The sequence below is a fragment of the Chelonoidis abingdonii genome, chromosome 1 (genome assembly GCF_003597395.2).
Source record: "Chelonoidis abingdonii isolate Lonesome George chromosome 1, CheloAbing_2.0, whole genome shotgun sequence".
NCBI classification, from domain to species: domain Eukaryota; kingdom Metazoa; phylum Chordata; order Testudines; family Testudinidae; genus Chelonoidis; species Chelonoidis abingdonii.
Genome location: NC_133769.1, coordinates 211,632,438 through 211,776,616, shown reverse-complemented (window position 1 = coordinate 211,776,616; position 144,179 = coordinate 211,632,438). Strand labels below are relative to the sequence as shown.

Here is a 144,179-nt window from a genome sequence, read left to right as displayed (position 1 = left end):
CAGCTCCTTTAGTCACAGAAGGCTGTAGTGTATTTCAGATCTTTATATAAATAAATAAATAAAGGCATGTGTTTATAGCAATATGCATGCTATAAAATGCAAACATTTGGTTTTTATTGTTTTGGTTTTGTGAAGATAAAGTTTCGTATGATCATTTAAGGTCACATACATGGTCTCTATAAACACGACTGAGCATTTTTCACTCACTGAATACGGTAGCTTTTCATTAAAACTTTCACTTGATGTTTGTCATTTAAATAAAGAGAACACAGGGAACAAAGAGCTAATTACTTTGTGTATTTAACCAATCTGACAGCTCATTCCAAGTTGGAGTATTTTGCACCATTGGTTGGATGCAGCAAAAGGCTTGGTCTGTGAAAAACTGGTGCATCTTGCACAGGATCATTTGGGCTTTTTATTTCTTGAATTCTTTGATTTCAGTTCTTTAAGCACATCTTCATTTCAGACATTTGAGCTTCGAGGCAGTGACTGAGATAGGTTGGTACAAACACTGCTTCCAGTTGACTCGTTGGTCCCTCCCCTGCATTTTTTTTCTCTCGCTCCCTTATTAGAATAATAATCTTTTAGGAAGTAACCCTTTGGCACTATGATCTGTTTAGCATACAGCCATCATGGAAACAGCTTTACTCAGTAATCCCCGAACATGTTTTACAGCTCTTCCTCTTGCTCCATTTGCTCACATAACAATACGGTAGCATATTTACTAAACTATGCCAATTGGCCAGGAGGATAGTATAGATTCCAGTTATGGACTGCAGTGTCTCCTGAGTATCCTGAGAAGCGACCTCTTCTGGGTCACTCCTTGTTCCATCCCCTTGGGGTAGACTATTGCAGAGACACTAAAACCATATTTACTGAATACTTCCAAGCTGCTTTACAAGTTACTGTCCCTGGTGCATGAACTATTTTCTTTAGGCGATATCATTGGAAGAAAACAAGGGCTTGAAGCCAGTGGGGGTAACTACTGATTCATACCAGTGTAAGTGAGATCCGAATCAGGTCCTTAATCTTTATTAGTTGTGGATTAAAAAGCAAGAGATTACCTTGAGGGAGTGAGAAAGTAGGCTGAAGATTTACTTATTAAAGTCCTAGGTAGAAAATATATTTGCAGGGCCAATGATACCTCATATGAAATATCATTTATAAATAGCTAAATATACACTACTTAAGTGGTCTACGATGTTCTTGAAAGCTGTAGTACATTGCATCAGTGTTAAAAGGCTTTTCTGTAAAAAGTGGCTGTGGCTTACACAGTCTTCTACTTATTCCCCGAACTTGGGACTATTCCCTGAGTCCATCAGCAAGGACAGCTCCCATTGACCTGTCTATGGAGTGCAGCATTTACTCCTAAATGTGGGTTGTTATTTTATATATATATGTGTGTGTGTGTGTGAGAGAGAGAGAGAGAGAGAGGTATTGCTATAGACACAAGCCAGCAAAAGTGCACTTCCTTTTCCCATCTTCCCTACATGTTTCCTCACTGCACAAAGTTTAACATTGTAGCACCTTAGCTATCTTTGTATGGCTCATTATTATATGTTTGCAGTGTTGTTGAAATCATATTGGTTCCAGGATATGAGAGAGACGAAGTGGGTGAGCTAATATCTTTGATTGGACCAACTTCTGTTGGTGGACGGAACAAGCTTTCAAGGACCTGAGGAAGAGCTCTGTGAAGCTTGAAAGCTTGTCCCTTCCAATAAAAGACATTACTTCACCTACCTTGTTTCTCACTTTATTTTATGAAAATCAGTTCCCAGTACTGCTTTCAAATAATCTTCATTCATTTCCAATAACATCCTATTTAAAGAGCTTTCAGAACATCATAGCAGTTAGTTTTCACACGGATCGTTAATAAGCCTGCAGAGCAGCAACTTTGGAAAGGTCAGTATTTCTGAACTACAGAGGACAAATGTGTTGATTAACGTAAGGTTTAGATTCTTATGACTGTACTGTAGCTGTCTGCATCTGACTTCAAGGCACTTTGGGTTTCATTGTATGTCCGTTGAAGTCAATGGGAGCTTTGCAACTGAGGCCTGGTCTACACTACAGAGTTAGCTTGACAAAAGGCAGCTTACATTGACCTAACGATGTAAGTGACTATACTAAAATTTCACTCCTGTCAATGTAATATCCCTGCTATGCCAAATTAATAACTGCACCTCCACAAGAGGCGGAGAGTCAGTGTTGGTGTAGTTAGGTCGACGCAGTGTCAGTGTAGACACTGCATTGCTTATATTGACTATTACTGGCTTTCAGAAGCCATCCCACGATGCCCCACACTGACAGTACAATTGGTACAAGCGCTGTGGGTGGTGAGGATGCATGCCGCCGACACAAAGAGCGCAGTATGGATACTCAAAGCAATTTAATTACTGTAGCGGCTCTATGCTGATGTAATTTAAGTCAACATCATTTTGTAATGTAGACGTGACTGAGTTCAGGAGGACCTGAAATGGGCCCTATATCTTTAACTGCTTCACCAATTCCTCTCCTTTGTAAAGACTGACAACGTTTTGCTGTCAAGAAAATCCATTTAGGAAAGAAGTAAACATAAAATATGTAGCAGCAATGTTTAAAATAGTCAATAAAGAAATTATTTAAATTATGCTTTAAAAGGCAAATGTAAGATCATGTGTGATTGGTCTAAGTTGAAGTTATCGGTACTCAGAGCTCACAGATTTGTTAATCTGATATCGCTGTAGTAGGATAGAGAAGCTGAAACCTTTGTTTTAACCTCTCCACTGGGAAGGGCAAACTGCCAAGTTTTAATTGTCAGAGAGCCTTATATAGTCCCAAATGTTCCTTATCTCCTCCAAACAAGAGGATGTGTTCTCCCCTGTCAGAGACATATTAACTTCCCTTTAAAGAACAGTTCAAAAAAAATCCTACCCCAAACTGCACAGCAATAGACTGCACTGGATTATATGGAAATGAAATGGTAATAAAATAACAAATGTGTATTAGAAATTGGACTTGCTGTTGTTATTAATATCACAAAGGAAAGGCTTATTGAGGGGTTCTTCAGAGGCAGTCTTCCAAAATCCCAAATGCCCTCCCCTTCTTCTGCCCTTGCGTAAACAATAAATGCAGCCTCCTCAAAAAGGTTTTCACTTGCACATGCTCATGAAACTGTACGTGCCTGCTGCTTGTTCAGGCAAGCTATGGGTGTAGCCTGACTCATCATTTCCCTACTTTGTTTTGCCTGTTAGCCTGCATTACCATTTACATCACAACTGATCTTAAAAGAGCTAATAATCTGCAGTGGTGCCAGCCTCAGCCCTTGTGTGTTACTACAGGCACCTTGTGTTACTACAGGCACCTTGCAGTTTTACAACTATCTAAGGGCCAGTCTACACTGGCAGCAGCATGGCTTGTGTAGTCACGGCAGAGCGGCTGGCTCCCGGCACTGGTGCACTGTCTACACTGGCGCTTTACAGTACTGAAACTTGCTGCACTCGGGGGGGGGGTGTGTGTGTGTGTGTGTTACATGCCTGAGAAAGAAAGTTGCAGCGCTGTAAAGTGCCAGTGTAGACAATGCACTCTTCCACCTTGTTGCTTCTATGTTTGCTACAGCTCTGCATATGTAACAGAGAAAATCATTGGCAGGATCATATTTTTACACACAGTGTCTTAACTCTGGTGCAATTAATTCCTCCTCCTACCCTAAGATTTTTCTGCAGCTCATGCCTTCCACACCTTGCACCTCACTCTAGTGAAAATGGATATCTATTTTATTGTAACTCAGATACCTCATGGTAAGAGATAATAGGGACTCAGGGCAACAGCTAGCCACTCGGAGAAGGCAGAAGCCATGCTGCAACCAGACATTCAGACAGTAATGTGCCTCCCATCACCTAAGCACCTATGCAGAGAAATGGATGGTGTAGGAAGATTGAGGTTGAAAGAAAAGTAAGGGAAAAGCCCAAGGGCCTGCTTCAAAGCCCATTTAAGTAAGTGGGAAAACTCCTGTGAACCCAATGGGCTCTGGATCAGGCACTACATAATTCCCTCCCATTTTTAAGCCTCTTCATTTCCCTCCCACAGTAGTTTTCTGCACTATTTTTAAAGACTTACAAAACCTGTGACAGTTTTGGCCCAGTACTTCCTCTGACAGCTTTTGTGGGAACACTGAACATGGTACTAAGACCCCTACGACGGGCAGATTAGCAGCAGCAGCATGAGCAGTAGGAAAGGCCTTTATCTAATAACTACAAAAGCATCTGGGCATCCACAAGGGACAGTAGCATTGGTATGGAACCAGCCACTGCTCTGGGACAAAGTTCCTATAGCTGGTGCTGCCAAAAGTAGCCTTTAAGCTGCAGCGGGGTTTCCCCAGGTCAGCTGGGTAACCATGAATGCATTTCACTTTGTTTGGACTTAGCATAGGCGAGCAATCTGGTTCCATGCAGGTGAAGTTGCAGATACAGAACAACACAAACACATTAGCTATTAAGGCTGAAATCAGGGCAGGCCTTTCACAATTCTGGCTTGCATAACAAAGGTGAAAGCTGAAAGTTTTGGCTCTGCTAGTGAGTACAGACTCTCTGAACAAGAATTGGTTGGAGGTGGTATTGCCAGTCTATGAGTCAGGTTTTCCCCAGTCGCCCCCTGCCCCCAAATTATGAGATTATCTTTAAAAAATCATGTGATTTTTTTTAATATACATTTTGGGGTCTTTTGATTTACCTTCTGTATTTTGAAACTTTGAGGTGAATTGGGGGTCATGTTTTCATTCTTTCCTTCACAACCATGATGGCTAGAAACTTACTTTTTAAAAAATAAAAGCTGAAATGTTCACCTAGTCACATGACTCTCGAAGTTGGGGCTTTAATACAGCGGGTCTCATGAGATTTGTGATAGAAACAGGAGAGCTGGCACTATTGGGAAGGTATTCCTTAGTGTCAGCTTGTATCATTTAGAATACATGCAATAAAATAGAGAGATATTTGAACTTGATTCTTCTTCTAAAAAACCCAGGAAGCTCTAATTTTTTAAGATGGTTGTGGGGAGGCAGCAATGTCCTTCCATGAACATCAGTGGGAAAGGGGAGGGGAAGAGAGACTATAATTGCTAATGAAACGTCCCAGCAGCATCTTAGCTATCCCACCTATGTCAAGCTGTCCCTCATGCTTGTCTACACTGCAACAACCGTAAGCCCATGCTTGCCTGGACTCGAGCCTAACCCTCCTTGTATCTGCAGGTGTGTTAACCAGGGCTTAGACACAGTGTCCCAGGACCCTACAGGGAAAGGCTTCAGGACCAGACTGTATTTACATGAACACACCTACTCTGCCTAGGTATCCAGCAGACAGAGCTTTGCTGCCCGACTGATCAGTTGTGGCTGGTGGTGGGTTACAAATCACTGAAGTATTAAATGTGGGAGTCGTGAAATGTTGTTATCCTTATTGTATGAGTAAAGGGCAGCAGAACTGTACTTAGCCTGACTGAGGGGGGTCTCCCTAAGTGCTTAATTTGTGCTAGGGCTTGCAGAGCTGAGCCTTGGCACCTCTAGGCTTGGCAGTTCATAGTCCTGGACATCTGGGCTTACCAACTCAGTTATGAAAGTAACAAACTTGCACCTCTTTCATTACAACTTAAGCAGTGGTCACCCTCAACTGAACTGCACTCCCTAAACAAGAGGTTTGGATGCCATATCCTAGTGAAGAGAGAGAGGGTGGGGCACACGTTTTGCTTGGTGGTGTGGGCTCTGCCTAAGAGTCAGAGGCACTATTTGACCTGCGACACTCTCCCATTTACAGAGAGAGCTGATTAGGCTTCATAGAGAGTCTTTTGGTTTGTTAAGTGACCACTAAAGCTGAAATCATTGATAATTGAATCTAAGTGCTTAGACAGCATTTCTGTGGAAGAGATAACTCAGCCTGCACTAGCCGTGAAGTTTCCCCACTGACAGCTGAAATCACTGAGAGCTGGTGGAACCGACTCACAGAGGTCACAGCGGCAGGTGGCAGCAGAAGGTGACAGTGCAGGGCCATTGGGGTGGAGCAATAGAGTGAACAGTGACATGACATATCATCAAAAAGGCTGATAAAGGAGGTGCCATTATCATCATGAATAGGTCTGACTACCAAAAGGAGGCCGCCAGACAACTCTCCAACATCAAATTCTACAGGCCACTTCCCTCAGATCCCACTGAGGAATATACTAAGAAACTGCACCATCTACTCAGGACACTCCTTACACTAACACCGGAACAAATCAACATACCCTGAGAGTCTCGACCAGGATTATTCTATCTACTACCCAAGATCCACAAACCCTGAAATCCTGGACGCCCCATCATCTCAGGCATTGGTACTCTCACTGAAGGACTGTCTGGATATGTGGACTCCTTGCTCAGACCCTATGCCACCAGCACTCCCAGCTATCTCCGTGACACCACTGATTTCCTGAGGAAACTACAGTGCATTGGTGACCTTTCAGAAAACACCATCCTAGCCACCATGGATGTAGAGGCTCTCTACACAAACATCCCACACACAGATGGAATACAAGCTGTCAGGAACAGTATCCCTGATGATGCCAACGCATGTCCACTCTGGCCCTACATTCTACACCGTGACCACCATCACAGACCTAACCAGATCAGCCACAATCATCACCGGTGCCATCCCTGCACGTCCACCAGTGAAATACGCATCATTATGGCAGCAATGCCCCTCTGAGTGTAACGGCACAAACTGGACGCTCTAACGGAAAAGGATAAATGGACACAATCGATATTAGGAAATGGCAATATACAAAACACCTGTAGGAGAACACTTCACCTCCTGGCCACACTATAGTAGACCTTAGGTGGCCATCTGCAGCAAAAAAAACTTCGGACCAGACTTTACAAGAGAAACTGCTGATCTTCAGTTCATCTGCCAAATTTGACACCTGAGTCAGGATAAATGACTGTGAATGGCTTGCGAACTACAAAAGCATTTCTCCTTCTTGGCTTTCCCCCACCCACCTCGAACTTTTCTGAACGACCTATCTCCCTGATTTGACTACTCCTGATCCTAGCTTGCTTGCATAAAAAAACTGCCCCCACCTGAAATTCACTACATGCATCTGACGAAGTGGGTAACTCACCTATGACAGGTCATGCTCCAAAAGTCTATTAGTCATAAGGTGTACAGATGTCTTTGCTGCTTTTAAGATCCAGACTACACGCGCTAGCCCTCTGATAGATGACATGACAACAACAGTGCCAATAGGCATTGGCTATGTTTTAGTGACTTTTGCTCCGAATGTATAGATTTGTTGTATGGAACCCTTTACATAACATATTTACATTTCCCCTAAGTAGCCAAGATTTTTAACAGTTATTATGCAAGTCCATTATCTCACATAAATGCACTTCTCAAGATGTTATCTTTGGGGAGTTTGTGTACTACTTTTGAATTATTATATTATTTTAATGTAAGAATGCATATTGGGTCAGTATCGAAGTCCAGTCTATTCCCAGTATCCCCCACTTCATATCAATGACATTCCAGGTGCTCAGAGTACATGACAGGAACAGGGAACATTGAATGATCCATCCTCTCATTTGATAGGACCTGCCTCCATGAACTTATCTAGTTCTTTTGAACCCTCCATAATTTGGCCTTCACAACATCCCGCAAAAAGTTCCATGGTGACTGTGCTGTGAAGAATACTTCTTGCTTGTTTATAAACTGCTTGCCCTTAATTTTCATTGGTCGTGATCTCTGGATTCTTGTATTAGAGTCGAAGGGGTAAATAACACTTCTATTCATTTCTCCACTATCTCATCATATGATGTTGCATAATCGGCTGCTATCCGGCGGATCCGCCGCTGAGTCGATGGCTCTTTTGCAAGAGGGCTGAGAAGGTGCGGCCGAGGGGGCGTGTGAATCGGCACTCCATATGGGATCTGTTCCATTCCATACCCCTAATATTTTTGTGCCCTTCTCTTGGAAGCGCTGTTCCGAATTGCCGAGAGATATTCTATTTTTAGAGGCGGGCGGATGACCAGAACTGATGCATGATTCAAGATGTGGCATATCATGGATTATATAGCACAAAATGGAGGAGCTGATTGCCAGACTGATCAGCTAAGCCCGAGTGGCCAAAGCATTGGACTATGTTTTTAGTGACTTTGCTCCGAATGCTAGATTTGTGACTGGGAAACTTTATAATATATTTTCCTAGTAGGCCAAGATTTTTTAAAAAGTGATTATTTGCCAAGGTCATTATCTCACATAATCACTATCTCAAGAGGTTGTTATCTTGGGGAGTTTGTGTACTAAACTTTTTTGATTATTATAATTATTTTTTATGTAAGAATGGCATATTGGGTCAGACCAATGGTTCCATCTATCCCAGTATCCTGTCTTCCAACAATGACTATTCCAGGTGCCAGGTGCTTTCAGAGGAAATGAAGTTCTGGCGAACAGGGAATCAAGCGATGAATGATCCATCCTCTGCATTGAGGACCTGGCAGACATGAACTAGGGGTATCTAGTTTCTTTTCCCTGAACCCATCCTATAATTTGGCCTTCACAACATCCCTGGCAAAAAGTTCCATGGGTGACTGTGCATTGTGAAGAAATACTTCCTTTTGTTTGTTTTAAACTTGCTGCCTATTAATTTCATTGGGTGACCCCTGGTTCTTGTGTTAAGTGAAGGGGTAAATAACACTTCCTTATTCATTTTCTCCACACCAGTCAAGATTTTATAAGCCTCTATCATATCCCTCTTAGTCGTCTCTTTTCCAAGCTGAAAAGTCCCAGTCTTTTTAATCTCTCCTCATATGGAATCTGTTCCATATACCCCTAATCATTTTTGTTGCCCTTCTCTGTACCTTTTCCAATTCCAATATATCTTTTTTGAGATGAGGTGACCAGAACTGCATGCAGTATTCAAGATGTGGCATATCATGGATTTATATAGTAAAAGTGGAGGAGCTTGGTTTGCCAGACTGATCAGCTAAGCCAATACTGACAAGTTATATGAAAAGGCTGCAAAACACCATGCCTCTGGACTGCATCAACATGCAGAAAGCCTTATAAGCCAGTCACCGTCAATGCCAATTTTAGAAGAACGTAATGAGGCTGTTAAGAATGCTGGAGACAAAACTCAGTTTACTGAAGCAACATGGCTGTTGCATCATACTTTCTATTTAAGCAAGAGATACCACACACTACAAACTGGACTCCAATGTTAAGTGCATTGTCACTTGTTAATCCTGAAATTGGACACTCATTTCAAACAAGACTGGCAAATGCTCACTATCTTTCTGAAAAAACTCAGCTGACTCTCTAGAAGCATGAGCTGTAACAGTGAAAGACTCAGAAGTTGAAAAAGTGAAGAACTCTCTCACCATATTCAAAATATGTGCATACATGGCTGATGAATGCACAAATGCAAGTAGGCATCAAGTATTAAGTCATTGTATATGTTATCTTGATGTCCATGGCAGGCCAGTAGATGCATTCTAGATGTTCAGGTTATAGAAGACACATCAGCTGCATCTGTGACATCTTAAAAGAGTTAAATGATTGTAAACTGAACCCCAAACGGATGACTGCTTGTGCGTTTGATGGAGTTACAAACTTCTCTGGAAGTCGTAGTGGAGTACAAGCTTTTCTCAGGGAAAAGTGTAATGTAATATAGACTACAGAGGCCGTGTACTCCAGCTAGCGCTAATACAACTTGAAGAATTTTCAAAAGACATTAAAACATCATAAATTTAATGGCTTTTTAATACTCTTTTTTTCAGCAAGAATCAAAAAGAACTGAACATCTTGGAAACAAATAGAAGATACACTGGGATTGAAGTTCAGATTAGTCCAACCTGGGAAAACCTTCTGGCTTTCTCATGAGGGATTCTTGACTGTTGTCTTAAAATTACTGCAGCCATTATTACTGGCTTTTATAAAGTATCCACCAAGATAGGACAGATCTAAGTAGTGAGGCTGGTGGACTACTTTTGTTACTAAGAGAAGATTATTGCCATTCTCTCTATTGTAAGTATACTATTGAAACCACTTGGGTCATTAAGCAATGTCATCCAGGCATCTGCTACAATAGTAGTAAATTTTTGTCCAGCAATAGAAGCTACCCTTGGATCTATCAGAGATATCCATTGAAAATGTACTGGAAGAAGCAAAGACTTCAGTCCAGAAGTTGACTAATGAAGGAACTTATATTGACTCCTTAAGTGAAGAGGACAAGAAGTGTTTGTTAAGCCAGCTGAAAAAATACACAGACTTGATTCTTAGAAATCTACAATAGCGATTTCTGGATTTTACTCAACCTCCACGTAGCTTTTACAGATGCCTGTCTTATAAACACCTATAGTTGAGTGGAGTGAGGCAGTACCAGCAATAGGGCTGCTATGTGATCAGGATATAATAGAGAATTTTGAACACAAAGTGGAATAGGATATGATGAATGAATGAAGATTTAACTTCAACTTCATCATCACTAGTGGTTTGACTCAATCTTTGTGCTATGTTTCCTGGGATGAAAGAAGGAGGAATTAATCTCTTGCTACTCTCCCTAGTCCCAACAGCTACAGCTGAGTGTTCTTTTTCCTCATTGAATAGAATTTTGTGTTCTGAAAGAAGTCGCCTTCTGCCTGATCATGAGTATATCAAGAAGGACTGGAAGTATCGAGCATACAAGGAGACACCAAAGAGTGCAAAATTACAACAAGAAACCAAGAAGGATGTAGATATTGTGCTTCATAGTAGGCTTAAGTAGCCAACTTTAATTTATGTGATGATTTTAAAACGAGTTAAATCTGATAAAATGGTTGATAAATAAAATGAAACATTTTTCAGTTTTTACTCTGTTGCCATACAACCCACCTTTGCCCTAACAGTCTCAACCCTTGTCGGCCCTCACCCCTCCCGAATATTCCAATACCTCCCCTAATTTCAATTCCTGGGGAAAACACTGCAGAGTCCTAGGATTGAGCATGAGTTAAAGAAGTCTTAACATAGGGTTAAAACACAATATGAGATGCTCAAGCCCAGGAGTCCCTAACTCAGGTCAGCTGACTCGAGTCCCACTAACTCCGGGCTTACACTGCAGTGTAGACATACCCTAAAAGCATTTCTCCATAGTAAAGGAGGTTGGAAATGGTACAGATCAATATATTTGCAGCCTGGAGAAATAGATGTATTTAAACAGCCTCAAATGATAATGTAATGGAAGGGAAGAACAAAATTAAATACCAACATCCTGCATTGACTTCAGTGGGAATTTTGGAGTGTGCCAGCACTGTACTAGCAAGCAACAAAAGTATAGGTTAAGTACAGTTAATATTTGTAGCTTGACGAATCCTTGTCCCAATGGATGAAAATAATGAGGAGTCATTCATGTAAGTGGAAATAATGTAACTCCAGGCACTGAAACCATTCTAACATTATTGGTGGGCATAAATTTCTATTCATATGCTGTAGTAAGTTGGGTTTTTTAATTAAACAAGTAATTTATTTTTATATATAGTCAAAGGAAGAAACATACTAATTCCAAATTATAGACTAATTAGCAAACTCTTCTTTTATTCAAACATATCCTTTGAATGAAGGCAGAGAAAAGGAATTTTAATGTGTAACTTGTGTTTGGTTTTTGCATTTTTTTTAACTGCAGAGATTTGTCATTTTTAAAAAACCTTTCTCACCGTTGTGTTTATTCTCTTTTATGGCCAATTTTTTCTTAGAGAGAATATTCACTGCAATTATAAACACCCACCTCTCAGAGGATTTATAATAGAAACATCAACAACCTATAGTGAACTAGAGTTTGAGCAACATGAGGCAAAAACACTAAATCTAAAGCTGTTGTACCAGCTTCTGGTTTAAATTCCTATGAGCTAGTAGTGATACCACCATTCTTTTGTTTTCTGCTCCACAAACTCCTTTCTTTGAAAAATCTCTTCTTTCCTGTAACTTCCTTGAAAGCAGAACTCACATAAATATTTTACAGCCCAATTGTGCGTTCCTTGCCTGTCCAAAACTCCGTGCGAAGATAACTGGAATTGTGAGTGTGCAGATTATGCAGGAAACAGCCCTTCTTAATCTGTATTTTTGAGTTTTGATGTGCACAGTGAGACTATGGTGAAATTCTGGCTTTGCTATTGTCAAAATCAAAACTTCCATTTCTGTGGGGCCAGAATTTCACGCCTTGTACTAGCTTCCTTCTAACAGTTCTTTAATTTGATACTTTGGAAACAGATCTGGCATTATGGATTAAGCCAATTAAATTTTAGAATCATGCAGCAGATTTTTTTTTTAAAAATAAAGACTTAATCTGTCTGGAGATTTCAGTTTATCATTATCTTACAAGAGCTCTGGTACTACCACGCCATGAGCACTGTGCTAGCAAAAGAAAGAATATTAGTGACAGATCTTTATCAGACTAGCTAGTGATTTCAAATGCTTGAGCCTTTCCAATTACAAAATTTGGAATTGCCATGCTGCACCTGAATAGTTGCCATCTCTCACTACTGTTGGACCTTGGTCTACTCTTCCCCTTGAATGACATGCCTAACTCTCCCACGTTAAAAGAACAATAGATCCTACGGGCCTGATTCTGGTCCATCTTATATGGATGCAAGTGAAGAGTAACGCCACTGAAGTTAATGGTGTACAAACATGTGAAACTTCTCAGTATCGAAGTATTATATCTAAGCAGCTGGTGGGGAGAATGAAAACAAAATAAGAAATAATGCATGGCTACATGTAGTGTCGGGGGGGAAGGTGTAGCAAAAAAATCCTCTTTGTAAAGAAGACAGTCCTCAGCCGAAGGAGTTGTCATGGCTTGCATTCTCACAAATTTGAACAGAATTGTCTTTATTGTGAAATCCTGTTTGTAAGCTTTCTTGCTCCTGGGAAAAGTCATATGTCAGAATGGAACAGTATTTCCAAATATGACTAGTCTGAACAGATAAACACAACAGTAAGTGTCAACATGGCTGCTCAAGGAAATCTATATCCGTGATGGATCCAAGTTAGCATTTTCTAAAACGTGATTTTATTTTAGTTGTTCATTTGTCTTAGCCTTTCTCCTCCTTATATCAGTGTGGATCTCCCATACATGTATCCAGGTCAGAGTAAAGCCTGAGAGCACATGACTGGGGCAATGGCTCAAATGGCACTTTTGAATGCCTCATAGCGTAAGTAACTTGATCAGTTTGGAACTGTCTCCATATTATGGACACGTACCTATAACTACTTAATCCATGCAGCCTATTGTAACTGGCAACTGTGCCCATGGGGACTAGTGACACCTTTAACATTTCTTTTTCATTCATATCTATTGCCTTCAGCCTCCCCCACTCCTTCCACTATTTTTTGTTACTCCCACTTGCTGAATCCTCATCTTGCATTAGAGTGTAAGTACTCTGGGGCAGTGGTTGTCTCTTCCTATGTGTTTCATAGAATCACAGAATATCAGGGTTGGAAGAGACCTCAGAAGGTCACCTAGTCCAACCTGCTGCTCAAAGCAGGACCAACACCAACTAAATCATCCCAGCCAAGGCTTTGTCAAGCCAGGCCTTAAAAACCTCCAAGGATGGAAATTCCACCACCTCCCTAGGTAACCCATTCCAGTGCTTCACCACCCTCCTAGTGAAATAGTTTTCCCTAATATCCAACCTAGGGCAGCTTGAGACCGTTGCTCCTTTGCGCCTTGTTTGTAGAGTTCCTAACATAAAGGAGGGCCTGATCCTGACTGGGGACTCCGGATGCTACCCTGTTGTTACTACTACTGAAATCAAGACTCTTCCCAGACTTCTACAGGCCCATGCTATCATCACTGCATACAATCTACACGTTGAACTTTGCAGGGGAAACAATATTGTAACATGAAGTGCTCAGTGGATGGCATTTTCTTTGAGAATATCATCATCGTTCTGCACTCATCTGTGTAGTAGTGCAAGTCTTATTGGGAGACTCTGCTTTGGGTGCCTAGAGAATACCAAAAGGGCAATGTTCTTGTTTCTGAGGGCAGAAGTGCCCTCTAGAACCTTTAGATGAAAACTTGTTTTCATGTGTAATTTGACTAGGCGATAGTACACTCACAGAGGGAACATCCAGGTTTCCTCTTAAGCTGGCTCGTTAATTAGATTAAAAATGAAAATCACCATGGTACTAATATGAACAGTGTATTCCACTCTGTAGGTGACCAGATGTCCCAATTTTATAGGGACAGTCCCGGTTTTTGGGTCTTTTTCTTATATATGCGCCTATTACCCCCCCCACCTCCTGTCTCGATTTTTCACATTTGCTGTCTGATCACCCTAGCACTCTGCTGCTACAAATCACTGGAGTTCAGTCTTGTTTCTTCAACAGTGGGATCCCTTGTATGGAAAGTTACGCCTCCCCCACACTCCAGCGTAGAAAACAAATGTTTTTGGTTTTTTTCTATTAAGCTGAAAGTTTTGTGGTTAGGGCACCGAACAGGGCCACAGGAGTTCACATCCCAGCTCTGCCAAAGATTGCCAGTGTGATATTAGGGAAGGCACTTAATCGCTCTGTGCCTCAGTTCCCCATCTGTAAAATGGAGATTAATATACTCTCTTTGTCTGTCTACTTAGAATGCAAGTTCTTCAGGTCAGAGCCTGTCTCTCAACACAATGGGGGTGGTGGGGGGAGGAGACTTGGGTGGTACTGTAATACAAATAAATAGTGTAGTTATTCTTAGAAGCGATAGGCTACATACCACAATTAGTAGTTCTGCAATTTCATATTTGAGTTCCTTCAGAATTCTTGGGCGAATACCATCTGGTCCTGGTGACTTACTACTGTTTAATCAATTTGTTCCAAAACCACCTATATTGATACCTAAATCTGGGACAGTTCCTCAGATTTGTGGTGAAGACTGATGCTAAGAATTCATTTAGTTGCTCTGCAACTGCCTTGTCTTCCTGGTTCCTTTAGAACCTTGATCATCCAGTAGCCCCACTGATTGTTGGGCAGGCTTCCTGCTTCTGATGGATTTTAAAAAAATTGCTGTTAGTTTTTGTGTCTTTTGCTAGTTGTTCTTCAAATTAATTCTTGGCCTGTCTTCTTATAGTTTTACACTTGATCTGCCAGAATTTATGCTCCTTTCTGTTTTCCTCAGTAGGATTTGACTTCCAGTTTTTAAAGGATATCTTTTTTGCTTCTACTCATCTCTTTTACTCTACTGCTTAGCCATGGTAACACTTTTTGGTCCTCTGTTTTTTTGTTTTTAATTTGGGGGTATACATTGAGTTTGAAAATCTATTATGGTCTTTTTAAATAGTCTCCCATGCAGTATGCAGAGATTTCACCCTTGTGACTATACCTTTTAACTTCTACTTAACTAGTCACTTCATTTTCATATCATTCCCCTTCTTGAAGATAATGCTACTGTAGTGAGTTTCTTTGGCATTTTCTTCCCTGAAAATATGTTAAATGTAATTACATTATGGTTGCTATTACAGAGAGGTTCAGCTATATTCACCTCTTAGACCAGATCCTGTGCTCCTCTTAGGACTAAATCAAGAATTGCCTCTTGTCTTGTGGGTTCCAAGACAAGCTGCTCCAAGAAGTAGTCATTTATGGTGTCTAGATATTTTCTCTCGGCATCCCTTCCTGAGATGGCATATTTCTGATCAGTGTGAGGATCCTTGGAACCCCCCATTATTATTGCATTTTTTGCTTTTGTAGCCTCTCTAATCTCCCTGAGCATTTCACAATCTCTGTCTCCAACTAGGTGAGGTCATTGGTACTATACTCCTGCTGCTATACTCACATTGTTCAAGCGGGGCCCGGTTTGAAAGAGCTGCCGCTGAAAACAGCAGTGAGACTTCAGCAGCAGCTCAATTGGCTGCCGGTGCCTTCGGTGGCACATCGGTGGAGGATTCTTAGGGTCGTTGTGGGGTCCTTTTAGGGGCACGGGGCCTAATTCGGGGGAATCAGGTGAATCGCCCTAAAGTTGGCCCTGATGGCATTTCTATCCATAGAGTTTCAATGGCACAGTTTGTTTCATTTAATATTTTTACTTTATATTACTCTATGCTTTCTTTCACCTATAGTTCCACTCCCCCACCTGTGGGACCTACTTGGTCATTCCTATGTATTTTGTACCCTGGTATTACCATGTTCCTTGTGATTATCCTCATTCCACCAAGCTTCCATGATGCTTTATTATATCAATATCCTCATTTATTGCCAGGCACTCTAGTTCAGCCATCTAAGTATGTAGACATCTAGCATTTGTATATAAGCACTTGTACATTTTGTCAATATTTACTTGTTTGCCTTCTTGTGCTCTATTTTAAATGGGAATCTCTTATATTTGACTGTTCCTCACTAGCTCCTACTTGTACTTTACCAACTTATTTCCTATCCTCTTTATTAGGATATAGTTTCCCCTACAATAAATTCATCCTTAAGGGATGTCTCCACCCAAAGAACATGCTCCTCCATCTCCCTTAGCTCCTCCATTTCAGCTACTCCACCTTCAAGAGCCTGTACTGTCTCTCTGATGGCCAGGAGTTGCTTGCACCACATGCCCCATGAGGCAGGTAATTGTACATGCTGCGTTCACTGCAACAGAGGTGTGAGAGAAAGTCAGAACTTTTGACATTTTAAAACACAGGACTGTAGCTGTTCAGCAGACAAGAATATAAACATGATGCAGTATGCCTGACACCTGCAGTTCAGTATGTACTTCTTCCTTTCATGATATTTCTTATGACAACTCTTCAGAAATGATCTCTCTTTGTCTCCTAGTCCAGTGCTTAATGACTCAATTCTCTAGTGTAACCCATGCCTACCAAATGCCACTCTATTGCAGCTGGCATCCTAGGATTACAGAGGCGGAAATGTTCAAAAAACAACCTGTTCTTGTTTACAAGAAAGGCTACAAAGTAAAGGCACTGTTTGGCAAAACCTTCATGGTTTTGATGGCTTTTTTGTGGCTCTTTTGGCAAAAGCTCAACCAATCTGAGCTGCCTCAGTACTTCATATAAGCTAAAGAAAAAGTGAACGAGTTATGAACTCCTCTGTGCATGAGTATATTGTCTAAGTGAATTTCATGGAATAGACACAAAACGCTTAAGGGAGCAGCAGCTCATATTTCCTGGTCTCAGCAGAGATATCCTTTTTAGCTGCTGCTGCTTTTATAACGGTTGCAGATGATCTTCCTGGCCTGTATGAACCACTGGAAGAAACAAATACACAGGTGGAGGACTTTCTTTTTCTTGAAGAAAAACTGCCATAGCCACGTGTTTTTAGTGAGATACTTATTAAATTCTTACAGGAGCCGGTGGGGCTGGGGGGTGGGGGGTGGGTGGGAAAGAATCAATGCTTGTTTTGAGACAAAGTAGATTTAAGGACAGAGATTTTGGTCATACACTTAACTGAACATGCTATAGTGCATATTTGATCTGTTTCTAAGAAGTGGAAGCCTGTAAAACAAAAAATCTCAGCTCCAAACTCATTCATTTCTATAGTTTACAGTGTGGTTGGTCTTGGTACATGGGAAAAACTGCTGTCTCAGGACTCAATCCAGTTTACTCTTTGGAATTCTCCACTGTCACATAAATAACTGCTAACAAAGTCAATGAGAATATTACCACTTTATGATGTGCAAATTAGTGAGATAGAGGGATAGCACCTGCAATTTGCTTCCTTTTCCACACTTTGTGCTTTCAAAATTTTTCTTAAAGGAAATTGTGTTCTTGTAGCTAAAAGCAATTAAGAAATTCATCATAATAAAGCACCTGAAAATGTTTTCTATGGGGGGAAACAGCAGCAACTGTAGGCAACATGACTGAATTGAATTACAACAACACTACCTTTCACTAGTTTGACAGACACTAATTTTGGAAAGGTTTTTGCATTGACGACTGGCATTCAAAGTCAAATTGCTTTTTGCTGTGATTGGGAAGGCTTAGCATCTGTGTGTTACTAGGCAACTTAAAGAACAAACTTTGAGTAGCTAAAAAAAATTACTAACTTATATAAAAAAGTTATTTGTTAATGTGCAGAAGCAGCAATTATTCAAAGCCACCTGAAATGATACTCGCTATTGTGTTGCAGAGAGCAGAACGACGGGTTTTGTTGAATTGTATTAGTCATGCAAGTGTGCTGCTTTTGTTATATTAAGAACAATCATTCTGTATCTTGCCTCTCTTTTTAAGTGACAGACATTAAATCAACTTCTTCATGTTATCACTAGAAAGCTCAGGCCAGTGAGGAGGAGCAGTATCCAAATGGATCTTGCTTGTACTGTGGTTTAATAAGGATTTTTAAGCAATAATTAAAATATCTTTTATAATAAAGCCTACCAATTAAGCCAAGTGTAACTCACCTCATTGTAAAGGACATGCACAAGGTCCTGTCTACCACTTGAGTCCCATGTCAAAGTCTTTAAGTCGTGCATAGGTCATTCACTCATATCAAATAGCTTGTCCAAAAGAATGAAGTCCCTTTCCCCTAATTTATTATTAGTAGTAAGATGGGGCAAACTGTACAACCCTGAATCACACTGGTGAGCACTCAGGCCCTTTGTGTTCAATGGCGCTGCGTGTATAAATGCAATCAGTGTAATGGCCCTATCTGAGCAGCATCTGTAGAGGCACACTGTACGGACTCTCAAACGACTTTCCACGTAGTCTGAAAATAATTTCAAAAAGGAATTTTCACTTGTAGTTCTGCCGTATATTTGCAGACTACAGTGGAGCTCTATAAATACATCAGAAGGACAAATACCAGAGAGGGAGAGGAGTTATTTAAATTCAGGGCCAATGTTTGCACAAGAACAAATGGATACAAATTGGCCATCAACAAGTTTAGGCTTGAAATTAGATGAAGGTTTTTAATCACACAGAAGTTAAGTTCTGGAGTAGTGGGCGTAAAAACCCTAACTTGTTTCAAGACTGAGCTTGATAAGTTTATGGCTAGGATGGTACAATGATGAGGTACCTACAATGGCATGTAGCTCATCGGTGACTGGTAGTAGCAAATACTTCCAATGGCTGGAGATGGGACAGTAGCTGGGGAGGACTCTGAGTTACTCTGGTAAATTCTGTCCTCAGTGTCTGGCTCTTGGGTCTTGCTGACATGCTCCAGGTCTAACTGATTGCCATATTTGAGACTGGGAAGGGATTTTCATTTAGGTCAGATTGGCAGAGACCGTAGAGGTTTTTCACATTCATCTGCAGCATGGGTCACAGGTCACTTGCTGGTTTGAACCAGAGAAAATCGTGGAGTTTCTGTAACTTGTGGTTTTTCAGTCAAGATCAGTAACTCAGCCAGAGGTTAGGGATCTATTACAGGAGTGGGTGGGTGAGATTCTGTGGCCTGCAATGTGCCAGAGGTCAGATTAGATCAGGGGTCTCAAACACACGGCCCGGAGAGTTATTTGCTGCAGCCCACCAAGCTTCCCAGAGTTATTTCCTGAGGCCACCAAGCTCCCCTCACCCGCCACACCTCCTCACACCCAGTGTGCCGCGTCCTAGCTCCTCTGCCTACCTCTAGGTGCTTCCCGCAGCCAAACAGCTGTTTGGTGGTGCTTAGTGCTTTCCAGGGGGAAAGAGGTGGGGATTTAGGGAAGGGGTTGGAATAGGGGCAGGGAGGGAGTGGAGTTGAAGTGTGGACTTTAGGGAAGGAGTGGAGAAGCAGTGGGAAGAGGTATGGCAGGGCCAAGGTCTCATGGAAGGGGTGGAGTGGGGGGGCGGGGGATTTTGGTACCTTTACATGAAAAGGTGTCAGTGATGGGGCCTTGAGGCAATGTACTAGTCCTCATGTGGCCCTGGTGGTGATTTGAGTTTGAGATCCCTGGACTAGATGATCACGATGGTCCTTTCTGACCTTAAAGTCTCTGAGTCTGATTGACATCAACATAGGGAATACATGAAACAGGTCAAAACATACAATTGTCATGGTACCTTGTAACAAAATGGTAGAGTTATTTTGCTGACCCATCCTGTGAACAGGTTTGGAGAGACGCTGTTCATTGTAGCAGGAGCGATTCACTGGCTCCACTCTGGAGCTAAGGGGGTTGGACTGGCTCTTTGTGAAGGTGGGACTGGGGTCTGCAATAGAGAGACGCTGCTGCAGGGAAACCCTAGGCACAGCCAGGCTTGTGTTTATGTTGAGTTAACAATAATTCCAACAGCCAGGAAGAGGGCAAGGTTGTACTAAATACAGAACATCATGTCCACACTGGGTGAGACCAAAGGTCCATCTAGCCCAGTATCCTGTCTTCCGACTGTGGCCAGTGCCAGATGCTTCAGAGGGAATGAACAGAACAGGCAATTGTCTAGTGACCCAGATCTATAAGGTCTGTACAGATTCTGTTCAAACAGGATGGCTGCGAGAGCCCTTTACAGTACCAATATCTTTTAAAATTACACAAGATTTTTCTTAAAATTAATCCGTTTGCTTACATACTGAATGTAGGCCTCCAGTTAAATGCAGGTAAGATCATGTTATATATATTTGAGAGTGAAGTCAACTGGTTCAGTCACTGATTCAGTTGTTGCCATATGGATTTTTTGTGTGTGTAAAAAGTGTTCATCCCTATAATGAATTGGCCTCTACACCATGGAATTTTTCTTGAGTAGTGAAGCTGTTAACACTGGAATAAAGACTCTAGGAAAATTATATAATACTGTTTTATTACTAATGCCAAAATTATAAATTATGCCCAATATGTCCTGCAAATGCTTCAAGGTAGATATGGCAAGGGAAAATAGTGCCCAGAACTCAGAATACAGCCAGTAAACTACTGAATATTTGGGAAAATATAGCTCATTGAATACAGAAACACATTGTTCATAGTGCATAGAAGTAGCAAAGTGTAAGCATCAAGAAATTCCAGTTGGCTGGCTGGAACCAGAAAACAAAAGCAGGATAACTAAACTATGAAGGAAGATACCCTGTGCATTAAATAGGCAAACAAGTTAATACTGCAGGGGGCAGATGGAGTGAGTGTGTGAAGGGTACAGAAAGGTGCTACTTGGGCATTAGGATGCTAGAAAAACTGAGCATGGGGGAAAGAGGGCGGGATTTACACAGTGCATGGAGTAGCAGGATGTGCAGTCATAACTGACTTAATTCTGGTCTGAGGTATTGTTTATTGGTGTGGACTGAGAACAAAATGGGGAGCTAGTAACTTTTGTTCAATTCTCGTTCAGCTCAACTCACTTAGGGTATGTCTACACTACAGGATTATTCTGATTTTACATAAACCGGTTTTGTAAAACAGATTGTATAAAGTCGAGTGCACGCGGTCACACAAAGCACAATAATTTGGTGATGTGTGTCCATTTACCGAGGCTAGCATCCATTTCTGGAGTGTTGCACTGTGGGTAGCTATCCCATAGTTCCCGCAGTCGCCCCAGCCCATTGGAATTCTGGGTTGAGATCCCAATGCCCGATGGTGCAAAAACAGTGTCACGGGTGATTCTGGGTAAATGTAGTCACTCATTCTTTCCTCCGTGAAAGCAACGGCAGACAATCATTTCGCGCCCTTTTTCGCTGGCAGACAGACACTATAGCATGGCAACCATGGAGCCCGTTTTGCCTTTTGTCACTGTCACAATATGTGTACTGGATGCCGCTGACAGAGGCAGTACTGCAGCATTACACAGCAGCATTCATTTGCCTTTGCAAGGTAGCAGAGATGGTTACCAGTAATTCTGTACCATCTGCTGTGCCACTGTAAATTAGCAATGAGATTCATAGATTCATAGACTCTAGGACTGGAAGGGACCTCGAGAGGTCATCGAGTCCAGTCCCCTGCCCTCGTGGCAGGACCAAATACTGTCTAGACCATCTCTGATAGACAATTATCTAACCTACTCTTAAATATCTCCAGAGATGGAGATTCCACAACCTCCCTACACAATTTATTCCAGTGTTTAACCACCCTGACAGTTAGGAACTTTTTCCTAATGTTCAACCTAAACCTCTCTTGCTGCAGTTTAAGCCCATTGCTTGTTGTTCTATCTGTAGAGGCTAAGGTGAACAAGTTTTCTCCCTCCTCCTTATGACATCTTTTTAGATACCTGAAAACTGCTATGATGTCCCCTCTCAGTCTTCTCTTTTCCAAACTAAACAAACCCAATTCTTTCAGCCTTCCTTCATAGGTCATGTTCTCAAGACCTTTAATCATTCTTGTTGTTCTTCTCTGGACCCTCTCCAATTTCTCCACATCTTGCTTGAAATGCAGTGCCCAGAACTGGACGCAATACTCCAGTTGAGGCCTAACCAGCACAGAGTAGAGTGCAAGAATGACTTTCTCGGTCTTGTTGTACAAACACAACATGTTAATGCATCCAGAATCACTGCTTTCTTTTTTTGCAACAGTATCACACTGTTACTCATATTAGCTTGTGGTCACTGATGACCCCTAGATCTCTTTCCCATACTCCTTCCTAGACAGTCTCTTCCCAGTCTGTATGTATGTGTGAGGACTGATTTGTTCCTTCCAAGTGGCACACTTTTGCATTTGTCTTTATTGAATTCATTCGGTTTACTTCAGACCATTTCTCCATTTGTCCAGTCATTTTGCTTTGACCCTGTCCTCAAAGCAGTTGCCAATCCCTCCCAGTTTGTACGTCGTCCACAAACTTAATAAGTGTACTTTCTATGCCAACATCTATGTCGTTGATGAAGATATGAACAGAGCCGGTCCGTAAACAGACCTCTGTGGAACCCCACTTGTACTACCTTTCCAAGCCGGATTGGAGGAGCCATTAATAACACTTTCTGAGTATGGTATCCAGCCAGTTATGCACCCCACCTCATAGTAGCCGCATCTAAATGATGTCTAGTTTATCGATAAGATGGATCATGCCGCGACCATATCAAATGCCTTACTAAAGTCTAGGTATACCAATCCACTGTTGCTCCCTTATCCACAAGACTCGTCTAATCCTATCAAGGATTGGTTTGACACGATTGTTCTTCAAAATCCATGCTGGTGATTCCCTATTTCCTTACCACCTTCGCAAGTGTTTCAGATGATGTTCTTTCAATTACTTGCTCCATTTATCTTCCTGCACAGAGTTAAACTAACTGTCCTGTAGTTTCCTGCTGTTGTTTTTATTTCCCTTTTTATAGAGGGCACCTATATTTTGCCCTTTTCCAGTCTTCTGAATTCTTCTCCCGCTCCCATGACTTTCCAAAGAAATAGCTAGAGGCTCAGATACCTCCTCTATTAACTCTTGAGGTTTTAGAATGGCATTTCAATCCAGGGCCTGCTGACTGCAGGCATCTAACTTTTCTAGTGATTTTTAACTTGCCTTTTTTATTTTATCTTCTAATTCTACCCCCTTCCCATAATCATTCATTATGTTAGACATTCCTGCAGACTTCTCAGTGAAGACCAAACCAAAGAAGTCATTAAGCATCTCGGCCATTCCAAGTTTCCTGTTACTGTTTCTCCCTCCTTCACTGACAGTGGACCTACCCTTTTCCTTGGTCTTCCTTCTTGCTTCTAATGTATTGATAAAAGAGTCTTCTTATGTTCCCTTTATTCCATAGCTAGTATGAGCTCATTTGTGCCTCTTGCCTTTTCTAACTCTTCCCTAGGCATTCCCATGTTATGGCTATATTCATCCCTTGTACATCTGACCTAGTCCATTTTTTATATGACTTCTTTTCTATTGTTAGGGTCATTGCGAAGATCTCGGGATGATTAAGCCAAGGTGTCTTTTTGCGCACTTGTCTATCTTCCGCTATCCGAGCGGAAGTAGCTTGCTTTGGCTGCGTAATAGGTGTCCTTTAAAAACGCCAATCTTCCTCAGTTGTTTTTCCCCCAGTCGTTCTGTTACCGCGCGGGTGCTGTCGATGGGGTGCTCCTGGCTGACCTTCACGTGAGTCAGCTGGGGGGCGCAAAGACAAGAAAAATAGAGTCAGTCCTGCCAGAATGATGGGGGAAGTGTGGCTAGAGAACCAGTGTTACCAGGAGATCAGCAGCCGCTGCGGGCAGTCGGATGCCCAGTTGAAGATGATTGAGCTGGCGGCCAGCCGTGTGTGCGTCGCCGTCCTCCGCCCAACCGCTTTCGTAGGCGGTATGTTCCAGGGTCCCCCTCATTTGCGGCTGTATGAATAGATAAATAATGCAGGAATAAGAGATACTGACTTGTTTAGTGAGATAGAAATGAAGGGGAGGCAGCCTTCCAGCTGCGGTGATGAGCGAGGTCCAGGCAGGACCTTTAAACAGTGGGGGAGGGGGAAGAGGAGCCCGAGCGATTCCCATGCTTATGAATATCCAGGGCAGTGGCAGATCTTTTCTTTAGACATGAAAAGGGGTGGGGGGCTATGGATTTCAGACCCCAGTTGCTATGATGGGGGGGGGGTGAGGACGGTTACCAGCGCGTCTGTGACTGTTGCGGATAACCGGAGTTCATTCCTATTTTTACCCAGGCACCCCGGCCGACGCTCACCTGAGGCCAGCCAGGAGCACTCATGGATACTGGGAGACGGCTACCAATCCTACGCACTGTTTACCGTCTGCCACCCAGGGTAGGGAGGGGGAAGGATGGCATGCATGTTCGGTGGCCCCAGCACCCATGTCTACCAGCAGCATGCCAGTAGGACAGTAGGTGACATGAAAAAAGTCAAGAAACTATTTTTTTCCCTTTTCTTTCACGGGGGGAGGGAGGGGGAGTAAACTGACGAGATATACCCTGAACCACTCCGGACAATGTGTTTGACCCTACAGGCATTGGGAGCTCAGCCAAGAATGCAAATACTTTTCGGAGACTGTGGGACAGCAGGAGTCCTCATTCCCCCTCCCTTCCTCCATGAGTGTCCATTTGATTCTTTGGCTTTCCGTTATGCTTGTCACACAGCACTGTGCTGTGGACTCTGTATCACAGCCTGGAGATTTTTTTCAAATACTTTGGCATTTCGTCTTCTGCAACGGAGCTCTGATAGAACAGATTTGTCTCCCCACATGGTGATCAGATCCAGTATCTCCTGTACGGTCCATGCCGGAGCTCTTTTTGGATTTGGGACTGCATCGCCACCTGTGCTGATCAGAGCTCCACGCTGGACAAACATGAAATGCAATTCAAAAGTTCACGGGGCTTTTCCTGTCTACATGGCCAGTGCATCCGAATTCAGATTGCTTTCCAGAGCGGTCACAGTGGCGCAGTGTGGGATACCGCCCGGAGGCCAATACAGTCGTTTTGGGGCCACATTAACCCTAATTCGATATGGTAATACCGATTTCAGTGCTACTCCACTCGTCGAGGAGGAGTACAGAAACTGGTTTAAAGAGCCCTTTATATCGATATAAAGGGCCTCGTTGTGTGGACGGGTGCAGCGTTAAATCGGTTTAATGCTGCTAAAAAAATCTGTATAAACGCGTAGTGTAGACCAGGCCTTAGTGGTCCTTAGCAACTCACTCAGTGGATACTTTTGGAAAACATGGGCTTAATTGTGGGTTTAAGCAATATTCTTTAACATCACTGGTGGAATCCCATTTCCACTGAAGTGAATACAAAACTCCTATTAGCTTCAATGGAGTCAGGATTGCACCCTATGGTTCTGATAGTTTAAGTAGAAATAATAATAGTTCACCGTGGGGGGATAAGGCACAGACACTCCTGACAGTCCATACGGATGTTGTCAATGAATGAACAGCGGAAGGAACATGGAACTAAAATAAGTAGATAGGTGGGTAAATGTTATGAAGGGCTAACATACATGCCTAAGGCATCTGATGAAGCCTGAGACAAACACTGAAAATAAAGCAAGCAACTTACAAGGTAACTAAGGGGGAATTTTTAAGATATCTGTACACAAATGTAAGTAGCATGACAAAGAAAAATAGGGGAACCAGAAGTACCTGCCCACAAAGGGGATTTCAACACCATGAGTTTAACTGAAACATGGTGGGGAAGTGAAACTGAATAGAGGAGAGGGCTCAGTATTGAATCCTGCATTGATGTGAATTTATCTGGTGCTTACTGTACAACATGTTTAGACTTACTTTACCCTGATCATTTTCTTATTCCAATTGTATGAACAGTGAAGAAACTCAGAATTAAAGGGATATGTTTCTATGTTGGTAAGACTTGGCAACAGTGTGTTTTTAAAAAAGCTGATAGTCTGGGTTCAACAGCAGTGTCAGAGTAAACTGACAAAACATTGTTTAAAGAAACAATATTGCCATTACTAGAGTATGATGCATAAGTTAAAGATGATTTCAAGAAGGGGAAAAACTAGGGTAACCAGAATTATACAAGGATGTTCAATTAGTTAAAGTAAAGAGAAACAACTGCTGGGTGTTTCTTAACAACATCCAAAAGTCAGATGAATAAACACTATTTCTAAAGATATGAATTGGGGACAATAATTTTCCAAGGGACATAAACAAGTCCATAGGAGGAAAAATAGTGCTGTATAGGTGCTAACTCAAGAAAGGGGGGAATGACTTTCATTATGACTATTGGGTACATGCATTTTCTAGAGTCTTTTCATCTAGTGCTTAGAATGTAAAGAATTGTAAGTCATCTATGTCGTATGTGGTGTTACACATTTTCTGTAGAAAGTCCATATTTACTTAGCTAAATTAAAGCACCTGCTCATTAAGCTATGAAATCTAGAATTACTCAGTTTCAAAACAGCAAATATGAAGTCTCACACAGCATTTTCAATTAGCAGCTTTATTTGAACTTTAAGAAAGCGCAGATTTTCATGGTAAGATCATACTTGTCTCTTAGAGTACTGCATTCAAACAGAAGAAGCTCTGTATTCCTGCATTATTAATTTAGACCTGTCTCATCACACAAATAAGATTCTTGACCAAAGGGTGTACCTCACAAATAAAATGTCATCTTCCTATAATTTTTTAGAGTGATCTTTATTCATCATTCACCAAGATGCAAGTGAACTTGAAGTCTGACAGTGAGCAGTAAACAGCAGAGACGGGAAACAGGCATAGACTACTAAGCATATGCTGCACAAGCTTCCCCACACAGCTTTGCCTTTGCCCTTTCAAGCCTGATCTACAATAGCCCTCTGCTATTCCAATCTTGGGTCTCATTCTGAAACTGCCAGTTCTGTTGCACTGTGTGGCTCTATGATATGCACAAATGCAGCAGGCCAAGTTCATTTTCACTTATGACACAATTTGCAAGAGACTCAACTGCTATTCTAGTGAAAGGCTGGTGCACCAACCCATTATGATAACTAACCCTCTCCCTCCCCACCAGTATAAACATCTTCAGTGGGTTGCTTACACAGTATGTAATAATGGTTTAATGTGAATCCAGAGGTAGATTTTTCATACGTTTATTGATCTTTTCTTACTCATCTTAATAAAAGGGACAGCATTAATATCAGGAACCATCATGTTTTAAACTGGAAAGCATAAGTCATCTCCAATCTTCTTGAAAATAAACTCATAAAACAAACAAAAAAAAGATATCAACATTTAAACACATACAATGCATCAGTGCCTTGAAACTTAGATTTTCAGTTTGAGCCAAGTGCTGATAGCCTCATTCCAAGCTAGCAGAGTGCCGCTGACTCCAGGATGATCACTTGTTTGATGATCAGCTTATTTTCCTCGTTAAGCACCTAGGACAGGCTCACACAGAAAACATAGGTGCTAAGACTGGAATTCGTTTTGTATTTCCAGGCAGCTTGAAACCCAGCAGACAATGTAGCTGTTGCTTAACAAACACAGAATTCTACATTGTATGCCAGGTTCATGCCCCAACCCTGGGTAGTCTTCCAGTATTTTGATCATTACACCTCTCCCAATGGCTGGATACACTACCATCTATGGTGCTTATTCTCCCCATCACATGCTATAGTGAAATGAATGGTAGGATCACAAAGACTGGGTTTGGCTTAAGATCTGAATGTTGGGTTTTAGCAAGCATAAGCAATAATCAAAAACAAACTCTAGATTACGTTTTTCATCATAGGGAACTATATTTACATTACTAAAAAAATTTAGGTATAAGCTACTTGTGTAGATGAGAAAATATATTGAAGCATTCTAACAGAAAAACAAAGAGATGCACTTAATCCACTCCATTCTATAAAGTAAATCCAACAAATACTTCACTCCTTATTAGACATTTATGATTTCCAAACCCCGAATGATAGCAAATAACTTAGCAGCACTGTGAAATGTTTTGCATCTAGGAGCCATGATGAAGTCTGCATTATCATAAAGAATGCCAAATAATCTGTTACAAAATGCATGGAAAGAAGCTACAAGATGTCATCAGAGACCCAGTAGCCAGATGTAGCTGCTGATTGTAAAGACAGAATCTACACTGACTACTGAGCGACTGATAGGCAACAACAAGTTCCAGACTGATTGATGCACAGCATTATTCTGACATGACCTGTAGAAATAAAATAAAAGAAAAATCAGTATAAATAATTCTGTAGCTAAAGTTTCAACCATAAGTAATATTACAAATAGGTGTCCCACTTTGCACAGTAAACAGATTGAGTGTGTCTTGCCAAGATATTTATGTTAAAGAACATTAGTCCCAAGAGAATCATTTAAAAAACACAATTGTTTAAGTTTTTATAACTGATAGCTAACACTTTTTTGTCTTAATTGGCTTTCTGAAACAGCCTGCAGCATTTTAAGTAAAATCCTCTAGAAAAAATCTTAATACCAAAACAAAAAGGTCTTGCAGAACAAAGTACAAGCATACTGTAACTGAAGGCAAATTAAGTTTAGCCAACTGGATGCCTTAAAACTCCATATACAATAATACATTTCCTCACTTTGTCTGAAAAGTGCATATGGCAAATAAACACAACTGCTGTGTAATACTGAAAAAAAGGAGTTAGAGAAGCACATGTGGCCTGCAGTGTTTGGCTCACAATAAAAGATTGCAAATAAAGATCCTGCGGTTCACTCTGTAGAGCAGGGATGGGTAAACTTTTTGGCCTGAGAGCCACATCTGGGTATGGAAATTGTATGGTGGGCCATGAATGCTCATGAAATTGGGGTTGGGGTGTGGGAGGGGGTGCAGATTCTGGGGTAGGACCAGAAATGAAGGGTTTAGGGTGTGGAAGGCCACAGCATGCACAGAACAGGGCAAGTCCCCAACCCCACTCCCCGGCGGGAGCTTGAAGGCTGGATTTAGAACATCTGAAGGACCAGATGCGTCCCCTGGGCCGTAGTTTGCCCACCACTACTGTAGAGGTTTATAGGACCCAGCCCAGAGTGGCATTCATATAGTTGCTAGTACCAGTGCAGCCGCACCAGTGCTGGGAAATGGATATACAGCTTTTCTAGTGTTAGACTGCCTCCGAATTCAATGAACGTGGACTGCCAAGAGGAATACCCCACTCCCTCTACTTCGTCAGCCAAGCTAGCCCACCCTTTGCTACATCAGCTACCCCTTCCTCTTCACGCAGAGTCTGTGGGGATTCCTTCATGCTCCATCCTCAGGCAGGTTGCTTCATTCCCCAGAGAGGGGAAGTGGTGCTGTTGGCTCTCCATTCAATTAACTGGCATGGAGGCTGGGTGGAGGAAGCAAGATAAAACCCATCCCATAGTGTAGAGCAGGGTTGGCAACCTTTCAGAAGTGGTGTGCCGAGTCTTCATTTATTCACTTTAGGGTTTCGCATGCCAGTCATACATTTTAACGTTTTTAGAAGGTCTCTTTCCATAAGTCTAAAATATATAACTAAACTATTGTTGTATGTCAAGTAAATAAGGTTTTTAAAATGTTAAAATTAAATTAAAATGCAGAGTCCCCTGGACCGGTGGCCAGGACGCAGGCAGTGTGACACTGAAAATCAGCTTGCGTGCCACCTTTGGCATGCGTGCCATAGGTTTTCTACCCCTGCTGTAGAGGAAGAGGGGTTATTTAACTACAGACACCTCTCTGGGTCACTGCTTGTTGCCAGTAAGAGTGTTTCTCTCCTTCTGCTCTGTGAAGTAGGAGCTGGCATGGCTGGATGGTGGAATTCAATCTTGTTCTACATTTGCCTTGCAGGAGACTTTTGTAAATATAGCTGGGCATGAAGCTTAGAGAAAAATGGAGCGTTTTTTAATTTTTATGCTGCCAGTTTAATTATTATTATGTGTTATGGGGTTCCTGCTTCTTTCTTTGATTTACTTTATTTTTTAAGTAATTCTTAGTGTTTCCAAGAATGTTCAGATAGGTACTTTATGATTATTTTTATATAAAGACTACAGAGTGTGAAACAAGCTGATAACTGGGCATCTCCCCTGCCCAAAAATGAGCTTGTAGAGGGGTAGTCACACAGCAGCAGCTTCTGAACACAAAGAAGGTGATCACCTGTTCCCACGATACAACAGGAGAGGCGTGGAGAAAAGATGGATCATCAGGGTTACCATGAAGACATCAAAAGGTAAGAAGTGAAATCGCAAGGCTTGTGGGAAAAGAGAAGCGTTACCTATAGGACAGGGAGGTTTGTGAACATGGGAGAACTTGATAATGTTAATTTTATAAGGCTTGCCTTCTATCCTACATGCAAAGCGAGTCTCAAACTTTGCGACCACAGGCCAAGGTTCAGGAGCACAAACATCAAACCTAGGGTCAACTAAGGTTTAAGCCAAATGTTTCGCTTAGCTCTAGAGTCAGGCTTCCTACTACTGCTCAAAAATAAAAAAATAGTCCAATGAAAGAAACTACCAGAGAGTCAATCTGTTATTAAAAGGGTGAAACAATCTTTGTACTGATTAACTACACTAATGGGAAGATAAATTGTTAACCAGCACAAAAGGAGACTGTTTGTAAGACAAGGTCAAATAAAAAATTAAGGAAAATATTGCATCTTTATTGTGCAACAAATATGAAAGAAGCTGAGGAGAGGGCTTGTGAGTCACAGCCTAACATATTCATGCCTGTGCCTGCCTGAATCAAGACACATGCTTAGTTAATATCATTTAATGTTCTTAGAGTAGATCAATCAGGTAAAAGATACTGATGCATACGCAAGTACATTTTTCAGTTTGAAGGAGGCCAACAATTCAGTTTTTTTAAATCAAAAGTCTGACACCTGCTGTTGAATTGACTGTTTGGAAACAGAATAAACAGACAGGTTTGTCCTTTTTTTTTAGTTTTGGAATGGAAGTGATTCATACGGTAAGCTAGCACTCTGTGAAAATGATCTTATTTGAATGGCTCTGATCAGTCCTGGGTCAAAGCACTGCGTACATTGGGGAGAAACCAATCCACTGCAAAGTCTTAGGAAAAAAGAAAATGATCTTTGTTTGTTGCATAAAAAGGATGCTATTCTATACTTATTTAACTGGGACAACTTTGCCTTTCCAGGTGTCAGTTAATTTGGGAATGCTGGTGAAAGAGAGATGTCAGTATGGTTATTTTATTTGCTCCTTTGATGCTCAAATTTTGTGGTTGGGGTGGTAATTTCTAAAAAAATTAGAAAGCTTTAAATACTGAGACATTCCACAATGTTAACTATGCTTCTTGCATGACAAAGTCTGATCTTTGTAAGTTCAAAGTTGGTGACTGAATGTCACATCTGAATGGGTTTTTCAAAAAAAAAAAAACCAAACCACCAAATGTAATTGAAAATTTGCAGTAGTGCACTGGCACTGTAAATTAAGGGATATTCCTCTGTGCTTAGAGCCATAATGCCATCTGCACTGTAGTTCAGTGCACAAGTTAACATCTTTTCATTACTTATTCATCTAACAGTCATATTAATGATTGTGTCTTAAGTTGTAACTTCACCTAACCAGTTTAGTAGATTGTTTGAATTAGCTATGTATTTACTCTATGTAGAATTATAGCGGTTTAGCTACATATTGCAATATGCTGGCTTGATATGGGGGGGAAGGGGACTCCAAAAAGGCTAATTGTATAGACAGTTTAACACACACACACACCCCTCTCCAATACACACATTGTGCAACAGGGTGTAATTTTACAGAGGTAAAACCAACATTTGAAATAGGGACGTCTAATTAAAGTGCGTTCTTGTGAACTTGAATTCCTGCTGAGTTACATAATTACATTAGAGCCAGGCTATCTCCACAGCAGGCCATATGTCTGTAGTGATTCCAGCTCTTGCATACCAGAGACCCTGTGACTGTGTTGATCAAACACATTCACAACAGCTGATGGTCACTTGACTCATCTCACTATTTAATAAATTGCTCTGTTAAGTGAAGTTTCAGATTGGGCTGAACATATTCAGGGAAATTCCTGTCTAAGGCATTTTTAATTGCTCTGCCAGACCATACTAGTATGAGCAGGCCTAGGGAGGCGTATGGTTGGCACAACCTTCTAAAACAAGTTCCCTAAAGGCAAAACCACTGGCATTCCCATACAGACTCAAACTAGTTTTAATTGCTGATTAATGTAATGTTTTTGGTAGTTACCTTTGAACCTTGCTCATTTTTAAAATAATTCTTGAAGGTTTGGAAATTATATTTTTGAGTCACAATTCCTCAGAGACAGTATCTATGAAGCATTTAATACAAATAGCATGGATACTACTATATAGTCCATTCTTCAGAAGGGATTATCATAAGTGGATATTTTATTTAATTTCTTTCCAGCATTTAAATTCCAGTAAAACATCGTGCCAAACTTTAAGGACCTAAATAAAAGTGGCCTCATCCTCAGAGGTACTGAGCACCAAACCCCCTCACTTAAGAAAATGGGAGCTATGTGTGAAAAAGTTTACATCACTTCCATGCAGTTGTTTAAACATGGATTAGTTTAGGGTGCTTGAAGTTAGTTTGAAAAATCTTGATGTATATGATTTTTTCTTATTGACACAACAAACATTTAACACTGATAAATCCAAAGGAATCCACTTAGTATTTGTAATAACATTCTCAGAATGGAATATATGAGATGAGTAATAAAACAAGAACTACTGGGCTGATTTTCCAGAGGTGCTGAAGACAATCAGAGCTGCAAGTACTCAACACCCCTGAAAAACAGGTTTTCTGTTTTCAGAATAATTTTATTGGAGTTAACGACCTCAACTGGCAGATCTGTTTTGTAAACATTTTTGGTACCAATTGTAACCCACTACTGACTGGTTAAGTTGTAAAGGGGACCTAACTGAACCCAGTGTTTACAGCACCCTGGATCTACGTGAATGAGGACTATCTGCAAGTTAGCGAAATGGTTATTAATTCATGTGTATTTAATTGCACTGTGTGACATAACTGACCTGTCAGATGACTGTACTTTCTTTCATTTTCTTTTTGATCTTAGGAATAGAAGGTTATCTACACATCTTTTAAGGTACTAACAGATATATTATTGCGAATAGGGGACTAGCAACAGTTTTTTTTATCTGCTCATGGGACCTAGAACTGACATTTGAGAATGCAGTCACAATTACAATGAAGGGAAAGAGAAAAATATTTTTGCATACTTAGACAGTTTCTGGTCTAAATTACAGTACCATCACTTGTAAAATATACATTATCCTTTCCCCAAACATGCACAATAAAAACTTGATAAGAAACTGGATGAAACTATTTTTTAGCAGGCCTTAAGAGAGTTAGTATTTTCACATATTTTAGAATACAGCCTGGTGCAAACACACTAGATCACCATGTTATTCAAAAAACAAGATTCAGTTATTAAGTGGGTTACATGAATGACTAGTATATTTGTAGTGTTCACTGAGAATTGTGTTTTTCAGCCAAAATTTTCACAAGTGACTAGTGATTTTGGATGCTTCAATTTTTTGTTGTGCAATTTGGAAGCATCTCAACTCCCTCTATAACCTTGAACAAATCAACTACCAAGCCAAGTAGAATTAATACCTCACAAGAGTGAGGAATATTGGTACAGAACTAAATCCTTTGAGTCAAAGTTCAACTATGGAGAGATGTTAGGGGGCTCCTTTGTTTTTATCTCACCCCTCATTTTAGTTGCTTTCTTGATATATCACCTCTTTATCAGCTCAGTGTGAAATTTATGCCAATTTACAAATATGTAATCTAAACCACTACTTAAGAGAGAGATAATTTAGTCCCTTGTCAGCTTCCCCAGTGGCAAAGTGGGGTAATGATACTTACTTTTGCATTGCTATAGACATCTTAAATCCGATATGATTTTTGAGTTTGCCTGAAGTATCATTTCCTTCATTTCGTAGCTGGGAAAAAGCAGGTTAAATTACTTGTGGGGCTCCTGTGATCTAGAAAATTATACAGGAAGCTAGTAGTTTGGAGATCTGCATTCTAACCATGATTTTGGCAATGACTTGCCATGACTCTGAGCAAGTGACTTCTGGTCTGTAATGCATATACTGTAATAGTATAACAACAGTATCTCCATAGATAAGGTTGAAACAGTCCTATTGTAAGACCAGTTTTGATCACAATCCTAACTTCACCAGACGGAAACTAATCCACCTGAAATTTTATTTGTGATCTTGAGTAAAATTGTGTGTGAAATTTGCCACACATCTTCCAAAAATGTATTGAGGTTAAAACCAGGTGTTTTTTTAAAGTAAATCTAAGAAAATTCACATGCACCAAGACTTGTTAACATGGAGTTAAGGATGAATACACACATTTAAAATATAACTTTAAGGAAGACAAATTTTATAAAAAGATACCCTTAAACTTTGTAAACCTTGAAAGTTAAAATGTTCCAAAACCTCCAAAATATTTAGGGATACGGATATGCCCAGGTATGGTCACTTGAAAACTTGAACTTTAACCCACTCAATGTCCCAATATACTGATCTTCAGCTGCCACACAGGTACACTTTAATCCTTCTAGGGAGATATACCTATCTCATAGAACTGGAAGGGACCCTGAAAGGTCATTGAGTCCAGCCCCCTGCCTTCACTAGCAGGACCAAGTACTGATTTTGCCCCCAACTGGTCCCCTCAAGGATTGAACTCAGAACTCTGGGTTTAGCAGGCCAATGCTCAAATCACTGAGCTATCCCTCTCCCCCAAAAGAGATTCCTTTGGAACACTTAGAATCATAGAATATTAGGGTTGGAAGGGACCTCAGGAGGTCATCTAGTCCAACCCCCTGCTCAGGGCAGGACCAATTCCCAGACAGACTTTTGCCCCAGATCCCTAAATGGCCCCCCTCCAGGATTGAACTCTCAACCCTGAGGTTAGCAGGCCAATGCCCAAACCACTGAGCTATCCCTCCCCCCACCTACTGCCTCTCTTTCTGTTTCCTGATGGCTTAGAGGTCTTTTTTGTATATGGAAATGCGGGTACTAGTGGGGGAAAACCTGTGTGAAGAGGTGGAATCTACCTGTGTCTCAGTGTGGTATGGTTCGTGGTCATTCTTATCTCTTCTGGCAGTAGGTCTCATATTCTTGGTCCGTCTCCTGTCATCATGACCCTAACTCTACTGATCAACATGATCACTCTCCCAATGGCATGCAGCTGTTGTGGGAGGTCACAGTTGCTCAGACACAATCTCATATAAATAGGATCAATTTCTGCACAGGGTTGTGAAAGTCTTTATGGATGACTTTGAAAATCAGCAACATCTTAACTTGCCAGAAGATTACTTTACTTATGGTGACAACACACTGCTACACCATTCAAATCAAACTGCATCTGTATTTACATCACAAACTTACATGACTAAATTTTTTTTGGACCATGTGCAGTCTAGAGCAGTGGTAGGTCTCAAGCTTCAGCTTCAGTTCTGGGAGGCAGGCTCAGGTTATAGGCCCCCTTTGGGCTTTGGCCCTGCCCCACCCCCAAGGGAGGGCGGAGCTTGGGAGGAGCTCAGGCTTCAGTCCCCCCTCCTGGGGTCATGCAGTAATTTTTGTTGTCAGAAGGGGTCATGGTACAGTGAAGACTGAGAACCCCTGGTCTAGAGGAATATACTTTGTGAATCAAAAAGGATGCCAGGGATATGTGTCACAAGCCATTTCCAAAAGGTAAAATGTGTCTCCAAATGGAAGAGTATTGTTAGAAGAACGAAGTCTGTATAATATTGGAGAATATAAAGCCAGATTGTAGTACATGCTTACTACATTACCTGCCACATTATTGTAGCTGTGTTGGTCCCAGGATATTAGTGAGAAAGGGTGGGTGAGGTAATATCTTTTATTAGACCAACTTTTGTTGGTGAAAGAGACAAGCTTTCACAGAGCTTTGTGTAAGCTCGAAAGCTTGTGTCTTTCAGCAACAGAAGCTGATCCAATAAACGATATTACCTCATCCACCGTCTCTCTCTAACACACTATGTTGCAGAGCTTGTAAATTCAGACTATATTTTGCAAGCTAGCTATGAAAAATACTGTTGGGTGGAAAAAGGGAGGCTTTAAGTGCTATGGGAGTCATCGTTATGGTGGGTCTGAGTGATCTTAGTTTATTTTAAATTTGAGATTCCCCGACTTTCCAGAATATTTTGCTTTCTGTTAAACAGCAATGTTAATTAAAAGGAATCCTGTCCCCTGAAAACTTGATGTCAATCAATTCCAGCTTAACAAAGTTTGCCATGTGTGGTATGTTTTAAGATGAGAATTGAGGATGCGAAAGAATACAGACAGAGTATTCTAGAGAAAATAAGCTACAGAGAAAAAAGCTCACTTGTATGAGACTGTAAAATTTCAGCAGAGACCAATGCTGGAGCACAGTGTACTAGACCAAGTCCCTGGAGGTTTCAAAAATCCAAGCACCGTTTGGACTGGATTCCAGGTAATTCAGTGAGTCAGTGGAGTTGTTTGATTGATAGAGTATTACTGACATTTTTTATAGATGCACCACCTGAAAGCCAAAATCAGGTTGGATCCCTGCTGTGTTAGGCATTGTACAAACAAAAGAAAGGAATGCGGTCAAACTCATTTGGATACATCCCGACAGCTGCATTCTGCTCATGCTAAAACGTGACATGTTCTGATCTGGGAAGATGTCAGAGGGAACTGCAATATAAGTGACAAGAGATGAAGTCATGGCATAGGATTTCAGCTGAGGTAGAATCAAGGAAGTGACATAAATAGACATTGCTATGAGGGGCAGTAGTGAGATTAGAAGCCACCTGGAACATGTGAGGAGAAGAACTCAAGGGCAAAGATGATGCCAAGATTTGACAATGAAGGTAAATGGTTTGAGATTGACATGGAGGTTTTAGCTAAAGGAACTTGAAATGAAGCCACAAATTGGCTATGTCAGAACTTAGCTGTGTGAATACTCTGTAATTAAAGGTGTCAAAAACATGTAAACATTGAATAGTATTGTAAGATTGATGACTACAGCTACAGAAAGAGGGTATTTTTTTAAAGGGGGAGGGCACATGAGGAAATGGGACAAAAGAATGAACCTTGCAATACTACTTGTAGAAGTGGAGCAACTATTATAAAAGGAACTGGACAGAGATAATGGGCAAACTATAAGATGGTCTCAGATAGACAGCTCGTAGTTGCAAAGGCTGCAGGGAGGAAAAGTAAGATTGAGACAGAAAACAGTTCTCTAGCGACAGTGAGAACCGCTTTCAGCTCCAGAAAAAGAAAGGAAAAAAAAAAAACATAAAAATTGGTCTAGGATACTGTTATTTGAGAAGTAGCTGGAAATGTGTGAAAAGAGCCTTCTTTCAATTGCGTTGCAGAGAAAGGGAAGACTAGAACTTTGCCGATAGCATCAATGTCAGTGGCAAATTTATGAAAGGAATGGAGAGGACAGCTTTTTAAAAGATTAGAAATAGAAGAGACAAATGAGGGGGAAAGAAGCCCAAATAATGGTAATGGAAAGAAGTACCTTACTCAAGGGGCTTGATAATTTCAAAGATCAGAAGGCAGTTTGGAGGGAAGATAATCAAATGGGAGGAAATGTTGTCCTGGATTATAGCACTCTCAGTTTGAAAGTAAAAAGCAAATTATTCATACCTGGCAGTGGAAAGGTTGGTAGTGAAGAGACAATGGAATTGATGAAGGAGTGAGGATCATCATACCAGCATGTCTAGAAATGAAGGAAATTAGAATTTGAGATTTCAGTAGTACATGTGAGGGTTTTTTTAAAAAAATATAATTTGCTTATTGATTTGTCTCTTAGAGGGGAAAAGCCTTTGCTATTACAGAGCTGAAATCTTAGATTGATGAGGGCGTCAACAAGATTTAGAGTCTACATTTATATGGTGACCTATGGATACCTTTATATTATAGGATATCTTAGCCCAGATTACAACTATTCATACGTGCCTACACAGGGAAGGGAACGGAACATAAAGGCCATACTGGGTCAGACTAATGGTCCATCTAGCTTAGTATCCCATCTTCTGACAGTGGCTAATGCCAGAAGCTTCAGAGGGAATGAGCAGAACAGGCAATTATTGAATGATCCATCATCCACGCCTCACTTTTGGCAGTCAGAGGCTAGGGGCAACCAAAATTTGGGGTTACATCCCTAACCATCTTGGCTAATAGCCATTGATGGACTATCTGCCATGAACTTCTCTAATTTTTTGAACTCTGGTACAGTTTTGGCTTTCATAACGTCCCCTGGCAATGAGTTCCACAGGTTAACTGTGCATTGTGTGAAGAAATATTTCCTTTTGTTTGCTTTAAACCTGCTCCCTATTAATTTCATTAAGTGACCCCTGGGTCTTGTGTTATGTGAAGGAGTAAATAGCACTTTCTTATTCACTTAGCCTCTAGTTAGTGTTTTACCTCACAGTAGATCCCAAGTAATATGTGCTCACTGCAAGATAATAAAACAAGTGACATACATCAACATATTAAATGTTCTCCAATGTAATTTTAAAAATGGAACATTGCAACAACACTTCAACACTCCTGTGGAAATACAGGATGAATGAGTTCTACAGCATGATGCACCCTCAACACTGAAAAGCTAAAAATGTTCAAAGTAGCAACTGGATTGGCTAAACAGCCATCGGAGCACCCAAAGTTTGCCCAGTTGAGGAGGATCACTTTAGAAACTAGCTAGGTGCCCAAGGGACACAACTTCTTGGTGCAGAGAAGACTGAACCATCTTCATTTTTAACAGAAGTGTTGCCTGCAGAGAGATTACAAGCTACTCAAATGGAGAAATCATAACATGTTGGGGCTTATAATTTCCAAAGACTGCCTCTTCCGATTTAAAGATCAGTATGGCTGTAGGCGACTCTTTGGCCAACGCCACTTTATAGTGTAGTGGCATATTCACTATCCACTGACTAGTTAAGCAGTTTATCGTCTCTCCTTATATTAAACCTGAAAACCTCTGAATCATCATCTCTGGTAACACGTGTCCATTTGAGTGAATTTTATCTATTCCTATTTATTGCAAACCCTCATTACAAAACACTAGGTGACTTCAATGAAGGTGCACAGAGTTCTAACTCAGGGTCAAAATCTCTGCCTTAAAACCTCAGTCAAACAGTTGTAAGCTTTATTCATAGTACATGGTGAGTCAGACTACCGCAAGAACAACTCCCAAAACGTCACCATTTTGTGTCACCCCAGGCGGGGAAGGATGGCAATTTTATCAGTGAGAAAAACATGAGAAGCTAAACTTTTGGGAAAAAGTGCTTGAGCTATATATGCAGGATGGCCACATGAGGAAAGAATGTGCTGTTGAACTTTGTCAAAATGGTTTTTAAAAGCACAAAAACCAGTGAAAGCCTATGGAAGAGAACAAAATTAAGTGGATGGCCTGGGGGTGTGGCTTTCCACTGGGAACCCCTCCCCCCCCCACATTCATTTGCAATTAGGGGCAAGGAAGAAAATTGCACTCCTGAAGATGAAAATTGCCTCCATCGTCAGAATTGAAAAACGCCTTCTGTTACTCTCTTTTTTAGAAATGCAACTACAGTATTGAGGGATATATTTAATTGTGTACATAGTTAAACATTATTATCACTAACCTTTGTGTTAAAAATAGATCAAAAATATAACAAAATATTTAACAGACAAAACAACAAATGAAGTAATAAAAAATGAAACCATATAATGCCCCCCTAAAGAATGTAAGTCACATTGGACACAAATATAATGGAAATGCCCGTCAGATCTACTAGCATGTTTAATTAAGACAGAACCCCAAATAAGATTTATATATCACAGTCCAGGAAAATGTGAAGAGATTCTTGAATCTGACTGTATACAATTCAACCCTCATATAGTATGCTTTCATTGTTGCTACTAGATATACGAGAAGAGAAAGGATTTTAACCTTGCTAATAAGTACTTGGAGGGCACCTTATTAAATATACCGTTGGACATTACAAATTCAACATAATCAGTGCTTCAATTGCCTTTCTGGAAGCAAGTTCTTTGGTTCATTATCCATAGATGTGTACTTAAAACATAGCCAAGTCTAACTTCTTGCTGTATCGTCGACAGTTGCTGTAACAACTGAATTGACAACCTCAGAGTTTCAGTCCCAGTCAGTCTTTCTTTCCTAAAGATATACCTAGGTGTGCAAACCAGATACATAGTGAGCACAAAGTCTGGGAGCCTGGAAGTCTTGAATCATAATCCTGGCTCTTCCAGTGACTCACTCTGTGGGCTTGGGCAAGTCACTTAACTTTCTGTCCCCACCAATAAAATGAGAACTCACAGGAGTGTTGTTGAGGATTAATTAATGTTTGTACAATGCTTTGAACGCATAAAGCTCTACTGAAAAAACAAGCCTGTCGTCGGTCTTCAAACTACTGTAGCTTTAATAATGCAAACAAAGAAACTGGACATTCAATCAAAGAAAAAATTGTTCTTTACTAGTGCACTGTTGCACAGTTTTTATATTAAGCCATAAGAAGTCTTTTCTTTAGTTCTCATAAGAAAAAGTTTGTTGTTCAAAGTAGCAGAATATTACAATTGGATATTACCCCCTCTGAATTTGTCTGGCAAGTTTAATGTATTGCCATTGTTTAATACTGTAAATTGTTACATAGTAAACATAATACCGGCATGCTGTATTATTCAGCAGCATTGATGGAAAAATGTAAATTAAAAAAACCATGTTAATATTTCAGACCATATGCAGAAACTATCTCAGCAGGGACTAGGGTGACCAGATGTCCCAATTTTATAGGGACAGTCCCGATATTTGGGACTTAGTCTTATGTAGGTGCCTATTAGCCCCCAATCCCTGTCCTGATTTTTCACACTTGCTTTCCAGTCACCGTAGTAGGGACAGAGTTCCAGAAAGAGTCTAGATGATATCAGGAGTCAGTGAGGTTACCTGAAGTCTAGCACTCTGTACAGGTTTTACTAGTTTTTCCGGGGGAAATCTCAATTAATAGCCTTATTTTTGATTTGGAGACATTTATTATTTAGACTGCCGTAGAGCCTAGGAGCCCATCACAGACCAGAACCCCACTGTGCTAAAATCCAGACCGCCCTGCCTGGACAGTTTACAAACTTCTGTATAGCTACTCCTGCAATTTCCTTCTGTACAAAAAAGGAGAAAGAAAAAGCCCAACAAAGATGGCAACATTTTTCTAAACAGCAACCGCTTTTTAAAAATGAGAGTGAGACCAATCTCTGATTTTCAGGTACAGCAGATTTCATATTTTGTATTTTCTGCAGGAGGCTTTTTCTTCCCTTTATGCTGCCTTCTGAAAGAGCTGACAAAGTAATGCAGTGCCTCTCAGAATTACATTAATGTTTCAGGCCGAATCCTGGGTGAGATAGCTAGAACTGGACTTTCACTCCAACAGGACAGGACAATTAAAAATTGTTGGTATCAGTACCAATGACAGATGTTTCACCATTATTTGCTATTAATTACAGAGCTAAACTAGTCCAATAAATCATTGCAACAATTTTCTACCTGGAGATTCAAGCGTTAGCTTTCCAATACAAGTACATGGCTGCCAAAGCAGCTTCCTGCCATCTGATGTAAGAATTTTCTTCTGCACAAAATATCTGTCTCCACTTACAAGGTTGAAAAGTTATATATTTGTACAGTTACAGTTTGCTTTACCATTTAATTAAAGAATGTTAATTAGGATCTATACTGGGACCTGTGCTGTTTATCATCTTCATAAACGATCTGGAAAAAGGGGTGAACAGTGAGGTGGTAAAGTTTGCAGATGATACAAAATTACTCAAGACAGTTAAGTTCAAAGCTGACTGAGAAGTGTTACAAAGGGATCTCACTAAACTGGCTGATGGGGCAACACGATGGCAGATGAAATTCAGTGTTGACAAATGCAAAGTAATGTACTTTGGAAAACAAAATACCACCTATATATACAAAATGATGGGATCTAAATTACCTGTTATCACTCAAGAAAGATCTTTATGGATAGTTCTCTGGTAACATCTTAATGTGCAAAGGCAGTCAAAAAAGCGAACGTTAGGAAAAGGAGAGACAGTAAGACAAAAATATCATAATGCCACTATAAAAATCTATTGTGTTCCCACACCTAGAATACTGCATGCAGTTGTGGTTGCCCAGCTCAAAAAAAGTGTCAAGGGATATGGAATAGCTTCCATTTGAAGAGAGATTACAATGACTGGGACTGTTCTTCTTAAAAAAAGAGACGACCAAGGAGAGATATGAGAGAGGTCTATAAAATCATGAGTGGTGTGGACAAAGTGAATAAGGAAGTGTTATTTACCCCTTCACATAACAAAAGAGCCAAGGGCCACCAAATAAAATTAATAGGCAGTAGGTTTAAAACAAACATCAGAAAGTATTTCTTAACACAACACACAGCCTGCGGAATTTGTTGTCAGGGGCTGTTGTGAAAGCCAAAAGTATAACTGGGCTCAAAAAAAGAATTAGATAAGTTCATGGAGGATAGATCCACCAATGACTATTAGCCAAGATGGTTAGGTGGACAACTCCGTGCTTTGGGTGTTCCTAAACCTCTGTTAAACATATAATGTAGTACTTTTCTGGAGGCGTTTATATCATGCTCATTTCTGTGGCGTTCCTAAACCTTTGGACTAGATGACACAAGATGGATCACTCAATAATAAATTGCCCTGTTCTGTTCAATAATAAATAATGGATCACTCATAATAAATTGCCACTGTTGGAAGACTGGATACTGGTGGCTCAGTATGGCCATTCTTGTATTCTTCTATAAGCTCTTTAGATCACGGAACATATTTTTTTGTTATGCTTGTACAGTTCCTAGTACTACTGGGCCCTGGTCCATGAGTATAACTTCTAAATGATACTGCAATACGAACAAGAAGAAGACAAGATAGTGATGAAATGTTGAACATACAATGCAGTACTTCTCTGTAGGTATTTATATCATGCTCGTTTCTGTGGTCCCTGAGTGCATAAGGCAGAATACTTAGCAACCCACATCTAATACATGTATTTTGCAAGAAAATCAGGGAAAGAATGTTAAAATATATTTTAGGTTTTTAAAAATAATCTTTGCTTACTACATGTCTACTCTGATATAACACGACCTGATAGAACGTGGGTTTGCATACAACATGGTAAAGCTCTGACACGCTGCTCTGAGCAGCGTGTCAAGGGGGCCGGGCCAGGCCAGGCTGGGGCTGAGAGGTTCGATAAGAGGCAGAGGGTCTTGAGGGCGGTCAGGGGCTCCCCCCGCAGGGTCTGGGGGACAGGAGCTGTGGGAGGGCACTTTTGGGGGCCCCGCAGTCCCAGAGTGGCCCAGGGGATTGGGAGGGGCGGGGGGCAGCCCGCTCTGTTTCCCTCATCCTGGCCCCAGCCGGATCACTCTGGGGAGGGGGCTTGGGAAAAGGGATTCTACCCACACTCACCAGCAGCGGCGGAAGCAGAGCAGCCCGGCCCCAGCCCACTCCACTCCGCCAGCTCCCAGCCGCAGTGCTCCGCTCCCAGCCGCAGGTGAGCACGGGGAGCATCCTTTCCCCAACCTCCCCGCATTCACCTGTGGTAGGAAGCAGAGTGCCACGGCTGGGAGCTGGCAGGGTGGAGCGGACTGGGGCCAGGCTGCTCTGCTTCCCGCCGCTGCTGGTGAGTGCCTGTCAGGGGGCGGGGAGGGGTGGATAAGGGTCAGAGCAGTCAGAGGGCAGGGGGATTAGGTAGGAGGTGGGATCCTGAGGGTGAATAGGGATGGAGGTCTCTGGAGGGGGTGGTCAGGGAACAAGTAACAGGGTGCGGGGGGCAAAGCAAATTTGATATAACATGGTCTCACCTATAACGCGGTGAGATTTTTTGTCTCCTGAGGACCACATTATATCGGGGTAGAGGTATATTTAGAATGACTTCTTTGGAATATGACTATTGCATCTCCTACCAGAAATTCAATCTGTTGCAATTCACAATTAAAAGCTGCTTTGTTGTAAAGATCCTGAGTTTTAGAGCGATTTTTTTGGACAGTGACATTTTAATCTAAAATATTTAGTCAAAACTATACAAATACTAAGTGTGGAACTGATGAGCAGGTTTCAGATTTCTACGCAGTTCAGCAAGTACTTACAATGAAAACTAAAAATCTGTCAAAAGTAACATCATAGCATTAACTGCTTTTAATATGATTTAAACATATGTTGAACACATAAATATTCCACAAATGCTTTTAAAACAAAGTTTTTGCTTGGATATGCAGCTGATGAAAAGCATTGTTCTTCTTCTGCATTCCTACCCCAAATTAGTGTTTTTGAAAGAGATAATGCTATGTAGTTGATACCTATCTTGAAAGTTACAATCTAGATCAGGTATTAAGAATTATTTCTATATAAAATCTGCAGTGTGTGACATTGGGTGAGGGCCACAAGTGAATATTCCCATCAAATGCATCCCCACTTCTGTTACTGGAGGGATATAAGTTCAAAGTTCACATTCACAGTTGATGTGGGTTTCCTTTGAGATGCCTGGAAAATGACTATGTTGACCACATCCACATTCTAAATTTTTTCTTGAGAACTCCTAATGAAGCTTCAGCCAAAAGAACAGGAACTGACTCATTTTGCTGTGCCCCATTCACTGCATAATCAGTCTGGAGAGTACAGCCCAGGATATGGGGCAGGAATATAAGGCAGCCAAAATGCATTTATACTGATCAACTGTGCAATCAAGTACTCAAAGACACTCTATGCACAGACAGGGTACAATGTTGCTATATAGATGCAGAATGTATGTGCCCATGTGAACATACAACTCCCTCCCCACAGTGAGCATCTCTTATACAACACATGGAGGGTGGAGGAGAGTATAATCCCCTCTTTCTTTTATTATTGTATTTGCACATCAGAGCAACAACTGAATACATGGACTGAGGATACCACAAACCCAGCGATAAGGAGAAATTAGCTTTTTTGCCTATGTAGCTATGCCTAACATGAAAAAAAAAGTATATACAGTGAAGTTCACTTAACTGGCATGCTGTGAATGAAATCTACCGTTTCAACAGTTGCTCAGATTATCAGAGAGACTCCTAGGAATATATTATGCTGCAAGGTACACTTTCATTTCCTGAATTATTTTAAAACTAAGTATTTAACAAATCACATCCCTGTTAAGGTGACTCATTTAGCAGTTATAATAGAGCAAGGAAATACCATGCAGTGAACAAATCTCCATACAATGGAGAACCCACTACCACATATCAATTCACATCTTTTATGGACTTGCAGAAAACAGGCATCCCATTTAAAATTTACTTTCCACAAAATAGGTGTGCCATTAATCCATTGTTTAAGCCACTAAAGAGCACTGAATCATTTCCCTGGAAAGCATCACAATAGAGAGGGTGTGTTGTTCTTAATCATGGTGTCTGTTGCCTACTTTCTAGAAGAAGCCATGTAAATTATAGGAATTTGTACTTGAAAACTCTAAAAACATAAAATGCATATTCTGGTTTTAAACACCAACAAAACTCCAGAGGATTGAACATATGCCATAGGAAGAATCCAAAAGCAATTGTATGATGCAAATAATACCAGGTTCAAGGAGAGAAACTAATTTTTTAAGAGAACTCATGCCACCCAAATATTCACCAATCCCCCTTTGCTCGAGTCTAATCTGAATTAAGAATATGTACATCTTTAAAAATATCTCTGGCATAACAGAAATATAAAATCTTGATGATTTTGGTCCTACAGCCTTTTTCAAAAGGAACTGTTAAGGTTTTTGACCAGATTTGTTTAAAATATTTATTCACTTTATGAACATTTATCTGGTTTTCCCTCCTGACCTTCTCGCCTGATAGTCTGGTCCGCAATGGGTACTTTTTAGTTGATGTGTATGCTCATGTTGTAGAATCAGATGCTGATCTTGTACCAAAGGATTGCATATCCTTAATTTGGATGGATCTGTTACACTTCAGACTGAAATGTTTAAGAAGTGACGAAAGACCAAAAAGTAGTTGAAAGTACACAACGCAAAGTGGTTGCAATTAATGCAATAAACCATATTACAACTGTTAAGGTAACTTTAACATAGTTCAACTTATTAAAAAACCTTCATTTGTATTTACATTAAAAAGGAGCAAAATTGTTTGTTCATCCATTTATGGGTTTCTCATCAAAAATGTCTTCTTCCTTTGCACTTAAGTTTTTCAGTATAGTGCTCTGTAAAACACCCAGGCCATTCATTATATGCAAGCTCTTTTTCAAAGGAATCTCTGACATAAGTAGCTCCCCAAATGACTTATTATTAACAAGGAAGTGTCTGGAGAGAACAATGGTCATAAAGAGTTTTCTTTTGTGGCTCTCTTACCATCAAGGTAACGTCCAGAGTAGTTTTACTGGTATTAGTAATGTAACCAGGGTAAGGAGAAACCTCACCTTTCACATTTAAAAGCTGAACTGCTTTCTTCTCTCTTCACTCCCCTCCAAAAAAAACCAGAAAGAAGTTTGAAAGGTCCAGTAAAAGCCCCCATGCCTTTGGGCTTGATGTTGACATCAGTACACACAATTTCCATTGACTAAAGTTATGTAGAGATTAAAGGCGGAACTGGGCACAAAGGCTCACTTCTGCCCTGTTATGCACAACAGTCATTTGTGACAAAACAGTTCAGTTTCAGCATATGAAGGCCAGACTTCCTCTTGCCCAGGTTACAGTAGTAACAGCAACAAAACCACTGCCTTGTACAAGACCTGCAGCATTCTGTTAGCTGCAGTTTCTAAACTGTAAAAAAGACTGGTAACAGTGTAGTTTAACTGGTATGACAATAACTAACTACAGTAACTCCTCACTTAACCTCATCCCAGTTAATGTTGTTTCATTGTTACGTTGTTGATCTATTAGAGAACATGCTCGTTTAAAGTTGTGCAATGCTCCCTTATAACATTGTTTGGCAGCCGCCTGCTGTCCACTGCTTGCAGGAGCAGCAGCCCATTGGAGCTAACTGGTCGAGGCTTGGAACCAGGGTGGACCGACAGCCCCCTTGAGTTTCCTGTGCGGCAATCACCCAGCAGGCTATCAATTGCCAGGCAGTTCAGGTGTCCCTCCCCACACTGCCATGTGGTGCTCCTGCCCTCTGCCTTGGAGCTGCTTCCGGAAGCCTCCTGTTTGTTGTGCAGGAAGTGTAGGGGAAGAAAGGTACTGATGTCAGGGTGTCCCACTCCCCCCTGCTCCTGTACCCCATCTCCACAGAGCAGGGGCAGGACATAACAGAGCTCAGGATGGAGGGAGCTTGCTGGCAGCAGCAGCTGTCTCAGCTTGCTGATCTACTTAAAAGGACAGTGTACTTAGAGTAGAGTCAGTGTACCTAAAGGGGCAATGCGCGTCTCTCTCTCTCTCACACACACACACAAGATGTGTGTCACTGTCTCTCTCTCACCTCCCTCCCCCACTTTGGAAAGTGGAGGGAGTGGTGCGCTCCAGTGGGATAGCATGGGGTCATCATCTCGTTCAGTTTCCACAGGGAATGTTTGCAGCCACTGCCATGCTGTGTCTCCTCCCTCCATTTGTGCTGCCTATTCAGCAAAAAACTTTGTTTTAAAAGCATTTGTGTTAAACCTTCAGGGCTCAGCGGAGTACTAGTTCATCATTTAGCAGTAAGGCATTCACTAGGAAATATTCCACCCTCTCACTCCACCACCTCAACCAAGCTTCACAATCATCATTGCTGTGCACAGTATTTTTTGTTTAAAACTCACAGTGTGTGTGTGTGTGTGTGTGCGCGCGCGCACGCACCTGTCTGTCCGTCTGTCTGTAGAAAATATTTCCCTGGAATCTAACCTCCCCCTTTTTACATTTATACTTATGGGGAAATTGGATTTGCTTAACATCGTTTTGCTTAAAGTAGCATTTTTCAGGAACATAACAACAAAGTTACATGAGAAGTTACTGTACATTTGCTGAGCAACTTTCAAAATGCTATCTAGCAGAATTCTCCTCATTTTGAAAATGGGAAAAATGAATCACAGAGATTCTATTTTAAATATTTCTAAGTCAGAATCTAAGTGCTGATAACTAAATACAGTATCTAAATAATACAATTATCCAGCATAATCTACCTAAAATAAATTGGTGATCTTGATTTAATCAGTAGAGGGTTCGATATGAGAGGCCATTTTGTTCCCTTTTGAAAATCCTAACCTTTAATAGTGAAGTGAGGTAGACACCCAACAGCCCTTGAAGGTCAATGGAAATTCAGTGCCCCATTCCCTTAAAAATCCCACTCTAGTGTCCAACAAGAGATTTACCCCAATACTACAACAGGTCAGTGGCGGAGTGGGAAAAGAATCCAGATCACCTGACTTCCAGTTCCCTGTTCAAGCCACAAGACACACTCACCTGTTGAGACTTACCAACAATTAGCTTGATGTGCTAATGAGACTGCACCTCAGCTAGGCATTGGAAGTTCTACCAGACACCTACTAACTAAAAGACTAAACCTACTGTTACCTATTCTTAAGCACCCAAAAAGTGTCTTAGGCACTTAATAGAAAACCTTTCTAGACAGAGATAGATTTATAATCAACGGTAGAAGCCCCACAAGTGAGATTCAGTAACAATGTCTTGATAAGACAGTTCAACATCTCCACACTCCATAGCACTCCTTTCTTCTAAGAAGTGGAAGGTTGCTAGGATTTTTACCAGGGGACTCCAGCTCTCATATAAACTTCCTGTTAGTAGATGTGATTAATTTAAAGCTACATTTCCTATAGCTGTTTGAAGATCTAAGGAGAGTTGCCTTTTTAACTCCCAACAGTCTCTTATGAGGAAGGTGGATCTCTGCTACACTATCCCCTTGTCTAGACAAATTATTCTGGTGGACTTTCCCCTCATCAACAATTTCAGCTCAGCTTCAGCAGCATGTTATTATTGGTAGTTGAAGTGCCTATTAGTTAATATTGGTAAGCACTCGAAGTGCCAATAGTCATCAGCAGAATATACTGTTTGGTTTTTCTCAGGTCCACAACATTTTACTGACCAGAACAGAAAATGGGAATGTTTCACTCAAGTAACTCTAGCATGGTTACCTTCAAACATAATTTTAAAATAAATATTGAAAATATAAGTACACCTCTACCTCGATATAACGCAACCCGATATAATAGGAATTCAGATATAACACGGTAAAGCAGTGCTCCGGGGGGGGTTTAAGGGGGGCCGGGCTGCGGACTCCGGTGGATCAAAGCAAGTTCGATATAATGCGGTTTCACCTATAACACGGTAAAAATGTTTGGCTCCTGAGGACAGCATTATATTGAGGAAGAGGTGTATGTGTACATCCATTTTCTAAAACAATGAGTAATGGTCCTGGAAATCTTGCCTTTATTATCAATATTTATGTGGATTAAATCTACAGCCAATTATTTTATCATATGACTTGTAGCATTCAGATAAAACAAACAAGAGCAACAAGTTTTAAGAGCTGAACGACATTATTTGATGATGTATGTACAGTTCAACCTATGAAAAGTCTACTGGTTTTATCGATTCTTCAGCTAACTAAACTTAGTGAGTTTGGGTTTGCAAGAGCTCGGTTCACCGTTCCCTTTAGCTTGTACATTTTGGACTCACTTGAAACTCTAAAGGAAGCGAAACATATTCCTACAAAGCCAAACTGTCTGCCTTCTATCCTTGTCCCTCAGTTCTTTATGTAGTTACTGAGGGGACTGAGTTGGCCAGGTATTCCACTTCTCCTAAGGTTACTCCTGAGGAAATTCTGCACCCAAATAAATAAATTTCTACACACAATATTTTAAAATTCTGTAAAGTTCTGCATATTTTATTTATCAATAAATAAATGCGGAGGCTGCAGCATGGCAGTGGGGAGCACAGGCCACTGGCTACAAGAAGGGAAGAGATCACCCTGCAGCCCCCACACTGGACATGGTGGTGAAGCTGTGCCAGGCCTGCCCCACCCCAGAAACACCCCAAGGCGCTGCACCTCTGCCCCAGACACAGCAATATAGGAAGCGAGAAGGATGGATTCTTGCACTCATGCCCAGCCATGGCCCCCCTGATCCAGGTGTGGGTCAGGCAGGCTAAGCCTGGCAGAATCCAAGTGTGGAGGGATCCAGGTGTGGAGTGAGAGGGTTCTGTGTGGGGCAGTCTGGGTGTGAGTGGCTCAGTGTGGGTCCAGGTGTGGGGGGCGAGGAAGAGGACTCTAGGTGCACAGGAGCTTGTTGGGAGGTTCTGGGTGCAGGGGGAATTGGAATCTGAAGAGGAGTACAGGTGATGATGGTTGGGACTCATCAAGTGGGGTGAGATCTGGGTGTGGAGAGATGGGGCTCGGCAGGAGGAGTTTGGGTGTGGGGGGGCTCAGTGGAGGGGTTCGGGTGGTGGGAAAATGGGTGTTGAAGGGGTGGAGCTGGTTGGGGCTCAGTGGGGTGGGAATCCAGGTGCAGGGGGTTGGGGCTCGTCAGGGTGGAGGTTCAAGTGCAGTGGGTGGTTTGGGTGCAGGGGATGGGGTCTGGATGCAGGGGAGGGGGCCCAGGGCTGGGAGAGGGGCTTGGTGCAGCGGGGCTCCAGGTGCAAGGGACTCAGTGGTGGGGGTACAGCTTGACAGAGTGGGATCTGGATATGAGGAGGTCCAGAAGAACAGGGCTTGGGTGGATGGGAGAGCAGCTCCCCATACAGTGACCCTCGTCCCCCATGGCTGATGAGTGATGGGAACAGAGCTTCCTGCAGCTGGGGAGGTTTCAGCGAGTGGGCTGCTCTTTGCAGGGGAGGAGGAAGTTTGTCCTCTCCTGCCCCCAGCCCAACCAGGACGAGCAGCTGAGCCCAGCGCAGGGTAAGAACTACCGGCCACGGCATCCCCAGCTCTGACCACCCCCTCACCCACTGGCTGGCTGGACACCTGAAATGACGCACCCGTGCTCCTGGGGAGGGGCATGCGACAGGTCTTGCAGCTTCCCTGTCACCTTCTGCAGGGGAAAGAAAAGAAACCTGTGGGGGACAAACTCTGTGTGTATGCAATGGCAGGGAATTCCCCCAACATATTGGGTCATGCCTCATCTCTGCTGTCCAGCTAGCAGGACTGCTTCTTCCCTTGTATTTTCAGAAGGCTGGGGGAGACATTTGCCCTTTATGTAACAGCAAGACTGTCTTACTGCTGCCATTTATTAAGGCTGTTTATCCCATTCTGGAGCATATACGTCTAAATAAAATAATAAATAATGATGATATATGGAGAGAACTGGAAGGGATCCTGAAAGGTCATAAAGTCCAGCCCCCTGCCTTCACTAGCAGAACCAAGTACTGATTGTTACCCCAGATTCCTAAGTGGCCCCCCTCAAGGGCTGAACTCATAACCCTGGGTTTAGCAGGCCAATGCTCAGTGCCTCCCTCCTGTCCTGGGTGCATAATGTTCAGGAATTTCAGTGTCAGAATATCATGCTGCATCTGTCAGGAAGAAACACTCCTTACCCTAAATACTATTTCCAGTATTGTGAAAATATTGATTATTCTTGGAAGACTATCAGTGGTGTGGTGTTTAAACATCCTTAGCTCTATTGTAATTTGCTTTTACTTTAAACTTTTTTGCCAATCTGAGTAGAAAAAACACAAAACTCTTTTCAAGGGGGAAACAAGGCTAATTTTTTGTTGACAGAAACCATTTCATATTCAGTGCCAAATCAAGTGCTTGTTAGATAGGGTCAGCAAAAGAAGACTACTAAAATACAAATATTTGATTATTCATAAATTACCCAGACTGCAAAGTTTACCTTAAGTGTGAACAGTTGGCAGCAAAATTTAGACCAGATGCTGCTTTTAAAATAAGCATTAATTTCTACAATGTTTCACCATGACAAAGGTAATTGGAAATGCTTGTGCAGCATTATGCACCTATTTTTAGTAGATATTTCTGATGGAGAAGGAAAATGAATCATCTGATATATGATACCTATGAAACAGGTAAGTCTTAAGGCAAATAGCTACCGACTTTTCAAAAAAGCATACTTCAATGTGCAAAGACAGACCTAAAAACATGCAAAAAGCCATTGCAATGTGTATTAGATAGAGTATAAGATTTATAAAGATGTAGTTTAAATATGAAGTTACCATAAAGAAGGCCAGTGTGATTTTTACATAATATGAAGCAGATCTGAAATCAACAGTTTGATAGTGAATAACTACCATTCACAGAAATACAAGTGAATAGGTACATCACTTACTATCTGATACAGGAACACAGATAGTAGTTTTCTTACCGCTACTAATGGAACCCACCATTCACACATTCAGAAACCAAACTGCTTTCTTTCTCCAAAATAGTTTGGGAATGCCAGCCAAAAAAACAATCCTTTGGGCCCAGTCCCATCACTGATCCACACAGAAATCCCATTGACTAAAGCTGTGTCTGGATCGATTTCAAGACAGGGCCCAAAGGCTCAGTTTCACTCTGTGCACGCGTGGCATTTGTGGAAAAGTACAGTTTCTTAATGGGAGTAGTAGTCTCTTGCCAAGATAATATTAATAGCAACCAAACTTCATTATCATGCTAGAACTGCTTAATTTCTGACGTGTCAATGACCAGAGTCATTTAAATGGAGATTATAAACACTGAAACGATATCTGTTATAGCAATAAATAGCTTCACGTATATCTAGCATGTTTCAACCAGAAATGTCCAAAGGACTTTACAAAAGTAGGTACATATTGTCATTTTATGGAGAGAAACTAAACTCCAAACTCACAAATATCTGAATCATATTGGATCAGCCTAATAGTCCAATATCCTGCGTCACAGTGGATAGTACTGGTTGCTTCATTAAATGGTATAAATACTTCATAATGGACAATTACACTTACTGGAGAAGTTTTCTCCTAATCCCAGCACTTAGGGGTTGTATTATGTCTTTTGTATTGTGACACAATGAAATAGGCATTCCCCAGTAATCTTTTTACCATTCATTATTCTATATATTTCTATTACTTCATTTGCCTTTCTTGTAAACCAGGGGTCGGCAACCTCTGGCACGCGGCTCGCCACGGTAAGCACCCTGGCGGGCCAGACCAGTTTGTTTACCTGCCGCATCAGCAGGTTCGACGGACCGCAGCTCCCATAATAATAATAATAGGAGATATACCAATCTCCTAAAACTGGAAGAGACCTTGAAATGTGATTGAGTCCAGCCCCCTACCTTCACTAGCAGGACTAAGTACTGATTTTTGCCCCAGACCCCTAAGTGGCCCCCTCAAGGACTGAACTCATAACCCTGGGTTTAGCAGGCCAATGCTCAAACCACTGAGCTATCCCTCCCTGACTGGCCACAGTTTGCCATCCTAGGCCAATGGGAGTGGCGAGAAGCAGCACAGGCAAGGGATGTGCAGGCCGTGGCTTCCCGCTGCCCCCATTGGCCTGGGACAGCGAACCGTGGCCAGTGGGAGCCATGATTGGCTGAACTTGCTGACGCGGCAGGTAAACAAACTGGCCTGGCCCACCAGGGTGCTTACTCTGGTGAGCTGCGTGCCAGAGGTTGCCAACCCCTGTTCTAAACTATACAGTACTAATATTTTTACTTTTCAGCCTTTCACTGTCCTTCAGTGCGCTTTATCTGTTTCTTGCACCTCCCTGCTTGTAGTTAATTTAGAACCCAACTATGTGAACAAATAGTTCAATGGTTTTTTCCAAAGTGCATTACCTGACCCTGTTTATACTGAATTTCTTCTGATATGTTGCCCAGGCACCTAATTTTGGTTCGGTCCTTCAGAAGTTCCTTACTAGCTTCAATTTATATAACTAATGGTGTGCTCTTCAAATTTTTGTCACCTCATTGTTCATCTTTTTTTTTCAGGCTCAATCTAATTATTGACCATCATTTCCTAAGCTACTACAGATACTTGTGGCACCATACTAAACTTCTACAATTCATTTATTCCTGAACTTTGAGAGAAAGAGCAAGAACAATCAGTCTCCATCCATAAAAGATCTTTATCTCTTACCTACCTGTGACTACTCAATTTTCTGTAAAACCTCTTTTGAGGGACCTTTTTTTCATACATGCTTCTATCTGTAACAATGAATCAAGTAGTTGGAAATCTATGCCACTGGCCAATTTTTGTCAGCATTGGGCACTGTGTGTGAGACAGCTGTCAACATACCTGATATGTTTTAGCATTATAAACAGAAGTGTCCATATTTACAATAAGAACATCAGCAATTACATGAAGATTCAGAAGTGTTTAACACAGATTTTCCCCAATACATTGATGTTTTTTTAACTCAAATTATTAAAACTTAAATATGCAATGCTGAGATATGTTATCTTTTATTGACAGACAACTATTTTTTATATTCTAAGTTTGAAACGGGTTTCTTTTCCTCTCTCATATCCCTAAGCAAAAAAGTGACACTAAGTCAGCTTTTGAGCTCTTGCTGTGATAAACAACTTTTCAGAACAAATCAAAGCAAACACAATGGAATAATCACCCCCAAGGGAGAACCTCTTCAGTTATTTTATAGTGGGTTTCTGACAGTTAAAGGTGCATAATTATAGTCTACAGTATTCAGCTTACAGCTGAGTGAACAAAATATTTCTGTACTGAAATTATATTTATACAGAATTATTTTCACTTTAGAATATACAATTTTCAGACTTAAAACAGAGGGAAAACTGTAAAAAGGGACATTGCTACTGAGGACAAGAGCACAGATGAACAAGTCTAGGGTTAAGCTTTTTCTCTCTTTTTGGAAAAAAAATATATAATAGAGATCTTTAAGGCTAGAAAGGATGGAACCTCCCTATACAGTTTCCTTGAGTTAGGACTATCTACAAGTGCACAGGAACCTCTAATGTCATTTCTGGGAAAATGACTAATGTTCTCTAAAGCGCTGTACCATATTGCTACCAAGAACATTCCTCCAGAACCATACATTAAGGAAAATCTATTGAGATGTTGAAATGACTTACATAGTCTAACCAGTTCAAGTTGTACCCACTGGAAATATTTTACACACACACACACACACACACCCCCCCCCCCCCAGACCTGTGGAACTTCCAGCTCTTAAAATGACTCCCCCCACCCCAGCCTTACAAACTGAACTTGCAAGGAAAGCAATTTTTGTCCTAGTGAAAAAGGGGCCAAATTCTGAGTTCACTCACATGCTTTATGACCCTAAACAAAATAATGAAGTTACATGGGGTGGAAGCAGCCCAGAATTTATTTTGACCTGGCACTTCCAGACAACACTATTCAGAAGAGCTGTGCATTATGGAATGCATCCTAGGCAAGCACTGCTTCCCTCCCCGAAATCTAATGACAAACTACTTTTGGAGGTCTGTAGTTTTTAGTGATATTGCCAAACCGAGTACTTTAGATGCACACTGTTGCCATGGAAACAATATTTTGATTCTTTGGATGCCCCGAATAATCTTTATGCTTGTGATGGAAATGCCCTCTCTTTATTCTCTATATACCCCTTCCCACAGAAAAAATTACTTTTAGTAGTTTATATAATTTGCATATGTCAACTTAAATCTTAAAACTAAAAAACCAATAATTGTATGTATGTAGATACTTCTATCCACTCCCCACAGTACCTAAGCACCTGTGGGAGAATTTAACCTACAAATGTAGTTATTGACATATTTAGCAAAGTTTATTTTCAAGATGGAAGTGCTCTTTTTAGTTTTGCACAATACAACCATCCAGAGGATTTTCTTTTTATAGCATCTGTAAATATTTTCATTAGTTTAGTTACCTTAACGAAAATTAGACAGTAAACATACACCACCAGAAGTAGGGTAAAATGTGGTTGTGTGAGAGATTTCACACTTTATTCATAAAAAGCTTACATTTTAAACTGCAAAGAGTTAACAGTATGTCACAAAACAAAAGAAAAGTAACAGACATGATCTAAAGAGGGACATGCTTATTTAGTTTCTGATATTTCCATTTTGTCTGAATCAGTCAGCCAGTCTTCACTCACACAAGTATTTCAGAACAGGTGATGAAACCAAAAGGGATGCGGGTAGGTCATTAGGTTAAAGACAGACAAATCCATTAAAATAGTATTTTTTAGGCTTCAAATATCTTAGTATGAGTTATTTGGGGAGGGGAAAGTGCTAGTGGCAGAATTTTAACTTCCTGCATTTGTTGGATTATTATGAAATATTAATTAGCAGATTAATAAGTGAAATGTTCCTAACTATAGATATTTCATGATTTTCAAAGAGAATATAGAACCTCTAAACACAGATTTCTTAAGGCTAACAACTAGCATTTTTCCAGGTGTTGTCTGGCCACACCTTAACTAAGAAAAAGAATCTGATTGCAAAGGTTGGGTCACATTCTTCCTTATTCGCTAGGGAACACTGCCCTTAAAAGACATTCTTATTTTAAAGTCTATTCTTTTTATTGCTCCTCTTATTAGACGTTTCCTGCTAATTTTTGCAATAAATTTAGCTACTCAGCAACCTTGAGTTCTATTTTTATGAAAAGTATTGTTCAAAGAGCTTCCGAACATTGTATTAGGAAATAAAGAAAAGTGTTTGAACAATTTAGACAATAAAATAGCCATCCTTCTACCATCTAACGCCCTCTACCCCTCCTTTTTAAGGCAGTATTAAGAAGGCATTGATAGCCACTGAAAGAAGTGAAACCAGTCTCAAAATCCCACTGTAGCTTTTTATTTTTGTCCTCATTTGAGGACATTCTGACAACACTTAAAAGTACAACTAACTTTTTTTTTTTCTTCCAAATACTGGTTGTGATTATTACAAGACTAGGTGGATTCATAGGATTCAATTTGTTCAGGCTAAATTTTAGTTCTCTCTTAGGAAATAAAAGGAGTATGTACTAATTAATCAAGTGACAGGTATGGAATATCATGTCTCCTTATTTATTAAATTAGACAGTCAGACCATATTTTGTGTTATGATCATGCCAAATCAATCAAGTAGTAACTAATGAAACAGAGTTTTAAAAATCTCATTTTATATACATACCAATTTCTGGTAAAAATATATAACTAGTAGTTGAGGTAAGTAGCCTCCCCATTTTACCTGAGTCATCAAGCTCTACATTTACTAAACATTACGTTGATGAAAAGTTTTTATTTGCACCCTTTATTAAGAATCAAAGATTTCATTGTTAAAAGTAACTATCTAAAAGGAACATCACAACCATATGCATTAAATTCACTTTATCCATAGTTCCTAGAATAGTTTAGTAAACTTCTCCCTTTAGAAAAAAATAAAAGTGAGTTAAACATTCCCTCCAAGCCCCAAAAAGCCATTTTCAAATTTATATTTAACTTTAGACTGAGTAACCAGGTTTGTGTTTTTTCCAAGTTATCTTAGTTACACTCCTAGGAATCTGCAAGCAATTTTGTAATTATAACATGGAACAGATGATATCCATTAGTAGGCAATGTCATTTCACACTTACCCATTCTGAATAAAGCAGTATATTTCCTGGTGACAGACTGCTGCAGCTTCCATTAACTAAAATTCTTCATCACAACTAGACAAATCAGATTATAAAATGCCTTTGTTGTAAACTGTATGAATGATCTGTTTTCTTTCAGTCACTCTCCAAAGTAAGGAGCTATCAGCATTTCATTCCTGTGACAAAACAGAGAAGAAATAAAAAGGATAAGTCCATACACGTTCCTGGCAAAGATTTTAAACAGCATTCTTCTTATACAGTAAACATTCTCAGTGTGACAGTTACCAGTTCATAGGTGACGCTCATTAATCCAAGTTGGCTTCAGCAGGCTTTATTGTCTGTCAACAGCTTGGCCAAACCCACAGCACTGATAACTTTGTTATCACATGTTGCTGAATCACTCTAATCTCAGAGTTACAATCTACGTGTAATTCAGCAGTGGAAGAGAGGAAAGCTTCAGTTAGCTCTAATGCACGGAGTTCTTATAGGGAACCGCCAATTAGCTGCTGACCAATCACAGGCTTAGTCATATGACAGGGCAGTCCCAATTGCACCGCAGAGAACTTTATGAATCGACGGGGTTAAATAAAGGACACTCATTGAGTAAGAAAAAAAAAAAAAAAAGCAGCAAGCTCAAATTGAAAACGCCCAGGCTGAACACTGCAAGTGCTTTACAGCAGGAAACCCCCTCGCCTCACAGGGACACACAGAACTAGACTAGTCTGTCACATATTCAATTAAATCCTCATACCGAGATTTGGTTTACATATCCACTATCTCAACTCATTCTCTGTCCCCACCAATGTCTATTTTCTAAAATAAAATTAAAACAAGCTTTTCCAGTCAATTGTGAGACAACTTTAATTAAATATCATTTTTAAAATAAAATTTCTCTCTTACCCCCCACCCCACAACTCTGAAGTTGAGATTTTCAAAGCAAAGGAAAACATGTAACCCCTCCTCGATTTATGTATCAGTTCACTCACCTCAACTTGAAAAATACAGAGTAATTTAAATATGTAAAATAATCAGTGACAACCAACTCTACTTCTCCTGTCTTCCTTCAGTACAATTTCTATTATTCATACAACTTAAGGACTAGACACTAACAATTAATTCTTCATTTATTGTGATTTTAAGGTTTTGTTCCACAAAAAAGGAATAGTTTGTAAGAAATCTACAAGTCTAATTGGCAACCCAAAAAATATTGGCGATCACAGCTATCTATAACTCTTTAAAAAATGTACAGGACATAGGGACAACACATGTTTGAAAAGAATCAGTGTTTGTCTTTTAACACTCAGAATTGTACCCCATTTTATTTTCACTTTTGCCCCCTGCACATGGGTATGAACATTACATGGCTAGAGTAACTGCTGTTAGTCTGAGACAAATGCAAGGCTTCTTGCCACTGTTGATTTTTGCCAAACCCAATTTATGGGTAGGAAATGTATGCCAGGACAAACCATTTAAGATGACTCAAACTGCCTCATCCCCCCTCCCCCGCCCCTGTTCCACAGAACAAGAAGCCTCTTTTGCAGTGAGGAGTAGGATCCTTTGTAGACATGATTCAGAGCCTTAGACTTACAGTAGTTCTCCGGCATACTCTGGATATCTAAAAGAGCTGTTCCTCCTGGTGAAAAAGAGGGCCCATGTTCTATAGCAGAAAACATCAGTATGTCAACAACATCTGTCAGAAACCACTGCCCAGACCAGAACAACATACTTTTTTGAAGAACATTTGCCTCAGTGTAAACCTATAATTACAAGGAACTTCTAAGAATCCAGGGGTTATCATAATTATTTTTTTCAATCTACTAAATCCCTTAGAACGTTAACCCAAGTTTTTCTGAATGTAGCACTCTTCACCAGGGGTAGCCAACCTCAGCCTGAGAAGAAGCCAGGATTTACCAACGAACATTGCCAAAGAGCCACAGTCATACATCAGCAGCCCCCCATCCGCTACCCCACTCCAGCCCCTCCTGCTCAGCAGCAGCCCCACCAATCAGTGCCTCCCCCTCCCTCCCCACTCTCCCGCCTGCTGCAACCAGATGTTTTGCAGTGCGCAGGAGGGTCTGGTGGGGAGGGGGCAGAGGGGAGGACATGGCACGGTCTGGGGAAGGGGGATTAGGGGAAAGGGTGGAGTCGTGGCAGGACCTGGGGCAGAGCAAGGGGTTGAGCGGAGAGCACCCCCACAGCACATTGGAAAGTTAGCATCTGCAGCTTCAGCCTCAGAGTCGGTGCCTGTACAAGGAGCCACATATTAACCTCTGAAGATTCGCATGCGGCTCCGGAGCCACAGGCTGGCCACCACTGCTTTTCACCAAGTCCTCTACCTAGGAACTACATTTATTATGTAGCCCTCAAGCCACATTTAGCTATCCATTTGGGTAGGCACCACAGTTGAGTACTAAAATGTATTTCAACAGGGGACAATTAATCCAATGTTAAAAGCTGCTTGGTATATTTCCAGTAAAATATTAAATCCCCAAATGCCAAAATTCTATCCTAGAAAATCTTTCTATTAACCCCTCACCCTCACCCAAACTAGTGGTGAAGCATTTGGATAACAAAAGACACCTAATGTTTTTAAATAGGAATCAGTCTATCTAATAAGATTTGCAATATACAGCAAATAGTACTTTATATTCAAGGTGGGTGAGGTAATACCTTTTATTGGACCAACTTCTGCTCTGTGTAGCTCTGAAAGCTTGTCTCTCTCACCAAGAGAAGTTGGCCCAATAAAAGATATTACTTCATCAACCTTGTTTTTAATATCCTGGGACATACATGGCTATGACACCACCACATATTGTATATTTAGTCATTTTGAAATTTTCCCACAAATACCTGAGATCTTTTACTGACTGCCATTTGTGAAAAATGAAGGAAAACTTATTTTAATTCCATGTATTTTATGGCTTGAGTTTTTTATATTCATGTTGCAAAACTACCAGTATATTCTATGTTGTGGCCCAAATCCTACAATGAGCTTTATTCGGGCAAATATTAAGTAGAACAAGGCAATATCAGGTTAATTTACTGAAAAACTTAAGACTCCTTCTATATCTGCTAACAGGTACCTCCATCTTCTTTAAAGCCAAGTGTATAACAACATAAGAAGTAAAAGGGAACAGATTTTTAGAGATGTTTTACCTAGTCAATAATCCCAGATTATAATCTCAGTTCATTTTCAGAAGAGATCTATGATAATAGATTTACCTGTAAGAAGCTCCTTTAAAAAAAAATCTGGACTATTTCTCTGCCTTGCCCCATAACATTTATTATGAGATTCTTCACATAAAAATATGTTTCATAGCTGGAATATTTTTATGTAAACTTCATAAGAAACTAAATAACCAATCTTTAATTTTTAATTTTTTTGAGGATGAAGAATATGTGACTCAGATGACACAATACCAAAATATTCCATAGTAGTATTTGGTATGTATGGTATTTATATAGAAAATGTCCATGTGTTGGTTTGGGAATTATCTGACAAGAAAAGTCAGTCAAAGAACACACACACAAAAAGATGAGAGCTAATTTATACCTCTAACTGCTTATTAACTAATTAACCTTCCCAATATCTCTATGAAATGGGTATCTTTAGCCTCCTTTTAAAAATGGAGAAACTGAGACCAAGGGAGAAAGTTAGTGGTAGACCTGGATTAAAACTCAGAAGTCCTTGGCTCTCAGTCTCAGGCTGAATCAACTGGAACACACATTGTGCCTCTCATGCAAACTAACACTTGGCTGAGGAATCTGTGGCTCTATTATATACATGACATTAAAAAAAAACCTGACATCTGAAACATCAGGTGGTTGATGCTTGCACTGTAGATCCCGCTGTTACAAAATAAAGTCCTGGATACCCATACACTCATCCCAGTGACAGTAAGTTTATGGTGGCAGCATTTCAGTCTTCGAACACTTCGAAGAGTATGAGGATATCCCAGTATGCCTGGCTAATTTCCTTTCCCTCCAACTTGTGCAAGATGTTGTACACACAATGACTGGTAAACAGCATCAACATGTATGAAGTCTCTAGAGCTTATTGCTATATGTCTGTAGGGCTCAATTTTCAGAGGCCTTGAACTACTGATCTCAACTAGAGTTGTGCGTGCTCAGCACCTGTGAATAGCAGAACCTGGATTCATGTAAAATAATACTTTTAATAATTTTCTGTATCTCACCTACCACAGACCCATTCATTGCAGCTTTGGCTAAATTCTACTTTCAGCTCATATTGTAACTAATGTGAACTATTGCTGTTGGTTTTAAATGGAAGGCACTCAGATAACTGTGGTGATGGTTGCTAGGATCAGGGCTTAATGTTCACACTCCCAGTTGTGGACAGGGTTCAACAATGTGATGATCATCTAGAGAAAAAGAATATCTGGTGCATGTTATAGGAAACAGGGCATACGTCTATAAATTCATGCTAGGACAGCTTTCACATTTCAAAAAAGAGTTTTACAACTTAGATTTTAACAAATAATCTTAACTATTTTTTCTACTTTTCCCTAGTGAAAGACACATTCTTATTGTTTGTTTTTGTTTAAAATCACTAATCCCCATAAGACAGGATCCCCTTTAAAATAACCATATTTCCTTTTCTGAAATATCAGCTTTACAAATGTGAGAATGGCTGCATATTTATACAGTACTGCAAGCTGCTTTACCTGTGCCTACTTCTAAAACCAGGTAAATTTCCAGACTATAATACAGTACTGCTTTTCATGTTACTTTAACACACAAACAGAATACTGCTACTGCCTCCATATCACTTAGCACAGGGAAAAGCTTGTTAAATGCATGAAGACATAAGTTATACAGCACTTTGGAAAAGGATTTCTTTTATCCTGTTTTTAAAGTGCCACTCACAATGTTTTTAGACTGCAGTGACAAATATACTGTGGGTAAGGATGGAGGTGGTTTGGGTGGGAGAAGGGGAGGATAGAGGAGGACAGGATTCCATGTCGAGCTGAATCATAACCATGTGAGTAATTTCAAGGTTTTTTTTTTCTGAGGCTATGAATCAAATTAAGTTTGTTTTGCTGTGGGTAAAGGAAGAGAGAATATAATAGCATGAATCAGAGCTATCATCAAATATGTGGGATAGACTAAAAATTAATTACAATTAATGCCTTTCCATACAAAGTTTCTGCCATAAGATGTAGCAATTATGTTAATCAATATAAAACAAATTTGCAGGAGCTGTATTTTTCAATATCTCCCTCCTTCCTTTTAATTTTTTCTTTTACAGGTTGGCCTGTATGAACAGGAGCATGCTTGACATTCTAGTAGATGCCCTTTTGCCCCACACTTGAAGTAAAAGTACTGCTACTGGCAATGAAGGGAAAACACAGGGCTGCATTTCATCTTGCCATTAGCATTTTGATCAGAGCACTCAAGACTAGTTTGCAAGTGAAGCTGTGTGGAGTACGGATTTTACAACTTTAGAGCAGACAGCTTGTCATTCTAATGGAGATAATCTGTTTAATGAAGTACACAGAACAGAAAACGCTCAATAATCCTTTGGCTTGGTCTTTTTCTTTGGGAGTGATGAAGTCCTGAAAAGACCATTTTAGAATTTTAGTTCTTATAATACTGGGGTAAACTGATAACTATTTACTTTTAAATATGAGATACCAAAAGATATAGTGAGCCTCAAAATGTGAAACCTCTTTTTTAAAAAAAGGACAAGTATTGTTTTTGCAACAGAAAACTCAAAAAGCACCATCAACACACAGTACACAGCCAAGAAATTAAACCAAACTTTAGGCTGCATTTTTTTCTTTGCATTAATGTAGGAAACTATTTTTAATGACTTATTAAGATTTCAGTATTCTAGAATGTTGAAATATTTGCCTTTTAAGTTTATAATATGGAGAAAGTTTTGTTTAGCCTAAATGGAGTATCCTAAAAATAAACAGGTAAAATGATGGGTAAGAGGAAGTTCTCTTCCCCTCTACTCTTTGTATGTCTTCCATATTGTATTTTCAATTCAAACAGTTAAGCAGAAGTATTCTGATGTTTTTTGGTTTTGTTTACTATTGTTTTGTAAAGATAAGTCTATTTGAGCTTTAATAGGTTCTTTCCAGATATATTACTTTGAGACCTGAATTATAATGAAAGAAACACTCTAGGCCAGCGATACTCAGACCTCAGTGGTTCAGGAGCCAAACTGGTGATAAACATTATCCAAAAGAGCCACAATAGTGTGAATTCATTGTTTCATTTACTCACTCACTCTCTCTCTGTGCGTGTGAGAGAGATTCTCACAGCAAAATGACTGACCAAGTTTTCTACAATTGGTTAATAACATAGCAAAAGCATTCTGATTGGTTAGTAACTAAAATCACATAGTATTTTAATATAATGTGCTGCAAAGAGCTGCAGGAGAGGCACTGAAGAGCCACTTGTGGTTCCCAAGCCTCAGTCTGAGTATTACTGCTCTAGGCAAAACATTAGATAGCGTTTACGCACGTTGTGCACACATTTTCGGTTTATAAAACTGTGCTTATCAAACAAGCTCTAAGTGAATATAGTACATTAAAAGAACATCAGTCTAAATTGACTCCTCCCTTCAAACAGTTCCATATGCTCTTCTACAATCATGCTCTCCCATATGCTCAAGCAAAAAATCTGTGTAAAAAAAGTGTACTCTGGAGGTCAGCAGGCTGAAGAACCAAGAGAGGGGGGCAAGTTCCAGAGTCAGGGGCCCTGTAATATAAAGGCCCAATTTCAGAGAGACATTTATATCAGAACTTTTAATGAAGCACCGCTGCTGTTTCAATTACTTTGAGGGGATATGATGGGAGGGAGAGAAAAGGAGGGTCTCGCAAGGTCCAAACTACACAGCGATCAAAATCAATACCCTAAATTGCATTTGTAACCAAACAGGGAGCTAGTGCAGCCTAGAGTACAGATGTTATACACACATTTCCTAAGACTGACACCAGACTTAGTGGAAGTGGCCGCTGTACACTAGTTGAAAAGCCAGATCTCAGGTGGTGTAAACTGGCATTGCTCTGTTGAAGTTTATTTACATCAGTATACACTAGCTGAGAAATTGGCCTTCAACAATAACCAGTAAATTATGATACAACATTACAAAACTAAAATGTCATGAATGTGCAGATGACTGTGGCAATTTGAAGGTGTCAAGGATGGTATCTGCCCAGTAAATTGAATGTTTGCACACCTTTGGTCAAGAAGGTTTATAAGCAATATTACCTGGGGACAATCAGGACAATCCGCAGCATATAAACTGTCTTGACCAAAGGTGGACTGACATTCAATTTATGGGGCAGACACTGTCCTTGCTACCCGGTCCATATTCTTCCTCCCAGCATCACTTCAGTCTTAGGAGGACTGAGTTTCACCAGTTCGCTCCCACCTAAGGCCCAATTGTTGCCAGGCAGAGGGAAATTATTATCTAGGTCTGGTGAGAGACATAGGAAGATATGTCACGAAGGTACAGGAAGCATCACAGCCAAAAATGCCTCACAATCTCATCTCACATACACAATACATAGAGGGTTGACAAAAGAACACAGAACGTCACCACTACAATAGAACACCTGCAGCTGATACGCAGTCAACACACGCCACTCTCTGGAATCTCTCAAAAAATAAATAATAGAAGCACTCTCCAGCCGTCTTCCTTGGAAGGGTCTTTAGGAAGTGCACCATCAGTTTGTGGTCAATAATATCAAAGGATGCTTAGAGATCTAAAAGAATCAGCATGCACATCTGACTTCGGTCCATCACCAGAAGATAATCAAGCAATGAGTCTAATGCAATATCATTTCTTTACCAGGACTCAAGGAAGCTTGAGGACTCTAGACAGACCACAAACTTCTTAACTTTCCACAAAAAAAGTTTAGCGTTAGAGCTCTAGCTGACAATACTTTCATTGTCAAAAGACGTTTCTTTAAGCCATGGCTCAGACAAAATACTCACTTGAGGGAGGCCACATCCACACCAAAAAATTGGAGGAAATATTGATAATTTCTAACAACAACTTTTACCAGTGACACAGAGGACAGTTTTAATTTGTAGACAAGTGTAAACAGCCAAAATGCATCCATAGAAGACACCGCACCGCTCTCATTCAGGAGTAAACCAGCATCTTTATTATCGCCGAAGTTCAACAATGATGGTCGATATTTTTCCTGTTGTGGAATTTGTATTACCACAGCACTGTTTAGGTCTCCAATTAAATTATTCCACAATTGCTATGCATAAGCCAAACATTTAACTTTCTGATGGCTATTTTTCATTCACAACTGAGACTTCATTAGGAATGGTAGCTCCCAACAAAATATATACTGTTTGGTAAAGTGCATGCAAGTATGTCAACCAGCACCAAAGTCAATTCATAAAGCAGTTCCCATTTTTGCAGATTTTAGACTAATAAAAATAGTGCTTCCTGTACATACAGAATGGTTTCAGTAGCTCCATCAATCTGTGTTGGTATATCTCAGAATAGTAGCATTCTACCCACTAGACAGAAAGCTTTTAAGTTGGAGTCCCATTCCAGGACTCAGAAAAGTATCAAATTGCAATTATCTCACACAACAGCCTCTGAACTCTTTGAGGTACTGGACTTCAAATTGGCTGTTAAAAAAAAAAAAAAAAAAAAGGCGCTGCTGTCTCTCTCTGTCAACTGTCTTGGTACCAAGTACAAACAGTACTTTTAAAAACTGAAGAGCCTGCTATTACAGTTAACACCCTCCTTTATCAATAAAAGCAGGTTTAAAGCATAAGGCTGCATTTAAGTTAAATGAATAACGATGCCTTCGTTTGCTTACCAAATCATCAGTCTAATCCAAAGCCTGTTGAAGTCAACTGAAAGGCTCCTATTGACTTCATAGGCTTTGGATCAGGTCCTATGTTACCAATAGCTACTTAGCTCAGCAATTTAAGACATTTTATGTATTCATGTCAGACTCAAAACTCAAATTCTATTCCAGTTTCTTACAAATCACATATGCTTTAATTTCTACTATTTCTGAAATACTTCAAGAAAATGCAATGAGAAATTCCACTGTCAAATGCAGATGTCTAGTAGAAATTGTATTTGAAAGGGTGCACAGATCACATGGGAACATAATGAAAATCTATAAACGTACATCTATTTTCTCCCATTACATGATGGGAAACTGGGGGGAAATCCACAATTGAACTCAAGAACACAATTCGTTATTAAACTCAATTCAATGTAAAAAATTCTATTTCAAAATTCAAGAATACAATATTTGCTGTGTAAACACCACCACTTTCCTTTTTCCATACATTTTAACTGTTAACTTTAAAAGGCACTCTGATTACTATGATGATTTTGGGGGGTTGTTGGGCAGCAGGGCAAATACAAGTACCAAAATACATTTGCAAAACTTATTTTGAACTTTTATTTTAAGTATGTTCCAGGAGAGTTCCTAAGTTGAAAGATATGTTTTGTACCCTGTTATGATATGCCTCTCTTTATTTGAGATGAATGGAGAAAGCATTTGACTCATATTGGTTAGTGAGGTCCATACAGACTAACTTATGTGTCAAACGCCTTCTCTACCAGAACATTAAATGCAAGTAAGTGAAAGAGAGAAAGGGAAAGAGTAATGATAAAGTAAACAACCCAAAATCAAGTCAGTGCGTCCTCTTGGTTGCAGTAAGTCTTATCTGTGCCTGTTGGTGCTTCCTGGGACAGAGACTGTCTTTTCCATGCGTCTTCTACGTTGGCAATCATATTGTGGGGTTCTTATAACTAAGATGATAACATTCAGATCTGTTTATTGATGTGGTACTTTGCCACTTTGGGATATAAAAGAGTCACAGACACCGCTCTCAACTTAAATGATACAGTGATGCTCCTAATTCAAAAAACAAGTCATCATAGAAACAGACAGACTTTGTTTTTGATTATGCCACCCAGACCGAGTCTGTGGCTATACACTGAAATATCTGGCAAAAGCTAAACCGCAAGTATGCGGCAGCACTGTGAGCACTAGCAATAAAGTTTGCATTTTGTTTATGTGGAACCCTAACCAACACAACATTGTAAACAAGTGTATCAAAACCAAAGACCCAAACCTCTAAAATGATTTAAGAGGATACAAATCACGCAATTTAGTCAAATTTGTTCTTTAATGATCTAAACAAAAAGTTTAGAATATACAACCGATAGTAATTCTGTGTACATCTCTGTATACTGAGAAATGACATGGAGATGGCAAAACTCTTCCTCTTCCAACTATTGACAGTTCAAGCAGGTCAGGGCTGAAACTGCATAAAACTTAGTGCTCGGTCTTAAAGTCTTAATTTCTTGAACTGAAAATCTGAGAAATGTTATTCCCTGAGGCATGACAAGATGGAATTGTTCCTCAATATCTGCAATCACCTGAATGTCATGGTCAAAGTATCCTGTATGTACAGTAATATACTGTGCCTTACTTCTTTCCTTCGGGTTCCATAGGGGTACTGTACATTATGCATGAGTTCTTGGTTCATTATCTATCTGAACATCTTTTTGTATTTTTTGTGTCTTTCATAAAGTTTAGTAAATATTTTATTTTAAAAAAGGAAGAGAAGTCTAAAGTTTACTATAGCTAAAGAACTATATTGCTTAATACAAGAAGAGACGTTATGAAAAATTCTGTCAACAATTCTACAATACCAATACATTTAAAAGACCCATGGCTAAGCACTGCTCAACCCAACTTTTCTGAAAATACAGTTTTGCTTCCTCTAACAGTATGTGTATGAAAAATGCCTAGTTTGTTGGCTCCATATATAAAAACCCTTTCATATCCAACTACTTTGTTTAGAAATATATAACTTAATTTTTTAACCTGACAGCCCTACACTGTATTCACACACAAGAGTACATAGAAAAATCCACTTGTGTGTGGATCCAGGCATATCTGAGTGCTACTTTGTAAAGCACAGATCTACCCTTGAAAGATGTGACTTAGGATATAGTGAGGCATAGAATGTCAAGGGTTAAAAGGCTTTGTAGAACTCGCAACTTTTAAAGAGATACTGTCAAATTATGGTGCTCATGTTTGCGGAGTCCATATAATATTTGCATTTTCTTCCTTATTAAAACAAAAAATAAAAAATATATCAGTTCTTTCCCTTGCAAGAAATGAAAAATGTAGCCCACTCATCACCAACAGTGCACCAGCATGTGTGCATGAAATGGGAAAATAATTGATAATGGGTTCTCAGCTCCAAACAAGGATCTCACTTGCCCAAAGATAGTTTCTGCCCGAGGGGTGGGGGAAGATAGGGATGGGTGGGAAGAGGGAACACTTACTGTTTTACAGCCGCACCAAGCATTTCCTCCCCCCAATTCCACTTCTTATAGAGGGCAACTTTGAAGCTAGTGGATTTGATTATTTGGGCATATTTAAAAGTCTTCGGAACAGCAATGCTCACTTACATGTAACAAGGTTTAGCCTAATGGGGTCAGGAAGACCTGCTTCCCACTCACTCAACTGACAACTTTCCTTGAGTGCAATTTTCATGGATTATCAGGTAGCATTAGCTGTTGGCTCAGTGGAGTAAAATGCATCAGTTCATTGATTTTGAATCTTAAAGCAATTGTGTTAAAGGGTGACTGTAGGGGTGGCAGTGTGTTTTGTTCAGGGCAACTGGTCATTCCAACCTGGTAGGTATGAGTCCTGTGTGCTACAGTTGGATTGCATTCGCTTTTTCTTCAATATTTCAAAAGTGAGTGGGTCTCTACAAGGCGCACACAAGGGGAAAAGTTGTAGAGACATAGATCGTCATCATATAGCAAATAAGGAAGAAGCACCCCACCACGGATGAGCCCAATCTTACTGGATGAAGGTTTGGCTTAAGGTTACCACTAAGGTACCTTTATCTAGGTACAACATTTGGATCCTCCGGTGACAGTGGGACCTTCACTGAGATTTGAGTATGACTGCAGTGGCTAAAGAAGCTGAGTTTGTGTCAAGTTTGATAAAGTGGCAAGCACTGGGCTTTGAAACCAAAGTATTAGTTTGAAAATGTTACTGGCTGTCCCAGAGGTGCTATCTACAATGCTGTAAAGATCCATATTTTAAGATGATTGATAAAAAGGGATATCTGCAAAAATATTGGATTGCATTACCTTGAATTGCATTACTGAACAAGATCTTACTTGTTCTTCAAAGTTAACAAAGCCACAACATTTAATATAACTTTCTCATTTCATCCAATGAATATACATGAAATTAAAATCTAAGAGGTTACAGAAAATATACAACTATACAAGAGATGTGAAAAAGTTGTGTAGCTGTCTAATCGGAAAATAAATCTGTGGAATAATGTATAAATTCGGAGTAAAAGAATGACTATACCATTTTCTGTTTTTTATCCCCCACCATGTAGTCACCATTCTCCCTGTCTAGCTTGGTGTCCCTGGTCAAAGGAGTACCACAGATGGTAAAAAGTCAAAACAAAACAGAAGAAAAATGCCTAATTACATCCCTCTGCAATATTCCTAGTTTACTGTATTTCAGGATAAATGAATAGTCTTAACTAAAATAAATAAATAATTGGAGATATATCTATCACCTAGAACTGGAAGGGACCTTGAAAGGCCATCGAGTCCAGCCCCCTGCCTTCACTAGCAGGACCAAGTACTGATTTTTGCCCCAGTTCCCTAAGTGACCCCCTCAAGGATTGAACTCAACCCTGGGTTTAGCAGACCAATGCTCAAACCACTGAGCTATCCCTTCCCCCTAGCTGTTTAAACCTTTGGAGACAGCACACCAAAATAATATAAATCCTCTGAAGCATTCATTTGGCTGGTAGTTTGAACAGTGCCACCTTAGACAACCCCTACGGATCCTAGTTTATTCAATACTGTCCATAGACTCTACCCCCAGGTATAAAAACTTAAGTCAGGCAGTTCCAGGTATAAGGATTGTTAAGCCTTTGAATAGCAGACATACAAGTTAAAGTAAAATGCATCAAGGTAATACATAGCATTCACCCATATCAATAATCCTGAAGGCACACAGTTTATAAAACGCCACCCCACCCACAACCTATGCCTCTAACTAAAATAGAAATATATTTCCATCCTACTTGTCATTTATTTTCTAACAACGGAGGTGAACTAAAGTCGGTTAGTTATATAGGCAAAATATATCCCAGCACTTCAAGAATCTTTTGCTTTCAGTGCAGATGACACCTCTAGAGATTTCACTGCACTGGGATTTGTTTCCGACATATATTAGACATTCTTGGAAGAATGCTGGACATACAGTCTACCACCATAAAAGTCTTCTCTTTAAATATGTATGTTCACTAAATTATTAAAACAAGCTTGTCCTGATGTTTAAATGTAATACTGTTCCCTAGTTAGCTGTAATATATCTGAAATCCCAATGTCCAACAGAATATTATTCTAATACAATGTCTATAGCCAGTAATGATTGCTTAGCTTCAGTCAGCTCAGATTTTAGGTTTACTGTATGACATTACTCCTACACTAATACAACATCCCCTATGAGTTTAGCAATCTCACCAAAACGATGAATGTTTATTTTAGTATCTAAAAAGTAATGGTGTATTTTGTGAAATTTCTAGTCATTTCACAGCATTTGTATATTTCCAATAACCAACAATAGCTTTCAAAGTTTTTGCTGCTATATGGAAACTAAGAATATTCAGGAGCCTGATGAAAATTTAGTGACACTCAAATTACATATTGGATATCTCAACTCATATATAAATGGTTACCACTTTCCTTTTCCAAATGTCAAAGAAATGGCAATTCATTGTCAGAGTACAAAAGACTTGGGTACTTCTGAAAATTTTGTCCTTTGTCAAACTCTTTGGCAACTATGCCCTGCTCAAGCAAGAAAGTCTGACTTGCTCCACCTCAGAAGTAAGTTTCCTATTGCTTGCACAAGTTCCTCTCTTAAAAAGTGACACTTTCACTGCCTTCCCAAAGAAGCAGCATGTGTCACCAGGCTACCTACTGACAAAACACATACACAAAACAAGATTACTAAAATAAACTAAATACTACAAAAATGCCATGCTATTCTGTAATCTTAGATTTAAAACAGCCATTTTAATACTTTAACAGGAGTATTAATAGGAAATCACACTTCAGGCATATACTCTTTGTACACTTTCCCCCTGAATTTCAGGAAAGGTGGGAAACGTACAGGTTTCAAAGAAAACAGCAAGGGATCAGAGTGTACAATCATGAAAAAAATCCATCTCCAAGTTTTTTATTTTGTTTTACATTTTTCATAGAAAAATAAGTGTGGATTCACCAACAGCTTCTAGCATTAACACACTTTTTAGTTATAACATACATGTATTTAAAATATGTGCTTCCCAAAAAATACACAGTAAAAGTTCAACAGGAGTTGTTAGAATACCCTCCCTCTCCCCTTGTGCATAAACTCTCATCCATTATTACTCAAGAGAGGTCATGATATGCATTAACATTTATAAGTTGGCAGCTATTCAGATTGCCTGCCTAGTAGCTGGCTAAATGGACTTTATTCTCCATTTTGATAGACTTGAGTGAACTATCATTAAAAAACAAAATACAGAACCATTTGTATTCCTAGTTTCACTTTTCTCAAATCCATGGTGCATTGGAAACACTTCAGTGATACAGAAATAATGGATAAAACTCTGTTATTAGTTTCTAATACAGCTTTCAATAACTAATAGCAGACAAACAACAATATTGGGTACACTTATATCTGGAAAGTGTTTTAAATAGGAAGATTATTTCCTCTAGTTAGAAGCAAATTCCTGTTACTCCTTTAAAATGAGAAATGCTATGTGCTTCAGGGGAGAAAAAAAAAAAAGACACACTAGTAAGAACAAGCTGTTTACCATTTTTGAGACAAATACTTTAAAAAATACTGAACACAGAATACATTCATAACTGCACCAAGATGCAGAGAAGAAAACTAAAAAGGAGAAAAAGATCATTTGTGAAGTTTTGAATGAAACTAAAAAGGGATAAATCTTACCCCAACATGTTACTTTTAAAGCTTTTTTCCCCCAGAAAGTACTTATGTATAAAACCAGAATAAGTTAATTTGCAATGGAAAGGATTTGAGAACAGAAGTACTTCATTTCTGCATAGGAGTTAAGATTTAATGTTCCAACAACCTATAGTTTTTGCTTATAAATTACTTCTATTTTTACACTGAGACAAACTATAAGTTTTTAGATTTAATGCAAGATTACTAGCAGCAATTGGCACAAACCCCTGAACAACACTGTGGGCTGTATCTTTAAAAGGTGTCAGAGGAAAAGCAGATGAAATGCTGTAATCTCCACCCACTGTCGTTTAAGAACAGCTGCCTACGCACTCCACACACCCAGCATCCTGCAATCCGCCCTTCTTTACAAACCTACTGCATTAGGCGATGGAAATTCAGGATATACAACCACAGTGGCCCCCGAGAAGTCTGTAGCCAGTGTACCACGCAGCATTTTTGTGACCTCTACCCACTTGGTCATACTTCCCCGTTATATCCTGTGAGTGGGCTGTCTAATGGAGTCAGTGCTTCCCACAGCTCTACCAGACTGCAGAAACCGCCCTTATCCTGGAAATTACAAACCCCGTTCTTTTAAACATTCCATTCTCCTCTAACACCAGCAGGGTTTCCTGCTCCCCTCTCCTTCCAAACAACAGGTCTTTCAATATAATTCTCCTCCCTGGTAACACCTTTAACTATTTAGCTATTTAGTACAGTGCTTAAACTTTACCTCCCTTAAAGGCACATTCAGTTTCTTTGGTAACCTATATGCTTATAGTATACTTACACACACACTTACTTATGAAAGCAATCTGTATTTAACACTGAAGTTCTCTATTAAGAAGTTTTGTGCATGTCAACTGCTTACATTGACAATTCAGCTAATCTTTAATAAAGAATCCAATTTTACTTGCTGAGCAGAATTCCTGTTGCTAAGAAATAGTTCTTTACTTCGGCTAAGTCTTTTCTGACAACCTTGGAACAAAATCTATCCATTATCTTTATTAGTAAAAGATCCTTATAAACAATTGTAAAAGGATTACTTTAAGTTAAAAGGGAAAATATTTAGTTTCGGCACCTCATATTGCATCAGATACCCATTGGCATGCTAAAGTAATTGACATTATGCAAAATCTCACATTGCAGCGCTTTAACTTTGAAGTTTACATTATTGTTTAAATGAGAGCGCTTTTTGAGGAGGAAGTTGACGAGGGGCAATACTTGTTAAAGTATAATTGGACATAGCATACATTTCATATTTATAATTTACTACTAGTGAAAATGGTCAATACAAAATTCAAACGAAGTGCCTTTTTAAATTTAGTATCCAAAGTGAATCAATGAATTGAACTGGTTGAATATTCTAGGGTGGGGGGAATAAATTGTCTTGTTTTCTTCAATCTCTAACTGGTTTGATATAGCCCTATTCATATTCAGTAGCACAGTCTGAGCATAAATGCATTAAAAATGCAATTAAATAGAATTGCTTATTTTGGGGAAGATTCTCATAGTCAATTTTGGGATCTGGCCTCTCACCATGAGCCATCTTCCTATGGATTGATGAGAGAGCAAGAGCACATACATTAAGCTATACAATAACAATTCCCACCAAGAACCTCCTGAACAGCGAGCAGCAGCCCTGTCTTATTTGGGTAAGAGCAAAAATTTTTACTACACAGATGAAGGTACACAAATTTCAGGCTGATATACTCATTAACTTATTAAAACACAGTAGCAGAAGATGAAATGTTTGAACTAATTTTTTATGCTCCTGAATTCTTGCATCAAATGAGCTCCCAGGTATTTAGGAATTGTAAAAATGAGAAGAAAGTGGAATCCCACCTCCTCTCACTCAAATAAATAATTTTTTTTTTAAATCTTAAATTCTGAATCCCTGCATATTTCAGAATTTGTTACAAAATGTTCTTGCCAATGCAACAAAATGGAAAATTTGCTATAAAAAAAGGTTCCTTAGGTAAATAAGAGCTTGAAAAGTGGTATGCATACAGAATATTATATTTAAACAAACTATATTAACATGTCAATACTGTATTGTTTCTTCGGTCATTAAGTTTAAATGGAACAATAAAGAGCATGATTTCCAAAATGTTCAGCTTGATTAAAAACTTGAAACATGATTTAGAAAAGGGTCCTAAGTGCGAGGTTTCTCACCACCTCTATTAAGATGTCATCTCAATCAGCTCCAACATGTAGAATGTGTCCCTATTTTGGGGGCTTCCCCGTTCTCTCCTTCAAAAAGAGATTAAAATGAAAATTATCTGACTCTGACAAACTACCAATGTTTAAAGAGAAAGAGTTAGAAGTAAATTCCTTGTAAGAAGGTGAGTCAGAACTTTACCATAACATGAGCAGTGGTCTGAATGCACAGAAGTAAAATATTGATATCTGATGGCTGCTCCATTTCAGTTGCAGCAATTTTTTCATTTGTGTTTACACACTTGTTCAGCCTTACATTATTAAGCATGGAGCATGTATGTATACACACAAATCTCATTTTGTGGAGGAATTCTACAATCCCGAGTACTGGGAATTTTCTGAAACTCCCTATTCAAATCAGACATCAATCTCAGATCAAAATAAATCAGAACTACATTGAAAGCAGAAATCAATGGTATTTCATTGAAGGCCAACTATGCAGTTAGCAGTGATACGAATTTCAATCAAGCATCCTAAGAAATATATGAAATGAAAGCAAGAGAAAATAATATCTCAATGACAGCAGTAGTTTGTTTAAAAGTTCAAAGAAAAAATAGCGCTTTTCAACTCTTTTTATATAGCATGTGAAGTATCATTTTCTTTTTTTGTAGGCCATTTTCATTAATACAATTTTCATTAAAGAAAATTAAGTGTAGGATGATCAATAATGCCCCCATCCTAGGGCATTATTACAAGTTTGTTACAAGGAGGAGGGAGAAAAATTGTTCTCTTTAATCTCTGAAGATAGGACAAGAAGCAATGGACTTAAATTGCAGCCAGGGAGGTTTAAGGTTGGACATCAGGAAAAACTTCCTGTCAGAGTAGTTAAGCACTGGAATAAAATTGCCTAGGGAGGTTGTGGAATCTCCATCACTGGAGATTTTTAAGAGCAGGTTTCACAAACACCTGTCAGGGATGGTTTAGAAGACAATACTTAGTCTGCCATGAGTGCAGGGGACAGGACAGAAGACCTCTTAAGATCCCTTCCAGTCCTACAATTCTATTATATGAGTACTTAAAAAAAATAGACACATCAAGAGAAGTCTTTTACAGTATTATATTGATCTCCTTTCTTATCAAAATGTCAGTGAGATTATATTAACTTTTGCCAATTATTTCTATACGTCACACAGTGTTTGAGATCAGGTGTGCCAGAGACTACAAGTAGCCCAAACATTTCATAGGAGGCTAAGCAGTTTGAGGAACGGGTGTATGATTGTTGAAACCCTTAGCATACAGGTCAGAAAATACATTCATTGTTACATCTTTTTTTCTTTATCACTGACAAATTATATTGCCCTAGTGTACAGTACTTAGACACTGGGAGGACACCTTATGTGTTTGGTGGAGTTGCTGTTTGCGGAGTCCTCCTTTACCTCAGTTTACATAAACCACAGCAGCCTACACTATGCTGACCTCCTTTCTAAAGTGCTTTGAGATCTCCTGATGAAAAGCACTATGTAAAAGTTTAGTGTTGTTGTTATTACTGTAACTCGTGTCAAGGTGTTGCATACCATGACAGGTGGAAATGATGGAAAGGGAACAAAGAGAAATCCTATACAAGCAATGCAAATAGAGTAGCATTACAGAAAGTTTAAGATTTCCAAGAAAAGATTTCCATCTCCAGGATGCTGCAGAAGTATGAAGATTTATTAATACTAAATTCAGTTCCATTTTTTCCTTCCCAAACTCAACTGAGTATCCTGACTGCGTAACTGATGTGCAATGAGTACTTTCCATTGAAATATAAGCATGTTGTGGCAGGAATCAGTCTCTCACTTCTAATTAATGGCTTGTCATAAACAATGATTAAATATCAGAGCTCATCACCATTTCAGAAGCTTTCTCCTACTCCCATAAGTGTAGATGGAATAGTAAGGGAGAGAACTTTCTTTTGCTAATTATATTTTGCTAGTTAAGTATTTCCCTTCTCAAATGTTGAAGGGGTAAAACAAAATTAATCCGGAAATTGTTTAACACATGTTGGTGTTAAACATTAACTTGAAACTGTTCAGTTACAAAGCTTTAGAGGGCTGTACAATACATTACAGTCCTGTACATTCTCGGTAGTTTATAACTGAAAAACTTGTTTGTTCTTCTACCATCTATCTTAAAAGACATTCCTTTGGTATACTTTTGCATAAATCTTAGTTTTGGTTCAAGAGTAGTAATGCAGTATAGCAACAGGTATAAACAGATTTCTTTAAAAGACATCTTTTATTGTTTTAGTATGGAAGTGCCAATTTTCATTATGAAATATATTTTTAATAAAAGTTTACATGTAACTCAATACTCCATTTAGGATATTATAGGATCATGCAGGATATACTTTCATACAAGATGTTGATATAATACATACCACTGTGGAAAAAGGAGGTAAAAATTAAATTCAAAGAACATTTAAATGGCTAAAACTGCCACTGATTTAATCCCAAAACTGACTAGAAACCTAGAACATAGATCCTCACTAATTTTAAAAGTTCTTGGCTTAATTTTAAATATTACATTTCAAACCTTACTCTTAATGTAAATTTAGAAGTAAATTTAATAAAATAAAATGCTTTTACTTTGCAGTAATGCAAATACTTCGCTAGATGGCGTTCTACTTTCTTCCACAAAGGCATAAAGAGGGCAAAATACTTATTTGTCAAAAAATTAGATTGACTCCACTTTTACTAGTTATTTTTGAAGCTATAACAAGAAAAAGATAAAATAATTAAGCACAATTAATTAACATTAACACAGCCAACAGGATTAATAGTTAAAGAAAATGGATTTATGTGTTCAAAGTATTTCTTTATAAGGAATTTAAAAACTAAAAAATAAGAATATTTCGTGGCGATAGGAAAGCCTCCAACAGGTTTGATGCATTTTGGATAAACACAACAAAGCTTAGAGGGTTTATCTAAATTGTACCAAAATATCTGATCCTGACTCTTTGGGTCCAGAAAATTGGAATGGAAATTTCAAACCAGATTTCTGGTATTTCTGTTTGCAGCCCTTACTGGAACTAGTAAAGAGGCAGAAGCAGACTTTTCACGAATATCACGGTAAAAAGTTACCCAAACTTTTTTCAACTAAAATAAACATTCAACTTAAACGTTGGACAACGGATTTTAGTTAATTCTTATTTTATCAAAATGAGCTTTTCATCATCCATCCCTACATTACTATAGTTTTCCTTTCAAATACAACTGGTGAAGTTGCCTCCTCAAAAGACACATACATAGAGACCAGGTTTTGCTCCCACTGTAATCAACGATTACAGGATCTGGCCCTTGAGGAGCATATATTTTATATGAGACACTCTCAAGATAGATTTAGACAACAATATGAACAGAAGTAGGTACTTGACTTGTTATAATAACCAGAAACCAAAACAAATCATCCCAATGTAAAAAGAGACTCTTTAAAGAGGTTTTTTATATTAAAAATGTTATACTGCTTCTATGTATGAAAATTAACTCTCCATATAGAAAAGTATTAAGAAATTATTTCAACCCAAACTATATGCTTACTCAATATAGCTATTAAACATTGTTTTCTCCATTACTTCCAATTTGAATCTAAACCAAGAGCTTCCTGTATGTGTGTATATATAGACTCAGTTTCTCAATTTTAAACAAGTTCTTTTAAAATCAAATAATTTTAAACTGAAGTAACCATGATAATTACATATAGATTACAGAAAACTGAACTGTCCAAAACCACAAGATAAAGGTAAAATATTTTACAAACTCTATTCTAGTTTTAATAGAAGATTAAAGACCATCATTCACCAGAAATACTTCAAGCAGGATAGCTCTCTTCAGACACGCACATTAATATTAAAACATGAATAAAAGTTATATGATGTGGTACCTAAATTTTACTCAGTTGCAAGACAGGCTATCATCCCCCAAATCAAACAAATCTGAGATTATGGACAATCAGGATATTAAAAAAAAAACATAGTTCAAAATTCAACCTACAATAACAAGCTTTAAGCCAAGGAGACAAGAAAATACAGCAAGGAGAAATTGTTAACCCTTTGAAATATCTTCATGTTTACCCATTTCTAGATTTTCACTTCTGTTCTTATGTTACTAATATACATATACAACGATGTGCAGTCTTGCTTATACCTGTGTGCCAAAAGAATTTCTCCAACACACAAAACCTGCAGACAAGTCCACCTCCCAGGAATTCCCTCAAGAAGGAGAACATGAAGTCTAACAGAATTTACATCACTTTGGTGAGGATTAAGCAGAGGTAGAATTGGTTATACGAACTTTGACTACTTTCAAACATGGGGCCTGATTCCTTAGGCACCCAAAACCCTCACTGACATCCAGTAGGATTTCTATAGCACTGGGAACTCTGAGGAGGCAGTACGTAGCTGTACTCCCATATGCTTTGGGTGGGAAGAAGATGACTCACTTTTACATTTATATGAGACACAAAAATTCCATTAGGGATTAATAGTTAATGGACATGGAACCACCACCACACTTCTTATGATTACCCACTACCCCATGCTAAACCATCTTTCTCAGTGATTAGACTTCAGTTTCTCTGAGGCATCCCAACATCATGTGTCATCACAAACAGATTCCATTATCCCAGCCAGGTTCTCACAAATAAAAACAACTGTTATGGGCAACATCACGAGAAATTGGGAATATTATCATTTTAATCCTCTTTGTTGTTATACCCCTCCAACCTTACAAGGCACTTAAAACACAGGCAGGACATGGTGCCTGCCTCAGGTAGGTAACTGATCTAGTATTACAAAATAAATAGTTAGATAAGAATAAGATCCCCAGTAAAGTGTGGAAATATTAACTACAAAACAAAGTCTCTCTTACCCAAAGGACAGTGCAGGGAGATTTTCAAAGGCCCAAGCAGGCATAGGGCACTAACTGCCATGCCTTTAAACAACTCCCCATATGTCTTTCAATCTTGCAGCCTGTCACAAGTCCCATGGAAGTACCTAAGACTCATTTGGGCATTTTCCTTGATGGTTTGGACTGGAAAGGTATGTGGCAGTCATAAGTTAGCATAAAAGTTATCTGGCATATATCGAGTTCATATTGGCATAACAACATAACTCCTGAATATCGTAACACATTGATATCATAACAGCCATCTGTCACGTAACTGTAGTGTATCACTCCACTCCCTCCCGTCTCTTCAGTGGCTTTTGTTAAATCAGTTTTGGAGGTACTACCAATTTTGACTATCCTCAAAATACTACACTTTAAATACTGAGGTAAAAAAAATACATTGAAAAACCCATTGCAGTTTGATTATTTAAGATGTCAAATCCATCTGATTATGTGTTTCATATCACAACTGACTGGTGGTTGGTCACCTCCATGAGATAAGGAATGAAAAACTAAAGGAAGGGATCAAAGTATTTAGCACAGGTGTTTCTGTAATTTTAATACAGTGTGAAAATTCACTATGCTAAATGGTGCTTGCACACAATTTCACACTTGATGCATTCTGGTGTAAGTACACTAGGCAGTGACCAAATATTTGAGAAATCTAGCTGACTGGTGGCTTCGTAAAGGGTTTTTCCTTAAACTTAAAAAAACAAAAAGTGTGATCGATAGTGTAGCACACACTTTTTTAAAAAAAAAGTGAGGGAAATAGTAAAGAAGACATTGTATACAGTTAACTTTAAAATTTAAGGAATACAATCTAATAACTATGTGTAAGGCCAACAGGACTCAGATATAAAGCACAAGAGAAACCTAGCCCATGAGGCATTCATCCCAAGATTGACTTGCTCATCTGTCACATACTTAGCTATTTGTATTCATCATTTTAGAGACACTGAAGTGAATGAGAGGCTTTCCCTTTTAGTCATCATATAAGGGAACTAAGGAACAAGGATGCTTTCCAGTATTCCAAAATGAGTGGAAAGACACTCTCACTACATGCTTAAATGCTTAGCTATTTCTAGAGAGGCATTCAACCCCAAATATCTATATAAAAAACCCATCTTCCTAACAAGGAATGGAGTTTTCTCCTAAATTGTTGCACTGTTCCTGTAATTTTTTTTAATGATTCAAACTTCAAGTATTTGGGAATTCCCCTCTAAACACGAGTTTCTGACAAACAGCAAGTACAGCAAGTAATGTTATTAGAAATGTAATAGCATGCAATTTTCATGCAATATCCAGAACTATATCTAGTAACATACAATAGGTCTTTTTCCCAATAAAGTTTTTGTAGGAATTATAATTAAAGACAGATTTTAACAATACTGAACAAGTCTGAACAGCAAAAGTGGTAGCACTGAAAGAGACGGTCTGAATACGTTGTATGCCAAAAATCAGTCAGGATTAAAAACAAATACAGCCATTTTCCAGACTTTTTTTGGTGCAAAATCTACACCAGAGTAGATAGGTTCACCCTTACCTGTGTTCTGAAGTACCTTCTCAGTGGGCTAAATGATTAGTCATCAGCTGATCACCTGACTAAAGCCTGAAAAAAAATCAGCTGACCATTTTGCTAGCTGGCTTCAGCTTAAATACTAGTCTCCATAGCACTTTGTCATGTGAGTCAGGACAGAACCAGCTGTCACTGCTTCAGAAAAAAGGGAAATGGGCCCCTCTGTTCCCACCTCCTTCCTCTCTCTCTCTAATCCCCCTCCCCTTTCCATTCTTCAACTTTGCTCACTCACTGCCTGACTGGCCGGGGTCTCCCAAGGGAAGCCACATTCCACAACATATAAGCATTTCCCGCTATCTTCAGGTTTCTCAACAAGCTGCCTATACACTTTGGAAAAAAAAAATAAGAAAGAAAGAAAAACAAAAACAAAAAAACACCAGAGAAACAGAGAAAAGGCACCACATTCCACAACCCTCAGTCAGCCCTGGCAGGCTATGAGGCATTTTCAGTCACACAGCACAAAATGCATTAGTCAGAGCTGAAAGACCACACACTTTGTACCACTACCATGCTCAGAGAGAATGATCTGAGCTAAGCTACAGGAAAAAGGAAAAGAGGGGTTCCCATGAGTGTTTTCATTTTACATAAAGTTTCTCCTTAAATATAAGAATAATATTGAGGGAAGGGAGGAGAAAGAAAGCTGACATCCACAGCAAATGGACTTGCTTAATGTTAAAAAGCATTAAACACTCCCTGTTCACATAGCCTATAGTTTATGTAAATAACTCCCCCTTCAACATAATGTATTATTCCAAAGACTGTAAGACATTATCTATATCAGAACTTCTATCTCCCTTATGGTTTGTTCATAGGAAACAGAAGCCTAGAAAAAGTGAAAGTAATACTGCATGATTCAGATTCTCCTAAACCACATATACTTTCCAATTCTAACCTTTGTCTTGTTCAGTACTCATAGTTTGCAACTAAATCCAGCTACGACTTTTCTTTTCTCTATTTTAAGCAGCTTCAACTCTGTCTATAGAGAATCTGATCAGAAAGGAATGAGAAAAGAGAGTTCAGTGTAAAAAAAAAAAACCCCATTCCTAATCCAAATGATCTAATCGTTCATCCATCTGCTCACTGCTTAACTCCCTCCCCTCTCCTTCCCTTATCTATTGCTTCAAGGCATTTCAGCAACACACATACCAGTTTAGGAGGAAATGCCACTTTTTATCACCCTCTTCAGAAAGAACTTGAGCACATGTTGTTGTCCATTCATACAGTACCCTGCAGACCCCAGCTTGAATTCCCCACTTTGCACAGGGACCGTCCCTAATGTATCCTGCTAGACTCACTAACTTAAGTCAGAGTCAGAAGGGGGAGTGCCAGGGGAAATCCTTAACCATTAGCACTGGAATTTCTGCTTAGGAAAGTCCATACTTGAAGTATGAAAGACATATTAGATATCACAAAGAATACCATTTCTCTGTGGGCTGGGTGGTTATTTTATGTTCATCTTGGAAAAAAACTGTTATAAGAGTCATCTTTAAGAAAAACTTTATATATATTTATTTACAAGCAGCAATATTTTTCTCTGTTTCCCCAACACACATTTATATAAACAAAAATACTGAATTTGGCATGGTTATATGTAATTTAAGTTAACTATTAAACATGAGAATTAAAATATTCAGTGGAAGACCTCCTCACCTGTAATGCCATATTTTTGTAATACAGGTGAGGGGACCACCAAGAAAGAGGGCAGGGAAACATTTTCTCAAAATGTTTTCAAAATATATTGGTTTCCAAAACAAATGGCAGCTACTGATATGCAGCATTTCAACAAAGGAAAGCTATCTCAGAACAGCCTCACAGATTTAACACTGTCCATTATAACAAAAGCAGTCAAATGAATAATTCATGAGGGGAGGAAGAGCCCTAGTATTAAAAGGAACCAGCTATTTCATGAATTGTCCTAAAGCTATACCCCTTTCACACCCAAATTCCTCTAAATACTTAACTATTCTTCATTCTTCTATAATAATATTAACTAGTCATTGTCAGAAACAGCATTTGGACCAATTTCACCTCATGACATTGATGTTTTTGAGCAGAAAGAAAGGGAAGTTACAAAGCAAGCTAGAGGAAAACAGCCTAAATCAAGCTTTCATTATGATGACACAAATATCAAAATTTAGGAAATATTGAACTTAAGAGGTTTTACTTAACTGCACTTTCTATCCTGGAACAGAAATAGTAATAATAATAAATACTTTGCCCTTATATAGCACTTCCACCTGAGAATCTCAAAGCACTATACAAATGTTAATGAATTAAGTTTCACAACACTCTGTATTACGGACAAATATAATTAACCCTTTACAAGTGGGGAAATTATCTGTTTACGGGAATATTAAATGATTTGCTAAAGGTCAGACACAGAGTCTCTGCCACAGAGCCAGGAAGTGGATCTCCTGGCTCCCAGTCCTGTGCCTCAGTCACAGAATCACCCTTCCTTCTTTTCACGAACGAATTATTAAGTAGCAGCATACCGTTCAATATCACTGCAAACCGAAACCAACTTTAAGCCTGTAAGAATTGTAACTGTTAAGTTATTTGGTGCAAGACTAAGAAAAACTGGGAGTGAACCATGTACCCCAGATTTCATGCCACAAGAATTGGTAAACTAAAGAAGTCCTGAATAACAAACAAGTTTTTGAGTTTATGCCAGCGCAGCAAGATACTGTTATTCATGTTTGTCCATTTCCCAAGCAGTGACATGTTAGTAACCAACTCTTTCTATAGGAGCATTGGTACAGTACAATACTTGGATGCAGGGGCAGCTCCAGGCACCAGCGCTCCAAGCACGTGCCTGGGGCGGCAAGCCATGGGGGGGGGGGGGGGCTCTGCCAGTCACCATGAGGGCAGTAGTCAGGCTGCCTTCGGCGGCTTGCTTGCAGAGGATCTGTTGGTCCCGCAGCTTCAGCGGACCTCCCACAGGCACGCCTGCGGGAGGTCCACCGAAGCCGCGGGACCAGCAGACCCTCCGTGCTTGGGGTGGCAAAATGTCTAGAGCCGCCCCTGCTTGGATGAGCTCAAATTCAACTCTTCCAACTTCAATCCATACGTGTCACATGCTGAGCATGTGTCTTTGATTAAATGGTAGCAAATTTGTTAAAATTGGTGTGCATAACAAATTGTAGATGTAGAAGCTGTGACAGAAATCACAACACTGAGCATAAGTTAATAAGGTCTTTCCTGGTGTTGATAACAGTAGACACACCAATTAAAACTCGTCTAAAGAAGTATAATGAAATAAGACATACAGAGTCTTTTGGGAATATTTTTAATTGGTCAGCTTGTTTCCCCAGTCCCTGTAGATACTTTTCTAGTGACTTTTAGGCAATTGCTACTCAGATGGGCATATTTCTTTCTTGCATCCTGTTCTCAAGGCTGGTGCTTCCCGAATACAATTTGGGCTGGAAGACTTCTGTTTTGGCAGATACTTCACCTTTTCCTCCCCTTAAAGCTACTCTTACAACAAGACTGTACAAGAATAAGCAAGTCTTCTTTAGTAGCTAGAATAACCTGTGCAGCAGAACATATTTTTAGTTTCTAGAGTCCTCTAGGAACTGAGAAGGACTGGACTATTTAATTAAAACAAGAAAAAAAGAAAGTAACACATAGCTATTGTTATATAACTAATACAGTTCAGTTTTCATTTCATATTGAGCCATTTACTATAACAAAGGTCCTATTATGACATAAATGGTTACTAACGGTTTGGTAAACTAATGGCAAGGGAAGCGAGCGAGGGAGAGAAACAAACTGTGATACGGCTGTTACAACAATTCTGGGAATTGGTGAGGAGGCTTGAACATTACAATCTTCAGTTTGCACCACAGGAGTGACAAATATGGCAGAAATATTCAAATTTTTCAGAACTCGCCTTCTTCAAAATATCTATCTAGAATCAGCATATTGGGATAAATTCTCTTCTGAAGCATACTGGTGCAGGTCTACTGAGATAGCTGCACCAAATTTATATCAGTGGAGAATTTGGACCATTAATTCACTACCTAAATGTAGAAGGACCATTAATATTGATATTCAATGTGTCTTGGAACACCAGGGAAGTTCCAAAAGACTGGAAAAAAGCAAATATTGTACCAATATTTAACAAGAGTAAATAGGATGTCCCAAGTAATTACAGGCCTGTCAACCTGACATTGATTCCGGGAAAGATAATAGAGCCAATGATACGAGAATTATAGGAGTATAATATAATTAATGCCAATCAACATGGGTTTATGGAAAACAGATCCTGTCAAACTAATGATTTTTTTTTAATAAGATTACAAGTTTGTTTGATAAAAGTCTATGGTCCAGTATGACATTTTGATGTAAAAAACTAGAAAGATATAAAATTATATTGGCACCCATTCAATGGATTAAAAGCTGGCTAACTGATGGGTCTCAAAATGTAACTGTGAAGGGCGAATCATCATTGAAATGGTGAGTTTCTAAGGGGTCCTGCAAGGACCGGTTCTTGGCCCTAAATGATTTAAGACTTTTATTAATGACCTGGAAGAAAATTATAAAATCATCACTGGAAAAGTTTGCAGATGACAGAAAAATCAGGGGTGTGGTTAAATGATACAGAGGATGGGTCACTGATTCAGCGTGATCTGGATCCCTTGGTAAGCTGGGTGCAAGCCAACACTGGGTGTTTTAATATGGTTAAATGTAAAAATGCACAAAGAATGTATACTACACTGACAGGATAGGAAGCAGTGACTTTGAACAAGATTTTAGGGTGGAGTGAATAACCAGCTGAACATGAGCTCCCAGTGTGATACTATGGCCAAAAGGGATACTGCGATCCTTAGAAGATAAAAAGGTTATTTTACCACCTGGTGCAACCACTGCTGGAATACCGTGTCCAGTTCTGGTGTCCACAATTCAATAAAGATATTGATAAATTACTAATATTTCATAATGGGCTCTTCAGTCTAGAAGAGAAAAGTATAACACAGGGGTTCTCAAACTTCATTGCACCATGACCCCCTTCTGACAACAAAACTTACTACACAACCCCAGAAGGGAAGATCGAAGCCTGAGCCTGCCCAAGTCCCACCGCCCTGAGTGGGGCGGCCAAAGCCAAAGCCCAAGAGATTCAGCCCCAGGCAGGGGGCCTGTAACCTCAGCCCCACCACCCAGGGTACTTGGCCCCATGAAGTGGGGCATTGGCCCCAGGTCCCAGCAAGTCTAATGCCAGCCCTGGTGACCCCATTAAAATGGAGTCATGACCCACTTTGGGGGCCCAACCCACAGTTTGAGAACCTCAGGATAACACAATCCAATAACTAGAAGTTGAAGCTGGACAAATTCAGACTTTAAATAAGGTGTAAATTTTTAACATTGAGTAATTAACCATTGGAACAACTTATCAAAGGTCACAGAAGATTCTCCATCGCAGACAATTTTTAAAATCAAGATTGGATGCTCTTCTAAAAGCTACGCTCTAGCATTATCTTGGGGAAGTTCTATGGCCTGAGTTACACAGGAGGTCAGACTAGATGATCGCAGAAGTCCGTTTTATCTTGGAATCTATGAATATATCTTTTGAAAAGCAATAGTCTTAAATAAATGGCTTTAGAGAAATAGTGGCAGATTAAAAAAAAAAGACCCCTACTTCTATCTGGAGATGGATGGAAATGAATTCAAGGAGCCTTGCACATAAGCAGGGGCTGGGCAAAATGTGTTTCTTCCTCTCATGAAGTACAAGGACTTCATTAGGATTTTGCTACCTCCATAGCAGACAGAGATAGCTGGGAAAAGAAGGTAGTGTGTGCTGCATCTTCTTAAAGGCTAGTACAGTTCCACTATACTCTTGGGATTGCTGAGGAGTGCAGTGTCTTAAAAGCACACTATAGTTCTAAACAAAAATGACTAGCACTTTTACGCATATGCAGTCTAACATGTAACAGGGCACAAACAAACACTGTATCCAAAGAATCTGTTTTTGACCCAGCAAGATAAAAAGTCAAAGAAATGGAAGAGAACCAAATTTTCTCAAAATCCAGGCATTATATCTCTGACCATATTGGTGAAGTTCTGAAGTACACTGATCTATCTTCTGAATTGTATTCTAACTAAAAAGATACTTGAAAGTCTGATTGAATGGTGCTGCAAATCTCAGCTCTTGGATGTACATTAATGTACACAAGTTATGCACATAGCATGTTTACAGACTTTTAGACAAGGTGCATCTGACATGTTCTCCCTCAGTAGTTTTCCAACATTTTAAACATGAATACTGTCCTAAATCTTCTATACAAATTTATTTCTAAAACTTCTTTCAGTTCTTGTTTTTTCAGTCCCAAATCAGTATTGCATGGAGCAGGGAATGCAACATTAACAGAGAAATTAGCCACAGACTTCACGCTATTACACAGTATCTGTGAAATAATTAATAGTAACTTCAAGTAGTTTATATTTAGAGGAAATAATGAGGTGTAGTTACTGGGGGCTGGCTTAGCAAAATAAAAGTAATTTGCACTATCTTCGTAGCAGGAAAGATTGTAAATTAACCCCCTCCTCACTCACAATACAAGCATGTATTTTAAAAATGTGAGTGAAGTTGGGTGACACTTCAATGGAGGTGAACTTTTATGTCATTATCAGCACCTTTTACTTTTTACTTTCATTTCACTAGACTTGATTAACTACATTTTATTATCCCTCCTTGACTCAGAGATGCTTAGGTTTGTTACTGTCCCTTTGAAATACCAGAATTATTTTTGGAGTAGAATTAGAAAGGTATAGGTAAATTAACGCTTAGTGCACTTCCACTACACGTGCAATATTGTCGCGTTTTTATTCATTATCCACACAATGTAAGAAGTCCCCCAGCTTTATTTGGCATTTCAAGAAGAGAGGGAAGGGAGAATGTAGAGAAGCTTGACAAAAATGATTTTAAAAATATTGTTCACAGTTATAATTACAAATACTGAAGTTGTTTAAGCATGTGTATATTGGATGGCCCCATACTAACAACACGCAGAACAGTAGAAGCAGTGACTGCAGCAGCATTCTTTTTAATTTGGGTTTGACTGATGAACCAGTAGTAGCATATTCTTTGACAGCAAGACCCACAGGAAAAGTTGTGGTTAACTCTCTCATGTGATTTTCCATTTTTCCATCATCATGTCTGACATTTTCGAGACTGAGTTTTGTTATTAGCTAGACCTTTTGGCAATAGGGTCAGAAAAATAACCTAACTGATACACAAAATATGCGACCAAGTCATCAGATGTAAGTGTCAAAGTTGTGATGGGGCTTGATTGTTCATCTACTAAAATGAGATGTGGGTGGAATGTGCCCAGAGTCCTAATCATACTTTTATGCTAGGCTGACCAACAAGGGCATTTTGTGACTCCCACAAAGACCAGCAAGAGAAGTTCAGCACACCCAAGCTATAGGCTCAAAATCCCACATAATTTTTGTAGGGCTGTCAAATAAGTTAAAAAAAATCACAATTAAATGTGAGATTAAAAAAAATAGTCACAATTAATCACAATTGTAATCCCACTGATAAACAATAATAGAATACCAATTTAAATTTATGATATTTTTGGATGTTTTCTACATTTTCAAACATATTAATTTCAATTACAATACAAAATACAAAGTAGTGTACAGTGCTGGCTTTTTAGTATTTTTATTCTAAATATTTTCACTGTAAAAGGGTAAACAAAAGAAATAGTATTTTTTTCAGTTCCCCTCATACAAGTATAGTACAATCTCTATTATGAAAGCGCATTTTACAAATGTAGAATTACTACTTTTTTATACATAACTGCATGCAAAAACAAAACAACGTAAAACTTTAGAACCTACAAGTCGAAGCATGAAGGAGCATACAAATATTTAAAGTATCTGGCACGTCAATACCCTGCAACTCTGGCTACAACAGTGCCATGTGAACACCTGTTCTCACTTCCAGGTGACACTGTGGCCATGGCTATACTTGCAAGTTGCAGCGCTGGTGAGGGGGTTACAGCGCTGCAACTTAGCAGGTGTCTACACTTAAAAGCTCAGCCAGCGCTGCAAATCCCTGTTTGCAGCGCTGGCTGTACACCTGGGTCCACTTCCGGTGTAGCTTGACCAGCGCTGTCATCAGGTGTGGACACTCACCAGCATTTTTACTGGCCTCCAGGGTATTAGGACTTATCCCAGCATTCCTTTTCAGCCTGTCTGGTCACCGCTTAGCACTCCACTGCCCTGGGCTCAGGTGATCCGTCCTTTAAATGCCCCGGGAATTTTAAATATCCACTTCCTGTTTGCTCAGCGAGGCGTGGAGTGCAATCAATCAATCAATCAGCAACAATGCCTCCACATCTGCTTTCCCCACGTCTAGCTTCCGTGTAGAGATTTTCCATCTCCCTTTATACGCCCCAAACAGCACACCCACGTCATTCTGCACCGCTTGCCTGGTAGTTGAACCGGTCCTTGCTAGTCAGTTCCCTGGTCGGATTTCATGAGCAACGCATATAACGGGTAAGCGGGGTCTCCAAGGATCACAAGGCTTTCGACGTCCCCCCTCTGATCTCTGGTCTGGGAAAAGTCCCTGCCTGCAGTTCCTGAACAGGCCACTGTTCCGGAAGATGCTGCATTCATGCACCTTCTGGCCATCCTGTGGATGTCAGTGAAAAGCGCCCATTTTGGTGTCACAAGCGCCTGGAGAACCATTGGAATACCCCTTCCGATTAATGTACTCGGATGCAGTGGGTGGGCAGAATAGGGATATGCGTTCCATGTATTGCCCCTCCACTAGTATAGGGAAACCCATTTGTGCAAAAGCCATCCACCAATGTCTGGCACATTCCCCAGAGTCACGGTTTTTTCTGAACAAGGAGCGATTAAATGCCCTGCACTTGGCATCAAGCAGTATTCCCGGGTCGACTTCCCACTCCAAACTGGGTATTGCCGACCGTCGGTAGCTGTCTGCGTGCCATCTTCCTTCTCTTCAAAAAGTGTCAGCCCAGTAGGGCCTGTGCAATGCGCTTCAGCAAGTTTAACTGGGAGAGCTACAGTGTTTCCTTGTCCCAGCCAGGCTAACTCGTCCGCGCCAGATTTGTGCCGTGAGGGTGGGGGGTCACTCAGCGGACACAGAGTGGAAGCTGCGTAGGGACCAGGGCGGAAATCCACATTGCTGTAGAAGGCCTTCGCTCCTGCGCCGAGGGGACCGAGCAACGAGATATCCTGGAAGCTTAAAATTCTGTGGGAAATGTCAGGGATACTGTTTAGTGTTATTTCCCTGTAGCAGAAAACCCCTTGGCTACCAGGTAAAGAAAAGGCAGCTTTCCAGACAGTCCACCCACCCCTCCCCCCGGAGCCGCTGTGCACAGATGGCTTTCTGTTATTTCCCAGCACCTGTCTTTGCTTTACCCCCCGCGACAGGTAGAAGAAAGGCCCAGGGCACCTGCCCAGATCCAATCAGTGCTCCCCAGTGCCGCGTGTACACTCCAGCTGTGGCTTTCCGTCTATTTCCCAGCACCTGATCAATGCTTATTCCCCAGAAGACCCACTCCATCTCAATCTTTCCCCAAACATTCTTTCCGAGGAGTGCTGCGCATGTGTATTTCCCTAGTAGCAAACCAATCAGCCCCCCTTTTCCCTGTGATCAGCGTGTGTTTTAAACTCACCATTTGTATTCTATCTGCAGCCAGCGTCACCTGTGCTATGGGTCACAGTGTGTGTGAATGATGCTACAAATACTCTTAAAAACAATGCTTCCTCTGTATTAACACGGGGGTTATCTTCTCTGTTTTTTTAAAAGTGACCTTGAGTCTGCCCCGCTTGCAGCAACACAGACTTCTGAAAGGGTAAGAAACTTAAGAAAAAGCCCAGAAATCGAAGGAACAGCTTGTGAAAGCAGTCATGACAGAATATGTATTCACAGAAAATAAAAGTTACAGGATTTGGAGGGAACACGTAGCATTAAGAAGGATCAGGCTGCAAAGAGAACCAGAGAGATCGGCTGCTAAGCCTCATGGAACGCCACACAGACCTCATGCAGTCAATGGTAGACATGCAGGCAGACCACTACCGTGGATGCCTCAGCCCATCCCAAAACTCAACACATTGTGCCCCACTGTTTCCTCAAAACACCCTTCTCCAGCATCCTGGTTGCTTACCACCAGACCAACTGCCCCCAACACCCAATACGTTCACCTCACAGCCCTGATAACTACGACCCTTACCCTATGCACTCAACCCCATCACCATGCAGCATTATTAATCCAGTGCCCAAGTGCAGCGCAGGCAGTGCAGAGCCCTCAAGGAAGAACATATTCAAACCTGTGAGTGTAATGCTCCATCACCGTACCCCCTTCCTGTTTATGTACTGTATTTTTAATAAAGGATTTTCTTGTCTTTTTAACAGTTTATTATTACAGAAAGTTTGTAACATCTACCGACAAGTGAAAAATAGGACTGCAAATCATTGCAACCACTGCAGGTAACTGCTGTGAGCAATGCACTTAACTGGCAGTGGAAGGCACCCAACATTACTGTTGGCTTTCAGCCTCAAAGTGCTCCTTTAAGGCATCCCTTATCCTTGAAGCACTGTGCTGGGCCTCTCTAGTCGCGCCCTGCTCTCTGGCTGTTCAAATTCAGCCTCCAGGCGTTGAACCTCGGAGGTCCATTCGTCACTGAAGTTTCACCCTTCCCTTCACAAATCATTATGGAGGATACAGCACGCGGTGAGGATATAATCGCTGGGATGCTGCTTTCCCCACGTTCTAGCTTCCCGTAGAGAATTCTCCATCTCCCCTTTAAACGGCCAAAAGCACACTCCACGGTCATTCTGCACCGGCTCAGCCTGTAGTTGAAACCGGTCCTTGCTCATGTCAAGCTTCCCTGTGTACGGTTTCATGAGCCAAGCATTAACGGGTAAGCGGGGTCTCCAAGGATCACAATGGGCATTTCGACGTCCCCCACTGTGATCTTCGTCTGGGAAAAAGTCCCTGCCTGCAGCTTCCTGAACAGGCCACTGTTCCGAAAGATGCGTGCATCATGCACCTTTCCTGGCCATCCTGTGTAGATGTCAGTGAAGCGCCCACGGTGATCCACAAGCGCCTGGAGAACCATTGAGAAATACCCCTTCCGATTAATGTACTCGATGCCAGGTGGGTGGTGCCAGAAATAGGATATGCGCGTCCATGTATTGCCCCTCCACAGTTAGGGAAACCATTTGTGTGCAAAGCCATCCACAATGTCCTGCACATTCCCCAGAGTCACGGTTTTTCTGAACAGGATGCGATTAATGGCCCTGCAAACTTGCATCAGCACTATTCCAACGGTCGACTTTCCCACTCCAAACTGGTTTGCGACCGATCGGTAGCTGTCTGGAGTTGCACTTCCAGACTGCAATAGCCACCCGCTTCTCCACTGACAGGGCAGCTCTCAGTCTCGTGTCCTTGCGCTGCAGGGTTGGGGCGAGCTCAGCACACAGTCCCATGAAAGTGGCTTTTCTCATCCTAAAGTTGTGCAGCCACTGCTCGTCATTCCAGACTTGCATGACGATGTGATCCCACCACTCAGTGCTTGTTTCCCGAGCCCAAAGGCGGCGTTCCACGCTGCAGAGTACGTCCGTTACTGCCACAAGCAATTTACTGTCAGGTGCGTCAGCCACATCTATTTCATCATCTGAGCTCTCACTGTCACTTTGGAGCATAAGGAATAGCTCCACTGCCAGACGTGATGTGCTGGCAACATTCATCAGCAATGTCCTGAGCAGCTCGGTCTCCATTTCTCTCTGAAATCACGCGACAGACTCACAATGGCACCGAACGGCTGAAACGGGAATCGATGCACCACGGGTGGTTGGAACAGGAAGTGGAATGACCCGCACCCTTCCATCCCCTTCCCACAACCCACAGCGACAAAATGGGACGAGGTGCTCTGTGGGATAGCTGCCCACAATGCACCACTCACAACAGCGCTGCAACTGGTGCAAGTGTGGACACACTGCAGCGCTGGTCGCTGTCAGTGTGGACACACTGCAGCGCTGGTCGCTGTCAGTGTGGACACACTGCAGCGCTGGTCGCTGTCAGTGTGGACACACTGCAGTGCTGGCCGTACACAGCTGTACGAGCATAGCTGTAACTACCAGCGCTGCAGAACTGCCCATGTAGCCACAGCCTGTAAGTAAGAAGCAGGAAGAATTATCTCCCATTGATATAAACAAACATGTTTGTCTTAGCGACTGGCTGAATAAGAGGGAAGAATGAATGGACTTATAAGCTCTAAATTTTTACATTGTTTTGGTTTTTCTGAGTGAAGTTATGTAAAAAAATAATTCTAAATTTGTAGGTTGCACTTCCAGGATAAAGAAATTGAAGGACAGTCCTTGTATGAGGAGAACTGAAAAATACTATTACTTGTTTTTGGGTTTTTTTACAGTGAAAATATTTGTAATAAAAATAATATAAAGTGAGCACTGTACACTTTGTATTCTGTGTTGTAACTGAAACCGATATATTTAAAAATGTAGAAAAACATTCAAAAATATAAATGTAAATTGGCATTTGTTTAATAGCACTATTGAAACTGCAATTACTCGCAACTATTTTTAATCAATTTTTTTGCATTAATTGCATGTATTAACTGCTATTCACAGCACTACATTTTTTCAGTGTGCCCTTCCCTTCATATAGAGAGACAAAGATGTTGTTTGCACCTGAGAAATATACGAATCTTCCATCACAAAGTGATGCTACCTATGTTAATACAATAAAACTATACGTAATGCACTATTGAAGTAAATATGATGCTATGCTACTATACTAATCTATGTAAGTGGAAACAAAGTATAAAACCTAATATCTATTTTGATAGTACCAGCTAACTGAAAACTTTTCAGTAACTGGTACTGCAAAAAAAGTAAAAGACAGTTACTTTTCCGTAACTGGTGTTCTTCGAGATGCGTTGCTCTCATCCATTCCATTGGGTGTGTGTGCTTGCCACAGGCACTGGTGCCGGAAAATTTTCCTTCAGCAGTATTCATAAGGCCCAGCTCTAGCACCCTCTGGAGTGGTGGCAGCATGGTGTGGTATAAAGGGCACTGCTGGCTCCCTCCACCCTCAGTTCCTTCTTGCCCAAAACTCCAACAGTGGGGAAGGAGGGTGGGATGTGGAATAGACATGAGCAACGTATCTCGAAGAACACGTTACGGAAAAGGTAACTGTCTTTTCTTCTTTGAGTGCCTGCTCATGTCCATTCCATAGTAGGTGACTCCAAAGCACTACCCCTGGAGGTGGATAAGAGTTCATAGACATGTAGATTACAATACAACTCCGCTGAACCCAGCGTTGTCTCTGGCCTGCTGAGAGATGCCATAGTAAGCTGTCAACGTGTGAACAGAGGACCACGTTGAGGCTCTACAGATGTCCTGGATAGGGATGTGTGCCAGGAAGGCTGCCAAAGACACTTGCACTCTAGTCAAGTGGGCTTTGATAATTGTTGTCAACAGAACCCCTGCCAGGTCATAACAGGTCCTTATGCATGAGGTAATCCAATCAGAAATCCTCTGCGGGACACTGCTTCATCCTATCCGCTTTAGCGATGAAGAGTTGAGTTGATTTTCGGAAAGGCTTAGCACGTTCTAAGTAGAAAACCACGGCCCTCTGGATGTCCAGGGCATGAAGATGCCTCTCCTCACTGGTCTTGTGCGGTCTGGGACAGAACACTGGGAGGAAGATGTCCTGGTTAATATGGAAGGTGGAGACTACCTTTGGCAAGAAGGCCGGGTGGAGCCACAATTGAACCGTATCTTTGTATAAGACGGTGCACGGCAGTTATGAGGTCAAAGCTTTCATTTCAGAGACCCATCTCACCAACATCATCGCCACCAGGACTCCAACCTTCCACAACAGGTAGGAAAGGGAGCAGAAACTCAGTGGCTCGTGGGCCAGTGAGCCTAGAGAAGACCAAGTTAAGATCCCACTGCAGGACAGGAGTCCGTACCTGCAGGAAGAGTCTCTTGAGTCTTCTCAAGAATCTGACAGTCATATCATGGGAAAACACCGTCTGTCCTTAGATCGATGGTGAAAAGTGGAGATGGCCGTGAGATGTGATCTAATGGAAGAGTGTGCCAGGCCCTGGTTCCTCAAATGGAGCACGTAGTCTAGGACAGCCTGTCTAGAAGAACGCTAGGGAGAGATGCCATGCTCGGACACCTAGCGGGAAAACCTCAACCATTTGGCCAAGTAAATCAGTCTGGTTGAGTGCTTCCTACTCCCCAGGAGGACCTGTTGGACTCCTTCCAAAACAGGTCCGTTCCTTTGGGTTCAGCCACGCAGCATCCACGCCAAGAGGTGGAGGGACTCAAGGTTAGGGTATAGGAGCAGCCGTGGTCCTGTGACAGCAGGTCCAAGGGAGGGGCCGCTGACAAGCTCATGAGCGTGCCGAACCAACGTTGTCAAGGCCACGCTGGGGTAATCACAACAACCTGCGCTTTGTCTCTCTTTATCTTTGCCAGGACCCTGTTGGTGACTGGAATCGGAGGGAACATGTACAATGGGCTCCCTGACCATGACAGGAAGAAGGCATCGGAGAGGGAAACCTTGCTCAGCCCTTGCTGAGAGCAAAACCAGTGGCATTTCCTGTTCTGTCTGGTAGCAAACAGGTCCACTTGGGGAGTTCCCCACTTTTGGAAGATCATGCAGGCTTCCTCTGGATGGAGCGAATACTCGCGGTGAGAGGAGAAGTCCCTGCTGAGCTGGTCTGCCAGCGTATTCCTGACGCTGGGAAGGTGACAAGCTTCCAGATGGATTTCGTGGCTGATGCAGAAGTCCCATAGACAGAGTGCCAACGAGCACACTTCCCCTTGTCTGTTGATGTAGAACATCGAAACTGTGTTGTCCATCAGGACTTTCATAGATTCATAGACTCTAGGACTGGAAGGGACCTCGAAAGGTCATCGAGTCCAGTCCCCTGCCCTCATGGCAGGACCAAATACTGTCTAGACCATCCCTGATAGACATTTATCTAACCTACTCTTAAATATCTCCAGAGAGGCAGATTCCACAACCTCCCTAGGCAATTTATTCCAGTGTTTAACTACCCAGACAGTTAGGAACTTTTTCCTAATGTCCAACCTAAATCTCCCTTGCTGCAGTTTAAGCCCATTGCTTCTTGTTCTATCATTAGAGGCTAAGGTGAACAAGTTTTCTCCCTCCTCCTGATGACACCCTTTTAGATACCTGAAAACTGCTATCATGTCCCCTCTCAGTCTTCTCTTTTCCAAACTAAATAAACCCAATTCTTTCAGCCTTCCTTCATAGGTCATGTTCTCAAGACCTTTAATCATTCTTGTTGCTCTTCTCTGGACCCTCTCCAATTTCTCCACATCTTTCTTGAAATGCGGTGCCCAGAACTGGACACAATACTCCAGTTGAGGCCTAACCAGCGCAGAGTAGAGCGGAAGAATGACTTCTCGTGTCTTGTTTACAACACACCTGTTAATGCATCCCAGAATCATGTTTGCTTTTTTTGCAACAGTATCACACTGTTGACTCATATTTAGCTTGTGGTCCACTATGACCCCTAGATCTCTTTCTGCCGTACTCCTTCCTAGACAGTCTCTTCCCATTCTGTATGTGTGAAACTGATTGTTCCTTCCTAAGTGGAGCACTTTGCATTTGTCTTTATTGAACTTCATCCGGTTTACCTCAGACCATTTCTCCAATTTGTCCAGATCATTTTGAATTTTGACCCTGTCCTCCAAAGCAGTTGCAATCCCTCCCAGTTTGGTATCGTCCGCAAACTTAATAAGCGTACTTTCTATGCCAACATCTAAGTCGTTGATGAAGATATTGAACAGAGCCGGTCCCAAAACAGACCCCTGCGGAACCCCACTTGTTATACCTTTCCAGCAGGATTGGGAGCCATTAATAACTACTCTCTGAGTACGGTTATCCAGCCAGTTATGCACCCACCTTATAGTAGCCCCATCTAAATTGTATTTGCCTAGTTTATCGATAAGGATATCATGCGAGACCGTATCAAATGTCTTACTAAAGTCTAGGTATACCACATCCACCGCTTCTCCCTTATCCACAAGGCTCATTATCCTATCAAAGAAAGCTATCAGATTGGTTTGACACAATTTGTTCTTTACAAATCCATGCTGGCTATTCCCTATCACCTTACCACCTTCCGACAGGTGGGGCAGGAGGACTCTGTATGCCAGCTGGACTACTTGGAGCTTTTTGACATTTATGTGCAACTTTGCCTCCTCCAGGGACCACATCCCCTGTGTCTGGAGATCGCTGAGATGCGCATCCCAGCTGAGGTCTGAGGCATCCAATATCAACTTGGTGTAGTGAGAGGGATTGTCGAACAGAACCTCCTCCAAGATTGTCCTGCGATCGGTCCACCATCCCAGAATTCTTACTGGTTGGTGCGTGCCTTAGAGGGTCCGTGCCAATCTACTAGCAAAGTACTCCTCAAGTCCCTTGATCGATGCCTCTGGTGTGGGGACCAAAGACGGCTTCGCTGAGCCTGCCTCTCCCATCCAGAGGCATGATGGCCGTGGCGAACACTGGCAGGCCGTCCCTCTCGATGAGGAACGATACTGGTGAGGTGAGGACACATGCATAGGTCCCAACGCAGGTTTTCCCTGAGACAGGGGTACCACAGGAGCAGGTGAGGGCGACATTGGGAGTGTCAGGATCTCCTGAGCTACTTGAAGGGCTTTGGGCGTCGACAGTACCTGAAGCTGGCCGAGGCCTGCACTGTTGTCTGGAGTTGGAGGCAAGGCATGGGATGGGTTGAAGTGGCCGACTTGAGCTGGGTCCCGACTTCCCAAGGGGGATGTTGAGCTTCCCGACAAGGGTCTTGGCTCACTCCCTGCCCTCTCTTTTCTCTTGCAGGAGGTAGGATATCTTCCCCGCCCAGGCTTTTTCATGGATGGCACCAGGGGAGCACTGCGCATAGAGGCACAGTGCTCGGTGCAGAGTGACTGCTGCTTTGGTGCCGGAGTGAGTGCTGACTCCATTAGGAGCGCTCTTAGACAGATATCACGCTCCTTCTTCGCCCTAGGTTTGAAGGACTTGCAGATACGGCACAAGTCACTTATGTGCCCTTCGCCTAAGCATCTTAGGCAGCTAGTATGGGGATCAGTGACGGGCATAGGCCGTCTTAAAGCCTGGGCATGCCCCGAGCCCGGCTGGGTCCCTTTCCAGACTAATGGAGAGTTTGAGAACTACTAGTAAGGGTAACTAAGAAAACTACTAACTACATAACACTATTTTACAGGATTTCAAAGTCTGCAAGAACAGAGAAGGAATCAATGCTACCCGAAGCAGCATATGTTCCAGCACCGTCACTGGTGGCAAGAAGGAACTGACAGTGGGGGGAGCCAGCGGCACCCCTAATACGGCACCATGAGGGCACCAGTCCAGAGGGTGCCAGAGCCGATCCCTTACAGATACTGCTGAGGGAAAAACTTCCAGCACCGGTGCATGTGATGAGCGCACATATCTAATACAGAATGGACATGGGCAAGCACTCAAAGAAGAACAGGGTCTTATAAGATTGCTAGTGTGACACTGGATCTTGCATGATAGACCCAAAATAAAAATCTCAGACTGAGAAAAGCTCTAATTCTTTCCTACATACAAGTCTTAACACCACGGCTGAAAAGATCTTAAGAATACTTAGAAAATAAACATTGGTTAAAAAAAAAAGCAACGTCTCTCTCCCATGCGACGATATAAAATTTTTTATAAAGGGCCAAATTCTGCTCTCAGGACTGCATACACAGTCCCATGAAAGTTAATGGAAATTCCAAGTGCATGAATCCAGGAACAGATATTGTCCCATAATTGTTTGAAGGAATATTTGTTTTCTTCGATGCTACTATTTTTATACTGACCCTTACACAGTCAGAAAACCTGAAAGTGAAAGTCCTATAGTGAAGCCAAGGAGGCGAAATGAAGACAGAAGAAAATGGATTTTTAGGGGCTCCATACCTCTTCTTCTCATTCAATGCTACCTACCTCAGTGAGATACAGCTCATGACTTAAATTCCACAGATGACTGACGTGTACACAGGCCAAATACTGGCAATCAAGCTGTCTAATGTGCAGTCTAGGTAAACAGATTTATCTGGCCCCAAATTATTAAGTGCTACAATTTACAAACATCAAAATTCTGGATGAGAATTACATTTTCAATTATACAATGTAATGGAACTGTATCTAAAAAATTAACCTTATTATATAAAATTAATGTGTGTTTTTATAATGTTCAAAGTTAAAGTTTTCTGGTCTTAGAGGCATCGCCACTAATTTCGAACTCAAAATTTTCAAAGTATTATTTCAAAAGCTTGTTCCTTGACGAATGGGAAATGTTAATTAAAATTCAATCAAATAGCTTGTTCACAGTTTTCATGGATAGAAGTCCAATGTTTCTCAACAGGATGTTACTAGTTAAATCAAGTCCTGTTTTATCTGGGAATCTTGGGAATGAGAAAGAAAAGGAGGAACCTTGACAAACTGAATGAAAGCCAGAACATTTTACGTAAGCGGGGGTTGACAGCCCTACAAATGCAGACTGCAAATTTTGCATGTTCTAATCTTTAACTAAATATAATCCATTCACCATATGTAAATACTAGGACTGAAAGCTATGTTTCCTATAGAGTGTGTGATAAACTCTACTACTTCTAATCTAGGTCTTGACAAATTGCTAGTTAAATGAATATGGAGTAGTCAAAATGTGAATGACATAAATAGTCCAGACAACCAGCTTTAAGTAACCAATTTTAGTCAATGTATTTGAACCATGAGAATTAAATTTTGGTGCTTGCATAAGCAGTATAAATCACATGCCAATAATTTAACTTAATATTTCTGAGGACTCTCTTGAGATCATACATTGTGTTTTGTATGGGAAAAGGCTACATGATTCAAGAAATACTAGGAAGTCTAAATATGTGTTACACACAAAACTACATTAAAAATACATTATCAAGGTTGAAAAGTCAAGCTCTCAAAAATTAGGAAAATGACAAAATTGAGATTACCAGTGCAACCTTAATTTGGCCCCTGTGAGAATGAATTATGATACAGTATTTAATTATACAATCACAAACCATTTTTTCCACAGGACCTCCACCTCATTCAGTGTGCAAGATGGGTAGTGCTCACTTATTCAGCAGCTGTTCATTTTTTTTTTTTTTTTAAATCCTTGGGTGGTCCCATGCCTCAGTTACTGCTCTGAAGACAAAGAATTATTTCCTCACAGGCTTTCTATGGTGCTCTTCCCTATTCTATCTGAATGCGTTACCAACATTAATGAATGAGATTGGGAGTGAAGGGTTTATCCCCATTTTACAGATGGGGAACTGACACACAGACAGATTAAGGCCAAAAGTATCCACTAACTTTGGGTATTTAATATGAGACACCTAAGATCTGATTTTCAAAATATTTAGCATTCTATAGTAGTTTATATGTTTCAAGCACAGAACCCACTGACTTTAGGTGCAATTGTGAATGGTCAGCACTTTTATAAATCAGACTCAGTCACCCAGAAAAAGCAGAACATATAATTAATGACAGTATGTGAAAATCCTGATTTAAGTGACTTGATCAGCACCACATAGGAACACTGTGGGAGAATTTGGGATAAAATCCAGTTCTCCAGGGCATCATACAACCATCTTAATCATGAGGTCATACTTTCTTTCCTGCAATCCCCTCTCTCATTCACTAAACACCTTCCAACTTCTGCAACAAACAGGAGTCCTACAGACTGCAGCCTTGCCAGTGATTTCCCTAGACCCCCCAGGAGGGGTGTACACCCCCCTGAATTTCCCGAACACCCCCCCCTAGTTTTGTGAGCTAATTACATACCAATTTAGTGACTGTTCGGAAATCTGAATTTAAACTGAAACATTAATACACACTTTAAAAGCTTATACAGTGTATGATAAAATATGTGTATCTGAAAAAGTATACTAGATTTGAAAAGTATGAACATAGACTAGCTTCCTTGCTTCCTTATACAGCTGTTGTTTTTTATGATGTCAGTGCATTCATTTCAATGATGTTGGCCAACCTAATAATTTCAAATGATGATTTGTAAGCAAAGTCTAAATGAGCTCTCCCTGACAGCTAGTGATGAGCTGGGGCTGCGGGGAAAGGCTTCAAGGCCAGATTATATTTACAGTTACACCTAATCTACCTAGGTATCCAGCAAACAGATCTGTGTTGTCCAAGTGATAGATTTTGGCTGGGGTTGGGTTACAACCCACTTGAACGTGGGGGAAACAGGGGACGAAATGTTGTTCTTATTGTATGAGTAAAGGGCAGTAGAACTGTACTTAGCCTGTGATGATTTGAAGGCATCAAGAGAGAGGGTAGGGACCCGTCCCTCTCCACTGTTTAAAGTTAGAGCTGATTAGGCTCCATAGAGAGTCTTTTGTTCTCTTAAGTGACCACTGCAGCTGAAATCACTAACAATCTGGTCTAAGTGCTTAGTCCTGTTGTGGGGACAGCGTTTTTGTGTAAGAGACAGTCCAGACTGCACAGCAGTGAGCAAGGTCCCGCACTGAGAGCTCAGCTGAAATCACTGAGAGCTGGTGGAACCTCAAGAGACCAACTCGCAGAGGTCACAGTGGCAGGTGGCAGCAGGTGACTGGCCGGGGCCATTGGCAACAGAGCAGTGGAGTGAACGGTGGCACAACGAACAGATGTGGCCAGAGCGAACAGTGAGCAGCTGGAGGAACAAACAGGGTGCCTTCTTTTCCCCCAACGGGAAGGTGTACTCATGTGAAAGCACCTAGGAACTCTGAGTCTCCACTGACCAAGGACAACACCGGTGAGTGGAGTGCGGTGGAGGGAAAAGTGAGGGGCATGTTAAATAAACATTTGTTTGTTGGACTATATTTTAGTACTTTGCTCCAGAATCCTAGATTTGTGACTGGGAATGGAAACTTATATAAATACGTTTCCTAGTAAGCCAAGATTTTTAAAATGCATTATTTGCCAAGGTTGTTATCTCACATTGTTTCTATCTTGGGAGGTCATTATGTTGGGGAGTTTCTGTACTAAACATTTTTATTATTATAATTAATTTTTACATAAGAATGGTCATACTGGGTCAGACCAATGGTCCATATAGCCCAGTACCCTGTCTTACAACAGCGGTCAAGGCCAGGTGCTTCAGAGGCAATGAAAAGAACAGGTAATCATCAAGTGATCATCTCCTGTTGCCCACTCCCAGCTTCTGGCAAACAGGCTAGGGACACTCAGAGCATGGTGTTACATCCCTCCCCATCCTGGCTAATAGCCACAGATGGACCTGTTCTCCAGGAATTTATCTAGTTCTTTTGATAATCCTGTTATAGTTTCGGTCTTCACAGCATCCCCTGGCAAAGAGTTCCCTGGGTTGACTTTATATTGTGTGAAGAAGTACTTCCTTTTGTTTTTTTAAAACCTGCTGCCTATTAATTTCATTGGGTGACTGCTAGTTCTTCTGTTATGTGAAGGATTAAATAAAATTTCCTTATTCACTTTCTTCGCACCAGTCAAGATTTTGTAGACCTCTATCATATCCCCATTAGTCATCTCTTTTCTAAGCTGAAAATTCCCAGTCACTTTAATCTCTCCTCCTGTTTCATACGCCTGATCATTTTAGTTGCCCATCTCTGTACCTTTTCCAATTCCAATATATATATTTTTAGGATGGGTGACCAGATCTGCACACACTATTCAAGGTGTGCACGTACCATGGATTTATATAGAGGCAATGTGATATTTTCTGTCTTATTATCTATCCCTTTCTTAATGATTCCCAACATTGTTTGCTTTTGTGACTGCTGCTGCACATTGAGTGGATGTTTTCAGAGAACTATCCACAATGACTCCAAGATCTCTTTCATGAGTGTTAACAGCTAATTCAGATGCCATCATTTTGTATGTATAGTTGAGATTGCTTTCCCATGTGCATTACTTTGCATTTATCAACACTGAATTTAATTTGCCATTTTGTTGCCCAGTCACCCAGTTTTGTGAGATCCCTTTGTAGCTCTTCGCAGTCTGCCTGGGACTTAACTATCTTGAATAGTTTTGTATCATCTGCAAATTTTGCCACCTCACTATTTAACCATTTTTCCAGATGAATATGTTGAACAGTACTAGTCCCAGTATTGACCCCTCAAGGATACCACTATTTATCTCTCTCCATTCTGAAAACTGATCATTTATTCCTACCCTTTGTTTCCCATCTTTTAACCAGTTACTGATCCATGAGAGGACTGCTCTCTCATCCCATGATGGCTTACTTTTCAAAAGTTAATTTAAATTAAATACATTTTTTTAATTTTTTTTTTTTTTTTTTTTTAAGAAATCTAGATCTGTTATGTGTTTTGGTGTAACTTGCATTTTCCTTATGTTAAATTTGCATAATCCTAACAAAACATTTACTTTATTCATATCTCTTTTATATATCTCATTGGACCTGACACCCCCCCTGTAAATTCAAACACCCTCCCTAATTTCAATTCCTGGGGAAACCACTGAGCCTTGCTCGCTATGCATACCTGATTCGTCCCCAGTGTAGGTCCATCCTATTCACTGAATGAGGCAGGCCTCCTGTGGAAAAAGTACTATGTGATCATGTAATTAAATACTAAATCATAATGTATACATGAATTAACATGTTACAGGCAAACTTAATTCTGCTGTTTCTTAACTTCTGAGTGCTTGATTTTACAACCTTAATGTTCTGTTAATGTAGTTTTTTTTTAATTTCCTAGGTTTTTAAAAAGCAAGCTGAAAATAAATATTCCATCAGGTGGAACCATACTGACACCTCTATAAGTCATCAGCAGAGCTGGGATCTTTAGATCCACTGCATAGATATCTGCTACTTGAGCTAACAGAGCAACTGATAGAAACTTAGGTTATCATCTTCCCAGTGGACCAGCACTAGAGAATGATTTTGTCAGATATGTGCTGACAGCAGAGGGATGGAGAAATTTAGGAATCTTGGGTTCCATTCAAGGTCCTGGAGAGTAGTACGCTCCAGTCATCACAGACCTTTCAACCCCTATTTCCAATAAGCCAGACCCCCTTTGCCTCATCCCCTCCAGTCTGTCACTGTCACAGTTCTGTGTTCCCCTACTCCAGTTCCTCACAATCCGAAAGCTACATGTCCCAGTCCCAGACTCCACCCCCTCAGGACTCCCATCCCAGTCCCTGTCTCCCTGCCCAGGCAGTCCTGGGTTCCCTCTTGGGGCTCCATGTCTAAATCTTCCCTACTGCCCAGCTCCCAGTCTCTCTCCCCAGACTTCCTATCCTAGGCTCCTTGTCCCAGTCTCAGTGTCCTTGTCCAGTCAATTTCAGTCTTTCTCCCTCCCTCTGTCCCCCTCTGGCAACTCCTAGTCCCAGTCTACTAACACTGTCACCCCTTCAGCCTCCTCCACTCCCCTCCAGGATTCATCTTCTTGTCACCTTTATATTCAAGGGCAGACAGCTTCCTCCTCCATGCTGCCTGGGCGCCATGCTCCCTACTCTCAGCACCACAATGACCCACAGCAGACAGGAGCACTAACTGTTGTGAAAGTCCTTCTCAGCTCCTGTAGCCCTGGCCTGGAGAATGCTCACTGCAGATGAAAGCCTTGGAGAATTGAGCTGCCAAACTCCAACGAGTCTCTACTGAATAAGTTCAAGCTGCAATTTTTCAAAAGATAGTTGGGCCAAATTCGGGTGATTTTTCACAGAGATGTCAAAAGGCACATCCGTGACACAAGCACAACCTTCCGACCAAGTTTCAAGTCCCTGTTCCAATGCATGAGGTTGCTAGAGTTTCATAAGAAAATGGTTGCAAATTTTTTTTAATCTTGGGAAAACATATATTTTTCCCTAATACTTTTCTCTGAACTATTTTACCTGTTTTTGTTTTTTTCAGGAGGTGGGGCAGGGAAAACACTACTGAGGCAGACACCTGGCAGCCTTATATTTAGGCAGAGGTACCAGCCCCATCTCTAACAAGGCTAATTAACTCAAAACATTGTCTTATGAATGGAATTCCATCAGCTAGAATCTTGTTAATTCATGGACTACAGTACAGTCAAACAATGCAGCTTAACAGGGCATTGGGACTGAAGAGCTGGCAGACAAATAAACAAACAAGACATTTCTCTATTGCATCTGCCTCTCTTTTGGCTCAGGAATACTGCCTTTACATTTCCTCCCTGGCTCTCCTCTCCTACTGCTTAATCCCTGTTCCTACCCTTTCCCTGTTGCAGATTCCTCTTGTTACCTTCCCTCAGTAGCTGGCTGGGATTCAGCTGATTAGAGAAGGTCAGTAGAGTACTGATCAGCCCATTCGGCCTGGAGCCCTAGCTCAGTCCCTGTTTCCATCAAGTGGGGGAGAGGAGGAAGATTTACCCCAACAGCAAAGGAAATTTGAGTGTCAATTGTGAGCTGCAGCTGAACTGAGCTGAGCTTTTATGACTTTGCACCTCTGATTTTCAAAGTCAAATCAGTCATGGAGAGAGCAGAATCAGGTCCTTTGAGGCACCTATTATTATTATTCAGCTATTTGTAAAAAGCTGATTTACAAATGAGACTTACAATTCACATTTACAATATAATTTAAATACACAGATCTGGCATATGGCTTAATATTCATAATTTGCATTTTTGAAAAAGGGAGCTCTTCACCTATATCCACAAATTAAAAGGAAAATCTTCCTCTTTCTATAAATAAGAATAGAGAAAAAAAAAAAAAGGGCAGAAATCTGTTCTAGCATTCCTGTTTAAAAAAATAAAAGCAAAATATATTTTGTAATATTGCTTCAGCATAAATTGTTCCTACTTTGCAGAAATTTCTCTTAGCTGGAGACTAACAAACAAAATGCAGTTAAGAGCACAACACAATTGCTGTCTTTTAGTCTTCTCCATTTTGCGTTAAATACTTTGTTACCAAAGTCTCACTGATTCTTGTTGTGTTATCCATCTCGCCTTTAAAATAAAATACTTGGTTACCATAGCAATACTTTCCCACCCTGATATTATTTCCCACTGGTTTGTTCTAGGTTTTTGCACATAGCAACCACAGATATTCTTGTTCCAAACTATCAACCTCTTCTTGGCAACTCTTAGCAAAACAAACGTGCCTGTAAACTATCAATTATTCAGCTTCATACAAGTCTAATAATATGATATATATTCTAAAGAAATACTTTAAGCATTTACATTATAAAATCAACCTGTGGTAGCCTGAAATCTGAAATATCAGTATCCAACCTGTATCTCTCATTTGCTACAGAGTAATGCATCCAAGTCTCTCTAACTAGTAAAATCTGCAATTAAGTGTTTACATCCTCTCATTATTACTAAACCCACATCTAAAACATTTGGTTCACAGTGCATGGCTATGATTTTACTGAAGTCAACTTACAAGGAGTATCACAGATTCCTGCTATATCTAACAGGACTTCAGCTTTACAAACATAGGTTCTGAGTCTGCAAATATGCACGTGCTTTGACTTTAAGCATGTAGGAAATCCCATTAAGTCAAAATTCAAGTATTTGAAGGACTGGGGCTATTGAGGATGATCCTGCAAAGACTTATGTATATGATTAACTTTACCCATGTAAGTAGCCATATTAAGACTACTCACATGTATAATTCTTTGCAGGATGTGGCCTAGAGGGAGTACAATGAAAGGAAGAGCCCATATCATCTAGTCATGAATTCCTACCTTTTAAAAAGTCTTATAACACCTCAATTTGTAAAACCAACCCTTTGTTGATGGTGCACCATGAAGCTTCTGAAATCCTTTCAATACTATAATGAACTTTTCTGACTTCCACTGCAATGCAATACATAAAATTGTCAAAGAAAACGCGGGAAATTTCTGCTTATGAAGAGGAGACATTTCTGGCAAAATTCTCAAAAGACTCATCTTTGGAGCCAATGGACATTTTTCATTTTATTCCAACAGTATTTTTACTATTTGCTGAACATTTTCCTAAGCTTGTTTGGATTTTTTTTAGGTAGCTTTATATAATTCCACAGCATATATACTAGAACTAGCATTTTCTGTATTAACTCTATACCATTTGGTTATTTCAGATATGTTTGTTTTTTTCAGTACACTAAAGATTATGAATCAAGACGTAACTTGGTACTCATGTATTTATTGGTATAGCGTGTTAATGAATAAAAATTCTCCCCTTCTAACCATATTTCGGAAGTCCCCAGATTTTTCCTATTACATATTGTTATAATGAAATTATTAATATCAGATTTTAATTAACCACACACATAGTCCCACACACTAAACCTGAATCTAGTTCTGTATGGGGGGGGGGGGGCATCAGGGAAACAGTGGATCATAGAATAACAGAAATGTATCACTGGAAAGGACCATGAGAAGTCATCAAGTCCAGCCCCTCACACTGAGGCACAACCAAGTAAATGTAGACCATCCATGACAGGAGTCTGTCTAAGCTGTTCTTAAAAAACATACAATGACTGGAAATCCACAATCTCCCTTGGAAGCCTATTCCAGTGCTTAACTGCTCTTATAATTACAAAGATTTTCCTAATATCTAACTTAACTGTCCCTTGCTGAAGATTAAACCCATTACTTATTGTCTTACCTTTAGCGGACATGAAGAATAATTGATCACAGTCCTCTTCCTCACAGCCCTTACATATTTGAAGGCCTTATCAGGTTTCCCCTCCATTGACTTTTCTCATGTCTAAACATGCCCAGGTGTTTTTTACCTTTTCGTCCTAGACCAGATTTTCTAAACTTTTTATCATTTTTGTTGCTCCCCTCTGGACTGTCTCAAGATCACTTTAGTTAGTGCCTTAAGTGCCCTAGGATGAATTTCATTAGGCCCTGTCAATGTGAATACACCTAACTTTTCTTAATATTCTTTAACCTATTCATTCCCTATTTTGATTTGTGTTCCTTCCCTCTTGTTGTGAATATTAATTGTGTTGATTATCTGCTCAAGTGAAGTCTGAAGCAAAACAGGTATTAACACCTCAGCCTTCTTGATGTCATCAGCTATTAGCTCTCTTTCCCTGCTAAGTAGAGGACCTACTTTTTTCTTTGTCTTTCTCTTGCTCCTAATGTATTTAAAGAACCTCTCCTTATTGCCTTTTACACTCTTCGCAAGGCGTAACTCATTTTGTGCCTTAGCATTTCTGATTTTGTCCCTATATACATGTGCTACTCTTCTGCACACCTCCTTCTAAATTTGCCCGTTTGCAAATTTTTCAGAATTCCTTTTTGATTTTCAGGTCATTACAGTGCTTCCAATGGAGTCATATTGGCCTCCTACTATTCTTCCTATCTTTCCTTCACATCAGGAAAGGTTGCAGTTGTGAATTTAATATTGTCTCCTTGAGAAAAACTCTTTTTCCCTAGATGTTCTTCTCATGGGAATTTACCTACCAGTTCTCTGAATTTTTAAAAGTCTGCTTTTTTGGAAGTCTATTGTCCTTATTCTGCTGCTCTCATTCCTTCCTTGCCTTAGAATCATGAAATCTATCATCTTAGGATCACTGTAACCCAAATTGCCTTGAACTTTTGGATTCACTACCAGTTCCTCCCTATTGGTCAGAAAAATAGCAGTTCTCCTGGTTGCTTCCTTCGTTTCCTAAAACAAGAAGTTGCTCCCATTACATTCCACTAACTTATTGGAAATTTTATGTTTTGCCATATTACTTTTCCAACAGATGTCTGGGTAGTTAAAGTCCCCCATTGCTAACATGTCTTGTGTTCTGGATATTTCTGTTGTTTGTTCTGAAATGCTTCATCAGCTCCTGTTCCTGATTTGGTGATCTATAGTAGACCCTACCATAACATCACCACTATTTTTCACTTCATTTATCTTTACCTAGAGACATTCAACTGATCTGCCTCTCAACTCCCTCTGTACCTCAGAACAAGTGTATATATTCTTGTTGTATAATGCAACACCGCCTCCCTTTTCCTCCTGCCTGTCCTTCTTGAACAAGCTATACCCCTCCGTACAAATATTCTAGTCATGAGACCTAACCCAACAACTCTGTGATTCCAGTTAAGTCATAATTTTCCTTATGTACTAATACTTTGAGTTCTTCCTGTTTATTCCCATACACTTTGCATTTGTGAATAGACATCTAAGATATTGAGCAAATTCGCCCACTGATTTCCCTCTTGTTGGTAGTGCAGCTAGGCTAGGACATCTGGTCAATGGGTTTGGAGAATATGTTAAATAAATTTAGATCAAACTAAATAAATTCACCTTTGACATTTTGCTTAAGTTTATACATTCTTAGTCTATGACTGCTTCTCTGAGTGAAATTCTGGCCCCACTGAAGCAAATGGGATTTTCACCATTGATATAACAGAGCCAGGATTTTACCCCAGGTCTATCAATAAGTTTGTGTAGTGCTTAATCTATTACTATTCTTTGTGCTGTGACAGTGCCTGAACCACCCAGGCAGGATGCGACACACTGTGCTATGTGCTGTAGAAACACAAGAGACAGGCAATGCCCTGAAGAAAGTATTCTGTCCTGTTAACTAACAGTGATATATTCAAAGGAAATGAGGGGAAACGACCCTATGTCAAAAGACTGAAGTGGTCCGATATTGTATTTGTAGGTACTAGTAAAAACTTGTAGCTAGACGACAAAATTGCATCTTCAGCTGCTGAAAGGATTTTAAATTATTTTATTTAAATTATAAAATCAATGTAATCTACTTTCCATCTCTCAGAACCTGAAATACCATTTAAAAATCCCTGTTATTATTACAGTTTTCTCACAAAGGGATTTCAGAAAATTATTCTTGCATGCCCAGTTTGTTTTTAAAGTGCCTCAGCACATACGGTGTTACAGGCACCTTTTAAATCTATACACCTATCAATTTTAAAATACACTTCATTCTTCCACAACTTTCAACTAACTAGGTTTATATCCTGTAGATTCTGAATTAGGCCTATCATACAGTGGAATCAGCTGGACTCCTAATAGGTTTGAAAATCTCATAGCATAATATCAACTTCTTTGTATGAATATAATCTCATTCTGGTCATCATGTATTTACTTTCTCTGGAGCCATAAACAGCTAACGTTTTTGAAAAAAGACCTAAACAAATTAGATACTGTAAATTACTTGGATGAGAAAAAGGAAGCATGACAGTACAGTCACTTTTAACATTTTCTCTTAAAGAAAATTTAAATTGTTTTCTATGGCTTTGTCATCACCGTTCAAAGAGGAACAATTATTTTATGTCCATGTTAATTTTGTAATCTTTCAGACTGATAAAAGTTCAGATATTACAACAGATGAAGTGGAAAAGGACATCACTGGCGTACCAAAAAAATCTTGTGTTGAGCTCCATCAATGAATATACTCAATATTATTGCATGACTTCAATTTAGAATCCTCTGCAGAACAAAAATCATAAATAACAAGGAAGAAAGTGGACAACTGTGCCTGTTCTCTCTACCCAACTGAAACAGGGCAATATATTTGTTAAATTCTAGCCACGTTTCTTATATATTGATTGAATCCAATAGAAAAAAATAAGCAACATACACATTTGTGTTTTTGTTTAGTTTTATAAGGAGACTGCATTTCACCTTATCAAAAGCCTTCTGAAGGTCAGATGACTCAGTAGTCCAACAGGTCTCATTTATGGTTTATTCTACTATCTAATAAATCCCTCCCTGCCATAACAGCTCTCTCATCTTGAGCATGAACATTTAGTTAATATTTTCTCATGCCTTAAAGGTGAATTTTTTGGAAGGTTTTAGAGAGAAGGTGGATTAAGTAATATCTTTTATTGGACCAACTTCTGTTGGTCAGAGAGACAAGTTTTATCATTTTAATTCACCGAAGTAGTACTGGATGTTGTTGGTTCTTTATTTGGTTTAAGAAAGCAAAAGAATGTCAGGAGAGCAGCTGAACTGAGCTGTTGAGAAGTGTTTTTATTTTTCAATTATGTATTTTAAGTCTTTCAGGCCAAAAATCTTATACTTATACTTATGAAGGCAAATAAATTTAAATATAAATTTTAATGTAAAATGAACTGGCCCAGGTGCTTTCCTTGAGCCATGATGAAATATAGCTTTAGAAACTTCTGAATGAGTTAAAAAAAATTAGCTCCAATTTCTCTTCTAGTGTAAGGATAAGTAAATTCAACATGCCTAAGTATTTGATTCCTGTTATGGATATTTGAGATTCAGATATATGTAACTAGGCTTGGAAGGGTTAGATTTTTAATCAGTAAATGTCAGTATGCATCCATTTCACTGTACACACACACACAAAATATTGCTATCAATGATAATCTACATTTATAGGTAAGCAAAGAAAGAAAAATGCTGCTTGAGAATTTATTCGAGTTTAATTTAAGGATATGTACTTTGTATATTTTGATGTGATGCTGACAATTTGTATTTTAACAGCTATAAAGCTTTACCTTTTTGATTGTCAATATCTACTGTCGTTAAATAATTATTGTCTGACCTCTATTACCAGATACACCCCATAATTTCCCACAACTATGAACATTTAAATAGATGCAAACAAATAATACTTACAAATAAGCATCTATATTGTCCATCAAAATTATAAAATAAAAATCAAATTCTACCAATCCTATAACAAAATAGTGAACATTTTATTAATGTTGTGTATCTGTAATTTGCCTTGTTTATCCAATAGATCATTAATTACACAGTTTATTCTTTCCTGAGTTGCCAAGAATTAAGTTCTCTCTCTCTCATACCTCATTCATATGCTTTTTCTTTAATACATTTTTTTCAGAGGCTAACTGCCAACATGTAATGAAAATTCACCTCTCTATTTTATATATATTTTTCTAATTGGTAAAGAGTCTGAAGCTTTTCTTAAATGCGACAATCCTATGATGGTCATCCCTTAGATTTTATTTAAGCACTTCCCCATAAACTCGGGACAACCTACTGTATCAACATTAGTCTATTCATAGAGTTTACTTATTCCTTTATATTTTTTCTGAAATATCTTAGAACACTTCACTTTTTTGCTCAGCTATAAATGAAGCCTGTACAGCAAGAGTAACTGATCCAATAATCACTGAGACAGAATAAAGTGTTGATAACTTGGGAATGAGAAACAAATAGTCCTCGAGTGAGCTCAGTTATGTACATTGTATATCTTGGAGAATGAGGGGAATGTGTTCTCGCAATAAATCTACTGGATTTATATTTTATAATTTATACAATTTCTTTAAATTTTCTAATAATATGGGAGGAATGTTCTAAATTATCTTGCAAAATAGAGGTTAAAAATCTCTTACTAATGAATATGGATACTGTAACTCCGCAACTTGTAAAAATAAATCCCAGAAGCAATATGACCTGTCCATGTTTAGAAGATAAATATTAGACATTTTGAATATATTGTTTGTATTAGCATGCGCTATCATACAATATACAAGTTTATCAATTCTTGTCCCAATTCAAGCATGTAGTTAAGTGCCTTGCTAAGTGATTTGCTGAACTGGAGCCTTTAATTGTATTTAAAAACTAAACAAAGAGAGAAGGCCCATGCATTAACAATTCTACTAAAAAAGATCCATCTGCCTTGAAATCTGTCAATTCTTCACTTAAGCGTGTATCATGTTAGAAAATATCAACATATATGCACATACACACAAACATATTCAAAATGTTAAGTAATTATGGTAAAATATGAAGGTTACAAAGTCAAAACACTCAAAAGTTAGCAAATGGCATAATAAAGGTTGCCCATGCAACATTAATTCGGCTCCCTTGTGTGTATGCATACTGTCTAATTAAATTATCACATTCCATTTTTTCTGCATCACTCAATGAACAGGAAGGCCCATGTTCACCGAATGGGTAGTTACTCAATATTCCTTTTTATCTTATAAGGTGTGGGGTCACACAATTAAATTACTTACTGCACATTGCCCAAACCCTGCCCTAATTTTCTCATGGCCTCAGATGTCTCAAATTGGGCACTCAGAAAATGAAGAATAGTTACCAATGGTGAAAATTTTGGTTTAAGTGACTTGTCCAGTACCACATATGACCTCAATGGCAAAGGCTGGGATACAATCCAATTTTCCAAGGCAGCATTCAAATACCTTAGCCATCAGAGTCTTCCTCTTCCTGAAATCCCCTGCCTCATTTCACTACACACATTCCAACTTTTGCACCAAGTGAGACAGGGGTCCTACACGCAACAGCTGCCTTTACTACTTAATCCTGACTCATTTCCTCAGTTCCATCCATTTAATTCAGGCAGGCTTCCCAGACAAAAAAAATAGTCTGACCTTGCAATGACAGTATCACAATGCATGCATTCATAGAAGCCAAATTAATGTTATAAAGGAAACCTTAATTCTGGCATTTTTTAACTTTTCAATCCTTGACTACGCAACCTAAATATTCTTTTAACAGTTTTTGTATGTGTGATTTCCTAGGCTTTTAAAAAAAATCAAACAGAAAAACCAGATATTCCATCATTCCATCTACTACCTTCTTGCCCAGTCATCCAGTTTTGTGAAATCCCTTTGTAACTTTTTGCCCTCAGCTTTGGACCGTAATTTTGTATTGTCTGCAAACTTTGCCACCTCACTGTTTACCATTTTTTCCAGATCATTTATGAATATGCTGATCAGCACTGGTCCCAGTACAGATCTTTGGGGGAGCCTTCTATTTACCCAGTTAGTGATCCATGATAGGACCTTTCTTATCATCCCAGGACTGCTTAGTGTGCTTAAGAGCCTTTGGTGAGGGACATTTTCAAAAGCTTTCTGAAAGGCCAAATACACTGTATCCACTGAATGACCTTTGTCCACGTTTGCTTACACTCTCAAAGAATTTTAATAGATTGGTAAGACATGATTTCCCATTACAATAGTTGTGTTGACTCATCCCCAACATATCATGTTTATCTATATGTCTGACAATTCCATTTCTTTGCTATAGTTTCAATCAGTTTGTCTATTAGTGAAGTTAAGCTTACTGGCCTGTATTCTCAACATTGCCTCGAGTCTTTTTTTAAAAATTGGCATCACATTAGCCATCCACCTGTTATCTAGTACAGAGGATGATTTAAGTAACAGGTTATATACCACAGTTGCTATTTCTGCAATTTCATATTTTAGTGACTTCAGACCTCCTGCGTTAATACCATCTGGTCCTGATTACTTATTGTTTATTTTATCAATTTGTTCCAAAACCTCCTCTACTGGCACCTCAATCTGGGGCAGTTCCTCAAATCTGTCATCTAAAAAGAATGGCTCAGGTGTGGGACTCTCCCTCACATACTCTGCTATGAAGATTGATGCAAAGAATTCATTTAGCTGCTCTGCAATGGCCTTGTCTTCCTTAGAGTGCTTCTTTAGCACCTCCATCATTCATGGCCCCACTGATTTTTTGGCAGACTTCCTGCTTCTGATGTACTTTAAAAAAAATTGCTGGTAGTTTGCGTGTCTTTTGCTAGTTGCTCTTCAAATTATTTCTTGGCCTGTCTAATTATACTTTTACATTTCCAATTTTTAAAGGATGCCTTTTTGTCTCTAACCGCCTCTTTTACTCTGTTGTTTAGTCACAGTGGTGTTTTTTAGGTCCTCTTACAGTTTTGTTTTTTTACTGGGGGTATACAAGTTGTTTGAGCCTCTACGATAGTGCTTTTAAAAAGATTCCATGCAGCTTATAGGCATTTCACTTTTGAAACTGTTCCTTTAATTTCCATTTAACTAGCCTCCTCATTTTATGTAGTTTCCCTTTTTGAAGTTAAATGCAGCTTGGTAGTTTTCTTCAGTATCCCCCCACCCCCAAGGATGTTAATTATATTATAGTGACTATTACAGAGTTGTTCAGCTACATCTCTTAGACAAAATCCTGTGCACCATTTAGGACTAAATCAAGAACTGCCTCTTCTCTTGTGGATTCCAGGACTAGCTTCTCCAGGCAGTCATTTATGGTGTCTAGAAATTGTATCTCTGCATCTCATAATGAAGTTATATGTTCCCAGTCAATATGGGGATAGTTTAAATCTCCCATTATTACTGGGTTTTCTGTTTTTGTAGTAACTCTAATCTCCCTGAGCATTTCAAAATAACCATCAGGTGGTTGGTAGTATATTCCTACTGCTATACTCTTATTATTCAGGCATGAATTTCTAGCCAAAGAGATTCTGTGGTACAGTTTGATTCATTTAAGATTTTTACTATATTTGAGTTTATGCTTTCTTGCACCTAGAGTGGCCACCCCCCATCTCTGTCATTCCTATATATTTTATACCCTAGTATTACCGTGTCCCATTGATTACCATCAATTCATCACGTTTCTGTGATGCCTATTATATCAATATTCTCATTTAATAACAGGTACTCATGTTCCCCCATCTTAGTATTTAGATTTCTTGTATTTGCATACAAGCACTTAAAAAAATTGTCAGTGTTTAATTGTGTGCCCATGTGGGTCATCAGCAGAGTTGAAATCTTTAGATTCGTCACACAGGCCTCTGCTATTTGAGTTAACAGAGCAACCACTAGCAAAAGCAGGTCATCATCTTCTTGTGGACAAGCACTAAAAGGGGGTGGGGGACATAATTTGCAGGTGGGCTTCACAGATATTTGCTGACAGCAGAAGAATGAGGAGATTCAGGAACTCCTGGGTTCCAATTAGGTTTCTGGAGAGGAGTAATGTGCTAGTGGTTAGAGATCCTTCTGCTTCTCCTCCCTTTGCCCCCTAGCACGTCTCTCCCAGCCTGTCTTCTCTTTTCCCCTGCCTCCTCTTACCTTGTTCTTGACTGCCACATTCCCTCTACTCTGCTCCCTGTGTATTTCAGTCTGGTTACTACCTCCTTTTCTCCCCCATGCTGTCTGGGAGCCATTAACAGCACAATGCAATAAATTGCAGTGGAATAAATGTAATACCTTGAGCATTTCTTTTACTACTTAAGAGGGGATCATATGAACATTTGACCAAGGGAGACGTTTTATCAGCATCTTCCTACATACTGATCTCCTTTTATAAATTAATCTATTTTTTTCCCAAAGTAAGTTGTTGCTGTTGTACAGTTGCACTACCAGAAGAAATTAGAATACTCTTTCTCCTTTTCCCTCAGACTAAATGGGGACTGCAAGTGAAATATGCAGCTCATATGAAGAATTTTAACAAAGCAAACAGCCACCATCCTCAATTGCTCAGAAACTTGCTCCATATATTTTATTATTTCCAAGATTCATTACACAGAGTGCAGTATTCAGCCTCTTCCATAGTTTGATAGAATGTTGTTTTGGCATTATTGTAATTAGATTTGTAACTTATTAGGGAAGATGATTTCATACTCAAATTTGGGGGTGAGGGAAGACAGAGGAGGAGAAAGGTTGAGGAAAGGGCTTCATAGCCAAATTTAAAGTGAGAATACACACATCCCTACAGCTGAAAATTAAAACAAACAAAAGAGAGACCAGTAAACAAGGAAAGGAATTAAGGGTGTTAATAAATATCCTGAAGAAGAAAGGTCTTCTGTTTTGTTACGAAAACATTCAAAATAATAAATACTTTGAAGTTTTCTGCTAGCAGAGGCCTTAAAACGCTTTAGAAAGAAGATCGTCTCACCTCAATCGCTCCACAATTCTTGCAGTAGTAGTTTTTAGCGTAAAGTTTTAATAGACTGCAGTAATTCTTGTCCAGTTTTAGATTTTCAGCACAGAATTCTGCAAGCAGTATTTGAGTGCTTGGAGGGGTCTTTGTAGCAAAATCCTCAGCAGCTTCCTCTGCAACTGCTATGACTGGCTTATGTGTGTTCAGTGAAAAAACACACACATGCCTTCATTGAAGTCTAGGACTTCCTGTGTTGGAGTCAGTTTTTTTCTTTTATTTTTTAGAAATTTGTCACTAAGGAAAACTAAACATTTCAAGCATAGTTTCAAGTTAAAGTCTTGTTTGCATTTTCATATTTTAAGTTGAAATATGGATAATGGGGCTGGAATTCTGTCAGTATGTGTTTCTCCATGATCAGCCCTCTAGTGGCCTCCCTTTGCATGGCTACTTCAGCTGACCTTTTGGAGAGTTTAATTAAATTGGTCTTTATTTAGTGGAATAATTTTAGGCCCCTGGGACAATCCACATTCAATCCAAAAGACTTTCCAAACAGGATTTTTATTAGAAACTCCCAATATACACTTTACCCTCAGAATGACATGACAGCATAACCCAACACCAATATGCACTTTTTATCCTGATGTGGGCTTAACACTCCAAAAGTTAAGAGTTTGTAATACACAGCTTTGTATCACCCATCTTTTCCCAGAAATTGTTCATCTAACAGAAAACTGATACAGGAACTGAACAGCTTCCCTTTTATAGGGAGCACTCTGTGGCAAGTCTTTCTGATACAGGGCTATTATCCTTTGGCTTGGAGTCAAACCCATAAAGATGATTGTCACAGTCAGCCCCACATTAAGATCCCAGACTGTCAAAGTTGATTGCTATTCCCAAAACTCTGAAATTTGAAGGGAACCTGACCATTTTTACAATTTCCCCCACCTTTTTGATCATTGTGATTGATTATATAGATGTCTTAATTGTTCAAAATAGCTTAAGATGCAATTTTATTAAGACCACAGAGAACCATAATCCCAGCCATGCTGCGTAAAAAAGAGAATTCTGTTTGCCTGTGTCAGATTCTCTACTTTCTTGTTGGGCAGATCTGCCTGAACAGTCAATATGCCCAAACTCTTGTCGGGCATATCAAAGCCTCCTGTAGTGACACCACTTACCCCTGCCATTCTCACTGAGATTTGAGGACACAGTGGATAATCAGGGTTACAGGGTGGGCTGGCCTTTTAAAGGGAGCTGGGCCTGGCCCACATGTGCTTTGTTACCTAGACCCAGATGACAGATTTAGGTTTGGACCTGTGGTGAGTCAGGTGATTAGGATCACCTTAGAATAGTCCACTGGCAAGACTTCCTATAAGAGAGAGTCTGTTCCGTCAGTAAGAAAGGGGAGACAGACCCACCAAAGACCCAAAAGGGGATCAGATGAAAAGGCCTGGCTGGAGTGACCTGTCATGAGGAGCAGCAGCAGAAGCCTTACGAGGGAAGAGGCATGAGACAGCACCAGGCAGCAGGACCTGGGATTTGGAAAGAACTGTTAAACCCAGCACTAGGCTGATGAAATTGTAGAGTGGAGAAGATCTGTTTTGATTTAAGCTGACATTTGAACTGCAGTGTTACTTTAATAAACCAGACCACAAGAAGGGGTGTTATCTGACTCACAAGTGGCTCAGTGCTGTTTTAAGAAGACTAAGAAAGAGAAACTCAAGACAGCAACAGGGTCTGCTACAGATCACTTAAGACACTCCCACAATCCCACTAAAATCCAGGGTAATGAATGGGTTGATGCCTGTGATGAACACAGGGATACTTGGTAATAAATATTGATCTGTGCCCTCCCCCCCCATACTTAGATACTGGATTTCTGAGATGGAGGACTGGAACATCAGAGGGGAACATACAGTTCCCTCCACTGTTGGAAGATCAGTGCTGGCAAGGCATTAAGAACAGAGTAACTCTGCTATTCAATGGAGCTACCTACACAGGGGTGAAAAGAAACTTAAAATCTAGACACTGTAACAAAGCTGACTGGTAACCAGGGGCCAAAGTCACACCGGGAGAGTGGACAGTTTGGGTCATGAGGGGGAGGTTACATACATCTACACTAGAAACACTAAGGCGGCACCTCGGGTTCTTCCGTCACTGTATTAAATCCACCTTTCTGAGAGGCTGTACCTAGACAGAAGAATTCTTCCGTCAACTTACCGGGGTCTACAACAGGGCTTAGGTCAGCTTAATTACATTCCACAGGGCATTACATTTTTCACAGCCCTGAGCGATGTAGTTAAGACAATCTATCTTTGTAGTTTAGACCAGTGGCTCTCAACCTTTCCAGACTACTGTATCCCTTTCACGAGTCTGATTTGTCTTGCGTACCCCCAAGTTTCACCTCACTTAAAAACTACTTGCTTACAAAATAACTAGATATAAAAAGACAGAAGTGTCACAGCACACTATTACTGAAAAACTACTTACTTTCTTATTTTTACTATACAATTATAAATCAATTTAAATATAAATATCGTACTTACATTTTAGTGTATCGTATATAGTACAGTATAAACATTTCATTGTATGAAATTTTAGTTTGTAATGACTTTGCTAGTGCTTTTTATGTAGCCTGTTGTGAAACTAGGCAAATATCTAGATGAGCTGATGTACTCCCTGAAAGACCTCTGTGTACCCTCAGGGGTACATTTAACCCTGGTTGAGAACCACTGGTTTAGACTAGCCTTCAGTCTCAAGAGCTGCGGGATTCCTAAAAGTATGTAACCTGACTCTGTTCTTTTCCTGTAACTTAAGAGGAAAGCCCATCTAACTTAGTTTGTAGTGAAGCATAAGATTAAATGAGTCTAATTATGTATATAGGCTGTTTATTTGTTTTGAAATAATTTTCTCTAAATCTTTATTTCATTTGGTAATAAATATACTTGTTTTAAAACACTGCTGATCACAGGCTCCTGAAGAGAGGCTCAAGCAAGCAACTGAACCTGGTCATGCCTATTTGGTTATGAACAGTTGGCAGGGACTGTTGTGCCCAAATCCTGGCCTAAGAGTGGGAGAAATAAAAATTTCACTCCAGAACAGGTAAAAAGCCTTATGCCTCGGAGGGTGCACTCAGAGCAGAAAAGGGATAGAGATGCAGTTAGCTCTGTGACACTACCTGTTCCAGGAAGAAAACCTGCTTCCTATCTTCCAGTCTCCGTGGCAATGTGAGGTCACTTTCACGCCCAGATTATCAACTTCATTGAGGCCATTTGGACCCCTAATGCAAATACAACTCATCTGCATATAAGCGATTTAAAGGGTTGAGTGTTTAAAAAAAAAATGAAAAAAGCTTTTAAGAATTTGTACTACCGAAAAAAAGGTTTCACTTCACTGCATGAAGAAAAAGCAAAGAGCCTAAAATTGCATGCCAAAAACCATACCTGTGCAGCTTAAATGACAAAAGAGTTATTGAAACTCATACTTGCTGCATAAATAAAAGCTAGTTTTTGGCCATCTATGATGCAATTTACATTTATCTCAAATAAATGAAACATTTATTGGAACCTAAGTGACTTGCTGATGACAAAGAAAGAGAAAGTTCTGGCATGTGGTAAGTCTTATCAAGTGGCAGGCTAGCATCTCATTAATTTGGCCACTGTCATTCTACTTGCTAACAGGGATACAGACTCACCACCTTACTCCCCGAGTGATCCCCTTCACTTTAATAAGTAAAGCGAACATCACGGGCCATATCCAAATTAGAAGATGTTCTAGACACTTATGGCCCAATCAACATGACTATGACTAAAGAGTTGAAGCAAATTTTTTAGACACACTATAAGTTAGTGAATGTATGCTACATCATATCGTATTTCTCAGAGTTCTGGACTGTGTATTAAGAACCATGCAGATAAAAGCAAAATGGGTATTAACACAGCCAAATGCCAGGTTATACATCTAGAAACAAAGAATGCAGACTATACCTTCAGAATGGGGGACTGTACCCTTGAAAGGCGCTAGAGGTCATAGTAGACAAATCACTTTACATGGGCTCCAAGAGCGACGCTGTGGCAAAAAGGGCTCATGACATCCTTGGATACATAACAGGAGAGTAAACTTAGGAAGGCGATTTTACTCCTGTATTTGGCATCAATGAGACCAATACTGGAGTACTGCACAGAGTTATTGTGTCCACATTTCACAAAGGATACTGGAAAATTGGAGAGGGATAAAAAATGCCTTAAGGAGCTGAATCTGCTTAGTGTATCAAAAAGAAGATTGAGAAGTGACTTGATAACAGTGTCTAAGTACCTTCTCCGGAAGAAAATAAAGAGTATTAAAGGGATCTTTAATGTACCCGAGAAAGGCATAACAAGAACCAATGACTGCAGGTCAAAGTGAAACAAATTCAAATTAGAAATAAGGTAAAAATTAAATTAACAGAATCACAAAAATGTAGAGCTGGAAGGGACCTTGAGAGGTCACACAGTCCATCATTTTGTGATGAGGCAGGATTAAGTACAAAAAGATCATCTCTGACAGGTGTTTTCTAACTGTTCCTTAAAACCCTCCAGGTCCTGCTTTGAGCAGGGGGTGGACTAGATGACCTCCTGAGGTCCCTTCCAACCCTGATATTCTATGATTATCATCATCTATGGAATTCCACAACCTCCCTCGCAAGCCTGTTCCAGTGTTTACCTATCCTTATAGTTTGACTATTGGAAATTGTTTCCTATCTCCCTTGCTGCAAACTAAGCCAATTACTTCTTGTCCTATACTTGCTGGAATCGGAAAACAAGTGATCACCATCCTCTTCACAGATTTTGATAGATTTGATCACCATGTCACCACTCAGCCTTCTTTTCTCTTCTCTAGATAAACATGCCCAATTCTTTCGACCTTTCCTCATAGATTACATTCACTAAACATTTTATCATTTTGGTTGCTCTCTGATGGATTCTCTCCAATTTCTTCACATCTTTCTGAAATTATATTTGCCTTTTTGCAACATCACACACAATAAATCTGTGATCCACTGAAACCCCCAGACAGCGGCGTATTATCACTTAGGCCAACAAGGCCTAGGCATAGGGCGGCAAATTTGCTCATGCCCCCTCCCCAACTCCACCCCTTCCCCAAATCCCTGGCCCGCCTACTCCTCCAGGCGCACCGCGCTGCGCTTCCCTCCTTTCACCTCCCTCCCAGGCTTGCCGCACGAAAGTGCTGGGAGGGAGGGAGAAGCAAGCAGTGGCACTCGAAGGTGGCAGAGCAGAGGTGAGCTGGGGCCCGCGGGCACAGGGAGTAACCCGGCGGGGGGGGGGGGAAGCCGAGAATGCTCCCCGCCCAGCTCACCTCCGCTCCACCGCTGCTATCTCCCGAGTGCACTGTAACTCCCCTTCTCCCCCCTCCCTCCCAGGCTTACCGCGTAAAAGCACTGGGAGCGAGGGACGAAGGGAGGGAGAAGCGAGTAGCGGCGCACTCGGGGGATAGTGTCGGTGACCTGGGGCCGCCCGGTGCGGGGAGTAACTCTTCAGGGGGGGGAGGGGAGACAGGGAACCGCTCCCTGCCCCAGCTCACCATCACTCCACATGATCCAATGGTCCCTTCTAGCCTTTAAACCTATAAAAGGAACCTAATGATGCTACTGGACTCCAACTCAAAGTTCAAAATTAAAAAAAGAAAAAGAAAATCTATTATTTAAACCTTTATTTGACTATTTTCTATTTTAAATACATTTTTGGTAAACATTGAGTAGTGCGGAAGCTATGCATTTCCAAAGCCAACTTATATTTCTAAAAAAATTATGAAATCATTTCTTAAACTTCTACAAAATATTTTGAATTCATTCTGTAATTGGGGAAGATCATGCAAATTTTGACACTGTCTCCTACATACAAATTAAGATGAAATTTCCCTTCACTTTCCCATCAGTAATATATGAGTTCTGTTTTGGGGGTTTTTTTTTTTTTTTTTTTTTCAGAGTGTGTGTGTGAGGACACAATACACATATTAGTGAAAGGTTGTGGTTAGCTAGGTAAACTCCCCATGATAAGTTATTTCCTGGTATCATGGTTCAGTAAGTTAGGAAGGTGATCTACCACACTATTTCTGTCCATGTGGCACTCATTTCAAACCAACAGAAGACACAGAAACCTCATCATGTACCATATTCTAATTAATCATTGTCTTAGTATTCTTTCCCCAACTTGTACTTCTTTCTGAGGGAATTCCCCCACTCCCACCCCATCCTTCCTTACCCTTGTTTTGGGTATGACATTAAATAAACTAGCATCAGAAGTTCAAATGATGCATTGAGCCATGCCACATTAAAAAGTATTATGAAAACAAATGGCTTAGAAATCTGATGTGATTTCTCTAAAGCTGCTTCCGGAGGAATCGTATGATGTCTATACAAAGGACAAGCAACAATAAAAGTTACAATCAAATACACTGGGTTTGAATTTAGCCTTAGAGTATAAAAGAATCCCAAATGTATAATTCAAATACTTATATGCCTTCGAATGCAGTTGATATAAGGGGACATATTGAAAACAGGTGAAAAAGGAACCAAAAGAGCATGCAAAATAAAGCCAGCCATACACACTCACCACTAATAATCCACAGCCTCTCTCTTAATTCATCTGTTGGCCTTTGTCTTTTCTATTGAATAAGCTTTTCAGGACAGGAAAAGTGTCTTGCTCTAAGTTATGTCTCCATATTATCATTTACAGTGAAATGCCTTGTAAATCTATAGCAGTCTAGTAGATTTTTAATCATTAATACTATTAATACAATGTAAGCAAGTTCAGTACTAACATGTGAAAAAGAGGAAAGCTCTGAGATTTCATTACTTGTTCATGGACAGCCCAACACCAGTGCTGCTGAATTCTGTAACATCTCCAGACTTGGAACAAAAGTACAGTCCCACTGATAGGATACCCACAAGGAATCAAATTAGGGATAAAATGAACATTTGAATTTTCCTGTATTCGGATACCAACTGTGAATGCAATAGTCCTACTCTAGTTTGGTTCCTGTGGTAGTAGCATTGCAAGGTATTCTCACAGCTGCAGGTTTCAAACGAAAGCTCAGTTCTATAAGTGATGATAATACATTTTTCTACATGCTAAAACCAGGTAAGTATTTCAGCAGGTTTAAAAAAAATTACTCCATTATGAAAGCAGCAATTCAATTTAGCAAATATATTGCAGCCCAGTTATTTTTGAAACAGAGATGTGCCTTTAGAAACTGTCCTTTACAACTAAATTACTGATTTGTGTTCCTTAGCGTCCATAATCCCAGGTGTAAACTTCTTTAACAATTGATGAGTGACTCAAGCATGAGTTTTTCTTGCAAAAAACACACAGGTAGTTTAAGCCAATATATTTATATGAACACCCTATAATTTAAAAACAAAAAACAAACACTCCTAACATCACTTTTCATTTTACCCCCCCCCCTTTTTTTTTTTTTAAATTCCCCTAATGGCAAGGACTTGCCCACATGCTCAGGGTTTAGCTGATCGCCATATTTGGGGTCGGGAAGGAATTTTCCTCCAGGGCGGATTGGCAGAGGCCCTGGAGGTTTTTCGCCTTCCTCTGCAGCGTGGGGCATGGGTCGCTTGCTGGTGGATTCCCTGCAGCTTGAGGTCTTCAAATCTCAATTTTGAGGATTTCAATAACTCAGTCATGGGTTCGGGGTTGTTATAAATGTGTATGGGTAGGGTTTTGTGGCCTGCCTTGTGCAGGAGGTCAGACTAGATGATCATATTGGTCCCTTCTGACCTATGAGTCTATGAGTCTATGAGACTGGGGAGACATGGCCACAAGCAACTACATTTCTTCTCTAGGACCTATCCCCTCTTCTTCAGGAGGCAGAGGTAGCAGCTGTAGGAACAAGAAAGAAGCCATTCTCCTTCCACAGCTTTCCCCACTCACTTCAAAGACAGAAGCAGCAGCAGGGACTGGGAAGCAGTGGCAGACTACTTCAACTGCCACCAGCTTTAGGAGCTACTGGCTTTCTCCCCTTTCAAAACCAACTGCAAAAGGAGCTACCAACTGCTGGTTGGTTGGCCAGTTCTAATTTCCTCATTATGCCAATCTTCTGGTCTGTGCCTCATAAAGCAAAGCCATGCTGGGCTTTATACAACTACTAGTGAAGCAGAAAATAGATAATAAATGCCTAAAGGAGAGAAAAGACATCCACATTTACAAACTTGGCATGTAAAACCGATCTGTTGTAAAAACAGATTATAGCAATGGACATCTCAATGCAACCAGGCTTAAAGAAACTAATCAAATGTCAACAAGTGTATTATCAAATAAAGTATGTAATTTAGATTTATACTAGGTAGAATTTGTGGAAAAAATCAGTTTCTTTATATAATAGCTGTGTGCTCAGTTTAATGGAAGGAGCAAAAAAGTAGACTGCTTGTAAGATTCTTAGAAAGTTGGGTACCATTCATACTGAGACTGAAAATGGGAAATAGCTTAATGTATGTGGGGTTTGGGGGAGACATATCTGACACTGCTGAGGTTGCCATGACAGGGAGGACATAATATTAATTTTTTGTGCTACCAAGAGGCCAAAATAGTAAGATGAGCAAAATAGCAACCTGAGATTCGATACCAACAGAGCAGGGTTTCTTTCCCAACATCATTACATTTGCAGGTACTCAATCAAAAGTCAGGAAGCTTCCCTTTTATTAAAAAAAATATTTGGTGAAAGCAGGGACAGACATTTCTGTCCTATATCTTTATGCGTCTCGAGTATGAAATCTCTCTCTTTTTGGTCAAAACCCAAAGATTCTCATGAATAAAATACCGCACAAACAACAACAGATTGAACCTCAACAATTTGAGGGCCAAGACCAAGAAGCCTAATGCCCAAAGAAACAGGGGGAGAAAGACCAGAGAATAGAAGTCAGTCATAGTTCATTACACAAGAAACAGAAGCAATACATAAAGTATTTTGAGAAAGATATTGATACTTGTCCTTTTTACAACATCTGTTTACATATTTAATAGTTATGCCTCCCCATAGCTATCTTTTCTCTTGACTGAAAATGCCCCACACTTTTAACCTTTCCTCGGTGGTCTTATTTTCTAAATCTTTTACCATTTCTGGTGCTGACCTTTTGATCTCTCTCCAATCTGCTTGTCTTTTTGGAATGTAGTGGCCAGAATGGAAAACAAGACTCTGAGTGTGACCTACCCAGTCACGAGTATAGTGGAATAATTACAGTGATTATTACAATAATTACAAATTACAATTTTATTCTGTTACTCATGAAACACCTGTTAATACAACTCAATAAGGCATCTGCTTCCCTCTTCCCACACAATAACCTTCACTACAACCTCCAGACCCATACCTGTGGTACTACTGCCTAGCCACTAAGAACAGCCATTCTGGGTCAGACCAAAGGTCCATCTAGCCCAGTATCCTGTCTTCCGCCAGTGGTCAGTGCCAGGTGCCCCAGAGGGAATGAACAGAACAGGTAATCATCAAGTGATCCATCCACTGTTGCCCACTCCCAGCTTCTGGCAAACAGAGGCTAGGGACACCATCCCAGCCCATCCTTGCTAATAGCCATAGATGGACCTATCTTCCATGAATTTATCTAGTTCTTTTTTGAACCCTGTTGTAGTCTTGGCCTTAACAATATCCTCTGGCAAGGAATTCCACAGGTTAACTGTGTGTTGTGTGAAAAAATATTTCCTTTGGTTTGTTTTAAACCTGCTGCCTATTACTTTCATTTGATGACCCCTAGTTCTTGTGTTCTGAGTAAATAACTTTTCCTTCTTTACTTTCTCCACACCAGTCATTTTATAGTCCTCTATCAATTCCCCCCTTAGTTGTCTCTTTTCCAAGCTGAAAAGTCCCAGTCTTACTCATCTCTCCTGATATGGAAGCTGTTCCATATCCCTAATCATTTTTGTTGCCCTTTTCTAATGCCAATATATCTTTTTTGAGATGGGGTGACAACATCTGCACACAATATTCAAGATATGGGCGTACCATGGCTTTATATAGAGGCAGAATGATATTTTCTGTCTTATTATCTATCCCTTTCTTAATGACTCCCAACATTCTGTTTGCTTGACTGCTGCTGCACGTTGAGTGGATGTTTTCAGAGAACTATCCACGACTCCAAGATCTCTTTTTTGAGAGAATTTAGACCCTATTGTTTCATATGTAGAGTTGGTATTATGTTTTCCAATGTGCATTACTTTGCATTTATCAACAATGAATTTCATCCGCCATTTTGTTGCACAGTCACCCAGTTTTGAGAGATCCTTTTGTAACTCCTCACAGTCTGCTTGGGACTTAACTATCTTGAGTAGTTTTGTATCATCTGCAAATTTTGCCACCTCACCTTTTATCCCTTTGTCCAGATCATTTATGATTATGTTAAATAGCACTGGTCCCAGTACAGACCCTGGGGGACACAACTACTTACCTCTCTCTATTCTGTCACCCAATATTTGTAAATTTGATTATTACCTCCTACAGTAACTGAACCACTTTGTTTTTCTTTATTGAACCTTACATTATTTACATCAGGCCATTTCCCAAGGCATCGCAACCATATTATATTTTCATCCTAGCCTCCTATGTATCTGCAATCCTTTCCAGCTCTGTACCATCCAGAAGTCGATTAGCCTACATTCTTCACTGTATTCCAAGACACTAAACGAATTAATAACTAGAACTGAACCAAGAAGATACCCCTGTGGGACCTCTGTCAATATCTCCTCCTAACAAACTATTAAATAATTACTTTGAGCTTGATTTGATTTCAAACAATCAGGTATTATGACCAATTCAGCAAAGCATTTAAGCACATCAGTAGTCCAACTGACTTCCAAGTTCTCACTGGCTTCAAAGTAAAGTACTTCACTGAATAAAGGCTTACATCAGTCTCCCTGGAGTGACTGCTACATCAAGTCTCAAAACTGTAATTAGGAAACACCAGAACCAATTTTTTTTCAGATGTTCTTAATTGTGAAGAAGTCACTTTTAGGGCTAAAATTTTCCAGGCTTGATCTCTACTCAAAGGTGATCACTCAAACCTTCCGCTCATCCCCCAAAAAATTATTTTACCGAGATGAGGAACTAAGAGAAGAAAAAGACCCACAATCTTCCCCATTTTAAGAAGTTCTTTAAGATGGTTTAGTTTTGGGGTTTTGGTACAATCCTGCAGGCTGAGGTTTGAAAGTTACAACCTGGCAAAGAAGAAGTCCTCAGTGATAAGGCCACATAGTTAGTCCAGAGGAAACTGTCAAACCAAAACCTGACTCCTGGGTGTTTAAAACAATCACATACTGAACACATGCAATATAGTTCAAGGACCCAATTCTGCAAAAACGTATGCACATTTCTATCTTTAAACGTGAATTATCACATCCCACTGAATTCAATGGTAAAACTCAAATGCATTAAGTTAAATGAGTGTAGAACTTTGCAGGTTCAGACCTAACTGTGCACCTAAGAAATGGTGGTCTATGTATGTATACAGTACTTATGTAGCTTGACAATGAACTGCCTAGTCCCTTGAATTTCTCTGTGCTAGCCTGGACAACATTCCAAAACTTTCCAGAAATAAGAGATCACAATTCTTCTGATGCCTTTCCCTCTGCAATGCCTCCTTGGTCTAGGACACTAGTTTTCAACCTGGGGGCCTCAGACTATATCTAAGATTTCCAAAGGACTCTGCACCTACATTCAAAAATTTTTAGGGGTCCGCAAATGAAAAAAGATTGAAAACCACTGGCCTAGGAGAATGTGCACAAGGTTAGGAGTCAGCAGTTCTATTCTTATCTTTTCTTATTATCTGTAATTCATAACCATTACTTAGTGAAGTAAATAACTCCCATTTTTTAGTTGCAGTAAATGTGGCAAGAGCAGGGGCGGCTTTATGTTTTTTCCATCCTAAGCACGGCCGTCAGGCAGTCTTCAGCAGCGTTTCTGTGGGCGGTCTGCTGGTGACATGGATTTGGCAGCGTTTCCTGCAGGTGATCTGAAAGTCCTGCGCCTTTGGCACCCTCCGCTGAATTGCCGCCAAAGCCGCAGGACTGGCGGACCTCCTGCAGAAATGCCACCAAAGGCCATCTGACTCCTGCCCTCACGGCGACCGGCACGTTGCCCCCCCGTGGCTTGCCGCCCCCGGCACGCGGTTGCTGCACTGGTGCCTGAAGCCACCCCTGGGCAAGAGAAATTAAGAGACTTGCCCACAATCTCATGTGAAGTTTGTGGCAGAGCTGGGAATGGAACCCCAAGCTAGACCCACAGTACTCGAACTGTGGTGCCTGGACAACTGAGGGTCTTCCCAGAATTTAAACAAATTAGAACTGGATGAGGAGATATATTAGCCAAAACCAGCTTTTGTTCCTGGACTTAGCTGCACCTCGAAATCACATGCAGTCGAGACTGATCAAGGTGCCTGGTACAGAACAAACAAGCTACATTTTCAGCTGATCCCAAATCTAGATAAACTGTTGCGGCATCCTAGTAGCAATGGCAGTTGCACTACAGCCTTAGTAAACGGAGATTGTCCTGTTCAGAAGTGTTGCACACCTGGTTAACAAGAGTTTACATCTTAACAATTTCATAATCCATGTGAATAAACAAGATAACCTTTCTGAAACTTCAGAGGAAGACCAGAGCTGGTAAGTGATGAAGCCAGTGACTTGCCCGGTTCTATAATTCGTTAAATAGTAATTCTCATTAGAAATTGTGCAGAAGGGAGTGGAAGGGAGGGCTGGAGTAGATATTAGGTGTATTGTACTGGTAAGATTTCCAAAGCCTGTGTGTGTTCAGGATCTGAGGAGTGGAGGGGGAAAAAGAAAAAGTGGTTTATGGAATAAGTTAGAAAAGCGAAATAAGGCATTAAACAGTATGAATGTGGGAGGAGAAATGAGAGGTAGAAAATACAGGTGGAAAAGGTAGAAAACAACATAGGAACAGAAAAACAGAACAAAGAGGAGGAGGTAAATAAGTTAGAAAACCAGTGCACAATATTTTTAATAATTTGAATTGCACGTGGGGGACTCTTGAGGATGGCAGGAACAGGGCATGGCATAGGTGTGTGTGGCATCGCAAGTATTCTTCACCCTTGGTTTAGCAGGTACTGCTAAGATTTTTGAGCTCTGGGTACTATTTTAAATTACGATTAGTGAAGTTTCTTACAATTATATGTTCAAGCAAAGACATCTTAATCAAACAAGTTTTGAGTAATGGATAGCAATAGAATTTCACTCGGATTTCAAAATGGAATTTTTTTTTTTTGTATTAAGCAACCTTCTTATAATGAGCTATAACGGATAAACACAGTTCAGAGATAAAAAACAATGTCGATAAAACAAGCTACTTGCCTAGTAAGAACATTTTAGTATATCTAAAAAATAAATGAAACACAGTAAGCCTATGGATCTTAAGAAAGATTTAGTGCACACACAGAAGCTTAGAAGCTTAATATAGTACAGTCCACTCCATTTAATCAAGACATTTTTAATTAGGAAGTCTGCTTAATAGGTATATCTCCCAAGGAGCTGAATTTCATCTAATGACAATGAATACCAATGTCTGTTACTTAATTGGCACAACATTAGGAGAAATTCTGCAGAGATGCATCTGGCTGGTACATGTGGGCCCAATGATGCTGAGAGGTTTCAAATAAGTGTGAAACCCTAACCTCTTAATAGATAAGTTATTTCTTTCAATTTTTGACAAGAAATTTCATGAATATTCTTTTCTTGTGCTTTTATTCAGTACAATATTTCATTTTAAATCTTTACTTAAAAAAAAAAAACAAAAAAAAACATGGACTCGTCTTTTAAGCATAAATCCTAGCCCCACTAAAATCAATGGCAACCCTCTCAAAGCACTCAAAGGGGACTTGTGACCCTAAGAACTTTTCAATGCCATTTGGCAACTGGGGTTACAAGAAAATTCTGATTCTGCTATGCACATTCTGTTTCACCAAATAATATCATGTGAGGTCTTAAATGGAAGCCAGGGTCATACAGGTCATTAAATCACTGTGAAATGTACGTACAGATACTATGTAAGGAGTTATGTATGTATACCGAAAATATGTTCCTAAGGTCTATGTCAAGACAGAGTTGACAAATATATTTTCTGCCAAAGATGTGTATTCACCTGTCTCTATGTAGACATGTAAATTAAGTATTGTAAGCCAAAACAAGGGAAGCCCTATTTACATACACAATGCGGCAGGGGATATAAAATCAACAGGGGGGAGCACATCAGAGACTAATGCAGAGGTTATCCTGATTCAGGCTACAAACAATGAACATTGGGGAATACAAGGAGAAGATAAGGAAGACACCCTTTTATCCTGCTCCTAGGAAGTAATCAGGCATTGCTATCACAACCAACCTTGGCTGAAATGCTGCAAAGGATATTTGGGTGAAGTAAATTTCTTTATAGACAAGGTTAGTCTGTTAAGTTTAGTATTTAGAAATCATTTTATGATTTTGTTTTATATGTAGCTTTTTTGTTTTCATTATCCTTTCTCTGTATCTCTTGAGCCTTTGATAATAAACTTGTTGTTTACACTACAAATAAATCTCAGTGCTGTGGTATTACACAAGGAGCTGATACTGAGATGAATCATTTAAGCTGATGTGCACACTGTTCCTTTGGGGAAAGCAGAAATACCAGGTCTCCTGCAAGCGTTTTGTGGATAAGGGGCTGGACCCTACAGGGGAACACTGCTAAGGGCTGGGAGACAAGTGTACACCTATTGTTAATCTTCAAGGTAAAGGAGGAGGCGGCTTACCTCACAGGAGATTGTTTAGGTGGCTAACAAACTCGTGGTCTCAGGGAGCTGACACACAGTTAAGCACCCTCTTCATGGAGGCAGGAGAGTAACAAGGTGATTCAAAGCCCTGGGTTACCGAGAACCGTCACAGGACCATTATCTGGCTCTAAATCAGGCTAGTTGTTTGGGGCCTGAGCCTCCATTCCTTATGCACCCTTCTCTTCCACTGAAGCAAGGGATAGTTTGGACGTACCGTGAGTTACAGGATTAGTTTCTTATTTCAAACAAAAGACAATCCACCTTGGCGGTTCCCATTCACAGAATTCTACATAATCCCTCTACGCTGTAAAAAGAGCTTCTCTCATCATTAAAAGGAGAATTTGTGATGCAACATTACAAAAATTCTCATTAGCACAAGTTACAATAAAGCTCTTAACTTCCTTACAAAAGTTAAGAGGTGTACATGCTGTAGTTCCCAAAACATTTGTTCTTGAATGGCTCAGTGGGACTGACTGAATTTAAGTATCCAGTTCTCCTTTATGAAAACTTTGAAAACTCACTTAGCTAATATTGCCTTTAGAAGTTGAAGAATAACTTAAGACATTTAGCAAAGTCTGTTTCATTCCCTCCAGTATATTCTATACTGTTTGGTCTAGTCATCTAAATGACTAACAAAGGTGCTTCCATTGTCACACTATTCTATAATCTAAAAAACTTTACAGTTGGGACATTTTTCCTCCTAGCTAGATTACATTTTCCTTTCCTTAACTTCATTCATTAGTTGACTGAACCACTATGAACAATTCTTCTCCCTTCTTAACATTTATACCCTTCAAATACTTCTACATGATTTTCATATCTACCAACTCAATCGTCAGTTAGCCAGAACATACTTATACTGATTTAAGAATAAAATAGCTTTCTATTTTAGTAATTTTCACAGTTTTTCTCAGCATTCCTTTCAACAAACTATTTTGGGCATGAGGTACCTAGAATTATATGCAATATTCTAGGTGTAGGGAGAGCATTAGGAGGGAGGGATAGCTCAGTGGTTTAAGCATTGGCCTGCTAAACCCAGGGTTGTGAATTCAATCCTTGAGGGGGCCACTTAGGGACCTGGGGCAAAATCAGTACTTGGTCCTGCTAGTGAAGGCAAGGGACTGGACTCGATGACCTTTCAAGGTCCCTTCCAGTTCTAGGAGATAGATAAATTAATGGAGTTATCCTATTTATTTAGAGGCATGATGTCCCCAGGGCCCTACGTAAACTACCACCTCTCCAGTCCATGATGCAATGCATCTGTCAAAAAACATATTTGTTTTTATTTCATTACCATATCACACTATTTCTGTTGCTTTTCCAATATATGTTTTGTTTTCACTATAAAATCTTTGAACAGTCCACTTCAAGATATACTTGCATTTACGGGCCTTACAGTTTACGTTGAGAGATTGTAGAATGAAACCTACGGATGGGCTCAACACCTGTGAAACATCAAGTCACTTTTTCAGGTGCCTTACAGTACGTCTACATTGCAATGTAAGCCTGCGCTTGAGTCTGGCCTCAAGCCCAACCTCTCTTGTGTGTACGCTGCAATTGTGCTAACCCAGGATCCTAACTTGAGACCTGCTAACCCTGGGCTTACATTGTAGTGTAGACATACCCTAAAAGTATGGATTTGGGTGCCTAACTTTAAGTTTGAAAAGGCTGACACGTTTGGAAGAAGGCTAGGACATCCTGAAAGACACCACACTTAATGGAATACTGTAATTTTTTTTCCGGAAAAGTAAATAGAGATTGTCAAACATAGAAAAAGAATTGTGTGAAAATTTTGAAGTTGTTCTCATTTGACAGGATTCAAAATGGACTAGCTTTTGGTGTTTTTGAAATATTTCACCAGTAATTCACTGATTCCCTCTCTTCTCCCATTTTTCAGGTTCTCTTCCTATATTCCTCACCCCTCCAGTCATTTTCAAAATAAAATCTCAATTTTCAAATATGATTTGGAAGGCAGTGGGAGAAAGTGAGAAAGGAGAGAAGGTGGTAAGGGAAAAGAAAAATTATCAACATAAAAAATAGTGAGCATTTTCATTAAAAATGTATAGACGTACGATATGTTGCAAAAAAATTTCTATTTTCAGAAAACATTTTTTGACAAAAATCTTGGTGGTTGAAAAACTGCAATTAGTTCTAGTAAATAAGCAGCTACAATAAAGGGAAATTTCTCAGACTCTTTCAGGACACTATTTGCTCTTTGTTTGTCAAATCTGTAAGCTTGAACACGCATAAGGAAAAGAGCAGATTCTCCCTTGTTCTGAGGGTATGGCTCTGTCAGGCTGTCACCAAGGACTCCCTGATCAGGACCACTTGCCTCTTGTCCCTTTCTTCACTGATCATTCTATTATCTACCAGGATGTCTCTTGGTCAAAATTTTAGGTGGTGCACTTTAACTTGTTGTAGCTTTACATATGTTCATTAAGTAAGAATACTTTTCAGTGCTGTGTCATGGCTGAAGCCCGTATTTTTCCTTCTGCTTTAGTGCCTACTTCAGGAACGTGTACTACAAGTTGGGGACTGGAATGACCATCTCCCACAACAGGTGGGCCCTTCACATGGAATAGCTATCCCATTAAATAAGCATTGGTGACCTATGCATAGAATTGAGATGGATACACATTTTATTTTCTCTTCTTCTGAGTGGGGCTCCAGCTGTCCCAGTATTACCTTGACCAGAGTGTCTAGTTGTATGTCTCCAAACACACTCTTCAATTCCATCTTATACGCCTCTATCTTCTTACTCTTTGTCTATTCCATTTGGAATTTTCACTTGCCAGAGACTTCATTTTTACAAGAGGATGAGGGCTTGAGCTGAAGACATTCTACATGTCTCACATAAAACTGCCTTTGATCCTTGAAAACCAGTCTATATTTAAGTTTATGCTTCTTAACTGATGTAGTGGCCCTTCACTGGTTGAAACTTATGGTCTAGGCACCATACTCTCTCCAAAATGCCTGTCTGCAGTCTTTTCTCCACCGTTCAGCTAGGCTTCCTGAATGTCAGCAATTATACTGGCTCAACTGCACTGTTCATTAACAATGACCCACAAAACTCATCTTTTCTCCCACTCCCTGTTTAAGACTTCCAAGGCAATCTCATAAAAGTTCTAGCAACACACAGAATATAGGTGTTATTGTACAAAACCACAGTACCATAACAGATGACGACATTTATTTCATTCTAGCATGATTCCATAGCAGTTGTAATGCTGACTTTAACTATCTTTATGATAGCCATCAAATGATTCACTGTGCAGACACTTATGACAAGAAGAAAGAATGCATGGACAGCAATGAATTTTCAATTAAAACACACGGTATCATGAGATGGTTCTCCCTGCTAAAAAGATATGAGATTTACTGTGCCATTGACACGTGATGGATTTATAGGGGTAACTCCCATTAAAGCAAACATTTCTATATATTTTATTATTACCAAGACATTCTGATTTATACCATATCAATCATAAATCTAAGTTAAATTAAATCTAACACTACAACTGTAGCTTTTAAATGTCAGAACTAAGTTATTCTTTATTAGTTATAGTGTATACAACATGAAACAACAAAAGACATGAAGTTTTCATCTGTTTCTCTTGCAGTATTTATAGAGAATGATAAACAATCATGATTACTTTATCTTGCAGTGAGAGGTTTACAGAAAAGGGAAGGAAGCCATATACTGCTTAACTGATTCATAGTAAAGGCTTTATTCATTTTCATTTTAAATCAGATTGCACTATTTGTCACTATCAAATCCAATTTAGATAGTCCAATGCAGTGCAAATACAGTTGATCCTCACCAATTTGCACTAGTGGCAGACTGACTCATTACAATTTGCTGAATTTTATGAATTCTCATACATAAAAAGCAATGGTTATATACCACAAAATATACTTTGATAATTTTACAATTATAGTTTAGTTTATTAATACTTCATAGTGTACAGTACTAGGTGCACATAGCATAGCAAAAACTCTGTAATATGAATCTTTAACTACAGCACTCTGCTTAGTTACTGCTCTTCTTACATTATAAATTATGCTTAATTTTTGTGACTACTTACTATAATAGAATAACCTACTAGAATTTTACATTCCTGACACAAATATAAATATATATGTCCATTTTCTCATCTACACATGTTGGTACCAGATTGAATTAATGATTTCAGCAAAGCACTTAAACATGTGCTTAACATGAAGCCCGCAAGTAGTCCCATTTGCTTTGAAATAGGGCTACTAAAGTACTTAACGCACTCATGTGCTTACCTGCTTTGCTAAATCAGGATCACAATACTTATTGTTGTGTTGATTTTCATCTTATTTAGCTAATTTCCCTTTTCTTATAAGCTATAGGTTAAATGCTCCCTTTGGGGTGGAGGTGATTGGCAAACTGCTGACTCAAAAGGTGGCCAGGGTTAGCCTGGCTATCCCATGAAAATAATTGAGAGAACTGTTCTCTACAGCATAACTCTTCTTAAGTTCTAGATTTGTTTGTTTTAATATTTTTATGTGGGTTAATTTTTAGTAACTGTGTTAGAACCATGTATTCTGCAGAATTATCACAGGTGTAGGATATTATTAATTACATATATTACGATAGCACCAAGAAGCCCCACTTATGAAGCAGGATCTGATGGTATTAGGCACTCCACCAACAAAAAAAAAATTGTAAGCTTTTTGAGGTAAGGACAATCAAAAGACTTCTCTACATGGGAAGTTATCCTGGTACAATTATACTAGTGCAGTTAAATTTCCATGTGGACCTCTTACTCTGGAATAAGACTGGATTTTTTTCAGCTTAGTTTCAAAGCAACATAAACTAAACAAAAAGAAGGCCCTCTTAGATGAAAATCAGAGAATCCATATGGGAGTTATATGGGTATAACTAGAGTGATATAAATTCACACCTTACATTACAAATTGCCCTAAATAACACATGTTCAAGCAACAGGTCTGTACATTCTTTCAGCCTGAAAATAGTCAGATCATTTGGTCCCAGGAAATAGTTTCTATACGCTTTATTCCATTTTTGTTAACTAACCAGAATTCACTGCTAATTACTCTAATTTCCCCCTTTATTATCATACACAAAAAGATATCATGCAGCACCTCTACTAAGACTGCTTATTTTTAGATATTTGTTGATTTGGTATTTTATTAGTAACCTTATCATGGAGGATTAGTGATGTTATTTTATTACTGAGTACTACATGTATTTGGAATCTCTTCACTGATTTTTTTTATTGAACTGTCATCTGTGCGTATTAGTACACATTTTTATTTTTATTTAAAAAGATTAAAATACTATATTTAACTAAAAGATTAACACCACTTCTGGACAGTTTGAGGACAAACATCTCTGAAGTTCCTCTATCTCACGTCTAAATACTTTTAAAATTTGTGCAGAATCAAAAGCTTAATAAGACTCCTAGAAAATCTAGAAATTAAGACTTCCTATTGTAACTGGAATTTGTCTGTTTTACTTAAAAGAAGTCATATTTGGTTTAGGAAAGATGACAGTCTGACCAATGTGAGATCATGTACTTATTTAAGAAATCAAGTTATTTAAAGTATACCGTGTTCAAATAGCTAAAATAAACTGGGGAAAGATGTTGAAATACTCTCTTTCCCTCACGACCACCTCAGATCATTTTTCTGCTTTAGTTATTGCATATGATTTTTTTGCCATCTGGATTAGGATCTTGATTTGAATGCTTCAGATAACTCAAATGAAATTTGGTCCAAAAATACCTAAAGAATCGGTAAAATCAGGATACAGTAAATATTCGGAGTATCATAGGCAGTTAGATTAATTATGTCACATACCTGTGGTTTTTCAGGTTCCTGTGCTTAGTCATGTGTGCTCTCTCTTCATTTTCTTACAGAGAATAGTAACTTCTGTCAGTTTTTGTTCTTGGCTTCTACACTGCCACCTGTAGTTATACAGGAGAAATTAGTCACGTTTTATCCTGTAAAGCCTACCATCACAAAATATTTCATCTAGTTTATTTTACTACACAATCATACTACTGAAATGTTCCCATCTGTACCAGGACACTTAAAATACTCATATTGTGTTGTGTGTAAACCTCTTGGTAAGGAAATACATGATTCCAACATAATTTATTTCAATAGAATATTTAAAGACTCTTTAAAAAAAAACAACAACCTTGTATCCCACCAACTCCTTCTGTGTTGTTTAATGGAGATTTTATAACCCTGAAAGGTAACACTATAACTTTTTCAGGCACAGAGAAATATCTGTACTTAGTTTTCTATCCCAACTTCCATTTAAACATCACCATTTTACAAAAATGTACTTTTCAAGGATAACTTGGTTAACTCATAATTCGTAATGATATGCACAAAAAATGACAACATAAAATAATTAAATGTCTTATTGAAAATAAATTAGGTTGAACCCTGTAATTTTCTTATTGCATAAAAAAGTCCATTTTAAATTTACTGTAATAAATTAGAAAATAACTTTTACTCCAAAATGCCACATTCTCCAGATTCAAGCATTTACACACCAGTCAAACAAAAATGCATGCTGGGTATTCAAAGACCTCAGTCATCATATATTCTGGGTGGAAAAGAATATTTTACTTGTAAAAGCAAACGTCTATTTGTATTTAGCATATTTGTTTCATTCAGCAACTGAGTGAGTTTCAAGAGGAAATCATCTTTTGAAAGATCATGGTTTTTTGCACGTGCACACTCTCTCTTGGCTCCACTTGTTAATTTTTGATATTCTGTCTACAAGTAACTGCAGGAGCCCTCTCTCTAGTGCTTCTCTACCTGGAAAAATGCTATCAAGTCATTAACTATCTGAAACTAAATCATTTCCTCATGCCACTGCGAGCACATGCATGACAACGGCTGTCCTCATATGTGAAATCTGAAATCATAAAAGCTTTTTGTTTTGCATATGATCAAAATATCTAAACAAAATCACAAACTCGAAGAGAAACATATTTATCCCAAACAGAGATTAAACGTGATTTGCCAGCAAATTTCTCTAAAACAAAAAAAGACTGATGGTGCTTTATTGTGTCGCGCAGAGCATACGACGAAAAGCCAGGTAAATCCTTGACTGCACCTAAGCTCTGCCTCGCTTGAAGTTACTAGCCAAAATTTCACCTCAAAGGGAATTGCGTTTTCCACACTGCTCACTAAAAAAGCCAATCGTTCCCCTGTCCAAACGTACAAATGCAGCCACCTTCGGCAACCTTACTGCACTGCTTGGCTTTATCAATTCCTTAATGCAAGTAGGATAAATAACTAAATGACAAGTAAGCAATGCAGGGAAACTACTCCAATCTATGTAACTCACACACACACGTTGTCTGGAAAGCACATACACATGGGATGAATCTGAAGATCTAAAAAAGATTTAACTGAAATTACGAGATGATGCGTCTCTCTCACACACACCCGTATTTCCAGCTGGGAACAGACACGCTCAGCACTAGGTGACCCTGTGTCTGAGCCCCCACCCCGGGAGAAAGGGGAGGGTCACGCGTGCAACCAGAAACCCGCCAAAGGGCTGGGGGACGCTGGAGCCACGCGGCTACCCTGCAGCAGCCGGCGCGCCCCAGGGCAGGGGGCTGCCCACCTGCGCACGGCCGGGCTCCTCGCTGCCTCCCGGTGCAGCAGGATGAAGCGGCGGCGACTCGGTGCAGTGCGAGCTCCCTGCTGCTGCCGCCGCTGCCTTTCCTCCTCCCCGCGCCACACAGCCAGGGGGAGCAGCTCGCTCCGGGGGCCGCGGCTCCACTCTCCGGCCGCTTGGGATTCCTAGGGAGGGAGGGACGGACGGCGGCGGCTCTGCCCCCGGCCGGCTCGCTGGCACGTTCTCCCGCGGCGGCGGCAGCGGCTGCTGCTGCCCAGCACAGCGACTCTATAGCGAGCAGCAGCTACCCGCCTGCTCCTCCCCCACCTCCTCTTCCTCTCGCCGGCCTCCCCCTCCCCTGCATCACATGGCCCAGTCCCTGCTCCGGCGCCTCCGCCACGGCTTGGGGCGCAGCCAGCTCGCGAGCCCGGCTGCTACTGCCGCCCGCCCGCGGCGTGGCCGCCCCCGCCGCCCAACCTGCCACACTCAGGGTCACCTGACTCACTGCTGCGCGCCTCTTCCCCTTCCTCGCCCGCGCCCCGCGGCCAGCCCACCTGCCCGCGCCCCCGGCCGGTGCCAGCGCAGCCACCCACAGCCCTGCTGCGGGGAGACTCACCCCCCCCCGCCCCCGAAACATTTTCCTCGCAGCACAGCTACCCCCCCTTTTCCCCCACACCACCACCCCGCAAAGGGGCACTGAGAGCGGCAGAGATTGTCCCTGCCAAAGCAGAGGAAGTTGAGCTCTGTATGCTCCCCAGTACAGGTACTGGTGTCTTTTCACTGACCAGGCAGAAGATAGTGGTCGTTGGCTCCCAGGGTCTGTTGGCCAGCAGCACAGCCACGCTGAGGCTCAGCAGACAAGACAAACGAATCCAAAAGATGAAATAAGTTAAATGTATACATTAACTCCCCATTTTTCTATCCTCAGAGATCTTTAGATCTTTAAAGCAACAACGAAAACCCGACAGGAACCGCTGTGTTTTGGAAGGCACTTCAGGACCTGGCAATGCATGTCTGAAATGTAATTAAAAGAAACAAGTGGACTTAGCCCATTTTTTTAAAAAATCATGTACATAGCTTTTAGGAACATGCTCAAAGTCCAGTGTTTGATTACATTCAGGCATCTGATGGTGGAAGATGCCATAGCTGCAAGTCATCAGATTTTACACAATGTTTACCCACTTAACTAAATGGACTTTATTTTTTTAACATTTGGAGACAAATCTAGAAAAAAAATTACTGTAATTATAGCTGGAGAAGGAGGAGAACCTCAGGGTAAATTTTCATACTTTATACACTGGCTCAGGCTCTGCCCCTCTGTCTTATTAAATAATAGTTCACTGGTTTGGTTTTTGTATGTTGTTTAAAATTTTGGAAATAAATGATGTATTTATTTTAGTTAAATTATTTGTCTTTGTCTCCTATAGATCAGATTTCATCCACTGTGAAACTGACTTCAAAATAATATATTTGCATGACCCAGCAGTCCAAGTGGGTTACAAGAATTCTTTTTACTGCATAATTATAGGTTTCTACTGACTGATATGGAATTTATTTTTTGGCTTTATAAAATAAAAATCCATGATTTTAATACCCATCCCAACTATACATTCAAGTTTTGCAAGGGCAGGGTTTTTTGTTTGATTAAATTATGTTTTACCAACCTTTTGCTCTAATCCTATATTTTAGGATTTATATTTTTAAAACCAACGTATCTGAAAACAAAAATCCATACATTCTTATAAATCAAGCTACAGTCTATTTATACTGTGAAGCATGCTAAAAGGATCACTGTTAACCCTCTGACCCTTGTCTAGTCTGCTGAACATTCACCTAGTTTTCGGGTACTCTTCTTTAGCCTGAGAAGTGAACTCCAAAAATTGCTGTTAACCTTGTTATTCCAAAAAAGATGAATACTGGATAAGAAGTATTTATTTATCGAAGACTATATGTAGCATGTGCATAAAACAATAATGCTTCTTAATATGGAATGTAGCAATTTCATTTATTTGAAAGCCATTTTAAAAAACCTTGGCTTCATAAAACTAGAATCTTTTCTATTATCTTTCAAACATTTATCCATAGATACAAATAAATATTGGTATAGTCTAAACATGTATTTGTTTCCTTTAAAAAAAACAAGCTGTAAACATATCTACAGCACGTTTTAAATGGGAAAAGATCAAAGCCAAATAAAGCATCTTTTCAAGGAAAATATTTGAATAGGCTTATTGAGAAAAGGACAGTAACAGATTTATACACTTTGAAATAACATTTCTACCCTACTCCTACCAGGCAAATCCTTTTGGTCTTTCATTCTCAGGATGCAACAACCTGACTGTTTAATGGTACAATATTTTAGAAGAAGATAATATGACCATCATTCAGTTTTGAGTTTATAATTCTGCTTACAAAGGCAATTGTTTCAAAATATATCATAATTTTAAAATTCAAATAAATAATAAAAAAATCTGAAGGGGGTTGACTTTAGACTTAAAGTTTGACCTTTTGTCAATGTATCTACATAAAATTATAATACCATCCAATGCGTCCCAAATGGGACAGGTTTTCCAATTTTCCTCTCCAACTGAATTTTTACTAAAATCTCATTGTGTTATTACATTTTTTATTAACTAATGAGTACCATTTGGAAATTCAATAATTACCTGAAGTTAGGTCTGTCAGTGTCTTCATTTTGTCTTGCTGAGCTGCATCTCTTTAACCAAAAGCTATAGAGTAGGGACAATACAGACGTGCCTCCAATCCAGAAGTGTTAGGCCATTTTCCATTCAGTCTACAATATATTTATATATTGCTTTGTCTGAAAGTGTCATAGTTCTGACTGCTACAAATGCAGTGAATCTGTAGAAGCAAGTTCTTTCACTGAACCATGTTGTCTGCCCAGGTTTTACCTTCCTTATAAAAAGTCAACAATCGTTCAGGTCTTACATGAAGCCTCCGTAAAAATCTAGATACTTTAAGTGAAACCAGGTGGAGGTTCCATCTTTATTCTGATTCTTAAATACAGTAAACAAGCATTTGGCCACTTCATTACTAATCCAACACTACCCTATTTGCCTGGAGTTCTTGAGCTACAGAAAATTGTATAAAATCAGGTCTGTGCAAAGAATATCATGTTTCTTTCAGATAGCATTGCTTCTTACCAGCATTTCAGATTTGAAAGAAAAAATGAATGATGTTGCTAAAATAATTCAGAACCAAAATGAGAAGTCAAATAAAATGCCATTCTTCTTCTAAATCTGGGAGGGAGTCATAGTGTAGGCAAAAACAAAAAACCAAGTAGTTAATTCCACTTTCTTCATATTTGCACCAAAAAAGGCTCCTTTCTGCTTTCACCAATCCCACCAGAATCTATACTGCAATTTGTTAGTTGCTTCAGAGGTGAAAATTTTCAGTTTTCCAGATAATGAGTTGTGATTCAACACTCCTACTGATCTAATGTCTCCACCTCAGCATCCATTTACTTTGTACAGTGTTAAATCAGGACTGTAATTCCTTCCCCCAAAACCTATTCAGTGCAACCAACCCAGTGATTCCTTGTCTAGTCTGTTGCAGCATTCACCTTCTTTTCAGTTTCTCTTCTTCATTCTCACATATTAACATCTGATCCACAAGCAACCTCTAGGAATTAGAGGAATTAGCCCAAATAATGTTCTCATCATCTCAAAGACTGTTTAAGCTAATTTGCTCTTCATTTTGATTTTCACTACAATCCCCACTTTTCCTACTGAGAAACTCTATCCCAGTTCTTGCCCATGTGGAGACAAGATGCAGTTAGACCTTCTTTTCTTTTCTTTTCCTTTTAATTAGATTGGTTTTGGCTTTCCTAGATTGATTTGCTTTTCCCGTCACCCTCTATAGGCTAATTCTGCTTACTTCTCAAAAATATTGAAGATTCAGAACATCTTAAATCTGTCCCTCTTCCTCTTCTCTCCAGCTTGGACAGCCTTCTCATTTTTCAGCCAAGCCTCAACAATATGAGTGTCTCCAGTCATTCTATTTTTCCTTTCCTGTTTCCTCAATTCCTGCTTCAATTGTCACTTGCTGCCTCTGTCTGTACCTCCAGATAAATATACCTAGCAGGATATTTGCTGTCTGCCATGTATATTATACCTCTCAGCCTTTACTTTAGACCTTTTATTTCCTACAGTTCTCATTCCAAAATACAAAGGGCTCTGATTCCACAAATATTTGTGCAGCAAATTATAATTACATGTAGAATTTAGAAATTACTACTAAGAGAAATTATTTGCTGCTTTCTTTACCCCAAATTCCAGCACAAGTTCTGCATCCCAAATTCCTGTACAAGTTCCTAAGCACATGTAATGAGACAAACTCCACTCCATTTAAGTCAGTTTATACCACTGTGAAAGCAGAATTTGGCACAATAAAGTTAAAGAAAGACTGGGGAAAGATAGTGATGCCCATTAATTTTTAGAACTATTTGAAAAGCTTACACATCAAAGACAAAGAGAAATTTAGGGCACCCTATGGAAGTATAACCATGAGTAATAGGATTAAAGTAAGAAAAAAACATTTACAAGTAAGTTAAATTATACAATTCTTTATTGGGAAATCATTTTACTTATTGCCAGTTAGCTACTGTAGAAAGAATGTATAAAATATTGAAAATTCAGAAGTATGATGCTACGACGGTAATAGGAAAGCTACATTACATAACTCTTATGGACTATATATCGTCATATCCTTTGTGAGCAGCTCAAAAATAGTCCTAATTCCAAACAATCACCTTGGCT

At 39.9% G+C, this 144,179-nt stretch overlaps 1 long non-coding RNA gene across 1 annotated transcript; it reads right to left on the bottom strand.

Moving 5' to 3' along the window:
• Window positions 1-27,271: 27,271 nt before the first annotated feature.
• LOC116836965 (uncharacterized) lies at window positions 27,272-137,713 on the bottom strand. The gene is made up of 3 exons (XR_004376576.2): window positions 137,616-137,713; window positions 57,622-57,797; window positions 27,272-28,357 (listed from the first exon to the last, which is right to left on the bottom strand). It is a non-coding gene; the product is annotated as an uncharacterized LOC116836965 (long non-coding RNA).
• Window positions 137,714-144,179: the final 6,466 nt, after the last annotated feature.